The following is a 142,869-nucleotide window of genomic DNA, read 5'->3' on the forward strand; positions in this document are numbered from 1 at the left end:
GCCCCTCGTAGCGCTTGTTCACGGCCTCGGCCGTCAGCTCGTCGGCCGATGCCGACATCGAGACCGAGTCCCACCTGGGCCGGCGACGGCGGCTCCGAGGTGTTTGTGATGGCCGCCATTAACCAAACGGGTCGTCCGAGTCCCGGTCCTCGGTTTTTTGTTGTTAGAGCGGGTTCGGTCGCCGGATGTTCGGTCTCCGGCGAGTGTCCATGGCCGACTCCGGTGATCTGGTGGGGCCTTTCGGTGGTGGGTCATCAGTTGACCTGCTTCTTGACGGGAAGAAGAAAGAAGAAGCAGTCTCACAGAGAAGAGGGAAGAGAGAGCGCGGAAGAAGAAGACGAGGAGGAGGAAGGGAAGAAGTGCAAAAAAAGATCAAAAAGAAAAATCGAAAATCGAACCGAACCGCATTTTCGGTTCGGATCATATTCGGTTCGTGTGTTGTTTCGGTTCGGATCAAGCACACGTCTAAATGGTTCGGTTTTTCTAGACACCCAAATCGAACCGAACCATTGACACCCTTACAACTCGTACATGTCACGTACCTGACTCAGTCCATATTACTAAAACACATCTATAATTAAATCCCGCCTATGAAAACCCTTACCCATTCATTTAAAGCACATTTAAACCCATATTTACAATGCATATAGTTTTCAACTACTTATTTTTTTTTCCTATAATTGCCTTACTTTTTCTAACTATATATATTCCTTGTTGAAATTAGAAAAAAATAAATAAAGCTTAAATAGTCAAAGTATATTTATTATTATAGCTAATGAAGATGATTATTTTTCAAAATATATATTTCACAGGTACCTCGATTACGGCCATCACAGATATACAAACACGGTGACAATCTCACCCGATCTTTTATAGCATATAGCTATAATTTCATGAAGCAACATATCAATAACATAGTTCGCAAGCTCAATTCTCATCTTCTCAAACCATCTAATAATCCACCGTTCTCGTTCAGGAAATCTTAAAACTCTAGTTCTTTTATCTTCATTCGACACGGCTCGTCATCAGCATTTTTCGACCGAATACCATAGAAAACCCCTTCCAAATGCAGCGAACAACAACGGGCGAAACGCAGAACCTAAGAACTTTAGGGGCAACAGAGAATGCAAGCGAGGAGGGAGAGAGATTAATGAAGCGAACCTCCTTCCCACCGAGAGGGATCTTCTCTACATCGACGAAGACAAGCCCCTCTCTCTCTCTCTCTCGTCTGCGGGACGGAGAAGGGGAGGTTGGTGAAGAGGCAGCACAGATATGAAGTTTAAGCCGACCCATTTATGACCTATTTCTACAAATATGAGTTATTATACGAGTTTATGACCCATTTCGATAGCTTTAATGACAGTATGCATCTTTGCTCCATAGTAGAGACGCCACATTCTACTAATGAATAAGGGTAGCCAACAATATTCCAACTAGGGGTGTGTAAAGAAATCAGGAACTGCTGGATCACCCGGAACCACATTGGACCTGCTCGAAATCGATGGTTCCCGTCGGGACCAGTCTGGTTCTGACTTCCAATTTATTAGAACCGGTGAGTATCGGTCCGGTTCCCGGTTCTAGGCATGAAGCCACCCGCCCGGATCGGATCGGTAATATATATAAATTTATAATTTTTAAGAAAAATTTCCAACAAAAAAATGAAAAAAATTAACAAAAATGAAAACCTTAAATCTCTAATTTTCCCATCAACTAAGTGCTCGTTTTGTCTCACTCTCACCTTATCTAAGTTGTCTTGCTATCTCTCACTCATAATCTCGACTTTCAAGCTCAACGTCCATCAACTCATGACCTCGACTCTCAACTCCCATCAACTTGTGGCCATACCTCCAATTGTTCATCGCCTCCCTCTCTCGCTCTCGATCACTTCCATTTGCGTGAAGCTTGATAGGACCGGTTCCATGAACCCACTTGGGAATCGGATCGGACTGGCGATCCGATTCCCAAGTGGATCCATGGAACCAACAGACGATTCCCGGTTCTAATTTCTCTAAAATAGGTCCTAAGTGAACGTTTCCTTGTTCCATAGTGAGAACCGACCACCCGGACCATGCTCGCCACTAATTCCAACGACAAGAGCTGCCTTCCTCGCCGAGACCTAGCAATGGTAGCCCTCACCAGCGAAGGGTGGCATTGCCTACCCCCCATGGCGACGATATGCGTCTCCGCTCTATAGTAGAGACACCACTCGCTGCTAATGAATAAAGAAGGGTAGACAACAATATTCCAATGATGAGAGTCACCTTCCTCACCGAGATCTAACAAGGGCAGCCAACCCTCCCCGACGAAGGGTCGTGCCGCCCCCACCCCCATAAAGTTTTAGATCAAAATTTCCAATTTTGCTAGGACTTGATTTCTTATGTTTACAATTGCATCAATAAAATCGTGGATCTTAGGGTTGAGTTAGATTGCCCCCGTTAATAAACCCTAATCGGATCAAATTAATTAGAATGGTTAAAGTATATTCGATACAAAAAAACAAAAGTGCAAGAAACAATCCCTTGGGATGGGGCCCCACCGGAAAGAACATATCAGAGGGTGGGATTTTCACGACAGCTGGCATTGTCCCCTGCGAACCCAGCCTTCTCGGTGAGGTCACGATCCCGTGCTTCGTGGGCCCCGTACGGTACGACAGCTCGTTTTCGAGACACCTCGATCGCGCCCGTCCGTTGCGCCGCGAACCGAGACGTGGAAAGATCGAGTCCGTACGATCAGCGCTATATCGTGGGCTGCGAAGTAGAGGAACCCCGTTTCGAGAAGGACTTCCCGACGTGTAAAAGGGGGAAGAGAGATGGAATACGGAACGGGACGTATTTCGAATTTGTTACGTAACGTTAAAAGAATTCCGAAAACTATATTTCATTGTAATAAACAATTAAATATTCGAAATTCTGTCGACTTTTAATATTTTTGGTGAATTCAAATTTTGTCGGAATTTCGAGGATCAACAAATTCGCCACTTTCAGCCTTCGCTATATTAGATTGTAATAACGAGCGGAGCACCTGATTGAATGATGTTTCGAATTGTCAATCCTATAATCAACCCGAAAAATGTATAAAATCCACGTCCCGGGTAATAAAACCAGTCGATTTGGAATAATAGCTGTACCATATTAAACAACGCACGAAATGATAATTCAAAAGGGTCGTCGTATTATCTTATAGATCACTAGATCTAAACTATATTTGTCTCCATGCTTTAAAAGATTCATATTCTAATATTCTAATATGATCCAAGTCCCACGATGTTCTCTTCCTTTAATAAATTTTGGGCACCCGCACAAAAGAGCGACTAACAAAATAATGGACTTTAGCCATATAAAAATAATGGATAAGTGTATTGAAAATCATGAAAAGTATAATTGAGTCCTAAAACTTTCAAAAAGTGCAATCGAGCCATAAAACTTGTCGAGTTTGTGCAACCAAGTCTTTCCATTAACTCCGTCCATATCCAACTTGACAAATGGAAAATGTTAACAAGTTTTGGGACTTGATTGTGTTTTTTTTTTTTATAAAATTTTAGGATTCAATTGCACTTTTGTGACAAGTTTTAAGATTTAATTATACTCTTTGAAAGTTTCAAGACTCAATTGCACTTCCGCAACAAATTTTGGGACTTCAAATGCACTTATCCCTAAAAACAATACAGAAAGTTGTAATTTCATCTAAATTTAATTGTAAGGTCCATTTCTTTTGCGAAAAACGAATAATTCGAAGAATATTCTTACAAAAAAATCACTTATATCGATTACAAGTGTGGACGAACAAAAAAACGTTTTCATTATTTAATTATTTCAAGCGACACATGCAAAATCCATCTTCGCGAAAAGATATTATCGGAATCGTTCATTTTTCGCGAAATAAGCGCATAATAAGTTCCGTACGTCGTATTCGTATCTAATATAAGAAAGGAATTTTGTTTAAATGTACAGATAAAACAAATAACAAAAAAACTCTCTCTCTCTCTCTCTCTCTCTCTCTCATCTCCGGTCTCGCTGTAGAACGCAGAACGGTCGGGAATTCGCTCCAGGAAGAAGAAGAGGAAGGAGGAAGGAAGAAGAGCCTGTCGAGGCTCTCTGAGATGCATATGCCATTCGAGCTCCTCCTTGCAGGCGGCGGCGGCGGCGACATCGAAGTTGCGGAAATCCAGTGGGAGAAGGAGCGGTAACCGCGGTCTCTCCCGCCGGTTTCGGGTAAGTCCGGTATCGAGCTTTATTCGAAAAGTTTTCAGACTGCCGAGTATTATGGAGTCGAGCTGCGGCGATGGTAGCACTCACCGGCGGTTGTGGAACGTGTTGCAGAGAAGCGAAGAAGCGCGATGATTGCGATGGTGCTGAGCGACGCCAAGGCGAAGAGGCCCGCCGCGGCCTCTGCCTCCCAGCAGGCGATCAGGCTGGCCCCGCTCGAGGTCGCGGAGTGCTGCTGCTGCGGGTTCAAGGAGGAGTGCACGCCCGGCTACGCGCGGCGCGTGCGGGAGCGGCACGGGGGCCGGTGGGCGTGCGGGCTCTGCGAGGAGGCCATCAAGGACGCGATGTCCGAGGCGGCGGCGGCGGCGGCGGCGGCTGGACCGGGGAGAGAGGCGGCGAGGCTGGAGGAGGCGCTGGGCCGGCACTCCGAGCTCTGCAGGCGGTACCGATCCCCGGTCCCGCCCCGGCATTCTGCGGAGGAGCTGATCGGCCGCCTGAAGCATCTCCTGCGGCGAATCCTGGACGCTCAGCGCAGCAGCCAAGGGAGAGGCTAGAGCTCCCCGAATCGCAGGTACAATGCCATCGATTCCGCCGTCAGCAGCTCGACATATCTTAGTACTTATAACTTGAATAAAACTCGACCCCGCCGCCGCCGCATCCGGCGGCCGGCGTCCGGGCGTTAGCATTCTGCATAAAAGAGACAACGATTGAATCATGGGATTGCAAAGGACAGGAACACGTTCCTCTTGCGAACCAGATGGGCTGTTTTCTTTCGCAGTTGCGTAATGCAACGGTATTGCCCCACCAAGAACAGGGGAAATGATGGCGGAGACCTTTCATGGTGGTGGTCCCGATTGGTTGTGCATCAAGGGACTCATCTTCTCTGTCCCCCGAGGTTTTGGAGTTTTCTTCAATGATGTGCAGGTACAAAGAATGGGGGCCCTAGCTCCATTGATTGCCTGTGGTTCTTTCAGGGCAACATCGGACCGAGGTAAGACTATTCAGAGTAGGGAAAATTATTAGGTACTCTCGGGGCACGTACGCGAGTCGCATAATGCCCGACGTGAAAAGCTTTAAGAGCCAAATGTGCATCGAAAAACGATTTGGAAAACATTTCGCAACACTCTCTCGATCGAAAGCTTTCAACGGACTAGCCATGATGTGCCGATCGATCTATAGATAGAGCTTCCTTTCGTCGTTATGTAATTGATCGACCCTCTTTCATGTGTGCATATACTCTCTCGATCGAAAGCTTTCATCAGACTAGCCATGATGTGCCAATCGATCTATAGATGGAGCTTCCTTTCGTCGTCATGTAATTGATCGACCCTCTATCGCGTGTGCGTATATATATATTTTTGATAAGATGGTTTGCAGCATTGTATAATGAGCCGATGCTCCGACCAAAAAAAAATTATGAGCCGATGCATGGGCGAAAATATTATTTGGGTATTTCAAATAAAAAATTTATTTAGGCTTGTTACTTAAATGTTCATTTATAGTTGGGAAAAGTACCAAAAAAATCCTAAAGCTATTACATTTATGCTAATTCAGTTTATCCAGCTAATTTAGGCCGGAAATTGAAGATATGGACGTTGACCATCCTACGTGGTACGGCTGGCACTGACGTAACATTTTTTTAATATTGTTTTCTTTTTTTTCTTTCCCTTTTGATTTTGGCAATGGCCGGTTGTCGACAACCAGCTCGAGGCCATGGCCAGTGAGGGCCTCCTTTGCCAGATTTGACGAGCCCGACCCTTGCCCAAGCTAAAGCGGCCTCGCCATATTTGGCAAGGGGGGCCCTTGCTAGTGCTCACCCTCACCCAAGCAAGGCTCGACGAGGCCAACCATCGTCGAACACCAGCTACAGACAAAAAGAAAAGGGAAAAGAAAAAAATATTAAAAATTTTATTTAAAAAATTATTAAAAAAATGTTATGTCAGAGCTGTCTAAACAATCGTAGACGATACAGCAGGTACTAGGCCTGGTAGCTCCTGCCCTAATTGCTTCGATGTTTTCTGTTCCACTGCCGCCGCTCGGGGTCGGGCTGGGAGTGCTCCTCGGCCGCCTCGATGGTGACCAATGCAAAACGGATGAATGTAATCCATACAGCGTTCGGCCCCCGCTTGTCACTAAGAAAGCCGATCAAAATGTCGGAGAAGAAGGAACATTAGCCCGCATGTATAGAAGGGCCGGCCGGTAACAATCAAACCGCCACCGACCATCAGTCGATATTGAGAATCATGTCGGCGGAAACACCCGCGAGAATGAGGAAAAGGTGATCGAAAGCCGAAACGAGGAAAACCAGACTAGCCCCGGTGCTGTTGCTTCTGCCTCCTCTAGGCAACAACGAGAAAGACAGCATATACCAGACCCGAAACTGAGGTAAAATTTGCAAGGGCGTTGAGGGATTGCCTGCCCCTGTACTGTTTAAAGCAGAAAATACAGTGTAGCTGCTACAGCAGATGGGTCAATATATCTTCTGAAGAGCTGGCTGTTGGGCTAGACGAGATGACCGAAATGTTCGAGATGGTTGCGGTGGTGAAGGACCCGAATAATTAATGGAGACTTTGCCACGCGATTCCATGACATCGGAACGGATCCTCAAAACTACGCTTCATCATGAATAGGCTTCAAAAGGATCCAGACTATATGTCTATGACTTGATAAATTGTTCGACAAGATATGGCATCAAGCTGGACTCGAAGCACGATGTATTACGCATGGTAATACTTGGGCAACATGTATTAAGGCTCTAATCTCAAGCCATCATGAACTTGCACCAGAACATGCATGGTTCAAGGAGCTTACAAGCAACTTGACACAACATAGAACAAGCTGAAGTGAAAACGAGCTTGATCTAAGCAACTAGACTTCCTGAGAGCATCATGAATAAAGGTCACACATGCTAATCGTGAAATAGAATTCAAGCATGAATGGTTAAACCAGATTCAAATTCCAATCCTCATGCAGAACTGGAATCACTCAAGCACATCGCACGTCCATGAAATGTGGGAATTACCAAAACTTAAAATCATTAATTAGCCAAAATGAAACGCATGAACATCTAGACAAAGTGCAATCATAGAACCCTAAACTATCTGTTGATTTGGCGAAGGCCATTTCCACATTCGTAAGTCTAGACTGACATTAGCACACGACTAAAAATAGACTCCTCCAAAATCAGTCAAATAATACAGGTCGTGTCATGACGCAACGTCGCGTCTCACCTTACAAATATTTGTAATCCAGTGTTAATGAATTGAACTAACAACTTAAGTAAGTTCACAACACAATTCAAAGTGTCTCTCAATCAGTCGACAAGTAATTCCATTTGGCTCTTGAAATTGAGAACGATTTAGTCATGCCCATCATTTTTTTTTTTTTTGCTTTTGCTTATGGGTGAGATCGATATTGAAGGCACCAAGACTTCTATAGCCAGTAGATTGCCATTCATTTAAATTAATGGTGAAGTAAGTAGCTAAACATTTGTGTCCTCCATTTTTTGCACCCAGCCAACTAGAATCATTCATATGGACCTAAAAGAAGCACTTGCTGAAGAATTACAGAAATGTATAGATATTATATCTTGGCAAATTAGGATGAGAGAGAGAGAGAGAGAGAGAGAGAGAGAGAGAGAGAGAGAGAGAGAGAGAGAGAGAGAGAGAGAAGGGAGTTTGGTGAGAGGGTTAGCTCAGTGGGTCACCATCAAAGCGAAGACAGCAAAGAAATTAAACCAACCAAACCAACCCTTTCGGCCACCATTCATTTCCTACGCACCCTCCCCATATACAAAATCAACACGACAAGAAAGCCTCCCCTTCCTTCAAGCGCTTGCATGTAGGGTTTTCACAGAGAGAGAGAGAGAGAGAGAGAGAGAGAAGTTCATTCTATATGTGTAAGCTCGAATCTTTTGTGGAAAACCCACGAATCATAGTGCAATGCCAAATTCATGTCTGTTGTTCTTTAGACACTTAGCATAGGTTAAGACTAGTGTCTCCTTCGAGGATGAATTTAGGGCAATATCTTCCTTCTCTAAATGCCTAGTTGCATACATAAGATGCATGGGTGTCTCGTTTGTGATTTCACTAGTATCATGTGAATATAGGTTAACCTACCAAGAAAGAAAGGACATAAACAGAATATGGGTTGTCTCGCCATCTTGGTACTAAGATTTGGCCAATTGCCCTCCTCCCATACCAGCTAAAAAGTACGCACTCAGCAACTCAAATTCAAATGGAGCTTCCCTTATAGCAACTGTAAAACCTGTCAGCATCTCTCTTCTTTCTTCACCTAAGAAACCAACCCCCCTCTCTCTCTCTCTCTCTCTCTCTCTCTCTCTCTCTCTCTCCCTCTAGTCTCCTTCCTTGCCTCTTAGCACTCTCCACCAACACTTTGAACAAAAATGCTGAACATACCACCCTTCCTCAGCTTTGTCACCTTGTGTGAGACCTATCTCCGCCGCTGCTTCACCAACGCCGGCCTCTCACAGCAAACCCTGAAGCTTGATGGTGAGACGACCATCCAGTTCTGGGGGCCGAAGCCCGAAGAAACCGCCCGGAAACCACCCGTCGTGTTGATCCACGGGTTTGGCCCCGAGGGAATCTGGCAATGGAGGAAGCAGGTCCAATGCCTCGCCCCTCACTTTGACGTGTATGTCCCAGACTTGATCTTCTTCGGCGGCTCCACCACGAGGTCCGCTGAGAGGACCGAGGTCTTCCAGGCGGCCTCTGTCGCGAAGCTCGCCGGCGAGTTGAATTTAGAGAGGTTCCACATCGTGGGGACGAGTTACGGCGGGTTCGTAGCGTACCACGTGGCGCGTATGTGGCCCGAGAAGGTCGGGAAGGTGGTGATCGCGAGCTCCGGGGTCAACATGAGGAAGGGGGACAACGAGCAACTGTTGGGGAGGGCCAAGCTAGAGAACATCGAGGACCTCATGTTGCCGGAAGCCGCCGCGAACCTGAGGACGCTGATGGATCTGGCCGTGTACAAGCGCATTGCGCACATGGTGCCAGATTTCGTATTGAATGAGTTCATCAATGTGAGTGCAGTTTCCTCCTCAGATTCTCCGAGAAACTCGTTTCATTCATTGTTGCTTATCTACAACTTTGATGTCAACGTACAATTCCTTGTAGAGACTCCAAAGTTCTACAGCTTCAGGACCGCATTAAATTGAACCTAGCTAACCTTAGTTCCAGACTCATTAAGTTTCAATACTTAAATCTGTTTTTTTCCTTCTCCAATTGAATATTGGGACCCAGCCTCTTGACCCCATGTAGGCAAATTGTAACTTTATCAGTCTTATTGGATCTAAAAGTTAGATAGCTTCAATTCAAGGTGGGTAAGACGACATTCAATACTAGCTACGATCATCACAGCTCAAGGTTTCAGTAACTAAAGTTAGCTCAGAAAGAAATAGAAATCATTTGGCTGTGTAGTTCACATCACCTTTTGGTGAGATAGAAGAGAAGGGTGTGTACCTTCTTGAAGGAAATTTCCAGGAATGTTCCTCTGAGATTCACAGGCTTAAAAGCTGTGGACCATGGGGTTTCCTGCTTTGAGTTTCACTTGATGAAATTGTCACTCTCTCAGGACTATTTTGGATGGACTCCTGAAAGCATGTTGCACATGTACAGATGATGCCCATTAATGTGCATTTTTCGTGCTCCATGAATGCTGTTCTCTCATCTTTGTTGTCTTGTAGCAAATAACAGGAAGAATGGACGAATGATTGAGGAAAGAAAGAATGAAATTTTATGTGGTTCTACATTCATATCATATGATAGAAAGTCCTTAATATAAAGGTGGATTTGATTAGTGACTCGTTAAATTTGCAGAGATTATATTCGGAAAATAGGAAGGAAAAGATAGAGCTTCTTAAGGGATTGACCCTTGGGAGGGAGGACGACCCTGGCATTTCTGCTCTTCAACAGGTAATTTTGACCCCATAGCCTACAAAAGAATATATATTTTTACTGTTTAGTTATTTTATATTTAAAACATGCAACATTTTTTTTCTTTTGCCGTGCTAGCAAATTTTGATTAGGGTTGGTAAACGATTAAAAAAAACTGTTGGTGCAAATTAACAATTTTCTTGTATTAGCTTATTGGCTTTTGTTTGCATAATTAACTAAACACTCCACCCACCCATCGGTGGCCGCGTTGGTTTGCGCTCAGTTCCTTTCACGAGAGGTCCTGGGTTCAAACTCGCTCATCGGTGATTTAAGTGGGGGGTCGTGGCGGTGGGATGCTGCGCTAGCCCCCCTCGAGGACTAGTCGGGCATCACCGCTGGTTTGAGTCCTAGCTCGCCGGCCGCGCGGACACCTCGGTTATCAAAAAAAAAAAAAAAATTAACTAAACACTCCGAATTTTACTAACTCTAATGTGAAATAAACCATCTAAAGTTAGTAGGTCACCCAAATGAATATTAATAAGTTCATGTAAGAGTTGGTAAATTTAAGAACATCGGTAAGAAAGGCAAAGAAAAATTGGCAATTTGCAAACAAGAGTCGGTAATTTCAGAAACACATCGGTAAGTTATCCATAAGAAACTAGCAATTTATTTTTTTAATCGACGATTTTTCAGACCAACCGACTCTTTTGAAATATCCCGAGATAGAAAAAAAAAAGATATATTTTTCTTTCAACAAAATAGTATAATCTTTCAAATACAAATATAGCAGTTACCCACAAGAAAATGGGAAATCGGGTGGCCGGCAATTCTTTTCATTGGTAATTTTTCTATACTTACCGACTCTTTTAAAAATCTATCCGGACGGAAAAAAATATCCGTTTTTCTTTTACAGACACAAAAGTAGGATCTCTGAAACAACATATTTAGCTGCCTTTTTTTCACATGTCTCCATTGGTGTCACTAATCTCAATTTTGCCACTATTATAGGATGTGTTGTTGATCTGGGGAGATCATGACCAATTATTTCCATTGCAAATGGCGACTGAACTCAAGGAGTATGTATGCTCTATCCAACATATCTATCACTTCATTAATTTTCTAGTTGAAGTTAGGAGATTGTTGATTACATCGATTATGACCCCCGATTGGATTAATGTATCTATCACTTCATTAAATTTCTAGTTTAAGTTAGGAGATTGTCGATTACGTCAATTACGACCCCCCGATTGGATTAACATATCTAGCACTTCATTAAATTTCTAAGTTTAAGTTAGGAGATTGTCCATTACGTCGATTATGACCCCCAATTGGATTAGCATATCCATCACATCGTTTAAATTTCTAGCTTAATTCGCCGCCTAAATCAAATTTCTTCGATCAAATTAGTATTGGAGTCGAGTGATTTAGAAAGAACAAATTGGAAATTTTCAGGCTTTTGGGGACGAAGGTGAAGCTGGAAGTGATGAAGAACACGGCGCACGTGCCACAGATTGAAGATCCGCTGCGATTCAACAGCATCCTCAAGGATTTCTTATGTGACGAGTCTTCTTAAGTTTCTTGCATTGTAATCAATCAATCTTAATCCTAAGTATGCTTGCTTAGCTCTAGCTTATTGGTGGATAAAGGCAGGTGGGTCCTTGCTCTCGGACTTCCACCTTGCAATCTTGACTAATGTATTGTTTGTCCAAGGCATATTAAGCACTTAATTATCATGTCTGACTATTCCCAAGATCAAACCCTCCTCCTCTCTAATCTAATAGAGCCATTAGGTTTTCATACTTTCATATACCGACATCTATAAGTACGATCTCGGGCCGAGAGCCGATTGGCTTGACAACATGATCTGTCTGAGCTCAAATTTCTAAATGAGTTGCTTGTCGAGTTGACCCCAAACTTATCGACGACTTAATCTAGTCGAGCTCGAGCTTATCACAACCATCCCATCCGGTCGAGTTCGAGCTTATGAGAAATCGGGCTCAAAGCTTGACAAGTTGAGCTCGAGTCTAGTATTGAGATATGCATAACGGCTATGTCGACTTGACTCGGTTGCAACCCTAATCCTTCCGTGCATAGTTGGCCCCGTGTTATGACCATGATTATGATGCCTCCATCTATTAACCTGCGGCTTTAATAAGGATTTGAAAGAACTAATTAAGTCTAATTTTCCCACTTATAATCAAGGCGATACTTCAAATTTATGTGCAAAATAGGAAAAAAGAAAAAAAAAAGACTGATAGATAAATTTGCCTCCCCATGTTAATCATCATGAAAAACCCCAAACCGGTACACCTGTGATAAATTTACCCTAAATTAATTTTTCTAGTATTGAGATATGCATAACACATCGAATGTTTTGCGACAAAAGAAGTTTCGTGGCCTTAACCAATAACCCATTCTTTTGGCAATTTATATTGTAATTGATGATAATAATTAAGTGACAACTAGGAGAAAAAAGAAAATTGGGTATTATTAAATTAAAACACCCATTAGTCAAATTTATGAAATAAAAGACGATTTTCCGAAAAATGGATGTACGAGATATTACGTATATAAAAAGGTTAAAAACCGGGTAAATTCGTAATTTTACCAAATATGAAGGGCTTTTCCTCGTCGAAATCGCAATTTGTTCATGAAAAGGAAAGCACCAGTGGGATATTCACAGATTCATGCCTCAACGACATCATGCTTCCATCGTTCCTTAGCTTGGTCGCCTTGTACGAGAGCTACCTCCGCCGTTGCCTGATCAAGGCGGGCCTGTCGCAGCAGACCGTCGACGTGGACGGCGAGACCACGCTCCAGTTCTGGGGGCCGAGCCCCGCCCGATCGTCCCGGAAACCCGCCCTCGTGTTCGTCCACGGGTTCGGTCCCAAGGCGATATGGCAATGGCGGCGGCAGGTGCAGCACTTCGCCCCCATGTTCGACGTGTACGTCCCCGACCTCGTCTTCTTCGGCGGGTCCACCACGAGGTCCGCCGAGAGGTCGGAGGCCTTCCAGGCGGCCTCGGTCGTGAAGCTGCTCGAGAAGGCGGGCGTGGAGAGGTACAGCGTGGTGGGCACGAGCTACGGCGGGTTCGTGGCCTACCACATGGCGAGGATGTGGCCGGAGAGGGTGGAGAGGGCGGTGATCGCCAGCTCGGGGATCAACCGGAGGAGGAGCGACGGCGAGGAGGTGGCGAGGAGGGCCGGGACGGGGAGCCCCGCCGACGTCATGCTGCCGGAGACCGCCGCGAACATGAGGAGGCTCCTGGGGTTGGCCGTGTCCCGGCGCGTCGCTAGCATGGTCCCGGATTTCGTGTTGAATGACGTCGTCCATGTAATTAAGGCACTAATCACGGTGGTTTTTTCTGGAGTTTTGCGAATATATGACGTCATAATGCTATTTTTTTTTTTGCAGAGATTATATTCGGAAAATAGGAAGGAAAAAATAGAGCTCATGAGGGGATCCACCACTGGGAAGGACGACACGCCTCACGTTTCCGCCCTTCAACAGGTACTACTCGAAACTCACAAAATCATCATATATTTATTACGCCATAATTATGTTAAACAGAATTTTTGTTTTTCCATTTCGATTTATTTCGGGCTCATCTAAAGACTCGCTATTGAAATTGATATTGCAGGAGGTGTTGCTTTTGTGGGGAGAAAATGACCAGATATTCCCCGTGGAAATGTCCAGTGAACTTAAGGAGTACGCTCTACAGAAATTTTCCTGTGCTTTTTCTTTGATTATTTACTTAATTAGTCGATAAGATTCGATCATTTTACGCATCATGTCACCTTACTCGTCGTGCAATAAAAAAAAATGTCATTAAAAAAAGTAATTTTTAGCAATTTACTGCAACTATCATATCATTATTATTGTTATTATTATTGTTATTTGTGCAGGCTTCTGGGGAAGAAGGTGAGATTGGAGGTGATGAAGAACACAGGGCACATGCCGCAGGTGGAAGACACGGCACAGTTCAACAAGATCGTGGAAAGTTTCTTATGTGGGCCGCCATGATTCCTACCTAAGATAATAATTTTATGTTCGTCCTAGATAGATATTAACTGTTAAATTATTAAAGAAGTTGCTGGAAGTTGGGTGGTTGGTTACATTTTAATGTCCCACTAAGTTAGGTGCATGATGTAGAAATCTGTCCCTTGCAAAACATTAACGATGTCATTTTCAAGGCATCGGGCACTTTGTCTCTCTGGTTGACACTTCATGGGATCCCTCTCTTTCTCTATCTCGCATCGGTATTATGTTTTTATGGGAGTCAATTAATTCGAGAAATATGACCCAAAAAAAATTAATTTGATCGGATGTTGATTCATCGAATCGAATAATTCAAGCTCTTTGAAATTTCTATCTAGGACTCTTTTAAATTAAAAAAAAAAATAAGGTTACGAAGAGGCTGTGCTCGACGTATATTGACAACCGGAAAGATGATGTGAAGGGTAAAGTTCGGTGAGAGGGCACAAAAGTTCAAAGACAAATGCGCTGTTGCCTATGACATAAAATGAGTTTTGTCATATTGCTACCCAAATTTCGCTCCTTCAAAACAAAAAAAACATATGAATAGATTAGAGTTTGCCAATTTGACTCCATAAGCTCTTTAGCCAATTTGACCCAATAAGCTCTTTAGCCTGTCACTATGATTACTTATGTTTGGATTAACCTTACCAAAATTTTGCAAGCTTATTGAAAAATTGATATACTATCACTCTCTCTTTCTTGACCTCCTCGAGGTAGTTGTAAGGAAGGATTGGGAACACACTACACTTTAGTCAAACGTATAACTTTCATCATTTGAGCTGGGCTGCTTTTCAAGTTGAGGAATCAAACTGTATCGATTGTTTTATAGATTTTAATCATCCAACTCTCTCAGTGAATCTTCCATTGATGACTGGCTGGGAGATTCGGAGATTCAAGTTACAACCTTCTTGTTATAGAACAGACATGCCATTCATTGCTTTCCCAGCACCGACTTACCTCTCTGGTCGGATGTTACAGTCGGCTCATATGGAACAAACTAGGCTCTGACGCCCCAAAACATCACGCGCGACACGTGTCTTTTCCAATTTTTATTAATAATTATTAAAAACATGCGGAAGCATATCAAAGCATTTACAAAATTCTCATATAAATTTAATAAAATACATATGCATCTTTTTATAAACATTATCACCAGTTCTACAGTACAACATTCAGCCAAAAAACAAAATACATAATTTCTGAGAAAGGTCAGGATTGCTTAACTTCAACATTATACTACTACGCCCAAAAGCTTGCCTGTGCACCGTCGGACCATCAACTAAGGGTCGATGACCTCACCCGACGACATGCCATCATCACCAAACCCTGAAAGACCATCAAAGCTTCTAAGTGATCCAACTAACTCGCCCTCGATATTAACATACCAAGCGAGATAACGATAGATTATATACTCTGGTAACCCTACGTCGACCCATATAACGAAAGTACACGTAGCATAAACCACTAGTGATCTAGGTATAAATACATCTTCATAATTATAATAAAAAAAATATGGGAGCTCCAAAACGCAGCGGTGGCGAGGGATCCATCCTACGTATATGAAAAATAAGGAGCGAGCCGAGACCCAGTAATTGAAATCTGTAAGTCTAAGGTAGAAGATTCACTCGCTACTCAACCTGGTATCAACAATAATTATAAGTTCAAGGCAGTACATAATACATGAATAAATGTACTATCCTTCCAATCATGATGTGTCAATGAAACAACAATAACATTGCATAAAATCAATCACTCGGGTGCAAGCAGATGGCATATTATATATCATGAATATCACACAACATCTCATCGATTCACACATATAAATTCACATTCGTCATTGGGTAGGATCATCTCAATTCACGAGACATCTTGACTAACGAGACATCGTCACCACCAACTCATAGGGAATAGAATCATTCATACCCTTTGCCACGCCTCAGTCCATTCATCACGGGTGTCCTCTTCATTAGTGAGGATAAATACACCACTGTACAACCGTGTGATTATGGTTATTTCTTAACATCATATCATGGCAAAGTCATGTCATACCATGACTACAAGAGACATGTCATCATAGGATTTCATATCATTTCAATCTTGTTGAGAACCATTTCATACGGTAGAACATCCGGCTAACTCTAGAATCTTATCCATAAACTTGTACAAGGAAATTCGCTCGGTGACGAATAGGCTGTGGCAAAGGTCTTAATCACTCAACAACAAAGACATACATAATTAATTACAAACGCAAAACATGTCACGTATTTTCATAATTACAAACACAAACAACGACATATCAATCTATTGACATTTCACGTAATGTACAAGACAATCAATTAATCATGAACCTTTCAACATGAAAACTTTCCTTTTCTTTTCACCGAGCCAATATCAATTCGAGAAGAACCTTTGCAAGTTCTATAACATTTAAACACCACTACTCCATAATTTAGTATCTCATTTAATTTCCATTTATTTAATTATTTATTATAAACCCCCTTGATTAAGCTCACTTTTACCACATATAATATAGATTATTTCTATAATTCCTAATTCTTAGAATTAGAATATTATCCTAGTAAATTTCTCATTTTATAATTTTACCTCTAATTTTTTATTTTTAATCCACCAAGCCGTAATAATTAAAATAAAAACTATATGCTATTTAAAACACACTAATATTTTATTTACACTGTAGACACCACATATTTTACAAAATTTTCAAAACTGCCCACTTTTAGTTACTTAATACAAATTGCTTCAATTTTGCATAGTTAAATATATGACCTAATTAAGCAATTATCTATAAAAACTAACTATAAAAACTAACTTAACCACTTATCAAGATGAGGTTTCACATGCTGTGAACAGTCCCCAGAACTTCCATTTTTTACAGATTTGCCCCTCAACTTAATGAAATTACAAATTTGCCCCTAAAGCTTATAAACTCATTTTTTTCAACCGGTTTGATTTCCTTTAATTAATAATACTTAATAACCCACTAATTAACACTAAAAATCATAAAATAACACTGTTCACAGCCCCTCTTCATTTCTGTAAATTCGAAATTCTCCCTTACCTTAACAAGAAAATTAGCAAAATACCCTTTTTATGCCTAGTTTTACCATTTTCACACTTTTCCTACTAAAAAATACACCAAAACCTTTTAATAATCTCTCAAGGACCACCCAAGCACATGAAAAGCTTTTTACTTCAAGCTCAACAATCACCATAGCTTAACATATATCTATTGAAACTAGTTCACACATAGCATAAGATCTAAACTAAATAACAAACAATCAATCAACCAAGAGCAAGAGTACTAAATAAATCATTCTAGCTTAGTCCTTAGAGTTTTCACTTGCACAAAGTGAAATCTTCAACAAAGCAAGCCTCTAACCACCTTGAAATCAAAATAGATACTAAAAATTAACAAATGTTATTATTAAAAATAACAACAAAGCTTATTTGATAAAGAAAAAGGAAAGGGAAGTCCAACAATATACCTTGTCAAGAAACTAGATTGAAAGTGAGCTTGAACTTTCATTTCTTTGTTGAAAGAGAGTGAAAAAGAAAATTTTCACTTGAAGAAGAAGAAGGGAGTGATGTCCACATGAAGAAGAAGAAGAAATGCCTTTTAGTCTCTTATCTTTCAAAATTTTGCCACAATGAAAAGTATTTTGGGGTCACATTAAATGACTTGGGTTAAAAACTATAATAACAAATAATTATAGTTACATTTAGATAATAACTTACTAGAGTTAAAAATATAATAGGTCATGCATGATGTCATGGGCTTAGATTCAAAGCATTTAAATTAGGCATGTGACAAAAATAGGGTGAGAATTAAGACATTTATTCATGCTAATGTAGTGACAAATAGCATAATTTAATTGAATAGAGGAAGATATTAGGTTATTTTGGGCATATACCATACATTGCGGTAAATAAACAGAGAAATCGGTATTCGTTTGAAATGCCGATAAATCAGAAAATTATTCTAGAACCGCTAAAATCATTAATAAAAAGTATAGCATAAAAGTAATACCTTAACTCAATAAAATTTGTAATTGAAAATCATTCGATACATATTTTGGAGCGTATTGGTCCCCGTTGACAATTACTAAACTAATTTTATTACCTCAATAACTCTCACTACTAAATATCTTAAATGTCATAAACTACGAAGAAAATTTCGGATGTCACATAGGCGGTCTTCGGACACAAAAGCTCATTCCGAACCGCGCGAACCTTTGGCTGAGTCATCCTTTGCAACTTTCGTATCATACCTAAAAATAAATTGCAATTGCGAATTTGGAATCGGTACAACTGATCGCTTGTCAACTGGTGGACATTTTCTAAGGAAAATGTTAAAAGTATCTCTTGAGCACTTGTATAATTTATTAAAACACTAATTTCTTTCATACTCAAAATATTTTAAAAACTATTACTTTTTAATTGGATACTTGTTAACAAAAACTATTCTCAAAACCAAGCCCAATTAGCTAATCATATTACTAAATTACTATTACTACTATAAAAAGTACAAGCTATTCAGTCGGGTAATTATATCCTCTAGTTTGCTAATTGAACATACGCAAATTTAGATGATTAAAAAGTTAGGTTAAGCATTTCAAATCATGTAATTGGGAAATATTTTGAAATTGATATTTATGCATTTTTGTACCCAAAATTGACCGCACTTTGACTGTGCGTAAATTTTTCATCTAACGTCCTATTGACTCGATTTTTGTACCTACGAAAAGCCCATCACCCTACTATTTCAAAAATGTGTTTCTATTTTCAAAAAATAGTGTCACGATCACGAATTTCCAAGATCGGACCGAACGGATGGACACAATATTTTATGTTATGATAGTTTAAATAGGGAGGATAAAATGTGTGCTTTTTGTATGGAGCATTGTTCCCTGAAGACTATGACATATTTGTGGATTATTTGATGGAGTGTTAGCAGAGGCATTTCTCCGTAACATATCAGCAAAACTAGAATGGAGTAGATTGAGCAAGTGTCTTGGATTTGAGATGTTGCGGTACGGCAGCATATCTTGATCCCCACCTACAGAATCTCTTATTGTAGACATCCAACACCAAAGCTTGAAGATTACAAGATTCCTCTACCGGAGACTTTGACAGTTCGTACAGGATATTGAGGACGCAGGATATTGAGGACGAAGAAAGGAATTTGGTTTTCAAGCATAAAAAAATCCGTGATCACTAACATGAACATGCCCCGAGAACCATAGATCGGATCGTCCGGGTCCTCTCTTACTGTCCTTGCCGTGATGCGAAGGCACTCGATCAAGAAGCAACTGTCTAGGACCATAATCTCGACCAAATCCGAACTCCCTAGCTCGAGAGGCTCGGAGTAGCAATCTCTGAACTCCCCCTTTTCGTATGTGACCGACTTGAAACAGTCGTCATCCACTCCCTGATCATTGCTTCGAGCGAGTAGAGCTGAGAAGTACCTTGCCTTGTACTCATCGAGCATATGCACTAGATAAAGGGCACGGCATATTGGATGATATGGCTAATGTATCTTTATTAGAAAGAAGTGCGAAGAGGAAAAGGTATCTGAATGAATGAAGAGCTTTGTAATTGGACCCTAAATTTCATGAAGAAGAGTGAGCGTCTGCAACTTGAATTTCTTTTATGGTAAAGACTTGTGCAATCTATTGAGAACATCAAATTGAACAAATCCTTCAACTTTGCTTCAGCAAAGAAATTACAATTTCATGATGATCTCAAATAATTCTTATTGTCTTCAAATTGCACAAAATTTTCAACTTTGCTCTTGCAAAGAAATTTCAATTTCATGAGGATCTTAAATAATTCTTATTGTCTATCCAAATACTCGTTTTAATATGTCAGTCGCATCCCTTCCACCTTCCTTTTCTTGCTTGACTGGTCTTAGGTTACTTTAGTTGAATTCTTGCACGCGTTTAATAGCACTCCCTACAAGCATGGAGGCACTGATTTCAGGTAGATGTGCTAGACACCCAAGGCACCGAGAACACTAAGACCAATTTATTGGACTAAGAACATGAGTAACTCAAAGCTTGTTCAGTAGAAGAATATGAGTATATTGTATGGATTATCTACGTAGCCCCACCATGAATCTACCCATTACCGAATCCTCAATCATTTTGAGTATGAAATGTGCTTGAAATATAGAAATCGGGATCCGTGTGGCTTGACATTAGGATTGATCATGGCCATTGGATATTTAATAAAAAAAATTTCATGGCCGTCTATTCAATTCGATTTGATATTTCGACACTTTATTTTTGAAAAATCGAACCACATTTTTACAATAATTGGGTCACGGGCTTTTCATATGTGCAAAAATCGATTCAATGGAATTTCGGATGAAAAAGTTATACCCGTTAAAGTTTGGCAAAATTTGGGTAAAAAAAATATATATATTATTTTTTAAAAAAATTTCCTAATCCTCTAGGGCAGGAAGGAAGGCGGCAACGATAAAGGAGAGCAGTTTGCCTCATTTTCCGCTTCTCCGTCGAAGCCAGAGGCGAGCAACTTTGGTAGTTTGTCTACTCTAATGCGGCTCGATAAAATGGGTTGGATGAGAAGATGATCAAAGTCGGAATGGGGATGATGGAGCTTCAGATAGGATTTGCGCTTGAGAGAGTTCGGACATGCGCGAATTTTTTCACGGAGACTTATCGGCGGGTCAAGACAACAAAGAAATAGGTTTGGTATGATTTCATTTCCCTGGTTAAATTTATGGCTTCTGCATCTCTCTTGAATCGAAAGCCTTTCATGTGCACCTGCAGAGGAGAGCGCGGGGCATGGGCGAGAGGGGCGTGGGTGAGGGTCCTTGAAAGGGCTTAACCAAACGCGGTGCTCATTTGTCTTCCACATAAAATGAGTTTTGTAAATATTGCTACCCAAACCGGAAAAATACCTAAAAAAACATTCGAATGGATCAGAGTTTGCCGATTTGAAGCAACAATTTTGTACCTTTTTCAAGAGATTTAAAAAGAGATATCGGGATTTTTCGCTATATACATTTTTCATGCTCGGAGAATCTAGTGAGCATAGGCCGCTTTCAATAATTCCATTCTCCACAATACATATGAGCTCAATCTACCATTTGCTCAAACGTTAGGATGTTGCCTGTTATGTTGGACGTTATTTATTGGGACATTGACTGTAATCCATTTTTTAATCGGTCGACTCCAAAAAGTAATGCGAATCAACGGCGGGGATGAGCGGGGCGGCCATCGTATCGTCGCACGCCGCGTCGCACCGGAAAATCCGCCCCCCCAATGGAACTATTTAGCGGTCGTGGGGGGAGGGGGGTGAGGAAAAAAACAAAGAGGAAGGAAAGAGAAAGGCGAAGACCAGTCAACTGCCTGAACGACAGGGGAAGAGATATTGGTCAATGATAGTGTTCTTCCCAAGACCGCTGTTCACTGTACCCGGCCTTTTCACGTGCCGAAAAACACCAAAACAAAGGAAAAATTAATTGATTAATCCCATCTTGTCAAATTATGCACTCTCAATCATTCTTATTCACAGTTGTGGAAGTATTCTAACTGGACTCATCGAGCACCCCGACGATGATCTTCTCGCGCCGATGTCAAGTGATCGAAGCGCTCGGGGTCCATTCGATCGAGGGAAAAACGAAACGTACCGAGCCGGATTGGGACTCGACACGTGAAACCGGACGAGCATGAATCGGGGCGGGCGGAACAGTGTCAGGCTCAATAAACTTTTAACTTATCCATAAAAGCTCGGTTCGTTTCGGGATGAACGTTTTTCCTGAAAAAATGGTCGCTCGTTTCGCTTACGGAAATGAACGGACGGGAAAAAAAGGAACTGTTGTCACTTGTCGTCATCATCGCTCACAGAAAGCGTTAATAATTTCCATTGTTTTTCGAATGGTTCATTTTTTTCGCGAAACGAACGGAGCCAGAAGAGCGTTTATAATATATAAACGAGCGAAGCGAATATATTAACGATAAATAATGATTATTATTATTGGTCCAATTAATAATGTTATTTTGCTTAGGGGTCAAATTAACAAATGTAACCATTGGGATTTGCATTAGTGGCCACATTTTCTACTTGGGAAAGGAGATGTGAAGAGTTCGAATCTCCACCTTTTTAGGGGACTAGGGGTGGGGACGTGTAATTTCAGATGTGGGTTTCAACTCCCACGCCCAGATAGGGTAAAAATATGAGAACTAGTCGAGAGTTAGAGTAACATAGATAAAAAAAAAAACATTAACAAATGCTAATTTTTTTGGTCAAATTAAGAAATGTTATTTCAACGCGTGGGAATATGTTGCTTTTTTTTCTTTTTTTTCGGGTGTTTCGGGAGTCTTTGACCGGAGGGGGACTCCTCCCGAAGACCGAAAAGCTCGTGGCAGCTTTCGGTGCTCTTTTTCCCCCCTTCCCATCTCTTTCCGAACTCCCTCCCTCGCCAATCTCTCTCTCTCACTCTAAAACCAACCGCCATTGTCGTCTTCCCTCGAAGCTCTCTCCCTCCTCTCAGCCTCTTTCTCTCTCTACCTCTTCCTTCCTTCCTTCCTCTGTACCTTACACTCTCTCTCTTCTTCTTTTTTTTAATAAAAAAAATCCCGATAATCCCAGCCGTAATGCCTTAAAAATTGAACTGGCGCTCGTGTTCTTTTTTGGCTTCTTCCTCCGAGCAGGCGGTATCTAGGGGGGTGGTGGGGGCACGAAATCCTCGCTCCTCCTCCTCCACTTCCTCCTCCTCTGTACGTACTCGAAGTCGAAGGAAGAAGCTCGCTCGAAGTGTGACTAAGCCCCGGCGCGGTAGGTAAGCGAGCTCGATTCCTCGAATGGCGTCGCCTAGATCCTTCCGGGGTTCCCTGTCGCTCCTGATCTTTCGAGCAGCCCCGCGCGCGCGTAGATCGAGCCTGCGAATTCTCGCCGCTCCTCCTCCTCCTCCTCCTCCTCTCGCCCGAGCGCGAATCGGTTGAGTTGAGCGTGTCGTCGGGAGCTTCGTTGGGGGGGAATTTCCCTCCCGGAACGGTCGGGTAAATTGTTGTCGAGGGGCTGCCGTTCCGAGCTCGATTTTGGGTGGAGGACTTTCCCTTCGTTCTGGCTGTGTTAGGATAAGGCCCGGTTGCGCGTGTCGCGCGCTTTTGGTGTGTTGCGCGCGCCGGCGGTGGGTCCGTGAGTTTGCGGCGGCGGCGGCGTCGGCGTCGGCGTGTGGGATCGGAGCGACGAGGACGCGGCCGTGATTCCGGTGGGGGGGGGGGGATTGCGTTGTCGGCTGTGTCTTTTGCTGGAATTTGCTTCTGGAGAGGAGGGAATGTGCTTTGCATTGTTGGGAGCAATTAGTTGCTATTTCTTCTTTTCTTTTTTTTTTTTGGTGGGTCTATGGAAAGAAGATAGACTTAGAGAGGGGGGAGGTCTAGTTCTACATTTCGCCAGCAGAATAGCTAATTCAGACCAGAATCCTCGTACGTCGAGCTGATTAGAGAGACCGGATTAAATAAGTCTTGGGATAAGTTGTCTGGCGATTTTCGGAGTGTTTTGATTCTGCTGTTGACAGGGGGCTTCTTGTGGCCTGATGACTCTCATGGACTTTTACCTCCACTAGACCTCCCATCACTCTCCCCTCTGGAATTCTGGAATGGTGTTTTGCTCTATTTTCCGATTATACTCCTGTTCTTAGGGACCGGGGGTTTGACTCTTTGTTTGACACCTAAATTGGTCAAGTCTTTTATGGAATGTGCATATGGATGTTTAAATTCGTGTAGAGATTTTTCATGGCTTTTTGATTGTGGCGGAAGTGAGAAGGTACCTTGACTTCTTACTAGCTGAACCAAACGACCTATTGATATAGAGGAATATAGGTGAGCGGGCTTACCTTAGCAGGAGATATGAATCATCTACTGTTTTGGTTGGGAAAAAAGAAATATGTCTAACTGATAGGCTCTGAGGCCAAGAAGTGACATGTTTTTGGCTGGCAACCCACTTTCTGTGAAAATTATGGCACTCTTGTACTCTTGGCAAATGGAAATTTATTTGGTTTGTAAAATCCAGAACTGGACTAACTTAGTACATATCTTGCAGTTTGATGTCAAATGTGGCTGAGTTCCCCCGAACAGGTTCTAATTGGAATTATTTCGTATTGGCTCCTTTTAGGCTCAAGTCTAGCCAATCTAGAGCACGTTATGACCAGGAGCTTTAGGAGGAAATAAGTAGCGGAGTCGGTGAGCTTGGTAGCTGCTTTTTCTATGCTGTCTACTGTCATAGAAAACATGGGATTGCTCTGCAGCAGAAACCGTCGGTATCATGATGCAGATGCAGAAGAGAATGCACAGGTAATTACGTAACCAGTTGGATGCTGAAAATACGTCCTATTGCTATGTAGCCAAGTTGTGCTTGTTCTTAACTAATAATGGTTCTTTCACTTGCTGTGATCCCTTAGTTTGATTGTGCATCTTCAATTGCAGGCTGTGGAAATCGAAAGACGGATTGAGCAAGAAACAAAGGCTGAAAAGCACATTCAGAAACTTCTTCTACTTGGTAAAAGATAAAATTGATAATCCTTTACTAGGTTAGATTTTTGGAAAGAGATTGGACTAAATACAAGAAAAATGTGGAGATTTCAAGATCATATGGAAAAGGTCCCAAGAGAGGCAATATGTGTGGATGATGTTTATCATTTACGCCATGCGAAGATAGTTTAGTTTGTGTCGAACATGACTTTGAGGCTACTCTCTTATTGTATACCTACCACGATTTTTAAATAGTGTACATGGAGCATGTGGTTTAGATTCCATGCATAAGTTTACTATGGATCCGGATGATGAGAAAATGGGTGTTTTGATGGATCCCTGGATATAATATTTGACAAAGTTGCAGTTTAAGAAAATCGTATTTGGAAAAATGCGGTATCACCTATTGGAAAGTCCAGCGACATTTCAACACCCTAGTCAAGCGATGTTTCAAGACCCCCTCTCACGTGCAAGTCGATTAAGAATGACAAGTGCAATTTGACGAACAGGGTGGACTCATGCGAAATAAATTGGGGTAGAACCTGGCTCCGAACCATGTTAGAAAGTTTAATCCAAAAACTTAAGCTTATAAGTGGAGGGAAACCGTATGTATATTAAGAGCATATAAACCCCGTGGTCAAGGGATGCGGAATATTTCAACATCACCTATTTAAAATGAGATGAGAGAATATTGTTCAAGGTGTTAACCTCGTTTAGAGACTTTTGCTTTGTTGAAGTATTAACGACGCTAGTTTGCTTTGATTAAGCCCGCTGATTACGAGAACTCAGAAAACTGAGGCTCATTGTCTTGTCCTTTTACTAACGCATTTGAAGAAGCTGAGTGGAAAACATGATGCTATAAGCACAAGCAACCCCTCTTTTTTATTTGGCTGGATGCTCTATGCCAGCTAATTGTTTAGGGAATTGATGCGCTTTTGTCCATTGAAGTGCAAAGTTTCTTGTCCTAAATGAGCTAAATTATGTCAAATCGATAGATTTTTTGCCTCTTTTATCTTCATAAACTTATAGCAATGCAATGCGTCTTCCATTTGTATCGATTATCTTATATGCAATCTTTTTGGCTAACTCGAATTTTTCCATGTTTTTGTGTGAAGGTGCTGGAGAATCAGGGAAGTCTACCATTTTCAAGCAGGTAATGCATTATAGTCTCTTGAGTCTTCACCCCAATCGAAATTGGACTATTTTGTCAAGTGGAAGTCCTAATATTGGATTCTACTGTGCATTATCCTGTGCAGATAAAACTTCTGTTCCAAACTGGCTTTGACGAGACTGAACTAAAGAGTTATGTCCCAGTTATACACGCAAATGTCTATCAGACAATAAAAGTATGCAATACTTGAAAGGGTGTGTCAGTTTTCCATTTGCATAATGCACCTTAGATTCATATAAGGTGTAATTCTTGCGCTAAGAATCATGTAACAAGCCATAACCTATGTTTTAAAGGCATGTGAATATGCATGAACAGATACTGCACGATGGGTCGAAGGAATTGGCTCAAAATGATGGAGATTCGTCAAAGTACGTCATAGCCAATGAAAACAAGGTTTTGAAGCTCGACCTTTTCTAGTGTCTATGAAAAAATTATTAGTCGGTTATTGAAGCATTATATCTGTAGACAATAACTAAATATAATCTACCAGATGATTTAGAAAAAAATAAGCAGGCTTTACTGCTAAATCTACCGGTGTTAAACTTTTATGTTCGCACAGGGTATTGGAGAAAAATTGTCGGAAATCGGAGGCAGGTTGGATTATCCACGCCTCACTAAAGAGCTTGCTAAGGAGATCGAAAGTTTGTGGAAAGACGACGCAATTCAGGTTGTTATTTCCTGCAGTTGAAATGAAATGATCGTCTTGCTTCAAAAGCAATAACTTTTTCCCAACTTCTCAATTCAGTGTTAACAATTTGCTGTATGAAGCATCCTGATCATTTCTTTTGTACCTCCTATGCTGTAGGAGACTTTTGCCTGTGGTTATAGGTTTCAAGTTCCTGACTGTGCTCAGTATTTTATGGAGAACCTGCAAAGATTTTCTGACATCAATTATGTCCCAACAAAGGTATCTGATGTTCATCATGCTCTCTATAACTTTATGCCGTCATTGTAGAAAGAATGAAGATATGATCCGTATAATTTGTATTGGGTTCATAGACAAGTCATTAATTTTTGTGCAATTGAAGTAGCTAGAACTCTGTAACATTCTGAGACAGATCTTCTACGATTGCCCCACCTCAATTTGAGTTGGTTGACTATCACAAACAGTCTTAAAAGGTTGAAATGAGTGGCTCTTCTAGTAAAATGAGTTCCAGCAAGCACATGATTAGGATAAAAAAGGTCTTCTATCGTATGGGTCTGAGGTTTCACTTGCTGCTATCGGTAGAGGCCCTGTGATGTGTTCATATTTCTGTTGAAGCATTGTGGTTGGTTTTTGGCTGAGCAATAAAAAGAAATGAACCATAAGAACGGCAGATCACTAGATCTAGAAGTTACCTTGCTATGACGCTTTTTGTTATTTCTCTCTCTGCACTGTTTGTCAATTATGCTAGATGGTTTCTCCACTTGTTAGGGTCTTTCAGGGGTTTCATCCTGTTACTGGATAATGCCATGTTGCTGTTTGTTCGGTTGCTTCTGTATTAATACAATGCACTATCTTTTAATCTAGTTCTTGGTGGTGCTTCTTTACTGTCTTCTGAGGTACTTTGATTTTGCAGGATGATGTTCTCTATGCCAGAGTACGCACTACTGGTGTGGTAGAGATCCAGTTCAGGTGAATATTTTGCTGCACAGAGACTGGGTCTGGCAACCTTTTATTCTCGCTATTTTTATGATATTTTACTCTAATGTCCAAAAATGTCAATGCAACTGTTCATAGTCGTTGCTAATTCCACTCAACAATCAAACATGACAGAAGCCGTTCCTGCTTTAATGGAAGCAGTCGATTCGAGACAATCTTATGTCTGATGTTGAAAAGTACTCAATGGCAGACAGACATTTTTCTGGCATGACCTCTTTGCAAAAATAACTGCTTGACTCGTCTTTTGAGGACTCTCTGGTTTGTAGTGTTGTATTCTTTAAGACATGTGTCAGTAGTCCACTTTAAGATTTTCAGCTGCAATATGTTCAATTATATCATTTGTATGGTCATGCCCTCTATCCTCTTTTTTTTTGCTAAAAATCCCTCTATCCTCGTATCTAAAGAAAAGCTTGCTGGAAACTAGTGTACAGATTAGCATATATTATATGAATAAAAACATTAATCGACAGATGTTTATGTTTACATATGAGTGAAATTTCATGCCACCATGATGCTATCCATCGGAAAGATTATAAACACTTATATGTTGTCGGTGGAGCAAATCAGAGTTGCACAAATGCATTGATATGGTTTGAACGTGACTTTTGCAGTCCTGTTGGGGAAAATAAAAGAAGCGGTGAAGTATATCGACTCTTTGATGTTGGAGGCCAAAGAAACGAGAGAAGAAAATGGATCCATTTATTTGAGGGTGTATCAGCTGTAATCTTCTGTGCTGCCATCAGTGAGTAAGCATCTTGCCCAGTGGTGCCACATCTCGAGCCTTCACATTGGCAGACAATAGCTTTGACCTTTTTTTGCTCACGACATCTAAACTCTTGTTTCGATTCCTGAACAGATGGCCAGAGTGTGTAAAATCTAATGCCTGCTTTTCTGTCTGAGATGGTTATTCCCTTTTTGCTAGGTCCTGAAATTATTGCATTTGCTTTCTAAAACTCACCACTCTTCTGCATCTATCTTGAATATCACTAAAACTAGAGATGGTGCACAAGTTTGTAATATGAAAGTGGATGATTTTTTTTTGCCTTTGTTTGGCACTGAATGATGGGACTCAAGTGACATAAACTTGAACCAGAGGAAATAATTAAGGAACAGTTGAAATATTCAACTCTGTTTTTGATGGCCTAATATTATTGTTTGTGAAATGTATTTGTTCTTCAATTCCTTTGACAACCCTATAATTAAGTGTATGGTTTAGGCAACAAACTTATACGTGAACTCATAACTGCATTGCAATGTTCAGGTATGATCAGACACTCTTTGAGGATGAAAACAGGAACCGGATGATGGAGACCAAGGAACTCTTTGACTGGGTGTTAAAGCAACCGTGTTTTGAGGTCCCGTCTCTATGCATGATCACATGATATTGTATCATAGAAAATTTCTTTCTAGGATTATCGTTCTTTTTTTCTGTTTAATTGTTTGTTCCTTTTCTCATGATCAGTTCTTACGCCTAATAAATGGTTAATGTTGTATGTGCTTATGCCAGCTTCTTTATTTGCCTGCAGAAAACATCTTTCATGTTGTTCCTAAACAAGTTTGATATATTTGAGAAAAAAGTTCTCAAGGTAATAGCTGATATGACCATAACGAGTAATCTTCTTGTTGAAAGCCATTTCCCTTCATTGTTAGTTGTCATTATTGTGCAGGTTCCTTTGAATGTGTGCGAGTGGTTTAAAGATTACGAGCCAGTTTCAACCGGGAAACAAGAGATTGAACATGCTTACGAGTAAGCCTTAATGGTTTTTTTGCTATATTAGATTGGAATATGAGTGATAGAAACTAGACTGTCGTGCTTGAATGGGAAGTTATGCTTTGGAAGAACCATTAATCCATGGCAACTGTAAATGAGGGAAATTGTGGTCTTTGAATCAAGGATCGTTTTGTTAAAAGTAAAATACTTCTGAATATGTATAGTTGATTTGGGGCAGTATGAGTTCCCCAATTTGTGAAGGCTCGTCTGTCTTAATTGAATTTGACCTAAATGGGATTATATGCTTGTTGATTAGTTGACTTAGTGGAAATAAGATGATGATTCTTTCTGTATTATATTCTCGGTCTTCTGGATGGGCGCCGTGGGGCAACTCATTTCACACACGAGACATTAAAAGGCGCGGAACTTTATCTTCTGATATTTCAAAGCATGTTATAGTTAAATAAGAGCTCTAAGGGAGCTCATAAACATCTCGACTCATTGCTAATTTCTCTCCCTGATTCATTTCCTTCAGATTCGTGAAGAAAAAGTTTGAGGAGTTATATTACCAATGCACAGCCCCCGAGCGGATGGACCGGGTCTTCAAGATCTATAGAACAACTGCACTCGATCAGAAACTCGTTAAGAAGACGTTCAAGCTCGTAGATGAGACTTTGAGAAGAAGGAATCTCCTCGAGGCCGGTCTGTTGTGACAATTGAAAACGGTTTGAGAAAGGAGGATCTACACACTTGGAGATATGGAGGTTTTGCATACTGCTGTCAGAGCAGGCAAGGTTTACCACACTCTCGCGGGCTCGGAATTTTTGAATTCTCATTACTTAAAATGCACGATCGATTTGAAATTATTCTTTGCTTTTTTTGTTATTCTCTTTGATTTACCTGGGAAAAGTACTCTTGTGAATTCTTTCATATTGTCTGTTTGTTTATAAAATCATTGTTCATGTATCGCGGTCTTTCAAGCACGTTCCCTCGAGGGTTTGGGGTTTTTTTTATCAAATGATTCAAGAATGCCCTCAAATAATTTTGCAAGAAAGAGAAGGGGAAGAGAGAGAGAGACGTGTACCAATCTCTCACTTGCCGAATCATTGGAGTGAACTCTCCGAATCAGAATGAGCGCGTACTTTGAACAAAGGCTCCAATAGTGAATGCGTGTATTGCTGTAAACTGTTCGACACTTCTCGGGAAGTGAGAGAAATGTGAGCAGCTTCAGCGAAGCGAGGCACGTCGGGATGTTGCGGCAACTGTGCTCGGCTTAGCCATGCCTCCTTACTAGTCGGGATGTTGCGGCAACTGTGCTCGGCTTAGCCATGCCTCCTTACTAGCGTCTATTGTTGTCAGCGGAAGCAAAGTGAAGAGGTTAGATGCATTGAGGTGTTTGTTTCCCAACTAGATAAAACGCCATTTATGGCATCTCTCTCGATTCCTGCCGTCAACGACATCCTCCAGCCCCTCTTTAGGTCGAGGCAAGCAACATGCGATAGCAAGCGCGGTTGTCAACACCGTGCTTCTCGCCCTTTTGTTTGTGAGGCTTTTCTCGCGGCTTAAGCGGTGGTCGCGGAAGCCTAGTCATGTCTACCCGAGAGGGGTTGGAAGCCCTTAACAACTTGAAATGTGGAGGCAAGCAAAGTCGAATACTGGAGTTGACGTGCTTTAGGTGGATTGGCCCTCACACCATTCGTGATCGTCAACGTACTTTGGCGGATCTCGCGTTCGTTGCACTAGCCTCCTAATGTCCTACTGAAATCGATAGCCAAGAAGATTACACCATGCTTTTATGTAAGATGTTTACCGCCTTCAACATTGGTGTTTCTTGTACCGATCGACTTAACGATAAGTACATGGATCAAGATTCATGTTCGATGTCTCATCCAACATCCATATCCGTTGCGTCGATGCATTTGAATTTGGCTTATAGGAGCTTCAGGTTGGATATCTGGGGAGCTAGGAAATGAAGATCACCATATGACAACGAAGGAGCTTCCGACATCGAATCTGATAACAGACTTGAGGGCAAGAAAATGAGTAGCACAGTTGTTGCAGATGGACCATAGTACCATCTCTGATTCTTTGAAATGGATGCTGCACCACTCTAGCAATGATATAATAAGCACAAGTGTATATCCACTTCAGTTTGATGTTCTACTTTCATCAGGGAATAATGAACAATGTCGAATGACACTGAGATTCCAAATTACAATCTACCCTTTTCGAGTCTCGCATTTCGACTCATGCAAACAAAAAATCTTACAGCGTACTCCAGAAGCGCCAATACATCTGAAAGGTGGAGCAGAATAGTCCTCCGCATGTGGGATTTCAAAGCACGGACAGCAAATCGAGCTCAAGTTCGTAGATGGGAGCAATTTCTCATATGCTAATGTTATCAATCCAAAAATGTATGAACGAAAAATATTTTCGTTGTCCACAAAACGTTCAGACATAAATTATTACCGTTAATGAAGATATTTTCTATTAATTAATTATTTCAAGCGATACAAACAATCATTTTAAAAAAAATATTTCCAAATAATTCATTTTTCATTAAACAAACAAAGCCCAAGACTTTGCAAAAAAATTAAACAGCCTCTATTAATCTAAGTTTCTCCATCCATCAATAAGTAGAAATCCATGATTCACAATTAAGACTTTTAGTCATCTTTCTAAAGTACACGAGCAAAACCGAGCATAGAAGTCGTGGATCGTGAGAGTTGGTGCATTCAATGTGGGAAGGGTACGACACTTGTGTGTATCTTCCGATGTTATCGTATGCACAGCTTTAAATATGACAACAAATCATGTACGCGTTGAATTAAAACACGACTTAAAAAGTTCTGATTATTTGTCAATCGAAGACTTGAGATTTTGGTTTTATCAATTAAGGACTTAACATTTGAAAAACATCCAATGCAGTCTAGAGATCGCCCGCTGGCAAATTCAAGCATTGAAACTTCGACGTAGCATGGCTCCAATGTGAAATATTTTATCACCTGCCACGTGCTATTTTCCTACGTCGGAATTACACCAGCAACAAGTTCAAAACATGATCGGGACTTTTTCAAGACTTTTCACATCGACCAAAATGAAATCTGGAGTTCTCGATCAACCAATGGCCAAAACCTTAAATCATGTTTCTACGAATGTCTTGAATGGCAAGGAAGTAAATCAATTAAAGATGATACAAAACACGTCGAATGTGATAACAAACAAACAGATCGCAGATAAAAATGATCACATGGATTGACTACAGTTATATGTACATCACCTGTTTTTCGTATTGCCAGTCAATTAACAAAATTAATGATAGAAAGAAAAGGCAATGGAGCGTAACCTAGGACAGACTATTTTAGGGATGTATGTACAAACTTGAAAGGACAGCCCCAATGAAAGAGGAAGCAGCCTTTCCAGTAAAAACAAATGACCACCTAATTCTGAAATATACGTGACCCCCCGTCTACAAAACTAAACTGTGAAACAAAGAATACCACTGATCTGCCTTTCCAACCAATCAATACTAGTCCCACCAATTAAGAAGCTAACCAGAACCCTATTTCACAAAAAACTTACCGATGACCCCAGATGCATTTCCTTCTCCTGAGCAAGAGAAGACATCTTCACAACAAGTGAGGAACGGAGCTGCTTCTGCTTTTTTGGTTTCCGTGTTTTTTTTTTCCTGAAAGAATCAGTATGTACAACAGAGGGACGTACGGTCATTGAGTAAGGTGACGGTGCAGTTTACAACACAAGAGGTCCATCTTTACTTCTGATGCGGGATGAGGAACTGTACACAAGAGTAATCGGACAAAAAGCTTGGTGGTTCAATATCTGAAGGATCTATAGTCGGAATCGCCATATCAATATCTTCAGTTGAGAACGGGATGCTGCCAACAAAAAAAAAACACTCATGAGTTTCATTTATAGTAAAGGTCATAAGGCAAAAACACTTCTCTTCATTGAAACTTAAACCTGAAAAAAATTACTAACCACAAAAAGGCATACTTAAGTTACCAAATGTAAAAGACACTAACCAGATAAACTATTGCCATCTCTAAAATCACACCAACATTCATGATTGGAATAAATTTAATATAATCTGAAGTAACTTTGAATACATATACAGTGATTTACACAACTATATTTAACTTCATACAGGCAGCAATATGGGCCCCAAATTTCATCTGTTTTGTAGCCTAAGACATTATCTGTATATATTTCCAACCAAACTCCAAATCCATAAAGTGAATGGTGGATTTTCTTGCAGGTGAGATGAAAACAGCATCTACATAATTGCATGTCGAACAATTGTGACTAAATATAATTACACCTTGATTTACAGACTGAAAGCAACACTGCAACCAACTTCTAGTATTCCTCTGTTTTTTCCATTACTCAACCCCTATGCAAAAGGCTTATGGTATGCAATTTACCTGAGGTCATCGTCCAACAAGAATGAATTTGAGGTAAGATTTTGATTGTCCCTGTTCAGGATCTCTCTCATTTGGGCAACCACCTAATGAGCACATAGCTTTTAAGATTCTCTCCCAAAAACAACTCAGCAAACCTCAGATAGGAAGTATACTCACATCGTTCGAGACGCTTTGTGTCCCGTATTTATCATCCCAATACATTGTACTAATTCGATATATTTGTCTCACAGTCAATGCCTGTCCAAAATGAAGGAAGCATGGCATTAATTTGAATTTAAAAAAATGTGATTCATGGATAAGAAAATATCTCACAGCAGCAAACAAGTAGAAGACCTACTGGACACAGATCCTGCCTAATTTCTTCTAGAGACTTTTTCCTCTTCTGGTGTATCACCTGAAACGTACACGGGAGAAAATTATGATTTCTGAGTATACAATGAGAACGAAACACATTAGCTCATACCAGAAATCCAACAGCTTGTCTGATGTAATTGAGCTCGTGCCAAGATGTTCCTGCATACTATAGTTTCCAACATTTCAGACACTGAAGAAATGGTCAATTATTGTATAAAGAATTTAGGAGGCAAATAACTCCAACTACCTCCTCCTTTGCATTCACTATCCATTTCTCCAGGTCTGCCAGACCAGATTTTACATACTCGCCATTTGAAAAGGTGCAACATTCTCGTCGCAGGAGAAGACTGAGCAGAACAATTGAGGGCTTAAAATGATATCTACAATAAGGATCTACATGCTAAAAACAGAACGTTAAAATCCAAGGTTTACCTGTTGAAGAGTTGTATATTGATGAAAGAGAAAACCTGAGTAATGAGCTTACGAATGAAAAAGGAGGGTACCTGAATGAACATTTGAAAGGTTGGTTATCTATAAAAAAGTGAAGCATTTATAAACCAAAAAGGAAGAGTATCTCCAAAGTTGATAATTTAAGAACAACATAGTAACTCAGCATTCTCAAAATTGAGTGCAACATAATCATTTAGCGTCCAGAGTTACAGTTAGGTGTGCAAGCCATGAAAAATTTTGTCGAATAGTTTTGTGGCCTGGCGCATTCTTCTAGCATTTCTTTTCCCTTTTATTAACAGGATTTGGTTAGCTGGTCCTCCAGGACACTCAATGAGATGCAACAAATACATTTGTGGAGATGAAGACAAAAACTCATCTCCATGTCTTCCTTTATGTGATGTGCGAAATTTGGTCACTTTCTTCATTTTCAATGTGAAGACACAAATTTGCTACACAGCAATATCAGAAGTGAACCCCAAGCACCCATTACCAATTAATACCCATTTCTGCACACTAAAATTAAACTAGCCCATATAATGATGCCCTATCTAACTGCAAACAAACTAATAATCTTCCCTAACAAACAACATTCTATCAGTCATCAAGCCGAAAACAACACTTGCACATGTTCATTTTGCCAGTTATGCAATCGGCAACAATTCCACATATGAGATATCGAATCAACAGGCAATAGTACGATATAGGGATTCTCACACATACATGATTTGCTCGAAGACGACTCATTAGAGAATCCAAAAACTTGATTATGCTCTCCCACTGACTACTAGGTAGCTGCTGAGAAACATTGCCAGGTGATCTAGAAGATTTGCCACGTGCAATTTTTGGTGCCTTGTGTATCATCATAAAGAAATAAAAAAATAAATTGTTAGAATGTCTTAAATCTTTGGAGACAGTTCTAATTTGTTGAAATGAAAAATACTAAACGGTCATCTAGAATAATTATGCCCCGAGCAAGATAAACCACACGCATGATCCTTCAGACTGACTTCTCAGCATGCAGCAGATGCAATTTTCAACTGATTGAATATACCTATTTTAGGCTATAGATCATTGTATAAGCTGCCAAAAAAATGGGGAAAACGTATCTAACTAAGAAGCACTACTAGTACTTCAAAACTTTAATTTCACTGTAGATATTTTTTATCAACTCCTCGTGAGAACTACAAAATGTGCTCATTGTTTGCACAGATTTTAGCAGCAGTTACCTAGATAAAAGCCCAAATACATGACATTTTGTATTGTTATGGAAGAAAAACACCATTTCGTAATGAATTTATATTTGAGCTCTGGTGCTCTGCAACATTCCCTTACTTCAAAAGATAAAAAATCAGGGAGAATGCCGCATAGATCAACAGCTCAAACTTAGTCAAGTACAACTAATAATAGCTGAGCTAGCATCAATGAAATAATCTAGAGATATTTATTTGTGCATTCATCTGGAACAAACCAATTAATTTTCTCAAACTATGCTCACTGTGCACATCAACTATGACAAATCATGGCTGAAAAACCACCAGAGCAACTAGTTGCTACTTGTCAAACTTATTTAAGAGCTATTGCAAGGTTGCAAAAGTAAAGGAAATTTCAAAGAGAGTGAGAATTACCTGAATGCACAAACCCAGGAGAGGTGACAATTCTTTCTTAATATTGTCGCGAATTAACCCAAAAATTTTCTCCACACAAGCAGTTAATTGCTGTTTAAAAAGTATGGCAGGGTATCTTGCTTCCATATGTGAAATACCATCTTCAAAACCAATATGCTTGAACGGTGATTTAATGCTCTGCGAAGTGAAAATATCAAAAGAAGCATTCTCAAGGCAAACTGCTATACAAGACGTAAGTAGATTTTTTTTTCCCATCTAGGAATATTCTATGAAGCTATTAGAAAAGGGCAGGCAATAGAAAGAGATACAAGACCAACAACATTAACGTTTCTTCCAAAGAACAAAAGTTTTTTCATGTGCATTTGTCATATGAAAAGATATAGAACTAATATTGACAATATAGCAGCATATTGTTCTCAAGACACAAAGTAAATAAAAAGAGTGAATTTTTAAGTATAGAGCACCTGCACGACTCTCGCTGTCAATGCAGATGCCCCAGAAGATCGCTGACCGGCTGCTATTAGAAAACCGGTCGTACGTAAGTTCCTCTGCAGGAGGCACAGAAGTGCTGAAGCATTGGACAACCAATAAGGCAAAGTAATGTTTTCATCCCCAACCTGAAATAATTAAAAGACAAGGTTTTTTGTACTGTCAGCATACCTGATAAAAACATTACAGGCATCAGCCAATCACTGGAAAAAAAAACTATTGAAGCATGAATTGATACAAAAAGCAAGGTTCATCTGTATCACCTTAAGAACTTCATTGATTCCTTCAATGATATAATCAAATATAGCTGTTCTCTCGGATTCAAAGGCATGCCAATGAAGCAGACAGTTGTACACAATACAAGCAGCAACTGGTTTGCCATCTTTGAAGCCTAGATCTTCTCTAATGCACCTTGAAAGAAGTTCATAGTTCTCCTGGAAAGAAGTTTGCCATTTTGTATATCAGAAATGTCACAAACATCCCAGAGATCTTAATGCTTTCTCTATCTGTTGTAACTATCACCAAGCGTGATAGTTGTTAATATTCATATAATTATAGTGATTCCTGCCAGTGAAGCATAAAAGCAGAAAACCTGGTGTCTCTCAGCAGTTAACTTAGTCCTGCGTGACTCGGATAAGCCATGTGAAAAAGGAAGAATAAGTTTGGTAGGCGTCGGAGAATCCTGCACCGAATACCAAATTGTTGAGGATGACGAAGAGTTCACATGTGATAAATCAAGTACATAAGACCAACAAGAAAAAAAAAATCTTACAAAAACATGCTTCTTGTCGCTATTGGGAAGAGCCAGTGCTGAAGAATACTTCTGAACAATCAAAATGAACGATTAAAAAGGTAATCACACCAGTACAACAGCAGATAACTAATGCATGATGATGCATCTTAGGAGTCAAAATTAGTATTACTGGAGTGACCAATCATGAAAATTAAATGCATACATTCTATGTGCCTGCACTTGTAATTGAGTGTTCATATCCACAAGTGTTTATGCTATATGCAATTACAGCGATATCAGAGACCAGAACTTACTTCTGAATATGCCTTCACAAAACCTGGGCGATTACTTTTTGGGGACACACTAAGTGCTTTTTGTCGTAAAATGTGGTTCTCATCTTCTAAGTTTGAGAGCTTTGTCTCAAGGCTATCACAAAAAAGCCCACATAGAAGCAGATATCAATAAGTCATAATTACTACACCGCAGAAATAAAGGATGTCAAAGCTGATAAATGCAGGATAAAAGGACTTAGTATATCAGATTATTTAAATGCAACATTGCATGCCACATCAACTTCTTATGATGGACAACATACCATGAGAGACATGATCGAAAACAATCGAGAAGAGAAATGCACCCAAAAATACAGACTAAAATCAGTAGTTGCTAGTCTTAAGTAATTTTCCCAGGAAACTGTTTAGTGACTTGTAAACCCACAAAAACAAAAGTCGGAACAACAGTCGGTAAAACTTTTGAAAGGCACATAGGTTACGAGAAATCGGAACGCATAACAACCTTTTCACATTCTCTTGCAACTGAAACCACTTCTCTTCCACTTGGCGTAACTTCTCAATTGCATCATCAGTTTCCTTTTGAGCCTTGATGAGTGCATGCTCCAGAGCTGAGTTCTTACTTTCCAAAGTATCTAAGGCGCTCTGTCAAGAAAACATCAACAGAAGTATCATAAAGAAGCTATCTTTTCCAGATAAATTACTTGGCAAAAATCAACAGCAGACCAAAAGCCAAACTAACAAACTGAATAAGAATCCAATTGGGACACAAATTCCGCAGAAATTTTACAGTTATCATATAAAATTGGTAAGTAAACAGAAAGGTAACAAGATTTTAGAGAGATACAATGATCAATCTGACAAACTTGCCCATGTGCAATGCAAATTGACCGAAAACCGTAACATTTTGCCACCAGTTGGGATAGAGCATCGATATCCCGTAACTTAAAACAATAGAACATATTCTTCAAAGAAATAGGCAAATTGACAGTGCAACAAAATTTTACACTAGATTTCCCTAGCAAGAGCGCTTGATGTAACTCTACAGTAAGCAAAGCTTTCATCTAAGATGTTATCAATTGCCAGAGTTTGAAAGGAATTACTTGACAAATTTTAATCCCCAAAGCCCATCCAGAATCACTAGAACAAAAGGTTTTGTTCTGAAGCCAACCAAAGTAAAGGTTGAGATAAGCAGATGACTTACCTTCAGCTGTGCGTTTTCCTTCTTCAGCTCTGCAACTGAAACAAGCTCTCTTTCCAGGGCTGATTTTTCTTTCATTGACAATTCTAACTGAGTTTGAAGCACTGCATTCTTGTTACATTCATTTATTGTTGCCAACTTAGCTGCATCTAATTCAAGATTCATTGATTCTAATGTCTTCTGAAATTTTGAAATCTCCGCCTGCTTAGCTTCATCATTAGAAACCTAAAAAGAAAGTGGCTGCCTCTTAGAAAAATATATTTGCCCATCATATAGAGCTTCCAAATCCACATGGCATATACAAAATCTCACAAATATATATTTGATCATATACCCGTAAACGTTTTTCTAGATGCAAACGCCATGTGAGATCTTCCAACTGCTTCTCTAGTTTATTCTTAGCCATGCGCAAGGCACCCGCTTCATTAGCTTCCTATGAAATGCAAATTAATGTACAAAAAATAATTAATTATGCTCTAACTTGGAAAGAATAAACTCCAACTAAGCCTAATTAAACTTACTTGCTTCAGCCTCCTGAGTTCTCTTCTAGCGAGTTTTCGCCTCCACAGACACTGTATTGCAATGATAGAAGCCTGATGATGCCTGAAAGCTAAGCGAAACTTGCGCATTCTCCATCGAGCCTAGCAATTGCATGCGACATGTCAAGAGAACGAAGTAAACCAACATTAATAAACTCATACTGTTTTATTATTAGTAAATGAAAAGGGAAGCACTGCTATACATGTTAGTTCTCATACATAACAAAAGTGGAAAGCTTACAGATTTATTTTTACTGTTTTAGTATTGGTAAACAAAGAGGGAAGCAACTCCTATGCATGTTAATTCTCATAACTACGTGTAACACCACTGTCTTTAGGATTTCACCAATACTTTTCCTTTTCAGTACTTAAGATTTTACTTTTACTTAATAATGACCACCCCAAATCTTTATAAACCTATGAGTATTGCCATTTAAACGATAATTTTATAACAAAGAATGGAATTACAATAAACTCAAAGTACTTACTATCTCTATGAGAAAAGACACGACTATTCTCTCACTCTAGTTTAAACCACCCTACTTCAGGATTTAAAAGAGACGAGATAACAAGATCAAGTAAAAAGCCAACGCAAAGAATGGATTATGCATATGATCCAACCTCCCAACAAAATAATGCACTGTTATGGAAGTGTTTTAGAGAAGCCAGACCAAACATGATAATGATTAATATGATTGGAAATTTTAGTTAGCATATCTTAGTCAAGTTTGGAACTGTTACAGAATTCATCGTCGCCTTAACCCGTTATAAATTTTTGTTTAACATGCTAAATTAAAAACTTCAACAAAAACGCTTTATATCATGTCGATAGACCAGTTAGGCATATCATGTTGTACCATACGTGAGTTTCATCTCCCTATGATATCATGTAAAACATGGTAAGTCCATAAACTAATTAATCTTCCAAAGATTCTTCTCACAGTTTATTAACTGAACAAAAGTGAAAAACCATCAAGCCTTTAAGGAAAAACCCAGATGTGTCTTTGATCATAAGGAAATTAGTCACAAATGGTAAATACAGACAGAAGTGATCCAAAATGTGCATATCCAACGTCCTGTTCACCTGAATCAGGGTAGCAGCTCTGTGTTTCTTTCCATACAAAAACTTTTGGCGTACTGCAAAACCACGGATACTTGACTGTATGGCAATGGCAGCTGCACGCTCTTTCGCATAACCAGACCGTATCAGCCAGCCCCTGGAATACTTTTGCATAATAATAGCAGCAACTGTCTTCCGCTTCACTTCATAGATCGTCCGGGCAAGGCATCCTAAGAGATAAATAAAATAATATACATGAATACTGGGCAAAGAAAAAATGGCAAAGGAGCATGTTCTAATCAACGCTTGAAAGGTTCTATTACTGGAACATATTATAGAGAAAATGCAATTTGCAAACTTACATTAAAGACTCTAAGGTGGATCTTGAAATAAAATCCTAACCTACAAGCAACTAGTGCCCTAAACCAATGGATTTCCCTCCATCAGCCAAAATTTAACAGGAAAAACCTGGCAAGATAAAGTACCTCTACAGTATGCTTGAAGAACACAAGCAACAGCCCTGACAGATACAAAATCCCTCCTTGCAATAAATGTACGAAAACGATGCTGGATGCATTTTGCAGCACTATCCAGAACCTCAGCTCGCCGCGAGTCCAAACTACCAATTTGACCAGCCCTAAGAAACACTTTGGTCCTTCCAGGCTGCAGCAACATTTATGAGGCAGGGTAAAGACACTGACTTGATGGAATATGTGTCATCCTACAAGATTTACACCAGCCACTCCAAAATCAATAACAGCTCTATTATCAATGCAAAAGAAATATACCTGAAAGTTTTCAAGCTTCAATTTCTGCAGGATTTTTTCAGTGATCATCTTTTCATCATAACTGCAATGCATGAAAATGATGACACTGAATTAAAGATACGGAAAGCAGGATCAAATGCTCAACAAAAACTTAGCCATAAGCAGACCTTCCATCCAGAAGATCAGGAGCCAAAAGTCCAAAGCGATCCACAAATTCTGAATAAGACCTTCGAGTAGGATAACCAGCCAAACTTATGCGAACTGCCTCCAGAACACCCTGTTGAAAATCGATTAAGAAATGGTGAATGAGCATTATATCATTCCAACTAATGCATATTAATATAGCAACCATAAGATAGGGGAGATTAGCCAATCATAAGACACAGCGGCCAAAATCTTTATTATGATAATCAAACAACAAGATAGCAACCGTAAGATAGGGGAGATTAGCCAACACAATCACATCAAGATGCAATAATGACCAGATGGAGTTGACTAGTATTGGTTTTATGCGTAATTAAAGCATGACTAGCGAGCAAAAAGTAAATAAATTCAGAGTTGTGTCTCATCCATAAAATCTACATTGACATACTTCTCATAGCCTGTCAATAAAAACCTTGACACAGAGTCTGCATTCAGGAGAGTTGATCTTCCAAACATGTTTATCCCTAAAATTTTCTGTAAGAATTAATTGTGAGTCTAGTGATATTTGAGTCTTAAATTTTCTAAAAGGATTAATTGCTAGTCCATCATGAATTGCTGCTCAGCGATTCAGATTTGCAAACCCTTCCACTCATAAAGGATAAGCAGAATTTTCAATTTTAATGGAAACTGGCTCAAGGATAACCTCCCTCTTTGACCATCATAAAAGAATAATTAGGCAGTCTAATAAATGCAATGCACCCCTTCTTTAATGGGCATAGAGTTAATATAAAAGCCACGAAAAAGGACTATGAGGAAGCATTAGAACTATGCCAGTAGAGTGCATATGGCAATGCAGTGCCAAATGAGAAGCACAAATAATACTTCCCACCCAAGTTAACAAGAATGACCATTTCTAAAGACAAAACAACAAAATATCAAAGCATAGAAGCACAATCCACTAACCCCACAGCGCAGCTGGTGCAAGATACTGCGTTTCTCAAATTTTTGTGGTCGATTCAGGGAGTTTGGCTTTACACAGCGTACATAATGAGGTTCTGTGGAGTTGAGGGTTTCCATAAGTGATTGAAGTTGTTGCTGCACCACAAGCAAAAAAGTTATTGATATCCTAGTAAAGCAACACTCTTTTGTGTTTGTATAACTTTTCTTTTGTGAAGACATCAATTCCTCCAGTAAAGAGTTTGATACCCAAGAAAATAAAAATATTTATCTACGGCCAGTATAACAGCTCTTTAATGTATCCCATATCTCTTTATGCTTTGTTTGAGAATATCGAGAGAAGAGAAAACGAGAGGGTATGGAATATAGGTTAGAGATCACCTTAAATCTAGAAGAAACAGAAGAAAATTTATAGGATGATCTTGATGATTCCTCGGGAAGAGAAGGGAAAAGACCAGCAACAAAGGGGCACTTGGAAGAAGACAAAAGATTGCAATGCTCCACCACGACGTAATCTCGATTCTTATCTATGAAGGTTTCTGTTTGGTATGTGACCTGCATAAGAAACAGCAGGCAAAATATAAAAAAAAATCAAAACATCGCCAAGCAAACAGTAGATTCACAGGTCATCTTTGTCAAAATACATGCCTTTCCAGCATAGTGGGCAATCCTGAAATCTGTTTCCGAAAATTTGGCCTTTTCCAACCTTGGATGTGACCGAAAGTTTTGAAACAATTTGGTTGACAAGGTTTCATGTGTTGACTTTGGGAACATACTGCACAACAAGAGAGAGAACATCCATGAATTGCATGTACACCAAATCCACGAGACCAATTTATATAGGGGAAAAAACAATCTGTACCAGGCTTCGTCCAACAGAGCAATAATCCCAATAGGTTTCTGCAAGATCAACAGGACCAATAGGTATGAATAAGTTTGTTTACACAAAACTTCTATAAGCAACCATTTCTCACTCACTACTGCCTTCAGATGATATTCGATAATAAACGAGGCACCAAAACTTCTACATTACATCAAATAAGAAACTGTGCAAAGAAAGAAAACTTCAGATGCGTAGTTGCAAATATGCTAGACCAGTGTCCTTCTCAATTAAAATTTGTTAATGTGTCAATCCTAAAAGCCCCATAACATCCACAATAATTTACTTACTCATGAGCAACCGAGAAAACACCAGTGATGAGATTCTGATATATCTTGCAGACATCTGGACTAAATAATACATCAAGCCACACGTGACTATTGAGATTTCCAATTTCATAATCTTATTCCAACTTGATAGATACACTAACACAAGCAAATCAAGAATGAAGAAAGGACTTTGACACAAGTTTCCATCAATGTCTCAAGGAAACAACATAAAACCTCAATCGGAAGGGTTCGCATTCAAAAGCAAGGAGCTGCAAATGCCATGTATAAACATGTAGATTCGTAGGGCGCCATGCCAAGGTATGTCACTGATATGTAATCACAATTCCCAATGCGTTACAGAATGATATCAATCAACTGACTAAAATGATCAATCAAAGCTGAGATGTATATTTCATGTGAGAAAGGAATCAGTTAATGGTTTTTAAAGTGCATTCCAGAGCATCAGAGTATCCAAAATCTATGATAATGACATAAGAAACAACCTTCTCAATCAAATCCAAAACATCTTGATTGTCTATAAATTCTATATAACTCCAATTAATTTCTTCTTTGCTATACTCCTCCTGCTCCATCTTGAACACATGCTGAAACAAAAGGTAAAATGTTAGATAGCATTTTGTACTAGAACTGCGCAACATTTTTCTTCAAAACCCTTATCTCACCTCATTGAAGTGTTGCTGAAGCTTTTCATTTGCAAAGTTGATGCAGAATTGCTCAAAGCTGTGGATAAAATGACAAACCATGAATAATATGAGTACCACGGGACAACGAAATTGATGCTAGGACAGGTATTGAAAGTCAATTTGTCACAGAAGTAACCAATTCGAACCGATGTTAAATAGAAGAAATATAACAAGACAGGCCATGATGGATCATTTCTTTATCACCAAAAACACAAAAAGCAGTCACCTTCATGAGATAAAATTACAAAACAATACTATACATTCGTCAAGTAAAACTCACATTTACACTTCTCTAATCAAAAACATCAAATTTTGTTTTGCTTAAAAGGTGGAGCAGCAAAAGACTCATCTCATAGCTTTTCAAGCCACAGCACGCTTATACAACAAAATGAACCAGCACATCCTATATCTAACCAATCAAGCATAAGCACAAACAGAAATGCCAACTACGTCAATACTCAAAGCACAAATTCAGAGAATTCTCCATATAACCTTCCACACTAGATTTATAGAACAAAGTACAAGGCTTCATCTTGTGTGAAAGCAAATGCAGGTGATGCTCACAGAAAAATCCCTACAGATAGCATTGTCGTTTGCTTCAAGTAGCCAGAAGGATGTGTGTTTTTCTGACATATAGAAATCATATGCTTCATGGTCAAATCTATTCGTGTGTAAAATTCTCATTGAAAGAAAGATTTCTATGTATATGATGTATATGATGGACCTGGCAGCCCCCTCAGACCCACTCGGACTCACTAAGCCCAAGGTGCCATCAGGCAGTCACCAATTAGCCAAATCATAAGTACAAACAACAATAGATAGCCAATTAAGCAGTCACCAGACGCACTAAAATTAGTCTAATTGAAAAACACTTAAAAAGCTGAAGAAACTTACCTATTACGTTCGAAGCATTCAAAGCCATATATATCTAGGACTCCAATTTGAACACGAGATTTTGGGTCTTGACCAACAGACCTGTTAATCTTATCAACCAACCTACAGAAAACGATAAGATTTAATCATGTTCTTAAGTCAAGACAATCAACATTAAAATTAATAAAGAAAATTGCCAGATGTAGCTTTGGCAACAATATACCAGTCAAATAGCCGAGCATAGATCGTCTTTGCCAGCGCATCTCGACTGGCAATTGCAGCATTACAATCAAGGGCTTTTACAATGTTTCCTTCACGAGTTTGAATTGTACGAGTGGATAGCGTTGCTAGCAAGAGGTTCACATCACACCTGGACAACAATTTAGCACGTTCATTCAAAGATATGCATTATACAAGCCATCTCAATGAAGAATCAAAGACAACCAAACAAGCACCCAGCTAAGGACAGGGCAAGGCATTATAAACTATGGACCACCGAGAAAAAGAAAGCTACATGAGAAGTTTCTAGATCACCTACAAAAAAAGATCAGCAGCCATCTGCATATGGAAGCCAGATTTCTGATCCTTTATGACAGAAGAATCATGCTCTTTGCCTGGTGAAAATTCAATATTTCCCAGATGCAGAATTCCGGCCAATGTGCGAAAAATAGCTTCCTGTGAAAAGCATAAAAGTTCCTCTAATAAATAAGCTACAAGAGCAGCACAAAAGCAGGAAAGGTATAACCATCAGTTTTTGATAAAACCAGCCAACCTGATCTTCAGAACTTATACCAACAATATCCATTGCCCTTCTCGTCTTCAAATATTCATCTGCACTGCTCACTCCTTCCAGCTCATAAGTCTTGCTTTGGTTTAAGTAGTGGAACAGGCTCGGATGTCCCAACTTGTATTTCTCCGCATCCTGCACATGTTTTGACGCTCCCAAAGTTACAATATTTATAGGCTTCATTTGTGCCAGGATACGCATGCACTAATGGCACATGCATCCAGCTATTCAAGCAACTAGCTAAATATGGAAATATGCCACACACAATTGATAACATCCACTTACTTCAAAACTTGCAAAATTACCTAACATGAATGATGAACCATTTTCCAGAACAAATTCATCGCAGAGATTTCACCAAGTAGGTATATATCAGTAGGTGTATAGATCAACAAATTTAGATGCAGAATGAAAGCAGAGGACTGACAGCAAGCCAACAGAAGAGGAGGAAAAGGGGATTGGGAGGGAGAAGGACGGGGGTAGTACCCTTCCAGATGCGCATAACTGATAGAAGCAGTGATAGTTCCTTTCAGGATCAGTTATCTGAACAACCCGAGAACGTTCCAAAAGATAAGTTCTGATTGCGGCGCCAGATATTCTACCGTTTGCATCGAACTGGATCTCAACAAACTTGCCAAAACGACTGCAACAATAAGGAAAACAAATTACTCTCTACTCGTTCAGATAAGCCTAATGATTACTAGCCCAATACAAACATAGACTTATCAACGACATGACTTGATATAGAAGGCTGCTCATCCTCTCAAAGACTGACTGCAAAAAATAACAGATAAAAAGCCCCAGTTGTCTAGAAATATTTAGGACGAAAAATATTATCAACATGGGAAGACTTTAACCTTCTCAAAAGCATGTAACGCGAACATGATCTACCATTCGCCACCATTTTCCAACGACATAACTACTTGCCTATATCGCCCAACATCCCTTTCCGGTACAGAGTGACCTGTTCGAACGACCAGCTTACACGTGTCCCTCTTATGCTCATAGTCTAAATCAGATATAGCAATTGAGTTAATGTTAAAATGCAAGCAACCAGTGCACAAAACCCTATACATCATAACACCATAATTACAGGCCCTGGCAGTCCAATCCGTTGACCCACTAGCCACACAACTTCATTCAAAGTCACTAGCAAATTTTTAAAGAAAAATGCTTAACATGACCAAGTACACTGTATGTTTACCCAGTGATTGCTCCTCACAGCCAATATTCACATGTAATAATCCATACGAGGCCAAAACCCTTTCCCTCCATGCCTTAATCTTTAGTATTCCAAGATTACCTCACATATCAACCGATTCCCCCTGTTTTTTATACTGCTACTAATGTTGATATCACGTGTTGTAAGGATTATCTTCCCTTTCTGGCATGTGCTACAGCTGGCATAATGCTTCCAAGTATTTTCAATGCAAGACAATAATGCAATTACCCACAATTAGAATAGACCCATGCCGTCATCCATGTAAGTTAACACTATTGACAAATGCTTACCTATTGTGCATTAAATATCTCTTTATGAGAGCAAATCTGAATTAGTTAAGATTGACTCTTCCCATTGAAATGAAAACAAAAACATCAAGATACCTATTACTAGAATATACCAATAACCGCTTCACTTTCGTTTCCCAGAGTTTTCTTTTCAACTGTGAAATTTTCAACTCTGAAGCATGTCAGGAATCCCAAGTCTGTTTGGACGAAGAAATCTAAAAACTCAACATAGAGATAGGAATTTCATTATTATGCAAGAAAAATAAATGAACAACTGAAAGGACAACCACAAATACACATGCCTTGACTCATACTTAAATACTTACATACTTTTAATGACAGATAACTTGCTTCACAGACCTATCACATATGTCTGTGTACTTATGCACTGAAAGGTAGCTGTACGCACCAATTATTGCTATATGAGGCAACTGCCAGATAATTTACTGAATAAAGAGTTAGTGTTTGTCCACCAATTGCACACAAATATTTCTTTGTTCAATAGATCTTGGATTAACAACAGTTAATAGACTTTAATGCATTTAACTTGAGACAACCCATTCACCAATTATTTTCTCTCATTGTCCCTATGAGGTCCCACTGAAGTGTCCTCCGTCAATGCTTTTAAGAATAGGTAATCCCAGGGTCATTATTATAACGGAGTACGCCATTTCCATCAGAGAAATTCAACATGAAGACTCAAGTCATAGAAAGGCATTGGGTGATCTCCAAAAATAATGAAAATATATGAAGGGGCAGGTTGTCAAGTAAATTCTTGCCACTTTCTAAGCAAACTGGTAGAGTAAAACTACCCTGACAAGCAGCTCAAAGCTTGAAAGCAGATGATAGCAACATTGAAATAAAGAGAACCGGCACCCACCTAGAATTATCATTTCTGACAGTCCTCGCATTACCAAATGCCTCCAATAGTGGATTTGACTGAATGACACAGAGTCAAGTGAGCAGAATGTTCGTCCCCAAAGTAGAAAGATAACTAATATCCAAAATCTTCAAAAATTATGATGAAGGGCATTTATTAGTCAAATATGCAGATTTACTGGAACATTTTTTCACCGAATGGTGACAAGCAACCCTTACTTCAAGAACTTGCTGCTCTACTGTTCGATCATCACCAGCACTAGCAGTGCGACCCCCCACATAAGTGAGGTACTGCATAATCAGTTTGGTTGTCTCAGTTTTTCCAGCCCCACTTTCCCCACTAACTAGAATAGATTGGCTCTTACCCTCATTTACCATTGCTCTGCATCAAGATGGCAAACAGCTAATAAGATCATGTTGTGAGACTAAGAAGTATACTCAATCAGACTCAATGACAAGTATTGCAAAATGGAAACACCTGTATGATGCATCAGCCACTGCAAATACATGTGGACTTAGCTGCCCAAAAGGAGCTCCCTTATACTGGTCCATCATATGCACATTGTAGAGATGGGGAAGCTTTGTAAACGGGTTGACAGCTATCAAAATGCTTCCCGTGTAAGTCTGGTCAGAGAGGGAAAAAAGTCCTACTTAATAGTTTGCTGCATTTATCATACAATTATATTGTAAGTGAAGAGCTTCTACTCCAACCAGGACCTTTTCAGCCTAAGAAAATATTCAGATACCAGAATAAACAAAATGAGCCATTGGTCTACATGCAGATTGCCTTTCGCTTGAATTACCACATATTCAGGAATGCATTAAGACCGTTAGCACATGGCAATTTAGCTGCTGACAAATTAGTTATAGGCATAAGTCAAATATGACAGAGGCAACATTTATTCTAACAGTGCAATTGGCATTTAAGTGATGGCAACAATTAAGTCAAATATAGCCACTGCAACACACAACAAAAGAAAATTACATCCTTAAGTCCAGAAATAGTAGTTGGAGCTTTATCATTTATCGTTTCTTTTGAAAATATGAAACTACATCTAACCATAATCCCCACATATCATGTTCTCACGTCTGTAAATGCTCTCAAAAAGAGAAAGTCGCCTTTCGGCAGATAGTCAAGATTTTTAAGAATATCATTCTGACGTTAAAAGCGCCCCAGTGAGTAATTCACCTGGACATCTTTATCTCAAGAGACTTGAATCACTCTATAATGAATATATTAGTAATTGCAACACAACTCCACCACTCTGAATGAACTAATCAACCAACTCATTATCACACGCATTGACCCATGCAGATTGCAACTAACTCCACGCTAAACAGAACCCAGTACACGTCCACATTAATCGACTCACGTATATATCATTCAGCGCATATCTTCTCTCCAGGTTATAAAGCACTTCGGGCTCATTCAAGTACGTCAGCTTCGTCATATCGTCGACTCCATTGTGCTCCTCGTCATCCGCGTCCCGAGGATGCAGCTTCTCCGGCAAAGCCAAGACCTACGCAAAAACACACCCGCGCAAAGCAAAGGAACTCAGCACCCCTCATATCCCAACCAAACACCAACAGACCCAACCCAAGCAGAATACAAAGGCCACAACAAATCACCTTTTTACCCGCGGCAGTCGCCACCCGGACCTGCTTCCCCGCGAAATCGGCGACCTCCGCGGCCACCCAAGCCGAGTCCCGGTCCTCCGCCCACACCTTGGAGCCCTTCCGCAGGTTCATCATCTTGGGCTCCTGCCAAGATCGAAATTTACACCCGACCCACCACCCCGCCGGGCGAGAAACAACAGTCAAAACCCTAGGAGCGGCGGAAAAAACCGGCACGAACCCTAGAAAAACAGAGAGAACGACAAGGGACGAAGGCGCAAGAGAGAGAGAGAGAGAGAGAGAGAGAGAGGGGACGTACAGGCATGCCTTTAGGGGGGGAAAAGGGTGGGCGGCGAAACCCGCCAACTTCCCGCCCCCGACAGGTGTCGCGAGGATCCCAGCCCGGAAACGGCGGAACGCGGACGAGGGGGGGATCACGTCACCGCGCGCGCGGGGCGGCAGGGCTCAAAGCTGGAAGCGGGCTTGGTGCGTAGCGGGGAATTCGTTCGTTTCATCCATCTGGGCACTCTTCGAAAACACGCAGAGACAGGCACAGTAGAGGGAAGGGAAGAAGCTTGCAGTGGACGCTAGCGTTTTCCGGGAAATTGGACCTGTTTGGTTGATGGGAAAATGAGGGAAAGCGACGGGAAAATTCAAAACGCTCCCCCCTTTTGAATTTGGGGAGAATTTTTCCCTGAGGAGAGACAGGCAGCGCCCGCTGCGATTCCCCCCGCTCCGTTTAAAAATCAGAGGGATGGCGTCGAAGATCGGGCCCTTTTCCCTCCGGAAAATTTAAAGCTCGCGTCAGACCTTGTCCGGACAAGGTACAGTTGAACCCGTCGCTGACGCTCCCCGCTAGCAGGGAAAACAGGCTAAAAGTTTGCGGGCCCTTTTAGGACGCGTTAAATAACATTTTTATTCTTGAAAATAATTTTTTCGCTTTCTATTCTTTGGACGAGTTTCTGAATAGAAAAATGCGTTTAGTAACGGTATAAAATTTCTATACAAAAAAGCATTTGATATGATCCAAAATTTTTTTGTGACTTGGAATTTTCTTTTGTTTTTTAATAATTTTGTGAGATTTTTCGAATTTTTTCTTTTCTTTTTTTCCTCCCTTCTTCTTTCTCCTCCATCGCAAAGGCCGGCGTTGGTGATGGAGGAGGAAAAATAAATAAATAAAAGAAAATGACTTGTTTCAAAAATTATTTCCGAGAATAAAGAAGTGCGTTTTTTTAACTTTTTGTTTCAATTCCAAATCTATTCCCTGATCACTTTTCTATTCTGAATGATAGAAAAATTAGCTGACGTTATCAAATGAATTTTTATTTTTTTTGTTCGAGAGAATAAAAGAATAGAAAAATAAAGAAATAATATGGTTACCAAATAGGCTCACCACCGTCTATCCTTTCATTAAACCTCAAGAAACCTTAGCCCAACTCAGCCCAAATAAACTTGAAGAAGTATTCTTCTTCTTCTTGGAGAAGCCATCCTAAGAAAGAGGAATAGAGAAGGAGAAATCAAGCATGGAGAAACCGAGAGGAAGAAGAGCGGGAAATCAAGGTGGCTGGTCTGGAAATATCAATTGATGCCAAAAATAGGCCTTTTCCATGCGATTGGTAAGTATTCCCTGTTATTTTTCCCTCTTACTAGTTATTTTTTCGTTGTAGGAGTCAAGATCACTGACCTAACAATGTTGGCTTCACCAATGATGCTCCGGCCAAGATTGAACTTTTCAATAGTACTAATTAGGTCCGTCACATTCCTCGAAACTCGTAGGATTTTACGATTGGCAATTTAGACTTCCCGTTTCAGAGATACTGATTTTCTAAGTCCTCGAAAAATTGCTGTACGGTAATTTGAACAGTAGCCTTCCATTCTAAATTTTGTCTATGGACGGCTAGATTTTAGGTTGGAGAAGCTTAGAGTCCTTTAGTACTTCGAAAGAGCTTTCTATTCACATTAAGCTTGCATGTATCGGAGTTCTATAAAGAGATATGACGTTACAAAGTTCGTTGCATGAGTTGAGGTCACTGCCGTAGCAAAGTGGTTGTTGGTGAGGTCTTTTTGTGACCCGTAGTGGACGATAGTGTTACCTAGAGTCAAGGTTAGTTGGCGCGTAAATTTGACTTTCGGTTAATACTTCGTTGATAGGATTTGAAGCTTTTAGGATGGCGTAGCTTTCAATTTGAGCTTTTGGTTTTGCACTCCCAAGTGTGTGGTGCTTATCTCGTTTTTGAATTTAGAAACTCATATTTCAAAAGTGGTAAGGATTAAAAAGCATATTTATTACATAAAAAACTAGATCGCGTGTTTGCTACCCTTTATGGTAAAATCAAGTGATTCTCATATTCTCGCATCAATGGTTGGGACAAAGTAGCCATTTTAAACGAGAGTGAGGGAAAAACCCTTTCAGATTGAAAGGCCCTCATTTAGCATTTTCAAGAGGTCTACGTTATGAGTGGAAACTGTCGTGATGATGATTCTCCTCTATGGAATTTGGTGATGCAAGCATTGTAAACCATTATGCATAAACCTCAATTGAATTGATGAAAAATGATCCTTGAAATTTACGTTCTAAAATAGCCTAGATTGTCTATCTCCTTGATGAATGCGTGCATATTTGTTATAATCAGGTCTGACATGTAATGTTTCCTTGAAGACCAAAGAATTCCTAACGTTTGAGTTGCTCTCTGAAGCTTCAAGATTTGTTCGAATGTTCTTGAATTTTCATATTGCCTAAATGCGAGAGACCTTCACGAATATTCGAGGTATGTTATCGAAATTCCAAAATTTCTTTTTACTAGTAGGTGAGAGACATTCACGAATATCTGAGGTGCATAATCGATATTCCAAAATTCCTTTTATTATAAATAGGTGAGAGACCTTCATGAATATCTAAGGTAAGTCGTAGATATTCTGAAATTTGTTTTAGGTGAGAGACCTTCATGAATATCTAAGGTATGTTCTAGATATTCCAAATGACCTTCACGAATATCCGATGTACGTCCTTGATATTCCAAGATTCCTTTATTTTACCAAGGAAGTGATAGACCTTCATGGATATCTAAGGTACATCCTTGCTATATCAAAATTTCTTCTACCAAGAGGTGAAAGACCTTCACAGATATCTAAGCTACGTCCTAGATATTTTGAAATTCCTTTTTATCAGGAGGTGAGAGACCATCCCGAATATTCAAGGTACGTCCTTGACATTCCAAATTTTCTAATACGTCTTTTATCGAAAGTAATGGACCTTCTCATGTATCTAAGGATTGCCAAGAAGTTATTTCCGTACCCCAAATTTACTTTCCTGAATCTTCGGGTAAGTAACTGCATGTATGTTTCTATCTTTGCATTAGCATTTGCATCTTTCATAATTTTTCATTACATTGCATTAGAAAATGGGTGTGGACACATTGAGATCCATTTTCCCCACAAAAAAATTCATTTTCATTGCGTTGCATTTGTATAGTCAAAATTTAGGTATCGTTTGTCTTTAAATAAAACATTTGCGAGCTCCCCTGTTTTTCCCTGTCTCGGCTGACCGTGGCCGAGACTCGCCGACGCTCGCTCTCCGTTGGTTTCCAGCGTCGGCGAGCCTTCCCCGTCGCGGTTGTGCACTTGCCTTGGTGTCGTGTTGTTTGTGGCTGTGTGTTTGAGCCTTAATCGGCTCGGTTTTTCCTTCCCGGCTGGCGCCTGCCACCTGTTCGACGAAATGCCCCAATGAAATCTGGTTTCGGTTTGTCCTTTTTGGCCAGGGTTGAGTCGTTCGGGCGTTGTCTTGTTTGGTCGAAACGCCCCGGCGGTGTTTAGCGTTTGTGGGTGTTGGCCGTTTGGTCCGGTCCCGCTATCGTCGTGATCTTTGCTCATGATTGGCCCGGTGGGAGGGCTGAGGCGACATCGGCCGGTGCTGGTCGAGAGCCCGGCCGAAAGTTAGACTCTCGGCCAAGGGTTGGCCCAGTGGTGAAGGGGCTCAGCGGAGCGACGGGTATCGAGGGTTGGCCACGTCGGGGCCGGGCGTGGAGTCGAGCGTGGCCGAGTGCGGCCGAGCTTCGGACGTGAAGAAGCCGAGCCGAGTCTCGGCCGACGACGGTGGCTGGCCAAGCGAGGTGGGCTTCTTGGCCTGAGCTGGCCGAGGTGACTCTGGACGGCGGCCGGACAAGAAGCCAGTCGAGAAGCTGGATTCTCGGCCGAGGCAACGCCGCGGCGTCGGGCGTCTGGGCGCGAGAGGAGTCGGGCCGGGCCGGGCCGGTGACGAGCCGGGTCGGAGCAGGGGACGCGCAGGGAGCTAGGGCCGGCCAGGGAGGTGTCGGGTCAGCCGGGTCGGGGGAGGAGCCGGACCGGGTACCCTTTTTCTTTCTTTTTGGGCTGGGCTGAGATAGGATTGGGCCGGGCTTGCTTTTTTAAAATAGAAAAGTGGGTTGGGCCTGTATTTTCTTTTTGTTTTTTTAGTTTGGCCAGTCCAGCGGTGGACCCGGGCCGGCGCACCCGGGTCGGACGTGGAGATCCGATACGGGTTCATTTTATTATATAATATAATATTATTATTTTATTACTTTATTATTTAAAAAATCAAAAAATTTAAAAACCGAAATTGGGCTGAGGAATTGTTTTTTCTTGCCATTTTTGTGTAATTAATGCCATGGTTGATTGCACGTAGTTTAGTTTGCATGTTTGAATTTCGTGTTTAATTCAACCTTACATGTAAACGATTAGAGGCATGTTGGGCTGTTGTTTGCACACTTATGATATATTGATTGTTGTTTCCTTAGCTTGGTTAGGATTACAATCCTAGGGTTAACAATTGATAGAAAGATTGCATGAGCCATTTTGATTGATCATTGAACAATGTTAGGTACTGAAAAGGTACTTGTTAAATGATTAATGTAATCAAGCTCCCAAACTCATTGAATCTCCAATTTGTAGGAGTGAGACGCTTCTGCCGTCTCTTTACTTGGATTTTTAATCGACCTACTCTAAATTAATTAGTGGTGACTCTTAGATAAAACTGATTATGTTAATAACTTGAACTTTAAATCGTGAGTTGGTATAGGTTTGCGAAAACTCAAGTTAAGTCCTAGATTTAGACTTAGCTGTCCATTAGCCTCAAACGTCTTGGCTTAGGCCAGTTTCAGGAGGTCGCGACAACATTCATACTGCTTTAAAAGATTAAGAAAATTACTGTGCTACCAATTATACTCCTCAAATTCCACCAATAATATCCAAAATTCCATATCTATACTATTCTATAAGACAGAGAGAGTCTCCTACTTTTAAGGGATGTTAATCATTTTTTTCCTTTCCTTGATGTCCTTAGTTTCTTATTTTACGGTTATTGTGTCCATGGATGAAAGCATAAATTCATAATTTTATTTTATCTCTCACGATTTTTCAATATTAGAAAATGGGTATTTCCATCTTACAATGATTTCAAACCTCAGAATAATTTTCTCCTTCCATACGTACAATTCTTGGTATTGCAGATCTTGGTCAATGATTTCTTCTTATTATCCAACGATTCAAACTTAATCTTTCAAATTTCAATTTCTTGCGTACACCAACTTGTACACATCTGCTAGAATTATAATAAGCTAAGGGAAAATGATACAAATGGTCCCTAAACTTTGGCCTAGCGTGCAATGTGATCGTTAAACTTTTAATTTGTTCGATATAGTCCTTGAACTTTAGCTTAATGTGTAATGTGATCAATAAACTTTTAATTATTCAATATGATCCATGAACTTTTGATACATGTTTAATCTAGTCTCTAAACTATATGGAGATGTTCAATGTTGTCCCTAAACTTGAATTAATGGAAGGATAATATTAAACATTTTCTTATGATTCAGGGATTAACTCAAACATGTATCAAAAGTCTTTAGATCAAATTGAACAAATTAAAAGTTCAAGGATCACATTGCAAATTGAGCTAAAGTTCAAGGACCACATTGTACAAATTAAAAATTCATTGACAACATTGCACATTAGGTCAAAGTTCATGGACTATTTATGTCATTATCCCATAAGCTAACAAAGAACAGGCGATCTTCAGGGGCTATCACTAAAAGCAGGCTTAAGAATGCTTCTCTGGTGACAGTTAATCGCCCTATCTCTCATTTTTCTGATCTTCGTCCTCTCCCTACAGAGCCCTGTTCTCCATACTCCGCTTCGGTTTGGTCTCTTAAAGTCGCGCAAAGAAGCTCGCCGAAAGAGATGGCACCTAGCCGTTGCTGTTCAGATACATGGGTTGGTTTATGATTCTTTCATCAAGCTTCAGGGACAGGCAAGGCGTCCCCAAAAGACATGACCTACAGACGGTCTGGGAGACCGTCCTAGCAGATGAGCAACAACACAAAAACGTGACAATGGTTGATTTGCCTTCGCGAATGAACCTAGTATCAACGTACACTCTCTCATTTCATTCCTTTTTCTTTTGGGGACCAGGATGCTTGTTTCATACTTGTCATTACTCGAGAGACAAAGTGAAGGTTGTTGTGAGTAATCATATCGTCATGTCCGCAAGCTTCGCGGATATTAAGTTTCGGAGCTCTAGTCTTTTTTCTATGCAACACAGGGAAATCACACATCCAACTCAAAAGAAGCGACGGAGTCTTGAAGTTTAATACACTATGCACAAATCAACGGAACTACAGGACGATAAGATAAGACCAGCTAGAACATAGCGTCCCATCCTTCAGCTGTCGCTTCCTTTAAGTTCGCATCTTATGAGCGAAAATTACTTCAAGAATATGATGCAAGAACAATTTTTATTCAGTAAAACAACAAATACACATGTTTCCCCTGCCTCTATCCGATACACAAGGAAGTCAGCCGGAGTTGTCGTCTACTTTACTGAAGCATACAAACACTTGCGAAACAACGTATACAGACACACATAGAAAGGGAAGAAATTTAATGTGACATCGAACTTGAACTCAATATGATGTACCGTGTTATAGGATTGACTGGATCCACGGGTCTGTTAGCAATGTTATGCTTCAAGATTTTCCATCATGAGCTCTTCCATTTTCCCGAAGCTTTTCTCTATATTGTCCAGCCTTTGATTCATCATTGCGATCCAATATGGCATGGCATCGCTAGGGTAGGGACTTACAGTGCCATTGAAGGTCGGAATAGGATATGCCGTGGGACCGGCCGGCCTTATTTTGCATGTAGTCTCCAGTTGCTTGACATAGTTATCCACCAAGTCGTCTAGCTTCCTACGCAGCTTGGAGTTCTCTTTTATTTGGTCTCCCAGGACCTGCAGGTTATAACTCACTACGAGAAACTCATTGGCGTTGCCGATCGGGTTGAATAAATGCAGGAACTGTCCATTTTGATCTAGATTTTGCGGAGTGCCTAGTCTCTTCCTTAGGTTCTGCAATTGGTTTTCCGTCATCTTGGCTTCAACCTGCAAAAAAGAATGTAGCCAGAGGTTGAAAGTTATCGCTGAATTCTATGATTAGAAAGATTTCATTTTTGCGAGACTCATGATCCTAAGAAAATCGCTGAAACATGGAAAGTACGAAGGTGAAGCAAGAGTACCTCAAGAACCATGGATACTTCAATAAGGACGGTCGGTGCTTGGTAGGCTTGGGAAGTGTGCTTTTAACATATAGATTGCCCCTTTATATAGATGTGAGCTATGGATGCGTTGTACATGATTCTTAGACAAGGATGGCCTATGAATATAGCAGCAGAGGGATTTCTGGAAGAATCTCGGCACTGTGCATTGGGGTATTTTTGTTATTTGTCCCCACATTTGGTTGTTCGTCCACAGAGGTTCTTTGAATTTGTTGGTTTTCATTCTCTAAAATTAAGAGGAAAGAATCACATTATTTTTATGCCGGCGACATCTTAAGCACTAGATTGGATTGCTCTTTGATAGTTGCTTCCAATGGTCTGGAGTATACAGTCTGCTTACACCATTAGAAATTAAGTCGACAAAGTCACTTACACTCAGTATACGCCAATTGTGGCTCTACTGAGATTTCAGACAGAAAGGTTTCTTGCATTAAGCCTCTCATTTGTGTTCGCGGTGGTCTGTTTATCATCGACCAGAAATCAAAACTTGGGTTCAGGTAAATAGTCTACTACTTCGACTCGCATTACAAGTTTAGGATCATTTAGAACAAGACACTGAGTGTCAAAGTGAAGCAAGCAAAAGAGATTGAGCTCTTTTGGCTGGAATTGATGACCACTTTAGCTGCTTTTCTAGGCAAAGAGTGAGGAGTGAGGGTAACACCTAGAATGGCATCTGAGGACAGGATGGTGAACAAAGGAAAGAGATAAAGGTAAAGGCATGGCATCGCAGATTACTTGTGCAACCAACATAAATACTGCAGATACTGTGAAAAAGTTGCGGATAGAGCTTTAGCATGACAAGGATGCGGGAACAACTAAAACAAGAGTGATGCAGTAATTCAACAAGTCTGATTCTGATCAATGAAAATTGTAACTGTGCCAGCGATAGAAAAATATCATTGGAGATCTACCAATAATCACATTTACTCTATTTCTTCACCTTTACTTGATACGATAATTCAACCTTTTTACTTTCCCCTAGCTTCAAGTAAAGCACAAATTGTGAGAAAACAAGGAGCTTCTTCACTAACTAGATGGTGATGCGTCCTTTTGCTTTTCAGTCAGTAATAGTCAAGATTCTTGCCGTGCGTTCTAGGCAGACATTTTGTTATCAGGAAGGTAAACCACCGAGGATGTTATGAGCCTTAGCTGCCTGATTTTGAGTCTTATACTCTTGTCTTCTAGGCATATGCAAATCCCTTACCACATCAATATAAGTAGGACCAGAGCATTTGAGAGAGCGCAACTAGCTTACAAAGGTAAGAGTCACTTCACTCTCTCTTCTGTTCACAGTGTCATACCTCCTCTTCATGGACATTGAGTCCGACATAGCGCTGTATTCTGTTCTCTTAAGTTTAATGTCTTCTTTTCCGTGATCCTTTCGAATGCAGAACACCTTACTGAGGACGAATAGTGCAAGAAGTTCCACCGTGAAAGATCATGGCTACCGAGAGGTACTTAGCGGCCATAAGAGGACAAGCAAACATACTGCCAAGGTTGGAGGAGAGCAACCTCAAGATGGTGCATATCAAGGAACCTCTTGTTGATTGGCGAGAATGGACGATATTGACATATAATCAAAATGTCCTGGGTAACTTATTGATAAGGGAAAATAAGCTTCTCCAGAAGAGAATTGATGAGTATGAGATGAAGCTTAAAATTCTCACTTCTCCTCCTCCTCCTCCTCCAACATATGCTGGTTGGCCTACTTGGAACACTAGCACACCGAGACCTCAAATAGTCGACCTTGATATTGCCGCGTCATCGAAAGAACACGAGCAATAAAAAGTTTATCTGCTAGAACCATCCACAGAAAATAAAATTTCCGAAAGTGCTTTTGGGTAATTATGAGTGCAAGTCTGCAATGGTGTAACAAATAAACTGAAGATAGCCGTGAACTTCTATTTGTGTGTGATGTGAGGGTGATGAAAGTGTGCTTCCTTAATGATGTAATCATGCATCTGTCTGCAATAAGAGTGTTTGTGTTATTGTTACTTCTTCGATCCTTCTAAGCTCCTCTCCTTTCTGGTGAATGAGTTCTTTCAAGCTGAACTTTTGCTCTACAATAGGACTTGAAACTGGCCTTGTGAATCCAATAATGCCTCTTTGAATCATTCTCCTCTGACAAGTCTTGTGATTTGTAAAGAAAATTTACGTTTTGTAAACAACATCAGCAGAAATAAGAGTGTGAACCTTGATCTAATGTTCCAGGGCAGATTACGATCAACAGAAGGTATACAAAGCAACACTACTGGAGAATTGATTGATATAACATACCAGAATTTACCACAATATAATGTCCTTGATAGATCGTTATCAAAGTTCACATCTTTAAGAAAGAATTATCTTGCTTAAATATGCGTGCATGAGCGCAATTTATATTTCTGATGAAAGCATAAATGTCACAAATCACATATCTCTCCTGCCTCAAGCAGATATGTATGGCAGACTTGTTCACTATTCTTGGGTAGGGACTACATGGAGGAGCCCCCACTCATCTCCTTTACTGAAGCACACACTTTACTTGGGGTGCAAATACACGAAGACACAATCCAATCTGGAAATCACAAAACGCAAACATTTTAACATGGGTTCCAGAATAGTACTTTGACGAGATGATGTGCAATTGTTATACCATTTTCTGATACCAAAACTCCACTGGTGTTTGATGGTTCACAGTTAATAATCTTCGTGGTCACAATTTTTCTCTTACGAGCTCTTCCAGTTTTTCAAATCTTTTCTCTAGCTCTTCCAACTTGCGACTCAATGTTGTGTGCCGACCCGGGTAACAAGGTTTGATCACGGAACCACAAGTCAAGGATTTACACAGCCACCAATGGGTGGATAAGCCCCGAGATCAGGAGGCCTTATCTTGCACAATACTTCCTGTCAACATAATTTTCCACCGCTTTGTCTAGCTTCTTAAGCAGTCTAGAATTTTCCTGTGTGTAATCTCCTAGGGCCTGCAGATTTTAAGTCAATACGCTCCACTGTGTACTACCGAGTACTTTGTACATGTCGCGACCTCCCGAAAGTGGGTCCCAGAGGGGGGCTGCTAGGATGTGCTAAGTCTAAACTAGGGACTTAACTTGGGCTCTCCCAAGCCCATATCACTTTGCAACTTAGAGTTTAAATTTTTAACATGCAATTCATTTTTATGTAGGAGTCGTCACTAATCAGTTTGGGGTGGGTCGATTAGATACCCGAGTAAGGGAATTGGAGAATTGTCTTACTTCTACAAACAAGAGATTTAGTGAGTCCGAGTACTTGGTTACACTAGTTAAATAACTAATACATTTTTGGTACCTTTTATCCTGTTCAATTCTGAAAACATTTATCATGCAGTTTGGATTAATTTCAAACCTATCCACTAACATGGGAAGTGATCAAGCAAGCGCGCAATCATTAAATTAACAACTGGCAATCGAAGTACATATGCAGTCTAGGGTTTTAATCCTACCTAAGGAGACGACATTCAACATATTAAAATCATGCAGTTAGAAAATAATCAAAATAACATACACAAATAACAACATGGCATTCATTTTTAGGACATTGAGAATCCTATGGTGTAGCCCTTCTTGTTCAATTTAAACACGATTTTTGATCAAATAATTTACATATTTTAGAAAATTATCCAAAAATACTAATTTCTAAATTAATCCCTAATATATTAATAAAATAAAAATAAAAAGAAGATAAAAGGATTTTTTTAATATTTAAAATACTAATATATTAATAAAATAAAAAAAAGGAGCTGGGTTGGGGCCGACCGGGTCTAATGCCGGACCGGGCCCGGTCTGATCGAAAATAAGTAAAAAACCCGGCCCGGTCAAGGAGCGCCTACAAACTGGTCTGATCGAGACTGCAGGCCCGGCTCGACCGGGTTCTCGAGACTGCCGGCTGGGCGAATTCCAGCGTCTGGCCGGGCGAATTCCAGCGTCTGGCCGGCCATCTTGCCCGGTCACTGGCCTCATCCTCCTCGACACTTCAAGCCGAGGAGGTCCTTGCTTGGCCGATTTAGCCTCGACCGGGGCCCTTCGAGCCCAAACGTCGATCGAGGCTTGACCGGCTGACCCAGGCCAACCTTTGGCCATCCCTGGCCTCCGGTGACCACTGCGAGGCCACCCCAGGCCTCTCAGCTCCCCAATCGACTTCGAGATTGTCGGCCGATAACCAAAACAAACGAGCCTCTCTTGGGCATTTCATCGAATACCTGGCGTGCACAACCAAAACTGAGGCTCTCCGACCTTTCTCGGGACTCAGGCTTGCTCCGACAGCCAGGACTCACCCTTGAATGCGATGTTTGGTCCGGGAGTAGGGTTGGTATGGGTTGGGATTCGCGCGAAACAGACGGCACGAATATCGGCCAACCTGCACACAAAAACATAGGCGAAAAGGGGCTGAGAAGGACTCACTGGCTAAGGCTGCATCTGGGGGGTCGCCGGTCGACTTGCAGGCGACGGCGAGGCTGGTTGGCTTCCCCTCTTGCTCTATACCTGCTGAAATCTCACTCTTTCTCTCTTTTTCTCTCTTGCTGGCCGACCTTCTCTCGCTCTCCTCTCTTCCCTTTTTATACTGGCCAGCGGCCATTTGGGCGCCCTCTATCGCTCATGCTATGCTCTCTTTGCTCTTCATGCCTAGCCGCGCAATTTCCCTTGGCTGTCTGGCGACCGCCTCTGTCGCTCGGCTGTGGTTCAGCCACAGCGACAGGGGAGGAAAGAAAGGGGGGGAAGAGGGAGAGAGGGGACCGGCTGGGCCTGGCTCGCACGAGAAAAACGAAAAAGAAAAAAGGGGAAAGGGCCGGGCCTCGGGGAAAAAAGATTGGGCCTGGTCGACCTGGCCTCGGACAGGCCGGATCAGAAATTTTTTTAATTTTAAAATTTTTAAAATAAAAATATGTTTTAATTAATCCTATTAATGCAAATGTGCCTAATGTCTACATGCCATGTAATCAAATAGAAAATATTTTTGTTTACGAGTTATAAATTTAACTCCTAATTTTTGTATAATAATTTTAATTAGGTAATTAAAATTTAGATGTTAACAATAAATATGCAGCAGCAACCATCCATTTTGATCTAAATCTAGAGTCGGGCCTACTCTCATCCTTATATCCTGCAGCTGGTGATCAGTCATCTTGACTTCAACCTGTAAAAAGTTTGCAAACATGAATCCAAGTGCTTTTTGACCGGATTAGTATGTCACTGAGACCTGTGATAATTAGAAAAATGAAGGTACTCTACGAGCACCTAAAGAACTTCGGTGTCCTAATAAGGCTGGTGCTCAGTGGAGACCTGCGTTTGCGATGGAGCTTGCTCTATATAGATGCGACTGTTGGTGCAATGCACTACACGTGATTATCAAAACAAAAAGAATGCCGTATAAACACAGCAGTGTTCAACCAAAAAAAAAAACACACGCAGCAGTGGGGAAGCCTACTCAGCTTTTAAAACCGAAGGATAGGGGATTGGAGTTCTTGGGTTTCAGTTCTTGTTGATTGTTTATGGTTTCATGCGTTTGTTGCTGTGTCCGCCACTGGCTATAGTGCCTTGGTTTTAATCACACTATTTAGCATGGAAGATATCAAATGCTCTAACAAAAAGAAGAGGGGATCTTTTCACTGAACGATGCTTCTAACACCCCTTCATTTGCATGAGTTACTATAAAAGCTGGAGCCAATCCGGCTGTTCTGGCAGGTATGGGGACGGTCATCTTAACTGGGAGATTTGATAAACCTTTGTTCAATTCAAGGACATCTTTATCACATTTTTTTTTCTCAATCTGTGCATGCTTACTTTGTCATTCAGGTTGTTGGTACAGATAAGACTTTTGTTTGGGCTGAGTAGTGAGAATAGAACAAACGCCTCATGACGAGGAAAAAAATTTGGGAAAGTTTGGATGCTTAGTCGGATGGTCGAGACTTACATCTTGTGTTCAGGTACATGCAAGTCCGATGATGCACAAATTTACAAGATGGATCATAGATCATGGATCAACCTCCACACCACAGATCAAAGAAGTCCTTGTACGATTATTTATGAGGTGATCGCAGTACTAGCTAGAGAGAGCTCCTAGCCAGCAAAGGTAGGATTCTTGACTTTATTCAAACAGTGTTAGTTATTTATGTTGAATTTTGATGAGTATTCCCTTTTCCTTGATCATTTCCAAATGCAGAACGTGTTGACAAGATGAATAATGAGAGAAGATTGACCGTGAAACATCATGGCTAAAAAGAGGTACTATGAGGACATAATAGCACAAGCACGCATGTCAACCAAAGTAGGATGAGAACAAGCTTAAGTTACTGCACATGAAAGAATTGGCGAGAGTTTGTGATACCGTCGCATGATCAGAAAGTCCTGGCAAACTTATTGATAAGGGAAAATAAGCTTCTGAAGAAGAAATCGACAAATATCAGAAAAAGCGTAAGTTGCTCACTCTTCCTCCTCTTCTGTATGCCGATTGGCCTACTATTGATGTTATCGCATCCTCACAAGGGCTAACTGGAGAGGAAGATTAAACAGAGGAAAGTAATTATGGTGAAGGTGAATAGCTAGGAAGTCGCTAATTATTTAAAAAACAGCGAGAAGCAATTAATTCATGAAGAGCGTGAAGGTCTACCTCTTGACGGAGCAATCTTTATCTGCGCCGAGAAAAAACAACAGAGAGGATGAAATTGCATTTTCATGAGTCAAAGTTAGTCCATTGGGATTATTATGTGTGCGAGTATGTGATATACTTGAGAAAAAATCGAAGACAGCTGAGAGCTTCTCCTCATTGTGCCACGGCAGTGATTAAAGTGTGCATATATGATCATGTAATTTCATGTTTGTGGCGTTTAGCTATGATTTTCCAACTCCTAAAGTCTTCTCTTGATTAAGTGTATAAATTCTTTTTGGTGAACCTTTTTTCTCTATGAAGGACACGATTAGAGATCCTAAGAAAAAATGGCCCCTATGGTGCCTCGCTGAATCTGAGGGAAACTGTGAATTATTTTTGATGACTTGAGAATTGTTGAGAGAACATCAGAACATCCCCCTGAATTTCGATGATTACCAATATGTCTTTGGTACTGTTGTTTTTTTTTTCAAAGAACAGAAGGAGAATTGACAGCAAAAGCTGTCTTTTTTGCAGCAAAACTGTATTATGCAACAAGACAGAATGTATCGGAAGGGAACTTCTCTTCTTTATTCAGAAAACTGAAATTGCTTAAATACAGACTAAAGCTTTTCCATAAACACACGTTGCCCACTAACTAACAGCTTGCTTGGTCCACAAAACCAGCAACAATCTAACAGAACAATCAAAGAACATGCAGCTAAACACTCCTACAAAATAGAACTGACCAAGTAAAAACAACGACTAATTAACTCCTAGAAAACAGAACATCAGCAAACTGACTTAACAGAAAATAGATAGTGCAGCCTTGATACATCAACGCTCTCCTCCTGGATCAAGTGCTGCACACTCCTAGCTTTGCCCTGAGAAGTTCAAATCGACCAACATGAAATAACTTAGTGAATATATTTGCAATTTGGTTTTCTAAACTACAGTACACTAGCTTCACCTCTCCAGCCTTCTGCACTTCTCTCAAGAAGTACTACCTGACCTTAAAATGCTTTGCTCTTCCATGAAATACTGGATTCTGTGAAATGGCCAGAGTAGCTTGATTATCCACAAATACTTCTATGCCTTCTTCTTGCTCCAAATGCAGATCATTCATCAGCTTCTTTAACTATAATGCTTGATTCACAGCTGTAGTAGCTGCAATGAACTCAGCTTCCGCAGTTGATTGAGTCACTATTTCCTGCTTCTTTGAACACCAGGAAAAACATGCCGACCCAAATGCAAAGCAATAACCTAAAGTGCTCCTCATATTATCTACTGATCCTGCCCAACCACTGTCAGAATACCCCTGCAACTTAAACTCCTGAATTTTGCAGAACTTAATTCCATATGAAAGGGTACCTTTCAAGTACCTCAACACCCTCTTTGCAGCTACCATATGCAACTCACTTGCACAATTAAGGAATCTAGACAAGACACTTACAATAAACATGATGTCTGGCCTAGTTGCAATGAGATACATAACACAGCCAATCAAACTTCTACAAACTCTTTCATCTACAGGTTCTGATCCATCCTTCTTTTGAAGCTTTTCCTTCTGACCCATTGGAGTACTCACACTCTTGCACTCCTCCATGTTGAATCTCTTTAAGATCTCCTTCAAGTACTTCTTCTAACAGATAAAAACTTCATTCTGAGTCTACCTAACCTCTATCCCTATAAAATACGACATCTCACCAAGATCAGTCAGTTCAAACATCTTCATCATCTCTTGCTTAAATGCAGTAATATAAGCACTATTACTCCCTGTCACTAGCATAACATCCACATAAAGAGACACCACCACTAAGTCAGATACTAACTTCTTGACATATAGAGTGGATTCACTGAGGCTTTTCTTGAAACCCAGGCCCAGCAAGTGCTCATCCATCTTACTGTACCATGCTTTGGGAGCTTGCCTCAAGCCATAGAGAGCCTTTCTCAGCAAATAAACTTTCTCCTCCTGGCCTGGTGTGACAAAGCCTTTTGGCTGCTCAACATAAATCTCCTCCTGTAACACTCCATTCAAAAATGCAAATTTCACATCTAACTGATACACCTTCCATCCTTGTTGAGCTGCCAAAGCAAGAGTCATTCTAATTGTATCCAGTCTTGTCACAGGAGCAAAGGTTTCTGAGAAATCAACTCCCCAAACCTGTGCATATCCCTTCACCACCAACCTGGCCTTATTCTTATTCACTGAGCTATCAGGATTGAGTTTGGTCCTGAAAACCCATTTTACTCCAATCACCTTCTTGTCTTTAGGCCTCTCCACTAGCTCCCATGTCTGGTTCTTTTCTATCATAGCCAACTCTTCCTTCATTGGATTCATCCACCTCTGATCACTTATAACTTCCTCATAACCTGCAGGTTCCAAAACAGCCACACTGTATCCCTAATATATATCGGTCAGAGATTTGGTACCTCTAACTGGAACATCATCCACCAGCTCGTCAGGTTCTAGTGAGACCTCCTTGTGCTTGCCTTGTGGCTCATATGTCCAGTCCCATTGCTCATCTTCCAGGAACTGAACATTCCTACTAGTGATCACCTTCCCTATCTGTGGTTGATAGATCCTATAGGCTTTTGACACTAAACTGTAGCCAACAAAGATCCCAGGTTTAGCTTTCTTTCCCAGCTTGTCTCTCTTGACCAGTGGAATATGACAAAAAACACAGACAACCAAACACCTTCAAATTTCTTAGAATTGGCTTGACACCAAACCAAGCTTCAAAGGGTGTCTTCTTCTCTAATACCCTTGTAGGCAATCTATTTAGCAGAAAAATTGATGTGTTTGCTGCTTCTGCCCAAAATTCTTTTGGTAGATTCTTCTCATGCAGCAAACACCTAGTCATCTCCATAATGGTTCTATTCTTCCTCTCACTAACTCCATTTTGTTGTGGAGAGGAAGGAGCAGTAAGCTGATGCTTAATTCCAGCCTCTTCACAGAAAAAGTTAAACCTCTGTGAAGTGTATTCTGTTCCATTATCAGATCTGATGACCTGAATCTTACAGCCACTTTGGTTCTCAACCCATCTCTTAAACTTCAGAAATACCTCAGCAACTTCTGACTTTTGCTTCATGAAGTAAATCTAGCACATTCTAGTATAATCATCAATGAAAATAATGAAATACCTGCTATCATTTAGTGAAGGAGTCACTTGTGGACCACAGACATCTGTATGAATCAGCTGCAGCTTCTCTATAGCTCTACAAGTGGATTCCTTGAAGGGAAGTCTTGTCTGCTTGCCCAGCAAACAAGCCTTGCACCTTGTGATCTGCTCCTCCAGGCTTGGTAACCCAGTTGCCATTTCATTCCTCTGCATGAACAACAAGCCTTTGTGATGAAAGTGCCCCAACCTCTTGTGCCATATCTCTTAATCACTGGCCTGACACTTGAATGCCACCTGCTCCTCCTCGAGAGGATTCAGAGAAAAACTCTTCTGTTGCATCTTTATCTTGAACAGCTCTTGACCACTGGAGTCAAAGATCAAACACTTTCCCTCTTCAAATATCACCTTAAATCCCTTTTCTACCAACTGCCCCACAGTCAGCAAATTCTGATCAATCTCAGGCACATACATCACATCAGAAACCAGCTTAGTTTGAGCACAACTCTCTATTGCTACAGTCCCTTTACCTTTCACTTCTAAGTACTCCCCATTCCCAATCCTCACTCTTGACTTCAATGACTTGTCAAGGTCTATAAATAGCTTTTCATCACTTGTCATGTGGTTTGTGCAACCACTATCAACAAGCCGACTGTCACATGGAGTACTAGAGGACAAACAAGAGGCAACAAACAGTTGATCTACCTCTTGCTGGACTGCAGCATATGCCTCACCTTGCTACTGATCTCCTTTCTCTTTGCAGAACTTCTCAATGTGTCCAAGCTTATGACATTTTCTGCACCTTACATCTGGCCTCTTCCAACACCTAAAGTGTGGATGATTCTATTTTCCATAGTGCTGACATGAGGAATACCTTCTCCAATTGTTCTTGGAGTTGCCTGCACTGTTCTCTCCTGCAGCAGCTTCCGAACCACTACTGTCATTCCCTTTCTTCCCTTTCCACTTCTTGCCTTTCCCTCCTACATTATGCTGTTCTTTGGCCTACAAAGCTCCTTCTGTACTTCCTTCCAGCCTCATTAACCGCCTCTGCGCTTGTGCTTGCAGAGCACTTAGCAATTCTGCCAACTTGATCTGAGATAAATCCTTGGTATTCTCCAAAGAGGCAATGGTTGCCTCAAACCTTTCGGGCAAGGAGACAAGAATCTTCTGCACTAGCCTATTATCAGAGAGGTCAATGCCTAGAACTCTTGCCTGATTTGTAATGCTTATCAACTTATCATAATACTCCTTAATTGTCTCAGACTCCTTCATCTGCAGTCTCTCGAATTCTGTGATCAGATTTAGCCCCTTCATGCTTCTGATCCTCTCATCTCCTTGATACTCAGCTTTGAGGAAGTCCCAGATAGCTTTGGCTGATTCACAAGCCATAATTCTGCTGAAAATGGCAGGTGAGACAGTAGCATATAAACAAAACTTTGCCTTTGCTTTCCATGTTGTTCTCTCCTTGTGATACTTGATCTAATTAATGGTTGGATTGTCAGGAAGGGGAGCAACTTCATAATCTTGTTCCACAGCTTCCCAAAAATCACAACCCTCTAGATAGGCTCACATTCTCACTGCCTAGGCTTGATAATTTTCTCCATCAAACACTGGTGGAGCCATTGCTGAAAAACCACTCGATCCTGCCTCCATCTTGCCTTCGGCTTCTATGGATGCAGACACACCTCTCAATCAATCTCATAAGTCACTCACAACCCCTTAAGATCAAGAAGGCTCTGATATCAATGTTGTTTTTTTTCAAAGAACAGAAGGAGAATTGACAGCAAAAGCTGTATTTTTTGCAGCAAAACTGTATTATGCAACAAGACAAAATGTATTGAAAGGGAACTTCTCTTCTTTATTCAAAAAACTAAAATTGCTTAAATACAGACTAAAGCTTTTTCATAAACACACGTTGCCCACTAACTAAGAGCTTGCTTGGTCCACAAAACCAGCAACAAACTAACAGAACAGTCAAAGAACATGCAGATAAACACTCCTACAAAATAGGACTGACCAAGTAAAAATAACGACTAATTAACTCCTAGAAAACAGGACATCAGCAAACTGACTTAACAGAAAATAGATAGTGCAGCCTTAATACATCAACAGGTACTAAAGTTTATCAAGATGTATGCAGATGGAAACTTTATGTCTCAAATGTCATTGGTTCTTTCGCTCCAGCAAAGGCGAGAATCAAAGGCCGTAACTGTTGAGGTGAACAAGCATCAACGAGAATGGTATCTCGTGGTTGCTTGGAGGTACTTTTGTTAAGCCAAGTATTCTTGGAAGTCGTTGGCACTGATGGAAGTGAAAGGATCGGTGGTCCTTTCAAAACGCGTCACCTTGGTCAATATCGTCATTGAAGATCGTCACTCAAGTCACTCACAATCTCCACCTGCTGATGGTGAAGTATCGGATCGCGATGGTTGATGTATTGGCTCTGATGACGGTGAGATAGACGTACAAAAGATAACCGTTTGGACTCCGCATCTGAAAAACTTGAAAAGGTCTCAAAAAAGCAGTTGACGGGATGTTTGCTTCAAAGATAAGACAGATGCAGCAGAAGCCATTTTGGGAAACCTGCGTCAGTCAGAGGTGCAGGAGCAATCCCAATTTTGGCAAAGAACTCCAATGACGCTCAAATGGCTAGCTGATTGTCCTTAAAGGTCTCAAATGGGAAGATTAAATACTTTTATATATAAGGGGTAGTGAAGCTGTGAAAAGGGTTAGACACGAGAAATACTGCAACTGCAATTGCATCTCTGATCTTGTTCTGAATACCTCTCTGTAGTGATTTAAGCACCGCAATAACATCTAGACAAGTGTACAAGTGTGAATGCAAGTGATTGTGTCCTGATAGTGTGATCTATCGTGTAAAGGGAACAACACTAGCTATTTGTAACTTGCATTGCTGATTACTAGTGGAATTAGCTGCTGTTTGGGCTGTTAGTTGGAGAGTGAATGTAGGCTTGGATATAAAACCGAACTACTATAAATCTATTTACTTAACTCTGATTTACTTATCAGTATCACACGCTGATTTACCCCTATCACTATCTTGAGTGCTGATTGTTTGGTATTTAGCAAAAGTTTTCAAAGTCTTCACTCAACCTATTCAACCCTCCTTTTAGGTTGTTGTGTTAACCTCAACATGAATAATGGGACTGGTACTATAGTGGAAGATAGCAATTCAGTGTTTGAGGAAGTTAATAGGAGTCAAGATACTGTTGCATCGGCAGTATATCTGTCAAAAGAGAGGCTAATGGTTTGGACCATGAAGCTTGGAACGACTGGGGGAAAGATTTCCTGCTGTGAAAGCCATTGGGCTATCGTGTTACAAAGCAAAAGGTTTGGAAAAAATACATTTCAGCACAATAGACGTGATTGAGAAAAGAATTTCTCATACAGGAATTGCCTTCGACAGACAAAGTTAAGATCACGTGAGAAGTTAGTTGCATTGAAACTTCGTAATTTTGTCAATAAGAAATTCATAGATTCTCCAATGTCGTATGGTCGAGTGACATGGTGAGAGAGCACAAACTTTCTTGTAGTCATGGAGTCGATGTTTCTTCTTTAATTCCTGCAGAAATGGTCTTTCTGTGATCTTATACAATGCGGTAGAGAAAGTTAATCCTGTTCTGTAGAATGTGCAGGATCTACATTATTTTCATGAGGACTCCTGTGCATATCCATGTGCTTGTAATTACTGTGATACACTCAAGTCTATTGGATAACAATAATGAATCAGAAGGTAAAAAACACCAAGAAAATGACAAGCTCTACGTGAAATCTTACATAATTGCATGAACACAATTTTTATTCGGATGAAAGCATAAAGATCACAAACACACATATTTCTACTGCCCCAAGCAGCCAGAGAGTGAGTTGTTTGCGTTTCTTGGAAAAAAAAAATATGCCTAAAAGCACATATATCTCTGCAAATCAATTTTCCATATCATGAATAATCTTTTACAACTTAAATCTGTTGCAAAAAAAAAAATACTTGGGTTATATCATAATCATTGCACTTTTTTTACTAGATTTATTACTGATAAAAACGATAGATTTATCACCAAAGGTCATTTTTTGAATAACAAAAAAAAGAAAAGAAAAGAGTCTCTATTTTCGAATAACATCATCAACTTTTTTCTCTTTTTTTTTTTGGCCAAGCAAGTTAATTTCGAACAATGTCCATAACACTTATTATTTCTCATCATTCTTATCTAATAATCATATAAATAAATTCAAACAGAAATGGGGGAAAATAGGGCACGTAAATTTTTTTATTTTTCCGATTTTTTGTATAAGGTTACGATTTACATGAGAAGATTGTGATGATAAATATGATTTTCTTTTTCTATTTTTTGAATTTGGGCAGACATATGAGTGATGAGCGAGGCGGTGGTAAACATAAAGAAGATTTTGAAGATAACTAACGTGCAATTTAAATCTTAATGGAGATGCTCACGTGTTCTTGCTCCTCAGGTTGACAATGGCGAGGCGGATCTCCAACTGGATTGCCGTCGCTACATGATCGTGTTGGCGGGGGTCATCTTCTTCATCAGGCCCCTCCTCATGGGCTCGTCCCCAACTATGCCTCTTTCTTGTTGGACCGCTTCACCAATGTCGGCATCGGCTCCACCTCATGATCGTTGTCTACATCGTCGAGGTCTTCCCTGCCTTCTCCCATGGCTTCCTCACCTCCTTACCAAAGGTACTCACTCATTTTCTTTTCTTTTTTTTTTCTAATTTTGTAGCATCTTTTTCATTTTTTTTATTTGTCATCAATTTTATCTTTTTCATGTTGAATGTGCATTCTTCTTGTTACAAGGAAAAATTTAAAGTTAGAAAGGTGATTACTTTTTTATACATCATAGTATATTTCTCATTTAAAAAATGTGCTGCCAAAAAAATTTTTACCAACATATTTTCAAAATGAGAAATCTACTATGACTTATTAAAAAAGAATCACCCTTCAAACTTTAAGTTTTCGCATAACAAAGAGAATGCATGTTCTATAAGAAAATGACAAAAATTGATGACAAATAAAAAAATAAAAAAGATGCTACAAAATTAGGAAAAAAAAGAAAAAGAAAAAGAGTGAGTACCTCAAGAGGAAGCCTCAGGAAAGCTACGAAGGCCTCACCGATGTAGACAGCAATCATGAGAGCGTAGTTGATGCTAACACAAGCGAACGACCCAATAGAAAGGAGGCATGTTGGGAGTGAAGCCCATGAGGAGGGCATGGTGAAAAGATGGCCCCGCTAACACTATCATGTAGCGGTGGCCGATTCAGTTGGGGGTCCGCCTTGCCATCGCCGACCCGAGGAGTGAGAACACGTTGAGCATGCCCATCACGACTTAACCTACATGTTGGCTATCTTCATATCCTTCTTTATGTATACCATTCCCCACTAATCACTCCAATGTCTACCCAATGTATAAAAAAAAAAATCTTATTTATCATCCCAATATTCCCATGTAAATCGTAACCATACACAAGAAATTGAAAAAAAAATATTAAGTGCACTATTTTCCTCCCTTTTTCTTTGAATTTATATTCCTAACTTATATAATTAAAAGATAATAACAATAAGATATAATAAGTGCCGTGGACTTTATCCGAAATTAACTTGCCTAACTAAATAGAAAGAGAAACAGACCAAAAAAAAAACTAAATAGAAAGAGAAATGATGTTATCCGAAAAGAACTGTTCCTTTTTTTTTCTTTTTTTGCATTTCCTATACATTAAAAAGATGACCATTGGTGATGGATCTATCATTTTTATCAATAATAAAATTAGACAAAAAATGCAATGACTAAGATATAACCTAATTATTATTTTTTTTGCAATGCAACTAAGTTGCAAAAGATTGATTCACATGGGTGTATGTGCTTTTGAGTGCATTTGGTTCAACTTTATCAAGGAATTGGGTTTTTTGTTTGTTTAGAGAGAGAGAGAGAGAGAGAGAGAGAGAGAGAGAGAGCATTGACTACAATCGAGCAAAATGGAGGTCATGGAGGCCACAATAGCACAGGCGAAGGCATACTTGTTACGGCATGGCTTTGTCGGAGACTTGGGTATACTAGTTATATAGTTTGTCTCATTGATTATCAACTAAGTTTCACATGCGTACCTTTTATCCAATTATGAGCCCCATGTTCTTATTGCTAAGTGTCCATGCAATATTTTTATTAGGACTATGATCTTCATGTGTGACCACTAGGCAAAAATGACATAATCGAATCACAATCAAGGGAAACAGCATAAATGAATCGAAACCAACAAATCAAAGGCAGTTATAAAAGGAAAGTAAAAAATAAATTGCATAAAATAACTTGATGCGATGTCGGGTAAAGTATATGACAAGGCCTTCTATCAATAAAAATCGGGGAAAGACTATATACAGCCTCATTATTATACTCTGGGACATGAACCTGGGAGCTAAGTCCCTAAAATTGAAATCAAACTTTAATTTTGACTAACAGAATTCTCCTACTAAAGATCTTCACTAATGATATTTAGATGAACGATTCCCTCAAAGTAGATCTAACATAAACGCTAACGATTTCCTATAATTTTATTATTACTCTATTTTTTTTTTGTTCTTATTATTTCTATCTTTTTGTTTTTATTCATTTTTTAATCTCAAGAAGAACTATGTAGGAGATCAAATTACCCTAAAAAACCAAGAAAAAGATAACATCCTAAACCATATGAAATTCGATCAATCCCTAAACACACGAATCGTCTCTTCCTATTCCTTTTTACCCAAGAACACTTTTCATTCTCAAAGTTCAGGAAGCTCCCATCTCTTCAAACCTTCATTCCCACTTTCTTTCATTCTTGCTCAACTCACTCATCATTCTTCATCCATTCACTCATATATTCGCATCACAGAACCCATGTATTCGGAAGCAAGTGTCATGTACATACAAAGAAAAGACATATTCGCCCAGAACACAAGGAGACAGAATACGCATGCATTTGCATATACTGGAAATGCATCCCCTCAAATGACAATCTGTGATCTAATGTGTTGACACGAACACATACGCGGGAGATATCTCATTGACTCTCACACAAGATTGACATAATTCTTCATTTCAGTATATGCCTAATGAATTCTCCAGCAATAACCATCGAGCTCTCCCGAATCAGCACATCGACATTATTGGATTAATTCAAGAGAACCGAGCTTAACACATGCAAACGTGTGAGACATATTAAAATCGAGATTCTTGGAAATGATTAACAAACGAATTCATCTAGCCTATGCAACTAGCGCAGTGAATCAATCAAACAGACAAGGTCATCTCGGTCGGATCTGAGGCTATGTTCATTACTCATTAGTAATGCAAAATTTCAGCGAACAACTGGTGAGCATAAAGTCAGAGAACAACACGAGGACGAATTAGTGGAAATCAAAACCGGTTCAACATGAAACTATCACGGACGAGTCGCAATCAAGGGCATAAGCTCCGACGTGTACGATTTTCAAGCTAGCAAGAACTAGATTCTTGGTCTCTGTTTTCATACTCATCCATATAAAACGGAAGATTAGGTGATTACCTTTAGCGACGACCAATCGGCTTTGAACAAAACAATACCGGAGGCGATCTATAAGGCTTGAGAATCTGCGAGGAGTCAATCGCGGACGGCCACTGTTCGAACTCTTCAACAATATCGCTCCAAAACCAGGGACGACCAGGGAAATTCCTGAGCAGAGCCGCTGTAGGTGGTGGTTACGGCGTCCTGATTTGGAGTTGAAGGAAGCGAAAGTTGATGGAGGCAAGGGCATCAGTCGCCTGCAAGATCGCACGCATTTCATATCTCCACTCGGAATTTCACAGAGCATATGACTGACGATTGAACAACCTTTCCATTATATGCAATTTCTCACGTCATATCATTACTAACGATACAGGAGAAACGAAGACTACCTCAAAATCTACAAGGAGACACTATTACTCTCCGACTAAAAAATCACACTCTCGGCCTTACTCATCACTTGATCTCACTGATAAGCTGTCGTAACTTCAGCGATCAAAAACTGCCACAGTTAGAGAGAAGAGATTACTCTACCTTGAGTGAATTGGGAGGGTAACATATGCTGCATGGATGACCTCGCCATTGCGAGAGCTCGTGCTGTTCCCGAAGGTTGGCCGCCGATTCGAGCACCAGAACGTCTTGGCCTCCGAGAGAACGAGCTGCCGTACGACCACCATGCAACCCGCCCTTCTCAATGGAGGCTGAAGCTTCCGGTGAGCCTGACGGGTCTTCAAAACTTTTTGCGAACGCTTCTTGGTCGAATGCCTCGGCGAGGTCTGCAAAATCAAACAAGCCAAGTGAGAGCTTTCTAGGATGTGAATCAAACAGATCAGCTATGGCTTCCAACGAAAGATATAATAAACAGAGAGAGAGAGAGAGAGGTGGAAGAAGAGAGTCTTATGGGCGTCAGTTAGATGATGAGAGCGAGTTTTTTTGACTTATGCTTTCTAGGATCGTAATCGTAATCCGCGGATGTGATTTGACAAAACAGAGCAAGAACGTAACCGCGTCAGAGATGTGGTTTCAGGCCTCGACTGATAGCTTAATCCACGAATGAAAAAGCACCGACAACAACGACTTGCACAGGGTGTAGTTTGAAGGCTCGAGACGCTTCGAACTCTCTGGCCAGGAAAAACAGAGACGCGCAGAGGAGGAGCGGCGGCGCAACAATGATGATGCGGCCGTCCGTGGCGGCAGCAACCACTAAGAGAGACGAGCTAAGGACGCCGGAAATCACCAATTGGATGAAGAGAAATCACCTCTGGAGAGTATTTCCCTCTGCTCTGCTCGGCTTGGCTCTGCTCTGCTCTGCTCTGCTCTCTCTCTCTCTCTCTCTCTCTCTCTCTCTCTCTGTGGCCTCCCTAAAGCGGATGTGTATATATCCCTGTCATCCGGAGTTCGTTGGAGGTGAGAGAGAGAAATCATCGTTTCAAACGAATGGATGTATCCTATTCGGAGTTCGTTAGAGGAGACTGTGGAGAGGAAGCAGGGGGCCAGGGAGAGAGAGAATTAGGACATCCTTGTAACATTTGTTTTCTCAATTTCGGCATGCTTACTTTTGCGTTCAGCTTGTCAGTACTGATCAGACTTTTGTTTTGGCTGAGAAATGAGAATAGAACAAACGCCTCATGACAAGGAGAAGAATTTAGGAAATTTGGAAGCTGTCTGATGATTGAGACTTGCATCTTGTGTTTAGATACATACAAGCCCGACGATGCACAAATCTTACAAGATGGATCATAAATCAAGGATTGACCTCCACACCAGAGATTAAATAAGTCCCGTTGGATTTTATGAGGTGACCGCAGTACTAGCTCCAGAGAGAGAGAGAGAGCATCTAGCCTGCGAAGGTAAGAGTCTCTTTACTCCTGTTCATGGACTTTAATCAAACAGTGTTTGCTATATATTTTGAAGTTTGATGAGTATTCCCTTTTCCTTGATCATTTCCGAATGCAGAACGTGTTGACAAGGATGAATAACGAGAGAAGATTAACCATGAAACATCATGGCTAGAGAGAGGTACTATGCGGACATAGTAGCACAAGCAGGCATCTCGACCAAAGTTGGATGAGAACAAGCTTAAGTTACTGCACAAGAAAGAATTAGCAAGAGTTTGTGATATTGTCGCATGATCAGAATGTCCAGGTAAACTTATTGCTAAGAAAAAAAAAAGCTTCTGAAGAAGAAAATCCATGAATATGAGAAAAAAGCTTAAGTTGCTCACTCTTCCTCCTCTCTGTATGCTGGTTGGCCTACTATTGATGGTATGACATCATCTCACGAGAAAGATTAAGTAGAGGAAAGTATTTATGGGGAAGGTGGTTAGCTAGGAAGTGGCCATTCGTTGCTAATTTAAAAAAAAAAAAAAACAGCGTGAATCATTTAATTCATGAAGAGCGTGACGGCTTACCTCTTGACAACGCAATCTTTGTCCGAGCCGAGAAAACAGAACAGGGAGGATGGATTTGCATTTTCATGAGTCAAAGTTAGTCTATTAGGTTTATTATGTGCGGAGTCCGTGATCTACTTGAGATAAATTGAAGACAGCTGAGAGCTTCTCCTCCTTGTGCCATGGCAGTGATTAAAGTGTGCTTAAATGATCATGTAATTCCATGTTTGTGTTGTTTAGTCCTATGAATTTCCAACTCCTAAAGTCTTCTCTTGATTAAGTGTATGAATTCTTTCTGGTGAACCTTTTTTCTATGAAGGACTCGATTAGAGATCCTGAGAAAAAATGGCCCCTATGATGCCTTGAGAATCAGAGGGACTCAACTGATACTATAGTGGAAGACAACAGTTCAGTGTTTGAGGAAGTTTAATAGGAGTAAACATACTGTTGCATTGGCAGTATATCTCTCAAAAAAGAGGCCAATGGTTCGGACCATGAAGCTTGGAACGACTGGGGGGAACAATTCATGCTGTGAAAGCCATTGGACCACTGTTTTACAAAGCAAAAGGTTTGGAGAAAAACATTTCAGCACAATAAACGTGATCGAGAAAAGAATTTCTCATACAGGAATTGCCTTCGACAGACAAAGTTACAATCGCTTGAGAAGTTAAATGCATCAAAACTATGTAATTTTGTCAATAAGAAATTCATAAATTCTCCATTGTCGTGTGGGGCAAGTGACATGGTGAGAGATAGCACAAACTTTCTGTAGTCATGGAGTTAATGTTTCTTCTTTAATTCCTGCGGCAATGGACTTTCTCTAATCTTATACAATGCGGTAGAGAAAGTTAATCCTGTTCTGTAGAATGTGCAGGGTCCACATGACACTCAAGTCCATTGGATAACAATAATGAATCAGAAGGTAACAAACACCAAAAAAATGACAAGCTCTATGTGAAATCTTACATAATTGCATGAACACAATTTTAATTCGGATGAAAGCATAACGATCATGTGAGAGGAATAATTAATTGTATTATTCAGTAAAGTTTAATATATATAGGTCCTAAAGACCATTTTACCCTTCATACTTCAATAGTTGAAGAAGATAAACAGTGCCCGAGCGAGCGCAAGATCAAAATTTGAAAAAAAAAAAAAATAGCGTGGGCAATTTCGGAAGGAAAAAAATTCATTAACCTTAGAAGTTGCCTTCTGAAAATGCCGAAAGCCAAAGGGATCCTAGGCTTTCAATTTTGTCAATGATGGCATTTTCCTACAGTGGTCCAAACAAATTTACTAAATATCCTAACTTTTTCACAAGAGACTATAAAACCCCAAAGTCCCTTAGGAAAACCGAAACAAATGCCTCCTAAAGCACATGTATCTCTGCAAATCAATTTTCCATATCATGAATCAATCTTTTGCAGCTTAAATCTATTGCAAAAAAAAATAATTAGGTTATATCATAATTATTACAATTTTTTTATCAAATTTATCACTGATAAAAATGATAGATTTATCACCAAAGGTCATTTTTTGATGTATTAGAAATGGAAAAAAAAAGAATACTTATTTTCGAATAACATCATCAATTTTTTTCTCTTTTTTTTTAGCCAAGAGAGTTAATTTCGGATAAAAACCGTAGCACTTATTATTTTTAATCATATTCTTATCTTTTAATCATATAAATTAGGAAAATAAATTCAATCAGAAAGGGAGGAAAATAGGGCATGTAATTTTTTTTATTTTTCCAATTTGTTGTATAAGGTTACGATTTACGTGAGAACACTGTGATGATAAATAAGATTTTCTTTTTCTTTTTCTTTTTTTTGAGTTTGGGTAGACATAAGGCCGATGAGTGGGGCAGTGGAATACATAAAGAGAAACCTGAAGATATCTGACGTGCAAGTTAAGTCCTAATGGAGATGCTCAACGTGTTTTTGCTCTTCGGGTCGGCAATGGCGAGGCGGACCTCCATCTGGATTGCCGTCGCTACATGATCGTTGGCGGGGGCCATCTTCTTCATCGAGCCCCTCCTCATGGGCTCGCCCCCAACTATGCCTCCTTCTTGTTGGATAGCTTCACCAATGTCAGTGTCAGCTCCACCTCATGATCGTTGTCTACATTGTCAAGGTCTTCCCTGCCTTCTCCCAAGGCTTCCTCACCTCCTTACCAAAGGTACTCACTCATTTTCTTTTCTTTTTTTTCCCTAATTTTGTAGCATCTTTTTCATTTTTTTATTTGTCATCAATTTTTATCTTTTTCATGTTGAACATGCATTCTTCTTATTACAGGAAAAATTTAAAGTTAGAAAGGTGATTGCTTTTTTATACATCATAATATATTTCTCATTTAAACATTGTGCTGCCAAAAATTTTTTACCAACATATTTTCAAAATGAGAAATCTACTATGATGTATTAAAAAAGAATCACTCTTCAAACTTTAAGTTTTCGCATAAGAAGAAAAATGCATGTTCCACATGAAAAAGACAAAAATTGATGACAAATAAAAAAATGAAAAAGATGCTACAAAATTAGAAAGAGAAAAAGAAAAAAAAATGAGTGAGTACCTCAGGGAAGGAGGTGAGGAAGCTGCAGGAAACGGCTGGGAAGACCTCGCTGATGTAGATGGTGATCATGAGGCTGTAGCCAATGCTGACACAAGCGAAACGACCCAATAGAAAGTAGGCATAGTTGGGAGTGAAGCCCATGCGGCGGGACCCGTTAAAAAAATGGCCCCCGCCGACACGATCATGTAACGGTGCCCGATCCAGTTGAAGATCGGCCATTCTATTGCTGACCTAAGGAGTGAAAACACATTGAGCATCACGTTAGGACTCTCGCCCTACACGTTGGCTATCTTCAGGTCCTTCATTATGTATGCCACTGCCCCGCTCATCACCCCTATGTCTACCCAAATTTAAAAAAAAAAAATCTTATTTATCATCACATTGTTCCCACGTAAATCCTAACCATACACAAGAAATTGAAAAAAAAAATATTGTGTGCCCTATTTTCCTTCCTTTTTCTTTGAATTTATATCCTAACTTACATAATTATAAGATAAGAATGATGAGACATAATAAGTGCCATGGATTTTATCCGAAATTAACTTGCTTGGCTAAATAAAAAGAGAAAAAGTTGATGATGTTTTCCGAAAATAACTATTCCTTTTTTCTTCCTATACAATAAAAAGATTACCATTGGCGATGGATCTATCATTTTATCAATAATAAAACTAGTTAAAAAATGCAATGACTAAGATATAACCTAATTTGCAATGGAACTGAGTTGCAAAAGATCGATTCATTATATGGAAAATTGATTCACACAGATAAATGTGCTTTTGAGTGCGTTTGGCTCAACTTTATCAAGAGAATGGGGGGTGGGGGGAATTGATTCACACAGATAAATGTGCTTTTGAGTGCGTTTGGCTCAACTTCATCAAGAGAATGGGGGGGGGGGGGGGGGGGTACCACCAAGCAAAATGGAGGTCATAAAGGCACAGACGAAGGCGCACTTGTCACGGCACGGCTTTGTCAGAACAAGTGTCACTGATTATCAACTAAGTTTCACATGCACACCTTTTATCCAATTATGAGCCCCAAATGTTCTTCTCTAGCTAAGTGTCCGTGTAATATTTTTATATGTACTATGGTCTTCACGTGTTACCTCTAAGCAAAATGACATAATCGAATCACAATCAAAGAAAACAGCATAAAAACAAATCAAAGGCGGTTATAAAAGGAAAGTAAAAAATAAAGTGCATAAAATAACTTGATGCACTATCAGGTAAAGTATATGACGTGACCTCATTATGAATCCCGCCATGAACTTGACCCAATAAAAGTCGGGGAAAGAATATACACTGCCTCATTATTATACTCCGGGACATGAACCCCGGGAGCTAAGTCCCCAAGATTGAAATCGAAGTTTAATTTTGACCAACAGAAGTCTCCTACTAAAAGATCTTCGCTAATGATATTTAGATTAACTATTCCCCGAAAGTAGATCGAACATAAAAGCTACAATTCATGCTGTGAAAGCCATTGGACCATTGTTTTACAAAGCAAAAGGTTTGGAGAAAAACATTTCAGCACAATAAACGTGATTGAGAAAAGAATTTCTCATACAGGAATTGCCTTGGACAGACAAAGTTACGATCACTTGAGAAGTTAAATGCATCGAAACTTTGTAATTTTGTCAATAAGAAATTCATAAATTCTCCAATGTCGTGTGGGGCAAGTGACATGGTGAGAGATAGCACAAACTTTCTGTAGTCATGGAGTTAATTTTTCTTCTTTAATTCCTGCAAATATGGACTTTGTCTAATCTTATACAATGCAGTAGAGAGTTTATCCTGTTCTGTAGATTGTGCAGGGTCTACATGACACTCAAGTCTAATGGATAACAATAATGAATCAGAAGGTAAAAAACACCCAAAAAAATGACAAGTTCTATGTGAAATCTTACAGAATTGCTTGAACACAATTTTTATTCGGATGAAAGCATAAAGATCATGTGAGAGGAATAATTAATTGTATTATTCAGTAAAGTTTAACATATATACATCAAAATAAGCCCTAAAGGTCCTAAAGACCACTTTACCCTTCATACTTCAATAGTTGGGGAAGATAAATAGTGCCCGAGCGAGCCCAAGATCGAAATTTGAAAAAAAAAATAGCGTCGGCAATTTCGGAAGGAAAAAAATTCATTAACCTTGGAAGTTGCCTTCTGAAAATGCCGAAAGCCAAAGCGGTCCTAGGCTTTCAATTTTGTCAATGATGGCATTTTCTCACAGGGGTCCAAACAAATTTACTAAGGCTCCGTTCGTTTGGCGGAAAATATTCTCCTTTTGGAAAATATTTTCCCGGAAGTCATTTTTCTGGAACATAATTTTCCGTTGTTTGGCGATCAATATGAAAAAGTTTCGGAAAATATTTTTCACCGGTGATCGGCGGCGGGCGGTGGCGGCCGGTGACCGGCGGCGGCGGCAGCGGCGGCCGGCGACCGATGGCCAACGTTCGGCGTCCGGCGGCGGCGGCTGGCGGCCAAACGGCGGCGGCGCGGCGGCGCGGCAGGCGGCCGGCGCCGACCGGTGGCGGCGGCGGCCGGCGACCTTAGTGAAGAAGAAGAAGAAGAAGCTTCGGAAAATGATTTCCGCTTTTGAAGAAGCGGAAGTCATTTTCCGTAGACTTAGGCTATTTTGTGAGGGGGAGGAAGGAAAATATTTTCCCACGGAAAACGTTTTCAGCTCCCCGAACACCGGAAAACCCAGAAAATATTTTCCGGGAGAATATTTTCCGCCAAACGAACGGAGCCAATATCCTAACTTTTTCACAAGAGATTGTAAAACTCCAAAGTCCCTTAGGAAAACTGAAACAAATGCCCTCTAAAGCACATATATCTTTGCAAATCAATTTTCCAAATCATGAATCAATCTTTTGCAACTTAAATCTATTGCAAAAAAAATAATTAGTTTTTATCATAATCATTACACTTTTTTTTATCAAATCATCATTGATAAAAATGATAGATTTATCACCAAAGGTCATTTTTTGATGTATTAGAATTGAAAAAAAAGAAGAAAGAAAACGAATACTTATTTTCGAATAACATCATCAATTTTTTTCTCTTTTTTTAGCCAAACAAGTTAATCATATTCTTATCTTACAATCATATAAATTAGGAAAATAAATTCAAACAGAAAGGGAGGAAAATAGGGCATGTAATTTTTTTATTTTTCCAATTTGTTGTATAAGGTTACGATTTATATGAGAATGTTGTGATGATAAATAAGATTTTCTTTTTCTTTTTCTTATTCTTTTTTCAGTTTGGGTAGACATAAGAGCAATGAGCGGGACGGTGGAATACATAAAGAGAAACCTGAAGATATCCGACGTGCAAGCTAAGTCCTAATGGAGATTCTCAATGTGTTCATCCTCCTCAGGTCAGCAATGGCGAAGCGGATCTCCAACTGGATTGTCGTCGCTACATGATCGTGTTAGCGGGGGCCATCTTCTTCATCGGGCCTCTCCTCATGGGCTCGCCCCCAACTATGCTTCCTTCTTGTTGGACCGCTTCACCAATGTCAGCGTCGGCTCCACCTCATGATCGTTGTCTACATCGTCGAGGTCTTCCCTGCCTTCTTCCACGGCTTCCTCACCTCCTTACCAAAGGTACTCACTCATTTTCTTTTCTTTTCTTTTTTTTCTAATTTTGTAGCATCTTTTTCATTTTTTTTATTTGTCATCAATTTTTATCTTTTTCATGTTGAACGTGCATTCTTCTTGTTACGGGAAAAATTTAAAGTTAGAAAGGTGATTACTTTTTTATACATCATAGTATATTTCTCATTTAAAAAATGTGCTGCCAAAAATTTTTTTACCAACATATTTTCAAAATGAGAAATCTACTATGACTTATTAAAAAAGAATCACCCTTCAAACTTAAAGTTTTCGCATAACAAAAAGAACGCATGTTCTACATGAAAAAAACAAAAATTGATGACAAATAAAAAAATAAAAAAGATGTTACAAATTAGAATAAAAAAAAAAGAAAAGAAAATAAGTGAGCACCTCAGGGAAGGAGGCGAGGAAGTCGCGGGAGAAGGCTGGGAAGACCTCGCTGATGTAGATGGCGATCATGAGGCTATAGTCGACGTTGACACAAGCAAAACGACCTAATAGAAAGGAGGCATAGTTGGGAGTGAAGCCCATGCAGAGGGACCCGTTGAAAAGATGGCCCCCCGACACGATCATGTAGAAGTGGCTGATCCAGTTGAAGGTTCGCCATGCTATTGCTGACCTGACGAGTGAGAACACGTTGAACATCACATTAGGACTCTCACCTTGCACGTTGGCTACGCTCATCACTCCTATGTCTACCCAAATTAAAAAAGAAACAAAAAAAAATCTTATTTATCATCACATTGTTCCCATGTAAATCGTAACCATATACAAGAAATTGAAAAAAAAAAAAGATATTGCGTGTCCTAATTTCCTTCCTTTTTCTTTGAATTTATATCCTAACTTACATAATTATAAGATAAGAATGATGAGACATAATAAGTGTCATGGATTTTATCCGAAATTAACTTGCTTGGCTAAATAAAAAGAGAAAAAAAATTGATGATGTTATCCAAAAATAAGTATTCCTTTTTTCTTCCTATACAATAAAAAGATGACCATTGGCGATGGATCAATCATTTTATCAGTAATAAAACTAGTTAAAAAATGCAATGACTAAGATATAACCCAATTTGCAATGGAACTATGTTGCAAAAAATTGATTCATACAAATATATGTGCTTTTGAGTGCGTTTGGCTCAACTTTCTCAAGAGAATGGGTTTTTGGTTTGTTTAGAGAGAGAGAGAGAGAGAGAGGGAGGAGGGGGGGGGGGGGGGACTGACTACAACCAAGCAAAATAGTGGTCACAAAGGCACAGGCGATGCCGTACTTGTCACGGCACGACTTTGTTAGAACTAGTGTCACTGATTATCAATTATCAACTAAGTTTCACGTGCGCACCTTTTATCCAATTATGAGCCCCAAATGTTCTTCTCTAGCTAAGTGTCCATGCAATATTTTTATTTGTACTATGGTCTTCATGTGTGACCTCTAAGCAAAATGACATAATCGAATCACAATCAAAGGAAACAGCATAAAAGAATCGAAACCAACAAATCAAAGGCGGTTATAAAAGGAAAGTAAAAAATAAAATGTGTAAAATAACTCGATGCAATATCAGGTAAAAGTATATGACGTGGCCTCATTATGAACCCCGCCATGAGCTTGACCCAATAAAAGTCAGGGAAAGAATATACACCACCTCAGGACATGAACCCCGGGAGCTAAGTCTCTAAGATTGAAATCGAAGTTTAATTTTGACCAACAGAAATCTCCTACTAAAAGATTTTCACTAATGATATTTAGATGAACTATTCCTCGAAAGTAGATCTAAAATAAAAGCTAATGACTTCTAATAATTTCATTATTACTCTATTGTTTTGTTCTTATTATTTCTATCTTTTTATTATTATTTTTATTCTTTAATCTCAAGAAGAGCTATGTAGAGATCAAATTACCCTAAAAAACCAAGAAAAAGATAACAGCCTAAACCATATGAAAATCGATTAAGCCCTAAACACACGAATCTTCTCTTCCTGTTCCTTTTTAGCCTGAAACACTTTTCGCTCTCAAAGTTCAGGAAGCGCCCATCTCTTCAAACCTTCATTCCTTTCATTCTTGCTCAACTCACTCATATATTAGCATCATAGAACCTACGTATTTGGAAGTAAGTGCCATGTACATACGAAGAATAGACATGTACACCCAGAACACACGTAGACAGAGGACGCATGCATTTGCATATCCTGGAAAAGCATTCACCCGATTGACGCTTACCCGGAGAAGACGCATTGGGCAAATACAATCTGTGATCTAATATGTCAAGATGAACACATACGCGGGAGATATCTCATTGACTCTCACACAAGATTGATATAATTCTTCATTTCAGTATGTGCCTAATGAATTCTCCAGCGATAACCATCAAGCTTTCCCGAATCAGCACATCGACATTATCGGAATAATTCTAGAGAACTGAGCTTAACACGTGCAAACATGTGAGGCATATTAAAATCGAGATTCTTGTAAATGATTAACAAACGAATTTATCTAGCTTATGCAAGTAGCACAGTGAATCAATCAAACAGACAGGTGATTTCGGTCGTATCTGAGGTTATGTTCTTAGTAATTTCAGGGAACAAATTAGTGGAATTAGTGGAAATCAAAACCGGTTCAACATGAAACTATCATGGTCGCAATCATGGGTGTAAGCTCCAACATGTACGATTTTCAAGCTAGCAAGAACTAGATTCTCAGCCTCTGTTTTCATTCTCATACATATAAAACAGAAGATTAGGTGATTACCTTCAGCGACGACTGATTGGCTATGAACAAAACAATACCGGAGGTGATCTAGAAGGCTTAAGAATCTGCGAGGGAGTCAATCGCGGCCACTGTTTAAACTCTTCAACAATGGCGCTCCAAAACCAGGGACGACCAGGTCCAGCCGCTGTAGGCGGTGGTTACGGCGTCCTGACATGGAGTTGAAGGAGGTGAAAGTTGATGGAGGCAAGGGCTATCAGTCGCCTGCAAAATCGCATGCATTTCATATCTCTGCTAGGAATTTCACAAAGCATATGACTGACAATTGAACAACCTTTCCATTATGTACAACTTCTTTCGTCATATCATTACTAACGATACAGGAGAAACGAAGACTACCTCAAAATCTACTATGAGATACTCTCGGCCTAACATATCACTTGATCTCACTGATAAGCAGTTGTAACATGTGCCGGCATGGATGACCTTGCTGTTGCGAGACCTCGTGCCAGTCCCGAAGGCTGGGCGCCGATTCGAGCACCAGAATGTCTCGGCCTCCAAGAGCGCAAGCTGCCCCGTGACCACCACGCAACCCACCTTCTCAACGGAGGGTGAAGCTTCCGGTGAGCCTGACGGGTCTTCAAAACTTTTTTGCGAACGCTTCCGGGTCAATGCCTCGGCGAGGTCTGCGAAATCAAACAAACCAGTGAGAGCTTTCTAGGATGTGAATCGAACAAATCAGCTATGGCTTCCAACGAAAGATACAATAACAGAGAGAGAGTGGTGGAAGAAGAGAGTCTTATGGGCGTCAGTTAGATGATGAGAGCGAGTTTTTTTTACTTATGCTTTCTAGGATCGTAACCGTAATCCGCGGATGTGATTTCACAAAAACAGAGCAAGAACGTACCTGCGTCAGAGACGTGGTTTCAGGCCTCGACTGGTAGATAAATCAACGAATGAAAAAGCACCGACAACAACGATTCGCACCGGCCTATAAAGCTTGAAGGCTCGAGATTAAGACGCTTCGAGCTCTCTGGCCGGGAAAAACAGAGACCCGCACAGAGGGGGAGCGCCGGCGCAACGATGATGATGCGGCTGTCGGAAGTGGCAGCAACCACTAGGAGAGACAAGCTAAGGACGCCGGGAATCGCCAATCGGATGAAGAGAAATCACCCCTGGAGAGTATTTCCCTCTGCTCTGCTCTCTGCTCTGTTCTGCGCTCTCTCTGCTCTGCTCTCTCTATCTCTGGCCTCCCTGAAGCGGATGTCTGTATATATATATCGCATCATCCGGAGTTCGTTAGAGGGGTGAGAGAGAAATCCTCTGTTCTCAAAACGAATGGATGTACCCTATCCGGAGTTCGTTAGAGGAGGAGACTCGGGAGAGAAAGCAGGGGCCAGGGAGACCGAGAATTGGATTTCCTTCTATTTGTTTATTATTATCACGCTAATTTATTTTATCCTCGCTAAAACGAGAGGGCATTAAGTTGTTGGCTCAAAACCAGGCGTTCCCATACGATGATACTATATGAATCGACACTGGCAACCCATGCGTAAAGCCCGGTTACTTGGGGTACCCTCGGCATACCAGTCCTTGCGCCCGCGACGGTTCGCTACTCAAGCGTTCTCGAATGACATTGCTAACTTGTTACAACGTCTAGCTATACTCACTATATTATTATTACTATTATTATCATTATCATTAACGAGTTTTTGACAGTTAATGATGTGTCATAGATTTTGTTTGGATGATCATTTCGAAAGAGAATCTTAATAACCTTTCCAAGTGATTCTTATCTTTTCATGGAATTTTTAAACTTGGAAGAGGTACTATAATAAATCAGTGTCTTTATCTCTTTCTGAAATGTACAACTATAAGTTTAAACGAGGAAACAAGGATAAGCCAAAAGTCTCTTTCAATTCTTATAAGTAGTATCCCCACGGAACCCACAGATAATCTCTTCGTTTTTTCTTTGGAGTCGACGAAATCTTTACATTATACAAACTAAAATTCTAAACTCCCGATTTTTTTTTTAAAATGGCTCAATGAACTATCTCCGGCAATTTATCTCGTTGAAAAATTTTCCATGACATTCGTTAATAATAAACTCATTGCAAGTCATTTTTAATATCGATTTCATCCTTATGCAAGTGATTTATTCACCGGAAAGAGAAGAAGATCGGAAAAATAAAGGGAAGAAAACAATCCCACTATGCCATCTTCTCCACCACCCACCATCATTTCTACATTGCAAGAAACAAGAAACTGTTATGTATATTGTAGCATAAGGATCATAGAAGGGTACAATTTTAACCGTGCCTCTGACAAAATCAGAGCTTCCTTCACATCACATGGACTGGGAGAGGCAGGGAGGAGTTTTCTCTTCTATTGTCACTCTTTTTTACAATGCACACGAATACGTATACACGCAAGAGCAGACTTCGCCGATCACCGGCTAGAAGCCTCTTATGAATTTGCAGATCATCACAACGTGATCTGTAAGAATTATTTTCTCCATTAGCTTCATCCACGCGAGGCCCGGCATCATGGCAACCATGAAGTCACTGGATGAATTGCCGAGTAGATAGATAAAATCCGGCAGCACTAGTCGTTGCTTTGCGGGCGATGAGGACTCGACCCACTCTAGCCATTCCTGGACACCCTACATTGTCAGGAGTAAGGGGGGGACATACTAGACATAAACACTCCCTTGGTTGGGAACTGTGCCACCTGCTTTCAGTCGATACACTATTGAGAAGTTCAATCACAAACTACGGGATATGGGTTCGCACCATTCGGAGGAACGGGATAAGTTAATTGGATCAGGAGGCCTAATTTTACACGAGATCTCCATTTGCTTCATATAATTGTCCACGAAATCATCTAGCTTCGTGATCAAATCCCAGTTGTCCTTTGTGAAATTACATTCAAATTTTATGACAACACTAAAAACTCGTTGAAACCACCGAGGGGATTGTATATATCCAACAGACCGACCATTTTGATCCATATTTGGATTCGGGTCGACTATGGTCTTCACATAGTCCAACTGCTCCTTGCTCATACTGACTGTGACCTTCAAAAAAGTATCTGTTGGTTAAAGCTTTTCGAGCTCTTGTATTTGAAAATCTATATAGTTCAAGACGAATTAGTCATCTTATAAGCACCTTCTTCCAAATCTAAGTCACAATCTTCACTGACTCGGCAGACCGAGGACACAACGAAGTAACTGAGGTTTGGATTCCGTAGGAGATCTGTGAAGATTAGCAGAAAGAACGTATTCGTTCTTTTGTTGTTTTTTTTTTTTTTTGGTAAGGTATTCGTTCTTTTGTTGTTGGTCTTTACATAGATGCAAGTTCATATGCATCACCTGTTTTTTAGGCAAATATTGCAAAATATTATAGTACTAGTGCTAAGGGTGCGTTCATCGGCTTTGTCGAAGCCTTTGGGGCCTTAAAGGCCCTTATGCAAACAGCGTTTGGCACAATTTCTGGAGAGTTTTGAGGCGATGTAATTGTATTTCCAAAGCTCTCCAAAGGACTTTGGCCCAAAGGAGGTTTCCAGGTACTTGGAATGCTGCATTTTCGGAATGCAAGTCTTGAATTTAATAATTGTTTTTATTCCACTCTTGCACTGTTCATTTTTCCCGCGGTTTTCACAATGGAGTTGGAAAAAATTGAAAAAATTGTGAAGTCGCCGGTCTCAGGATCAGGCAGTCCAATCCTTGGTTCCAGCAATTGGGAATCAGTCCTCCTGATCCGGTTCCCAATTCTTGGGTGGAACCGGACCAGATCGGGATCCGATCACCCCTATATGTTAGTAATATACGTGGCAAAAGTTCCAAAAAAAATAATGGACTAGGACGGAAATATATTGCCAAGTATGTCAAAGAATCAAGATTATAGTAATAGGATCTAAAAATAATGTTGTTCCAAGTTTATCCCATCTCTTCTATAACTGAGAAAAACATGCGTATTTAATTAGGACAATGTAAATTTAAAAACTTTATAAAGCAGTTTTGTCATTCGTATTAGAGATATCAAAAGAACAATGTATTTATTTGTACGAATATGATGTGATATCATCAAATTTTTGATACAAGAGTGATAAATGGCAAGTTGCATCTTACATGATGTATGAGATATGTCACAAATATAAGTACCTTTTATCATAGTAGAATATAGTGTATGTCTTATACAAGTACAAATTGTTTTACAACAAAACGAGTACTTTCTGTAAGTGCAGAAAACACATGCCCGTTTCCTCGTTAAACTGATCAATCTGACAATAAAAGAAGTCTCTGGATCAATGAAATTGTTAATTTATTAGTTCTATCAGGTGAACTGGCTCTGTCTGGAAAAAGGAGAAAAAAGAGGGGAACGAAAATGAGTGTGGGAAATGAGTGAGATTTTGAAATTTTTGTGAGAGGGAAATGGAGTGAAATTCTTGAATTTCTGGCATTTTCTCCCCAAATTCTCTTACTCTTATGCTCCCGAACATAGCAAAAGGACCACGGTATAGAAAATATTCAAGGCTTGTTGAGGCTAATTTTGTTCTCTGTCTGAAAATATGATCTAGAATTTCTAGAAATGTTGCCTCTGGGATGAATAACTCGAAATAAATGAGGCCAAATTCAAGGTCTGAGTTATGTTTCTTTTCCTGTGCAAAGCAGATATCATGAGAAAGGCACTCAGCTCTGTTAGGCTGCTCCATGCCTTAAATGATCTATGGATTATGTTGTTGTTCTGGTCAATTTGACAGCAAAAGCCACTCCTGTCATTCATCTAGCTATTCCATCAATTTGGAGATGATTGCCGGCAAGATGTCCTTGCTCTTCAAGTGATATCACTTCTTTGAGACATATTTGAACCAGTTGGAGTTTAACTTATATCTCTTCCCTTATGGTGCTCTCCCGGCAGGCCCGGAAAGAGGAATCATTGAGGTGATTATGTTACGTGCCTTGAGTGCCTCATGTTTTGCTCCAATTTTGGTTTCTTTTTATCTCACGTTAGCTCCTAGTTGCTGTGTTCTTAACCTTCAACTATATATAATATAGGTAGAACCGCTGGTTTTTTTAGCTACTTCCTTTGTAATCATTTGTCTGATATCCTTTCCTTTTTGGGTATCTTGTTATGAAGTCTTGTCAATCTTTTTGTTCGTTGATCCCCGGCAATCTCATTGTTTGAGCTTCCGATGTGCTCTTTCGACCCTCTTCGTTGCCCTCTCGGAGTATGTTATTTTAGTGCGTGATCATAGATTGAAAGAGAGTGAGAGTCCTTGCTTTCTCATTTGGGCTGCTTACGAACATAAAACAAAAGCAGTGTTTTTCCTGACATGTTTACTTGGTTCTGATGTTGGGTTCTTGATGTCAGTTGCGTCGGTTACAGGCAAACACATGGCTTTAGAAAGCATGAGATTCACTTTAATAAGTCGGCTATCTAGTTGCTTAGTGTTTTGTCATCCATGGCTTAACTCAATTGGTTTTAAGAAAGCTAAAACGGGTAACACGACACAGAAGGCATCTCGACATAAGTAGGTTATGTATGAAAAGACATCGAAAGTCCAGTTCTCTTTCTTTACACTGAAATGATGGCGATCCTTCGGTTTTGTACTTCATAGTTTCAGCTCTGGGGAGGTCACCACTGATAAGTTTGCACCTTCTTCTGGCCCCATTTCTACATATTCATGGGCTAATGCACTATTGCTGGACAATGATGACGAAAACAGACTAGGCTGTGTTCGTTTGCGGAAAAATATTTTTCCGGAAAATATTTTTCGCGTTTTTCGGTGTTCGGGGGCGGAAAATATTTTCCGTGGGAAAACATTTTCCTTCCCCACCCCCAAATCCTTCATTGTTTTGAGGAAAATGATTTCCTCTTTTCACAAAGAGGAAATCATTTTCCCCCAAATTGAAGGCAAAATTGCCCATGGGAGGGAAAATATTTTCCGTGGGAGAGGAAGTTGATCGCCGGTCACCACCGTTGGCCGCCGGTCGCTGGCCGCCCGCCGCCGCCGCCGCCGCCGCGCGGCGGTTTTGCGGCCGCCGCCACGATCGCCGGCCCCGATCGCCCGGCCGCCGCCGCCGATGCCATCGCGCCGCCGCCGCGGCCGGTCGCCGATGAAAAATATTTTCGAAACTTTTTCATATTGGTCGCCGAATACCGGAAAATTATGTTCCGGGAAAATATTTTCCAAGAAAATGACTTCCGGAAAAATATTTTCCAAAAAGAGAAGATTTTCCGCCAAACGAACGGAGCCAAGGCTGCATTCGGTTCAACTTTTCCGGTGGGTTTTGGGGAAATGCATAAATTATTTGGTAAATTGTACTTTGAGAAGCAACTTTGAAAGATGTTAAAAACACATTTGAAAGGGTGATTAATTTAAGTTTTTTAAATTTTTAATTTGTTTAAAATTGAAAAAATAATGTCTGCAACTAGAAGGTCTTTATGTTTTCCGTAATCACACAAAGTATTCTGTTTTGTTGTGGAACAACTCGTACCCGCATAAGACAAATGCTATATTTCACTCTGATAAAGCTACTTATATTTGTGACATATCTCATACCCAATGTTCGATCTTGTAAAGATGTAACTTGTCATTTATTACTCTTGCATGAAACATTTAATAAAATCGCATTATGTTCGTACAAATGAATATATTGTTCTTTTGATTTATCTAATACGAATAGGAACGTGTTCAGTGACAAAACTGATTTATAAAAAAATTGAATTTACATTGTCCCGAAATTTTTTTTGGTCGAATACATTTTCCTAATTTAATATGCATGTTTTTTCTCAATTATAGAATAGATGGGATAAACTCGGGATAACATTATTTTTATTTTTAGATCCTATTACAATAATCTTGATTCTTTGCCATACCTTTTAGAAAAAATGAACTATATTTCCATCCTAGTCCGTTATTTTTATTATCTTGGGTACCTTAGTCGCGTGTGTTAACTATCGGAGCTATTGTTGGGCGAAACGAAAACTTGACAAATGTGGATTCATTTTTACTGGAGTTACTACAAGTTGAGTAGTTTGCTCAAGAAAAGAGAGAACTGAGAGCTTTCGAAGGAGAGGAAAATACCAACCACGTTGAACGCTTCGAAATTTACAGATACAGAGAGAGAGGACAAGAAGCCCACTCGCCAAAGTCAACATAACAAAATACTCCAAAAGAACCGAGAGAAGCAACTCTCATCCAAGGCTCTCTTCCAGACCATGTTGTTCACTTACATAAGGTGCCAATTGATTTACTTCACAGGTATTAAATGATACAGATTCTCAAGTCAACGACATCGCCCAACCGAAGTCGATCAACGACTTCGATCCTGCGGGCAAAGTTGCGCCGGAACAAGCACTCCTGCGCCTGCGCCATGGTAGCATCAATTACCTCCCTCTTGCTGGGCTATGGCCAGTCATCTCTCTCTAAGCAGTTAGAGAGAGAGGATTGGCCATAACCCAGCAAGAGGGGAGGTAACGGATGCCACGATGGCGCAGGCGCAGGCGTGCTTGTTCCGGCACAACTTTGTCCGCAGGATCGAATTCCTTGATCGACTTTGGTCGTACGTTGCCGTTTGACTTTAGAATCACTACGCTTCAAAACATAAAAGGCTTCATTAGAGAGAGAGAGAAGGAGGGCTGGCCATGACCGAGCAAATGGAGGTCATGGAGGACACGATGGCGCTTGTTCCGGCTTCGTCGGAGGATCGACTTCGGTTGGACATTGCTGTTGACTTTAGTCACTACATGCGTTTTTTTATTACCTGTAAAGCAAGTCAATTGGCACTTTATGTAAGCGAATCAGTGGCGTATGGCCGCAGCAAGAGAAACTAGTGTTGAGTGAAGTAACAGAACAAAGCGGACCAAAAAAAAAAAAAGACGACAAATGATAAAAGAGAACATAATTCCTTGCAAAAAAAAATTAAAAATCACATTATGAAAAAGGAAGAAACAAGCAAACTTACATTGATAAAGTCCTTGTTGGAAGCTCATGCGCTTCTAGATACTCAAGATTTTCCTCCTTTTCCCCTCGGATCCGCCGGCAAAACAACAGCTTCTTTCAATATTTCGACATCATCCTCGTCTTCCATGTGCTTCATGACATTAAACGATCCTCTCAATTGCTCTCGATTTCCAATTCGAAGTTTAGTTTTGCATCAAGCTGCTTTCTCCAGTTGAATTATCCGATTGTAGAGTTCCTCTTTTTGCCTCCCAAAGATCCTAAGTTTCAAAAAGGAAGAATATGAAAAAAAATTGTGTATTCTCTTGGCACGAGAAAAAATACGGAGGGAATGCCTCCATGGGTCTCTCTAATTTCAAACAGCAAGGCAATGAAAAAAAAAATATTTTTCTTGCTTTTTCACTCGTCTTCCTTCTTACACAGTGACGACTCCACTTTACGTACCAACACAAAAACATCAAAAACTTTAACGAGGATTAACATTTTCCAAACTTTAGGCCATGGATAACGTGCTCCACAGTCACTTACCTCCGGTCACCGGATCGGCATCATTGTTCACAGGCCACAACCACACGCGCAAACGTACAAAGAACATGGATATGTTAAACTAAGGCGGTGATAATCTTGGTAACGAACATCACTGGGCCATTGAATCCCACAGGAATACATGAACAACACAGAGCAAAGACACAAAAAATTTGGGTTTCTCTCGGCCATACATCCCAATATCAGGAAACGGGACTGAAATCAATGAATCGAAGTTGCCAATCATGATTTGAACATGTTATGAACATATATGTAATCAAATTCCAGAGGAAAAAAGTACGCAGTTTCACTTAAGCATTTTCACAAACATGCGGTGGTCATTTGTAATGTAACACATAAAGACATCAAAGATCCGCCAATTCCGATCCAAACAAACAAGAAAACGTCATCAACAGTTTAAAACGCTATCTAATCTCCAATTACGGTTCGAATTTCACTCGAACCCAAAACACTCGCTCTCGGACTCAGATTAACAAAAAAACAGAGCAAAGAACGTACCCGCATCAGAGACGTGGTTTCAGGCTTCGGCCGGTAGCTAAAATCGACGAACGAAAAGCGCCGACAACAACGATCCGCACCGGGAGTATTAGCTTGAAGGCTCCAGATTAAGACGCTTCGAACTCTCTGGCCAGAAAAACAGAGACGCGCGCGGAGGAGGAGGAGCGGCGGCGCGAACACAATGATGCGGCCATCGGCGGCGGCGGCAGCAGTAACCACCAAAAGACGAGCTAAGGAGGACGCCGGGAATCGCCAATCGGATGAACAGAAATCACCTCTGGAGAGTACTTCCCTCTGCTCCGCTCTCTGTGCTCTGCTCTGCTCTTTATCTCTGGCCTCCCTGAAGCGGATGAGAGAGGGGGTGAGAGAGAAATGCTCTGTTCTCAAAACGAATGGATGTATCCTATCCGGAGTTCGTTAGAGGCGGAGACTCAGCAGATTTTGTTGTGTGATAGATTTTGTTTGGATGCTCTTTTCAAAAGAGAATCTTTAACAACCTTTCAAGGTGATTCTTATCTTTTCGTGGGGTTTTTTAATTGGGAAGAGGTGCCATAATAAATTTAGTGTCTTCATCTCTTTTTGGAACGTACAGCTATAATTTTAAACAAGGAAACTAAGAGATCTGTGGATATATCTCGGTTATGAGTAGCATCCCCATAAAGTCAATAGATAATCTCTTCCGTTTTTTCTTTGAATTTGACAGAATTTTTTACGTGTTACAAACTAGAATTCTTAACAATTGAGACTTTTTAAAATGGCTCAATGAACTATCTCCGGCAATTTATCTCGCTGGAAGATTTTCCTTGACATTTGTTAATAATAAACTCATCACAAGTCATTTTTTTATGTTGATTTCATCCTTATGCGAGTGATTTATCCGCCAGAAAGAGAAGATCGAAAAATAAAGTGAAGAAAATGATCCCAACATGTCCTCTTCTCCACCACACACCCGCATTGAAAGAAACAGGAAGCTGTTATGTATATTGCAGCATAAGGATCATAGAAGGATACAATTTTAACAGTGCCTCTGACAAAATCAGAGGTTTCTTCCCCTCACATTGACTGGGAGAGGCAGGGAGGAGTTTTCTCTTCTATTGTCGCTCTGTGTTTTTACAATGCACACGAACGCGTATACACACAAGAGCAGACTTCGCCGAGCACCGGCTAGAAGCATCTTATGAATTTGCAGATCGTCACGAGGTGATCCGTGAGAATTATTTTCTCCATTGGCTTCATCCACGCAAGGCCCGGCATCAAGGCAACCATGAAGTCGCCGGATGAATTGCCGAGTAGATAGATAAAATCCGGCAGCATTGGTTGTTGCTCTGCGGGTGATGAGGACTCGACCCGCTCCTAGCCATTCCTGGACACCCTACATTGTCAGGAGATAGGGGGGGGGACATACTGGACATAACCACTCCCTTGGTTGGGGACTGTGCCACCCTGCTTTCAGTCGATACACTGTTGAGAAGTCTGATCACAAATTATGGGATATGAGTTCGCACCGTCGGGAGGAACGGGATAAGTTAATTGGATCAGGAGGCCTAATTTCGCACTAGATCTCCATTTGCTTCATATAATTGTCCACGAAGTCATCTACCTTCGTGATCAAATCCCAATTGTCATTCATGAAATTACATTCAGATTATACGACAGGACTAGAAACTCGTTAGGACTAGAAACTCGTTGAAACCACCAAGGGGATTGTATATATCCAACAGACTAACCGTTTTGATCCAAATTTGGATTCAGGTCGACTATGGTCTTCACATAGTCCAACTGCTCCTTGCTCATCCTGACTTTGTCCTGCAAAAAAGTAACTAATGGTTAAAGCTTTTCAAGCTCTTGTATTTTAAAATCTATAGTTAAAAGACGAATTAGTCATCTTCGAAGAACCTTCTTCCAAATCTAAGTCATGCTCTTCACTGACTCGGCAGACCGAGGATACAACGAAGTAACGGAGGATTGGATTCCGTAGGAGATTTGTGAAGATTAGCGGAAAGTACGTATTTGGTCTTCTGTTGTTGATCTTTACATAGATGAAAGTTCATATGCATCACCTGTTTTTTAGGCAAATATTGCAACATATTATAGTGCTAGCGCTAAGGGTGCATTCAATTCAAATTTGCCGAAGCCTCTAGGGCCTTAAAAGGCCATTGGAGAAATGCAAATGGGTTTTGGCAAAATTTATGGAGAGTTTTGGGGCTATGTAGTTGCATTTCCAAAGGATGTCTCGAGGTACTTGGAATGTTGCATTTTCAGAATACAAGTCTTGAATTTTATAATTTCTTTTATTCTACTCTTGCACTGCTTATCTTCCCCGCGGTTTCAAAGTGGAGCTGGAAAAAATTGAAAAAATTGTGAAGTCGCCTGTCCCAGACCCAGGCAGTCCGGTCCTTGGTCTCATAAACTAAGAACCGGTACTCTTGTTCCGATTCCCAGTTCCTGGGTAGAATCGGATTGGATCGGGAACCAATCACCCCTATTGGTTAGTAATATACAAGACAAAAGTACCCAAAAAAATAATGGACTAGGACGGAAATATATTGCCACTTCTCTAAAAAGTATGTCAAAGAATCAAGATTATAGTAATAGGATCTAAGAATAATGTTATCCCGAGTTTATCCCATCTCTTCTATAATTGAGAAAAACATGCATATTAAATTAGGACATTGTAAATTTAAGAACTTTATAAAGCAGTTTTGTCATTAAACACGTTCCTATTCATATTAGAGAAATCAAAAGAAGAAGGTTAATATCACGAAAAATCCTAAACTGGTACACTTGTAACAAATTTACTCTCAAATTAATTTTTTGATCACCAAAAATCCAAAATTAGTACACATGTGACAATTTTACCCTCTGCTAGTTTCTGTTAAATTTTACCGTCAAATTTCTGAGTTGTATGACACATGACAATTGACGAGTGTATCGATTTGAGGTTTTACCCTCCGTTTATCCCAAGTGTATTGATTTGTGATTTTTCGTGGTATTGATTCAATTTAATGGAGGGTAAATTTATCAGAAATGTACCAGTTTGGGATTTTCATGATATCAACCCAAAGAACAATGCATTTATTTGTACGAATATGATGTGATATCATCAAATGTTTCATACAAGAGTGATAAATGGAAAGTTGCATCTTACATGATGTATGAGATATTTCACAAATATAAGTACCTTTTACCATAATAAAATATAATATTAGGACCTGTTTGGTTCAACTTTGAAAATTCTACTTGGGGGAATGCAAATACCTTTGGGTGAAAGCCCATTGGGGAAATGCAAATGATGTTTAGTAAAAATATTTTGTAAAGCTACTTTGGCCAAAATATAGTGTTTGGTGAATTTTTTTTGCAAATGGACTTTGGGAATAAAAAAACCTAACTTATTACCCTTCGCCGGAGCCGGCGCCGGCCGGCCGCCGGTGAGCGGATCTGGCGCCGTGGCCGTCGCCCGAGGTCGGGCGACCCTCGGCGAAGGTCGCGGGACCCAAGCGGCCACACGGGTCGCGCGACTCAGCGGCGTCGCTGGGTCGCGCGACCTCGAGCGACGGCCCGGGTCGAGCGACCCAGCCGACGGCGTCGCACGGGTGGTTGCTCCGGGCGGTCGCCCGACCCCAGGCGACCTCGCCGGCCCTTCTCCCTCGCCGACCGCCCTCGCCGGCCACCCTCGCCGGCCACCCTCGCCGAAGAAGAACAGCAGCTTCAAATCCTAACTTAAAAAAAAAAAAGTGAACAGCAGCATTCGTGGAATGCTAGCATATGGCCAATGCTAGATCAAATGCTGAACCAAACACTCCAGCATTTTGGGAAGGGGCTTTCAAGGCTCAAAGCCCATTCCCAAAGCTGAACCAAACACCCCCTTAGTCTTATGCGGGTACAAATTGCTTTACAACAAATCAAGTACTTTCTGTAAGTACAGAAAATATATGCCCCTTTCCTCATTAAACTGATCAATTTGACAGTAAAAGAAGTCGCTGGATCAGTGAAATTTGTTAATTTATTAGTTCTGATCAAGTGAACAGACTCTGCTTGGAAAAAGGAGAAAAGAGGGGAACGAAAATGAGTGTGGGAAATGAGTGAGATTTTGAAATTTTGGTGAGAGGGAAATGGAGTGAAGTTTTTTAATTTCTGGCATTTTCTCTCCAAATTCTCTTACTCTTATGCTCCCGAACATAGCAAAAGGACCACGGTATAGAATATATTCAAGGCTTGTTGAGCCTAATTTTGTTCTCTGTCCGAAAATATAATCTAGAATTTCCAGAAATGTTGCCTCTGAGATGAATAACTCAAATTAGATGAGGCCAAATTCAAGGTCTGAGTTATGTTTCTTTTCCCGTGCAAAGCAGATATCGTGAGAATGGCGTTCAGCTCTGTTAGGCTGCTCCATGCCTTAGATGATCTTTGGATTTTGTAGTTGTTCTGGTCAATTTGACAGCAAAAGCCACTCCTGTTATTCATCTAGCTATTCCATCAATTTGGAGATGATTGCCGGCAAGATGTCCTTGCTCTTCAAGTGATATCACTTCTTCAAGACATATTTGAACCAGTCGGAGCTTAACTTATATCTCTTCCCTTATGGTGTTCTCCCGACAGGCCCGGAAAGAGGAATCATTGAGGTGATTATGTTTACGTGCCTTAAGTGCCTCATGTTTTGCTCCAATTTTGGTTTCTTTTTATCTCACATTAGCTCGTAGTCGCTGTGTTCTTAACCTTCAACTTCTATATTATATAGGTAGAACCGCTGGTTTTTTTAGCTACTTCCTTTGTTATCATTTGTCTGATATCCTTTCCTTTTTGGGTATCTTGTTATGAAGTCTTGTCAATCTTTTTGTTCGTTGATCCGGGCAATCTCATTGTTTGAGCTTCCAATGTGCTCTTTCGGACCCTCTTCGTTGCCCTCTCGGAGTATGTTATTTTTAGTGCGTGATTATAGATCAAGAGAGAGTGAGAGTCTTTGCTTTTTCATTTCGGCTGCTTACGACAACCGCCCGTAGGGGGTTTACTGCACAAGGCCCCTGCAGAGGAAAAGCTTTATCCCAGCGAATAGAAGATGCTCAGCTCCGCACAACATAGGGTTCGTGTTAATATTTACTTGAGCAATGTTTTTCCTGACATATTTACTTGGTTCCGATGTTGGGTTCTTGATATCGGCTGCGTCGGTTACCAGCAAACACATGGCTTTAGAAAGCATGAGATTCACTTTAATAAGTCAGCTATCTAGCTGCTTAGTGTTTGGTCTTCCATGGCTTAATTCAATAGGTTTTAAGAAAGGTAGAACGTGTGACATGACACATAAGGCATCTTCTCATCATGAGTAGGTTATGTATGAAAAAACCATCGAAAGTCCAATTCTTATTCTTTACACTGAAATGATGTCGATCCTTTGGTTTTGTACTTCATACTTTCCGCTCTGGGGAGGTCACCACTGATGAGTCTGCACCATCTTCTGGCTCCATTTCTACATACTCATGGGCGATGCGCTACTGCTGGACAGTGATGACTAATGCATACTAAGGTTGCGTTTAGTTCAGCTTTTTCAAGAGGATTTGAGGAAATGCAAAAACTATTTGGTAAATTGTGCTTTGAGAGAAAGGCCGTTTGGTTTGGAAAGTCTCTTTGAGTGATTAATGTAAGCTTTTTTAATTTTTAATTTGTTCAAAATTGAAAAAATAATGTTAAACTTGAATGTCTTTTATATCTCTGTTAGCGAAACTCTTGTGCTTTGACATAAATCTATATGTGTAATTTTCAGTAAAACTTTTGTCTCCGTATGTTTTCCGTAATTACATAAAGTATTCAGTTTTATTGTAAAACAACTCGTACCTGCATAAGACAGACGCTATATTTTATCTCATGACCAATATTCGATCTAGCTCGTCATTTATCACTCTTGCATGAAACATTTGATGATATCACGTCACATTGCTTTATAAAACTTTTGAATTTACATTGTCCCAATTTTTTTTGGTCGAATACATTGTCCTAATTTAATATGCATGTTTTTCTCAATTATAGAATAGATGGGATAAACTCGGGATAACATTATTTTTAGATCCTACTGACACACTTTCTAAAAAAATATGACAATATATTACCATCCTAGTCTGGAGAGTATTTCCCTCTGCTGTCTCTCTCCCTCTGTCTCTCTCTCTGTTTGCCACTTTTGCCTGCCTTCCTCCCTCAAACGAATGCTATATATCGTCCCCTCATCCGGAGTTCGTTCGAGAGAGAGAGGAGTTAAGTAATGAAATCTTTAACAAACCTTTCAAAGCGGTTCTTTATCTTTTCATGGGGTTTTCAAATTGGGAAAGAGGGTTTGAGGGAGAGGAGTATGAAACTTTTGAACTTCTTCTGCAACTCCTGAAGTACCATACTGTATTATTGTCTTTATCTCTTTCTGGAATGTACAGCTTTAATTTCAAAGGAGGGAACCAAGAGATCTGTGGGAATATCTTTGCTTAGAGGGATAAGCCCATTTAGTCTCTTTCAGTTCTTATCAGGTTCATCCCCATGAAGCCAACGGATAATCTCTCGTGCTTTTCTTTTGAATTCGACAAGATTTTTGCAGAGTACAAACTGAAATTCTTAGCTCCCGAAATTTTTTAAAAGATGGCTTGATGAACCATCTTCGGCAATTTATCTTGCTGGAAAATTTTCCATGACATTTGTTAATGACAAACTCATTACGAGTCTTTTTTAATGTTGATTTCATCCTCGTGCAAGTGATCTATTAACCAGAAAGAGAAGAAGATCGGAAAAATAAAGGGATGAAAATAATCCCATCATGCCATCTTCTCCACCAAGAAACTGTTCCGTATATTGCAGCATAAGGATCATAAAAGGACACGAGTTCACTAAAGACTAGATTGAGCTCGCAATGTTGGCAATGGAATCTCCATTTGCTGAGTCATTCAGACATTGAAATCTCCATTCTTATAACCAGGTCCTAGTTTTTCCTTTGCAAGATCTTCCAGCTTGTCAGTTTTTTACTCTAGATCTTCCACCTTTTGGTTGAACATTCCATACCGATGGGACCGACAGGATATGGTTTCGCACCACCCCAGGATAAGTTAATTGGATCAGGAGGCCTAATTTTGCACATAATCTCCTGTTGCTTCGTATAATTGTCCATCGAATCACAGCTTCGTGATCAAATCCCAGTTGTCCTTCTTGAAACTACGTTCAGATTGTACACAGCACCGGAAACTCGTTGAAACCACCGAGAGGATCGTATATATTGAACAGACAGGCCATTTTGATTCGAATTTGGACTCGGGCCGACTTTGGTCTTCGCATAGTCCAACTGCTCCTTGCTCGTCCTGACTTTGCCCTGCAAAAAAGTAACTAACGGTTAAAGCTTTTCAAGCTCTTGTATTTTAATATCTGTAGTTCAAGACTAATTAGTCATCTTAGAAGCGCCTTCTTCCAAATCTAAGTTCACTCTTCACTGACTCGGCACTCCGAGGAACAATGAAGCAACTGAGGTTTGGATACCGTAGCAGATCCGTGAAGATTTAGCGGAAGTATGTATTCGGCCTTCTGTTGTTGGTCTTTACGTAGATGCAAGTTCATATGCATCCCCTGTTTTTTAGGCAAATATTACAGCATATTATAGTGCTAGTGCTAATTCCAGAACGGCCTCCGCATCGTTGCGCAAGAACATGATCTTATGTCTGTCCATTTTTGTTGGTCGCTAGTTCCTAAAGGTTCTTTAATGCGCTGGCACTTTGCACATTAAGAGAGGTTTATTGTAATTAATTCTTGCAACCTTAGAATCTTATATAGCATTAACCATGAAGAAAAGTTCTGGTTTCTGATATGTAATTATGACAGAATATCTTAGCCAGGCCCCCATGTAAAAGCCAAAGTTCTGTTTCTTAGAATGAAGTGGTTTAGTCATTCTGTTTGAATAGGAGTAGTATCATCAGGGATCATGAAGGCCGGAAGCATAAACTAAGTCATTTCTTCCATGTCTTTTTTCCTTTGCATTTGATTGCTGGGAAAAATAAAAAGCGGCAATTGCACGTGTTTAAATCTATCTATTAACTCCGTTCCGGCACATATCGGTTTCTTGATCGATCAACAACCTATTAGGAAGCAGAGATGACCTCAAATCCCAGATGTGTTGCATCAAGATCTTGTCGCTGCCAAAATTTTGGCCCCTTCTCGTGTGTATATCTCCATAATTTTCGACGAACAAGGGATGGGAAAGACAAAGTGAGATCGAATTTCCTTTCAGCTTCACAGCTTCAAACTGCTGTGAAAAAGTTTGCAACTCGAGAGTTTTTATGGTTACAGGTACTTAGAGAAAATGTGACGTATCGTCCATTTGTCCCGAGTTTTGAATCTTCTGGACGACAAGCTCAATTGGCCATCAAGCTTTGAAACAATTATCTAGTTCATTGCTAGAAGAAACGCGAGAGAAACTACACAGAATCTGACCCTAAGAAGATAGCTGTTGCCCGATAGACATCCAATTTCCTTGCTAGATATAGATTCATGTCCTGTCCTGGTACTCTGTCGCCATCACTCGTAGTCTTTACTCAAACCAGGTCTTTACCGGTTTATATCATTTTCAAATGCACGCACGAGGAACGACCAAATTTTTTGTTTTTTATTCTATTAGTCTGAGCATGTACACTCCAAATTTGAAGACTTCCTCCTCTCTTATGTAAACCGTTGGCTCATGATGTAAGAAGAATTGCAAGTCAATTACCTACACCATGAAGCTTCATGGTCACCAGACAACCTCGACGAATTTATTCCCGTATAACCAAAAAAATGCAGAAGATATAGCCAAGAGGGAGAGAGGTTTTACGCATAACAGATAACCCAGCCACATTAATCATCAGGTCGACAACACAACAAAAAAAGATACAAAAAAAAACGAAAATTCAGATTGATGACCATTTACTATACTTACAAGATCATGACACAAACCATTAGCAACCTGTGCAGTGTGAATGGCGTGTTAACGGGACGCAAACACCATGTCATCACTCTGAGAAACAACACACTTCTGCCAGGTCTCATGGAGGTGACAGGCTGCTAAAGATGCGCTTCAAACTCGGACACGCCACACGCAATCTCCCCATGCTCACAGAGGAAATCTGCATGTCGATATAAACAAGGTAACAGCTTGATGAGCGAAGTTATCGGTATGACACAAACAGATTTAACGCATATCTTTTTCAAAAAATAAGAAGAGTGTGCTCGCCTGCGGACAATAGCGAACATCAAGGGTCTCCAGTGTCGTACATCGTGACACAGCAGCTTCAAGTGCTTCTTCGGTGATGTTGCACCACTAACCAAAGCATAAAGCCCCACAAGAAATCAACAAACCAATCGGAACAGAAAATTTTGACAGTATATATCAACTTATCCAAACATATTATGAATAACTAGCAATTATCTGTATCCTATCTTTTGGAGAAAATGTAAACCATGATCCAATTTCCAAAGGGAAAATTTTCAGTAAATATATCCCACCGCAACGGGCCAACAAAAATAAGAACTGAACAGATTCTTCTTCTTTTTTTCATTTAAAAATTGAGGCAACATGCATGCTTGAAGAAACATGAACATGGAAGACATATACATACCTGAAGAAATAGACTAGTCAATTTTGGACACTCAAGCCTCAATGTTTCCAAACTGCAGCAATTACTGAACAAACAAAACAGCATTAGCAAGTCGAAATTGGTGTGCAATAGGCAAATAACAAAAAGGAAAGAAACTCAGTACCTTAAATTTAGAAGGCACAAATTCGAACAAGCAACATCGACTTCCTTCAGATTGTTGGATAAAGATAAGTTCAGCGACGATAAGTTGTAACAGCGAGCCAGCAGCGGAATAAAAACCTTCCTGATATTTGGACAGCCTACGCAGGTAAGATTTTGCAGCAAACGGTTGGGCATCTCAGCCGGCTCCAGCAAATTATTGCTCTCTGGCACATCATTCACACAACTGGCACTAGGCGACTGAGAGAGATCCCCAGGGCAACCCCAATTCAAATCATGCATATTGACGCAACCGTTCAAGCTAACATGAGTCAGATGTGTACAGCAAGAAAGAAGCTCCTCTATGGCAGATTGAGAGAAAGGCCCATAAGACAAGTCCAATTCTCGGAGAGATGGCAAAGCTCCTCGCATGTAGAGAGGCTCCAATGAAGAATCAGTAAGGTACTTGCACGCTTGCAATTTCAACACCTTAATTTGGAAAAGATGGGAAAGGACAAGTCAGAATAAGCACTGAGAACTTAAAAGTTAGAATGGCAACAGTCCCACAAAATTAACCATGTTGAGAACCATTCAATTAAAGTGAAAGATGTTCGAAAACACCCAAGCAAGAAGTTTAAATTCAACCCCCTCATCAACTCAGTTACTTGCTTATGGGATCAAGTAGAGACTAGTAAAAACCCCAAAAGTAAAAAAATATAATAAAAACAATATTAAAAACAAGCAAACAAGTAGCACAGATCTTTCTACCAAATCAACAATGGACCTACAAGGTTTACCCTTCAATTCAGTTACATCGGAGTATAACCAACATAATCCAATTCAACCCAGTATTCATTTCCTTCAATCCTCTTTCTCACAAAGCTTTAGTGCCTTCCCCGGCATATCCGAATCCAATCATTCAGATGCGGATCAATACAAAAACCCCCTGTAAAAGCTCAACCTCTGACCCCATTTGTCGCAAGAATAATTCGAATCAGAGGTGAATAATCCCAAAGGAACACAAATTTAAAAAATAACTTCAGTATTCTTATTAATATACTTCGAATCAAAGGTGAATAATTCCAAGTGAACCCCAATATGAAAATAACTTCAGCATTCTTATTGACATACATACGCTATCTAAGTGGCACTGATAATCGAAATATTCATGGTAAAAAGTCAATGACACAAATGATTGGTCAAAGAAAACTTCATTTCAAATGGTGTCATAAAAGCTAGTGACAATGTTACAAGCACTGGAGCTTACAACCCAAACAGCAAATAGCATCCCATTAAAATTTTCTTAATGACCTGCCAAATGATTCTTCATTAAAGGAGCAGGCTGAATTGACCAAAAAGTCTAACGAACTAATACCAAGAAAATCGTGTTCCACATAACTTGCAGTAATGCATGTTTGCGAGCATATACAAGTACAGCGACATACCTTCAAATGCAAACAGGACTTAAATACTGGAACCAAGTTTGTCAGAAAGGTGTATGATAAGTCGAGCATGGTTAAGTGCGGAAGCCAACAAAGAGAATATAGTCCATCAGAACCAACAGACGGGCATGACATCAAGATTAATGACTCAATCAGAGGGCAAGATGTGGCTGTCGCAGACAAGCAGTCATCCCTCAGTCGGCTGCATAAGTCAAAAAATAAAGTGTCAGCTTAAAACGAGAAGACTGGAGCTTGGGAGAGTGGAAAGAAAGCATAACCTGCAAAAGGAAGCATCTAGAGATGTTAGAAGAGGACAGTTGATGGAAGCTTCTGCCAATACCCCACAACCTTTCAACTCCAGTAACACCATTTTTGGCGCTTCAATTGTGAGTTCTCTCAATTTAGGACATATCCCAAGATTGAGCGACTCAAGTCCAACCTGAGGTGGGAAAATATTCAAACAGAAAAACCAAGTAAGCTTTGTTGCAGACACGTTAATGTGAAATTGATGCTAAGTGGTTCATATAATCAAATTGCAGGTAAATTTTCCGATGTCCTAACTACCACCATCAGCAATAGCATGTCCGCTGGTTCAGTGGAGATATTCGATTCAAGCATAAAATAAAAAATTCCAGGAATGCAGCAACGTATATGATAACTCTCCTGGAATCACGTGTGAGGAACATACATTGGCAGCTCGGAATAAAGAAAGGTTCATTTTTTTAAAGGTTTTAAAAGTGTAGAATTATTAACTCAATAAAGACGTAAAGAAACCATCACGATTCATTAAACCAAGAAACAGACAACTTGTCACTTACTGGGCAAAAATGGGCCTTTTCTAAGTGATCACACCCATCTAAACAAACTTGCTGAAGATTGGGACAGGTGAGATCAAGAGTTGTAATTCCCCTGCACTCAGAAAGGGACAGACTGACTAAAGAAGTACTGCAGAATCGCACAGTCATCAAGCTCTGCAAAGAAAGTAAATTCGTCACATCAGTAAGAGCATGACACCCCCTCTGTGCCATTAATGAGTTTTAAATTTACTCAGCAATATCATTAAAGGAGATGACCATAGTAGAAACAAATAACCCCAAATCGAAGCTTAAAACACCGACCTCACAATTATCAAGGACTAAGGACTTCAGAAGAGGGCATCCACCACCATCATTGAAAACTTCACATATAGAATCTGTCAGCGACTCACAGGCTGTTAGGTCCACTTCTTGCAGAGACTGGCACTGTAATGCTAACGTGGTCAGACTCTCTTGTTTTTGCAAAGCTAATTTCTGCGGGCACATAAGAAGTATAAGAATTTTTTCTGTTGCACAATCTCTAAAGATCAGATACTATGTATCCTCCTTTCATAGACATACATACTTGAAGAGAATTTGATGTGATATTAATACGATGGAGTGCACCGCAGTTAGACACCATTATGGATGATAGCATGAGAGTTCGTAAATACAAATCGGCAAACCTGCAAAATGAGATCCCAATAGTGATCATGTCTCAAACACCACACACACACACACACACACACACACACACGCACAAAGAATCTAAAATAAAAAGAATGCTATTGGATTTCGCCAATGGCGTATGAGACAGAACGAAGACCATACTTGCGGCAATGCACCAATCTTATATTCTGCAAGCGCGGAAGATCCAATGATACAGATGTCAAGAGGCTGCAATTGTCCAGCTCCAAAACCTGCAGAAAATCTCAACTTGAGCTTGTTCAGACAATTGGCTAGAAAAGAGAGCTTGTTCAGACTAATTACTGTAAGATCTCATAGAAATCCAACTTGGTAAGATAATCATTTCAAACCTCTAACATATAGCTATGTGCAATTGCAGCCATTGAAGCTGAAGTTATGCCCTCGCAATTGTCAAGCTTTAGAACTGTCAACATCGGCAGCCTAACAGACTGCACAGAAAAAGAGCATGTAAGAAAAAAATTGTCACTTTTACAAGAAAAGTATTTACTTACAGACGATTTACCTCAAGTGAAATGTTTGGGCAGTATGATGCATTGAGAACATGGAGATTAGCGCAAGTAAGAGCTATCTCACGTAATGTTTCATCACTAACACATGAACAGTTTGACATGTCCAAAGACTCCAACAGTGGGCATGATATTGCGGCAGATCGAATTGCAGCATCTGAAAGCTTATGACAAGAGCCTATATCAAGGTCACGCAAAAAGGGGCAGCTGAGCTGAGCCTGGGCCATATTACTGCGCTTCAAAGATAAGGCCTCAAGTTGAGGACACCTGCAATAACGACATCTCAGCTGCACTTCAACCAAGTGACAGTTTCCAATAGCCTGGCCAACTTATAAATTGCTTCACCTGACAACTATTCGCATGACGCGACATTTGATCAATTGAAGATGACGCAACCTGTCATGGTTTATATGTATCTCCTGGATGCCATTACCGAGGGTAGCATCAGTGACATTCAGACTCTTCAACAAATTGCAGTCTGACAAGGCATAAAAAAATGTATCCCCTAGTTGTCCTTTCCCCAAGGTCAAAGCCTCCAGATTTCTAATTGCCATCAAAAGAACAGTAGCAATTAGGCCACAGCTGTGAGGGAAGCAGAATAAAAAATCGATGAATATAAAAATTAACCACCTCAGGGACGAAACAGCCTTCATAACAAGCAAATGAATTGCAGAAGCACCAGTTATATTGACTTCAGCAGCATTTGGATACCGCCGGCACATGTCCTCAACTACAAATAATATGACGAACAGTTAATCTAGCAGAAAGAACCAGTATAATATTCCTATTTAAAAAGAAGAATCTTAGGCACATCCATCCCAGTCAATATACTCAAACTCCCAACCTAAGAACCAAGAAAAGGAGATAGAGAGATTCGAGGTTGAATGAATTCTCAAGGGCGCATTGCATAAATTTGGGATGATTGAATGAAAACTGAATACACTAAGCAAGCTTCCCTTTCCACATTGAGGAAAAACATGAGGCAGTAACATCACATCCTAGGTACCTCTGAACCAACAAGTAATCCAGCCTTGTTTAGCTTTTACAGTAAAAAATTTAAACACTATAAATGTTTACAAGAAAATTCAATGCGCAGGAAGGCCATTTAAGATACAGCACTCCATGTGTAAATTAACTCAGTTCAAATGACAATCTTCGGACCAAACATTACTATCTATGACCAGTACCCTGGTTAATCATTGCATACGATCTGAACAAAAGCAATCAAACCATCTGTTCCAGGCAGGCCATTACTTTATGTGTGTAATCCAGTTGTTTCTTGTTTGAGGTGAAAAGGGAAGAGCCCTATTGTCTCACCACTATTCCCGTGCAACTTTCCAAAATTATTGGCCATTTAGCAAGTACTCTAGAGTTAAACCCTATATTATTCCAACTTTCCCTGCAACACCTTTATATACTCGAGCCTTTGTCCAAAAGAAAAATCAATATCAAAGCAAATGCAAATGCAAATGAGAATTTTCTTTCTGTATCTCCTCCTCTGAAGACAACACGTAGCTGTAAATTATGTTGATAAACTACCAGTCATATATGCTCGAACTAATTTCGTCTATCAAGTGCATCGACTTTAAGCCCTGACCACTGGCTAAACCAAGAATAGGCTTAAAAATCATCTTAGCATCTTGACACTCACATTGCTCAATTGATATGTTGATGCGGTTCTCAAAATTTAAGCACTTCCAAAAGTCTTCATGTGCACTAGCTGCTCGCCACTGCCTGCAGACTAGTGCAGCCCGACAAAGATCCATATGATTCAAGAAAGAGAACACCTGGCACCAAAGTTTATAGCAAGAAATCATACTGTCAAAAGAACCAGAAGCAAAGAAATTAGAGGCTTGAAGAAATATGAGAGTTCAAGTACCATGTGTAATAGGTCGTCAGTCAGATCCATCCTCACTTCTGAATCTTCTGTTTTTGCTTCACCATCAACATCACTGACGTTATCTATTCCATCTCTAGATTCTATATGATAAGCATAATCAATAATATCCGACATAGATGTTGGATAATTCAGTTCACTCTTTAAAGCTGAAGCTGAAGAGTCCCGATACAAATTGAAATGCCTGTCTGAATAAATGCGTGAACTGCCTGCATTAGCAGAGCTTGCTGTTGCAGAATTAATCTCCCTGCAAACACCAGAAAACAAGAGACAATCACAACAAGGCAAGGCGGACTTGAAAATATATCGTCACGCATTCTGCAAATGCAGCACAGATATCACAAATTACAATTGACAACCATAAGCATTGATTTTGGGATGGCAATCAGACCTCTTAGTTGGCAATTGTTGCGACAACCACATAATTTCACGTATTAAGAACAAGACGTAAGTCAAAGTATTCTTAATGTTGGTCAGAATCCAATCCAACAAGATGAAGCAGACTTATCAAGGACAAGGCCCCTAACGAAAACCTCTACATGTGAGAGCTGGAGGTTACGTAATGAATGTAGCGATATGATCAGAGGATTTTCATTTCACCAGCTGAAAATATCAGCTTTTTTGCAATACTTTTCGTGATTTGGGAACGGACATACGGATTCAAAGAATGATTCTCGAAAGCAACTCAAAACCGTTTCGCAGAAGCCCACGATTGACAATCCGCAAAAAGAGAGTTCGATGCCAAGCAAGAAAGACAACTGCACGCAAAAGTGGCGCCGGGTCAATAATGCTTCTCGTGAAACCAACATTACTGCTGCCAGGCTCACCTTCTTCCAAGAGTCACTTATAGGTAGGCGAGGCATATCAACTTCTCGCAAGCCCTCAATCGGATTATGTGCCATTCTCTCGATAGTGAAAACAAGCTGGGACTCATGCCCCTAGGTTTCACAAACACTTCTAACTGTGGCGTTAAAGCCACTATCATTCGGAAGCACAAACCAAATTCACTATTTGCATGTCGGTCGCTAAATGTTCCCGAACAATCATCAAGAATTCACGAAGTAGACTCGCAGTACACACAACCATGCAAGCATGAACAAAAAAGCTCTCCCCTGCTCCAATCACTTAAGCCGCAACATGGAGGCAAACGAAAACTAAGCGGTTCAAAAAAACCAAACAGAAACTCGCACCATTCCCGAACAATTAAGCAATCGCCTCACCTGGCATCAGTATGAACTTTCGCACGCTTATGGTGCCAATCGTGATCCCGCTCCTGCGCCATTTCCGCCGCCGCGGCACCAGACACAGAACCAGAGCTCTCCCCAGCCGCGCGCCCGGAGCCCCAACCGAGCCCCCGGCCGCCGCCCAGCACGTCCGAATCCTCCTCCTCCCCGCCGCCGCCCATCGCCATCTCCATCTCCTGGAACAGCGTCATCTGCTCCTCGACGTCGCCCCCCTCCGGGAACCCTAGACTCGCCACCAGGCCGGCGAAGCCGTCCCCATTCTCGGAACCCCCCGCCTCCTCGCCGTCCGAATTCCATCCCCTCGCGGCCGCCGCCTCCTCCGCCGCCGCAGCAGCAGAAGCAGATTTCCCCTCGCCTCCACCACCACCCCCACCCATGTCGTCACCGATGCACAACCATAAGCAGCAGCACCAGGTCCTCATGCAAAATTGAGGCGGCGGGGAGAGCTCCCGGGGGGCCCCAAAGGAAAAACCCTAGGTCCCGGGCGCGCGCATTTCCGCAACCCCCAACCCACAACCCACCCCCACCCCCACACCACCCGGGGGGGAAGCTTCCGGCGAGATCGAGGCGGGGATCGAGGGGGAATGGGGGGGACGATGCCGGCGGGAAGAGGGAGGAGACGGGGGCGGATCGCGCGACGGGGAGAGGAATTGGGAGGGAAATTCCCCCGGAACGGATCTGAAAAATCAAATCTTGGCAGAAACCAGAGCGAGAGAGAGAGAGAGAGAGCGAGGAGGAGAGGGAGTGTGAGAGAGAGAGAGAGAGAGAGAGAGCGAGGAGGAGAGGGAGTGTGAGAGAGAGAGAGAGAGAGCGGAGGAGAAAGGGAGGTGAAAATTTGGGTTAAAGTTGCGATTTTTAAGGAAAGGGCGAGGCGAAAATGGGGACGTGAATTACAACCTCGGATTTGATTTGATTTTTTTTTTCTTTTTCCTTGTGTTTTTTTTATCGTTACCCGGTCGTGTGTTCTTTTTTTTTTTTTGGGATGATGAATGATTTATCATTATTTTATTATTTATTATTATTTTATTGTTTCTTTTGCTTTCTTCTTTCTTTTTTTCATTTTCATTTTTTGCTGTTTTGAATTTTCCGTGCTCTGCTGGTTTCCTTGATTTCTTGCCGGTTTTGCCAGCGGAGCTGCGGCGTCGTTTCGGGGGAAATATCTTTGCGGCTCCCTCGAAGTGTCTCCCCTCTGCTGCCGCTTTGCAAGAAAGCAAGAGCTTTGCGGGGGAAAAGATATCGACGACTTCCGTTTGTATTGCTCGATCATGCGATGAGCATTCGCGTACCTCCGAGCTAAACCCGCTTCGAAAAGGCCGAATTTATGTAGGTTGACGGGCGTGACAAGCCAAGATAGGAGGGAACTGACGGTTTTGCAGATAGGGCTACGAATATGAAGATACAGAATGATATTCAAAGATAAAATCCGAGTATTTATTTAGTATTTTTGAAAGGTAGAGGTACCAGGTGGGTGAAAGGTGAATTGTGTTTTTTAGCATCTTCCCCAAAGTTATATTTGGAAGTAATGAGGACGAGATAAGAAACGATTATATATGGCAAATTAATGTTATGTGAGTGGTCATTATACGAAAGAACTGCAAAAAGGAAGATAAATCCTCTTGGGCACGGTCGTGCATTTTGGCTCCCGGACTTTGGAAAGTTACACATTACCCTCATAAAAACTAAAAGTTTTTATCACAACAGTTAGTTATTTTATCAGCATGTCGCTTGAAAATTGACAAATAATTTTTTTCTTGACCGAAATAACCTTTAATAGTACATCAGTATTTATTTTCTTAGCTTCATTAACCATCATCATAAATCACTCTTTCTTTTCTTGAGTTCGCGAACCATGTAATAGAGGTTAATTTGGTCAAGAATCATCCTCCATTATCATATTATATATAATAATAAATGTTGTTCATAGCTTGTTAGATGTCCATTTGTCCGGTAATTTGTGTATATGTGATTGAATTGCATAAAAAGTGGGGCTAATTCTAAAAAAAAAGTACCGACTTTACGTCGAGTTATAATTATGGTCCGAACTTTTTTTTGTTTCAACAAAAAGCACCTAATTTTTCTCCAGTCCCAAATCTGACCCATGTGATGTGAAATTTTCTAATTGTTTGGGCCAGATTTGGGATTTAAGTGAAAATTGGTGATTTTTTATGACACAAAAACAAAAACTCAAGTCAGAATTGTCACTCAAAATAAAATTGATACTTTTTTTTTGGATTTAGGACGTGAAAAGTGCTTACTCTTAATAAGTTCAAACATTGGGCTCGAGATTTTGTTTAAGCTTGATCAGATTAGCTCTTTAAAACTTAACCTCAACTCGATGGTCTCTTTTGGTTTAAGTTTGACACGACTTTAATCCATAACAAATAGACAAATTACTAAACTCGAGCTCAAAATTAGATAAACAGTAAAAATGACAAAAGAAAATTGAGTATGATCTTATTCGAAATTTACAAAGTTTATTTTTAAAATACTAGTGTGTATGATCGAAAAAAATTGTGATTAGTGGGTGAAGGTCTTTTCTTCAACTTTTGTTCCACTTTTTATTTTAGGTGGAATAATTAGAGTGCATTTTGGTTCATATTGCTAATATTTAAAAGTTGTTTTAATTAATAAAAAAATCACGAAAAACTCATTCAGGACTTTAAGGGTGCGTTCGTTTCACGAAAAATGAGTGATTTTGAATACATTATCCTAAAATAATCCATTGTATCGCTTACTAAATAAATGAATGGAAATTTTTTTTATCGCCCACGAAAATAATTAAGCATTGATTGTTATCGATGATGAAAATATTTTTCATTGACTAATTTTTCAAAACAATATAAACAATCCTTTTTCAGGAAAATATTTTCCAATTCACTCATTTTCCGCAAAACGAACGCACCCCTAAATGACTTTAAAATTCGAACTTAGCTATAGATGTGCATAAAATGCACAAGGAAAGAACAACCTCTTTTATTTTTTCATGAAAATTCATGTTCATGTGAAAAAAAAAATTCAATTTTTCCAGGAATATAACATGAGACTTTAGATGGTCCGACAGACCCTTCGAGCACGTGTCGTCCTTGCCTTGAATTATATTTGGTAAATTGCATGTTTGATGGTGCATGTTTCATTTCACACGCACACTTTCTAAAGGACGAAGACGTTGACCGTTGACCGTTGACGACAGGACTTCATAGGCCCATTGGGCTAGAGAGCCCAATTTAGAGAAGTTTGGTTCAACTCTTTTGTGTGTGATGTGCGATTTCGAAAAAAAAAATGCACCAACTTTCGCTCTCGCGGACAATTTCGGCCCCAACTTTCGAGTATTACTTAGAAAGGTACTGAATATCGTGTTGGGGGACAATCTTGGCCCAGCCTTTCAAGTGTCGCGAAAAAAGGGACCGGTTTCAATCCGAGAGACGGTTTTGACTAAAATGTGGCGTATGGGGCATCCGAAATGATAAATGGACGCTTACATGGCAAACAACGAGTGTCATGTCAATAGACATGGCTTCAATAAGCCATCAAAACGAAATTTCTTTTCGAACCAAATGTTTAGGCTTCAAATCAGGTTTCGAGAGAGTGGGAGGTACATGAATTGGGGCTTAGAGTTCTTCACAAAATTGAATTGAAGGTCTCTCTCCCATAACAGGCTTACAAACAACGTCGTTTTGCTTGCTTGTGAGAACCATGTCGTTTCATACGACTTTGGATTATCTTTGCTATTTACAAGCACCATATTTGCTGACACGGCATTCATCTTGTCAACGTTCGTTTGTAACCTTAAACATCATGTATGCACATTTCGATGGAAATTTTTACCGTGGCCAAAAACTGTCTTCCGGGTGAAAACTTGTGTTAATCTTGCGATATTTGAAAGTTTGGGTTAATAGTATCTCCGGGGTGAAAATTTGAACGTTTTCATGCGACACTCGAAAGTAAGGGGGCTGAAAGTATCATTCGGGCAAAAGTTCTTGCCTTTTCTGTGAAAAACCCTTGTTTTACAGCTGCCAAACCCATCATTAATTACTATTTACCGGGTGATTGCAAGTTATTACAAAGTGGGGTCCTTGGCCTAGAAAAGTAAACACAAAGTGGGTCGAGTATCTTTTGAGTTTGTTTTTCTTTTAAGGTGAAAGAGGTACGGTATTAGCTGTAAAATGTGGTGTTTGCTCTTTTCTTTGTATTGATTGTTTGTCTAAAGTAGGGTTCAAGTGGAACATACTGTGTTGGAGCTAATGCCAGGTTAGTGTATTGGGCCATCGCCATTACTCATATCATTTTGTTAAGTTCGTTGCTAATGATGTGGCTAATGCCTTTTCATTGCGCAGTCATTATAGAAAGTTTATCACACCCTCAAGGGTAATTGTCACCTACTCTTGATTTTCACCGTTATTGATTAGAGTGTACAAGACCCACGTACTCAATCGCTAATAATTTCGACATAAAAACTGCATATAATGTGAAATCACATGTGAAGGTATGCTGTTCTTAAAAGTATCGTGTCCATTTTGATTACTTACCTTACGTTGTTCATGAGATCTCTTCTTTAAAATAGACAAAAATCATTAAATACATTGGGGGCCCACTAATCACACCATCAACATTGATACCTCTCTTTAGTAAACGCAACAAAAGTTCGACACCTCAATCCCGGAGATCACCAACAGACAATTTTTGTCTAAATGCGTCAATATATCCGATTAGACTCACATTCTCTTCAAAGATTAAACCAATAACTCACTAGTTTTCCATAACATATTAAGTACACCACACCACACTAAATTTCCAATCCGGGTCTTTTTTCAAACACAACTCGAACCTACGTGTAAAGGAACACTCGAGCACCCACATTCCATGAGGATCAAGATTGACAGAAATAGCAACGGGCATGCGACCTCGCTAGTAAAGAGATTAAAGGATGGGGCCGGAGAGTAATAGGTTCAGGGTTTGATCCCCATAAGCGTCGCATATACATGTACATACTAGAGAGGCGTGAGAAAAAATAAAAAAAGGAATGACTGATATGGTGCATGCAAGTTGACTGCACGATGCCAAGTTGGGGAAAAGGAAAAAGGCAAAGAAAGTCTAATCCTTCCATATATATGCTCGGAAGGTGTACAAGACTGCCATGGATCTGACAGAGACATGTATACTTATTCCTTGGAAGGCTTGAACTGGTGGTGGTAAGCTTTTTTATGGTCTTTGGACATGTTTAGGAGGAAGCAGAAAAGAGACATGTGGAGTGAGTGGAGGAGCTGGTATCCATCGGACTCTGTCTGGCATGCGTAACAATAAACGTTTACAAGTCAAACTCGATTGCTAGGTTTTATTGCAAACAGAGAGTGGCAACTTATTCTGCAGTGCCTCGGTACTTTTTTGCAATGATTCCCCCAGCGCATCCTTTAGTTCTACCTTTTCTATTCTCTTTTTTCTCTTTTTGGAGGTTCTCATGGAAATGAACATTATATATATATATATATAGACACACACACGCATGGGGTGTTTCGACTAAGAGTAATCTCACTAAAATGAGGGAGCCAATGCACCTATGAGAGCCTATCCCCATCTTGTGGGGCGAGCTCCATGCAAGCCTCGCACCCCCGATTCTTCATGTATGTCTGTCTTTCCAATGAAATGGAATACCTTATATAAGTTTTACGTTCTGGTGATCCCGAGATTCGCTTACTTAGGTCTGATATACATATATATGTGTATGTATGTTGTTTTGAGATCTATTTTCTTAACTTTTGGTTGGCCTTTTTACCTCTTGCTTATTAACGGTAAAAATGTATCCAATATTACTTATCAACGAGATTTGCCTGGTCAATGAATCTAATATAAGATCAAACTTACTGTTTTAATTGGACTTGTAAAACTTACCGTACTTAGTGAGATAAGGCTCGTCGCCATTAATGTTGTAGTCGTTGTCGTTGATTGTTGCTACTTTTATTATTTACATTTTTCTAATATGCATGTGATCTCTTTCTACTCAATCCCTCATTATGTCCTAAATAATCAAGTTGTGTGTTTTTTTTTAATTACAATAGTCTTAACTTGTTTAAATCTTAATCAAATGAGTTAGTATTTGACTCCTTCCTTTGTACAAGATACTTGCTCATACTATATACACTTAAGTGGAAGTCGTGTGGATCCACCAAAAAACCTAAGTCGATAAATAATCGTTGTTTGATATTTCATGCTCTAATTCTCTAATATCGATAAGAAAACGAAAGTACAAAATAACCCTCTTCAAGATTTCTCGCGAAAAGATTGATCAAGTGAAAAACCAAGTAACCATTTAAATCAGAATTTCATGAAAATCTTCTTAAAAAATTCCCGTTCCTTGATCAAAGACTTGATTGGATACAGGATCTACTACACGAGGAGTGGTACAGACGTAGACAATATCATCACGACCTCTCTTTTCATACCGCTAGGGATGCTTACTACCACTTTGCCAACCGGGTGTTTCCGAAGCAGCAAGGCTTACACCCATTCGCATCGGTTCATCCAAAGTTCCTTAGCCTTACGCACGAATCTTTTAATAACCCGTATTCCGAGTCTTAACAAATAAGCGTAATTAGGCAGAAATTAGCCAAATCTTATGTTGCAAGCCAACTATTTCAAAGTGGGCAGCGTCTCTTTTTTTCCTTTGGCACTGTATTCACAATGAATACGCGCCCCCACGAAGAAAAGTCAAAACTGGAAAGTGCTGTTATAATGCGGTACGGACGCTCTGCCTTTTGCTGCCTAATGTGCGTCGCGTTTGGGACAGAATTACTGTTTAGCTAAAGGGGATGATTATTAATTTAAGAAGGATGATGATGATTGATTAGGCCCTAAGGCGACCGATCGTCATCAAGACACGGTCAACGGTTTCCTCCGACGGTGGCAGGCGGGCCCCGCGGGGATCCCATCGATGGCCGTGGGGAGGCCGGTCCCCGTGCGGAGATCCTACGGTCCACGGAGTGCGGGACAGTGGGGGTGAGCGTACTGTGATCCGGCTCCGAGGTGGCCGACCGCCGGCTGTTTTTCGTTCCCGTTCCCCCGTTTGTTTAAATTCAGACTCCATGGAGAGATTGGTCGAATGTACCAAAAAGGAATAAAAATAAAAAGAGATAATTACACGAATGGTTCATGAACTTTGGTTCAATACGTAATGTGATCCCTGAACTTATAGCCCAATATGTGACGTGGTCCCTGAACTTTTAATTTGTTCGATACGGTCCTTGGACTTTTGGTAAATGTTTAGAACAATATTGAACATTTTCATATATTCCGGGGACTAAATTGAACATTCGCCAAAAGTTGAGGGACCATATTGAACAGATTAAAAGTTCATGGACCACAATACGCATTGAGCTAAAGTTCGAGGACCACATTGCAGATTGAGATAAATTTCAGGGATCATTTGTGTCATTTTCTCTTTATATAGAGAGATCGAATGATAAAAAAAAAATCAATATTAGGATGGTTTGGTGGACTTGAAATATGATTCCATTGTTTTTAGAGGTCGGGTGTGAGTATTTGTATTTAGATTTTTAGTATATTCCCCTTTTTGTGTTCTTTGTGCTAAACATAAACAAATAAAAGTCACATTCAGTTCTTTCATCTATTTATTTTGATTTTTATGTCCAATTTTTTTTTATATTAAATGGATCCATATCGAATCATTTGATATCTCTACTGACAATGTTAATTAATGCAGTGTCAGAGAGAGAAAGAGACATCAAGGGTCGTGAGATGATCATGTAGCACTACTACATAGTCGCACGACCCTAAATGGTCGTTTGCAGTTGGCAACATTGGCTTCTAACGACATTATCGTTATCTCCCCATTACTAGATCCTCAAATTGTGCTACAAACATCGTCTTGCTTGCTAACACCTCGCTTCCTCTCCTCCTCCTCATCATCGGGGTAGTGCGACCCTTGTTTGAGGTCGATGAATATGCGCGCGAGCCTTACTCGAACTACATAGTGAAGCTTGCCCTAGTCTTGAACCGTGATGGTTGCCCCTCGTATAGTAGCCTAGCCCTGATCAAAACCTTATACCATTGTTCCTTCTTGATCGAAATGACCCGACTCGAACTGTTCGACTAAACACGAGCGCTTCGGATCAACCCGACCAATTGTCATCCCTAATTCCTAGAGGAACTTTGGCGCTCCGCTAGTGGACCCAAACCCATGACGGTGGAAACCCGATTTCAGATGTTGACCATCAATTTCTGACCCATTGGGCCTGTCGAATACTACCCAATCATCATAGCCTTCCCATGGTTGAATTGCTTGAAGCTGATGACCATTTCAAGCCCTAGTTTTGTAGTTTTGGGCCGTCTCCGTATACATATCCGTTGGTTTAGACAATCAATTTCGAATCAAAGTAGACATATGGGTCGGCAAACTAGTACAGTAGCTCACCTATTGTTGAGATTAGACGTTAGAGAATACGTCTTTGCACGCTAAATTTCCATCTCGAGCCGCATCATCAATGTGTAAGTCCTACCGCTATCGTATCATGCTAAAAATCTTGATAAAATAACAACAGTGCATACCCCAATTTTAGCAACCAAAACCATATTCCAATGATTTTTCAGGCCCAATAGCATGAAATAGGCATTACTGGGCCTTCACAACGAGGCTTCCCTCATTGATTATGAGTTCGAGTAAAACCGTTTGATTATGAACTTCTAATTACAGCTTTCGGCACTTATATTGTTCGAGGGGGTTTTAAATTTCGATATGGAGTTCATTTCCACAGAAGCAACAGAGAACATAGCGCAAAAGAGAGAACATGAACATTAACTTATCGCAATCCTCATAGGAACTTACATCTTCCCAACCTTTTTTGCCCGAAGTTTGTAAAACGTTATATTTAAATGTTAAACCCCTCATTCGTCTAACAGTTTGAGTTTTTAGAATAGTTGGTAAGGGTCTTAGAAAATCCTTCATGGTATCAAAGCAGAAGCTGGAGAGATCCCGAGTTCAAATCTTTCCAAACCTCTATTTATATCCTCTATGTATATATTCACACTTCAATTTTAGGTCAAAATCCAACCTACACGTGAAGGAGTGTTATATTAAATAGTAGAATTTCACCTCATCTAAATAGATAAAATTACGCTCGAGGAAGAGTATTATATTTCTAGCCACTGATATGAATTCTGCGGGGCAGAGCCAGCCTCCATTTATATCACTACCATAATAACTCAATAGATAAAAAATTTTATATAGAGCTTGATAGAAAAAATAAAAAAGAAATACAAGGGCTTGGATGCGAATCTTCGACTCGTCAGGTCCATGATCAGCTTTAATGGGAACAAAATTCGCATGACCTAACTCCATGACAGGCAAACATGTTCTGTCGCACTCATTATAGATTATCAAAGTCGACATTTTGTGGGGCGCACTGTCTTTTGGCGATGGCATCAAAATTCGGATAGATTTCATCAATCATCAACTTCTCCATATATTAATTCAATTTATTTATTTATTTTTGGCTTTTTTGGGTGCTGTCCAATCTCGTTTTTTTGTGGGTCACTCAGCTTCTAACTCTAGCTTCCAAAGCAGCAATAGCACATCGTGACAAAATCTTAAGTTTTCATGGGCTCTTTTCGTTTCCTTAGCTGGACCACTTTGTCTTTTCTATACACCGCCAGGCAATGCCAATTGGGATTTGATGTAACTTAGTGCTTACACACCAAAAATTATTTTTTTCTGGGTGGGCCTTGGTTTTACCATATACAGTTGTAAAATGTGGACCATCTTTGATGGAAAAGGCTTTGTTTTTGTATAGATCAGTCCCTTGAAGAAAAGGACATAATGACACACATGTCATTCATGGCGATACACATTTATATATAGCTCCTCTTCATGTGGAATACCCTAAAAATCAATGTGTGCTTTTTGTATTTTTTAGGGTTCTGTACACTCACATTGAGTATTATACGGAATATCATTTAGATCAATTCGGTAGTCCAAATTAATCTCATGAGTTGTCTGGAACGGTTTCATCGTCCAATTCATGCTCATGATCACGATACAAGAAGAACAGACACGTGTGATTTCGGCAGAAATAATGTAGAGTTGATTTCCATCTTGACTGGTTAAATGTTTTAAGATTGGGATTCGGCGTAATACTATTTTTTCTCTTAAATGTGAAAATTGAAGTTTTAAAAAGGCGTTGAGATGCTGATTGATCATCAAGTGGTATGTAGTCACACTTATTGGAGATGCTAAAATCAACGATAATCTTTAATAGTAGATCGTGTAAACTTATAATGGTCTGGTAACATAAAGGAAAAATATATATCCACCCGGTATTGTATGTTTTATGGTGTTATTTTCTTTATTCATAGGGGATAAATGCGCACGAATCATCATGCAAGTAATCTACTCCGCAAGGTTTATAATTTAGGATCTACGGTTTAGATGTTTTCGGACATAAAATAACTAAGTTGTATTATCTAATCCCTAAATCCTTGTGCTACCAAGTTGCTCCATGTAATTCATGCTAATGGTGCACAGGTCCAACTTCCAAGTATTCCCAATTTTCCCTAGGGTTTTTTTTTACCTTTTGTTGCCTGCTTTTTTTTTTGGCCAGTTGGGTTTCCTTTTTTTTATTTAATGATATCTACACTGGCAAGTTTTGGTTGTGTGGACCATAGATTTGGCACAGCGCATTTACATTGACATGAGCTTTTTTGTGGTTAAAGGAAGGCAGCGATTCACCTCCTTCCAACTTGCGATGCCTTCTAAAAAGACAGAAAACCAGACACAGGGCGATCTGATTCACAGAATCAGCATCCTCAAAAGGAGCGTTCAAGTCCCACTTTTTGCTGGATTTTGATTGACCAGTCATTAGAGAAAGAAAAGGGCTTAAGGAAAAAGAGATCTCGAAAAGCAGTCAACTGCGCTTTCTAAGCCCCCACTTTTTCTCTTACCATTTCTGTACTTGTCGGATAATGGCGAGGTTGCATTTTCAAATAGACTCTCCTAGTTGATGGATAGATTACTCATCAGCTGGGGTTATTTAGGGTGCGCATGATAACCATTCTGTTCCGGAATGAGTTCCTGAACCAGAAATAGATTTTTCTATTTCTGGTTCCTGGATGAGTTTCTGAGAAAAAAAACCTGTTTGATAACGACCAACAATTTCTATTTCTAGAACAGAAACCCGTTTGATAACAGCACAAAATTTCTATTTCCTGAAATAAAAACCCGTTTGATAAACAATAGAAAATTCTATTTCCAGGAACAAAAATCTATTTTTTTTAGAAATGGAATAAAAATAATAAAAAATCCGAAAAATTCATAAAAATCTTTAAAAAAATTTAGAAAATCCCAAAAAATTGAAAAATTCCAGAAAAAATCATCAAAATGTCGAGAAAATAAAAAAAATTTAGATTTTAGGAAAATAGGAAATTTGTTGAATTTTTTCAAAAAAAATCAAGAAATCAAAAATTTCAAAACTTCACAGAATTGCTTAGAATACCTGTGGCCACCCACTTTTAGTGAAATTTAAATTTTTTTAGGTGCCCAAAAAAAATCAAAAAATCAAAAATTTTCAAAACTTCACAGAATAGTTTAGAATACATGTGGCCACCCACTTTGAGTGAAATTTTAATTTTTGGAGGTGAAAAAAAAGCAAAAAATCAAAAATTTCAAAACTTCACAGAATGACTTACAATACCTCTAGCCACCCACTTTGAGTAAAATTTAATTTTTTTTAGATGCCCAAATGGTATTTTTTATTTATTTTTTATTTTTTTTGGTTCCTAAAGAAAATTAAATTTCACTCAAAGTGGATGGCCACATGTATTCTAAGCCACTCTGTGAAATTTTGAAAATTTTTCTTTTTTGCTTATTTTTATTTTTTTTCGACACCTAAAAAAAATTAAATTTCACTCAAAGTGGGTGGCCACAGGTATTCTAAGCAATTATGTGAAGTTTTTTATTTTTTATTTTTTTATTTTTTTTCGGCACCTAAAAAAATTTAAATTTCGCTTAAAGTGGATGGCCACAGGTATTCTAAGCCATTTTGTGAAGTTTTGAAATTTTTTATTTTTTTTTATTTTTTTTATTTTTTTTGGCAACTAAAAAAATAAAATTTCGCTCAAAGTGGGTGGCCACAGGTATTTTAAGCCATTTTGTAAAATTTTGAAATTTTTACTTTTTTGCTTATTTTTATTTTTTTGGCATATAAAAAAATTTAAATTTTACTCAAAGTGGGTGGCCACAGATATTTTAAGCTATTCTGTGAAGTTTTGAATTTTTTTATTTTTTTTATTTTTTTCGGCACCTAAAAAAATTTAAATTTCACTCAAAGTGGATGGCCACAAGTGTTCTAAGCCATTCTATGAAGTTTTGAAATTTTTGATTTTTTGCTTTTTTTTATTTTTTTCGGCACCTAAAAAAATAAAATTTCGCTCAAATTGGGTGGCCACAGGTATTCTAAGATATTCTGTGAAGTTTTTAAATTTTAGAATTTTTTATTATTTTTTATTTTGTTTTTTGGCAATTAAAAAAATTAAATTTTGCTCAAAGTGGGTGGCCATAGGTTTTCTAAGCCATTTTGTGAAATTTTTTATTTTTTATTTTTATTTATTTTTTTCGGTACCTAAAAAAATTTAAATTTCACTGAAAGTGGGTAGCCACAGATTCTAAACCATTCTGTTAAGTTTTGAAATTTTTGATTTTCTGCTTTTTTTTCTCACCTCAAAGATCGTGACTTCCATATGAATATGTGTGTTGAAGAAAATGAATTCCTCAGAAATGGTTCTCACTTTTGTTCCAGAAATGAAAAACCAACTTTTTTTTGGTTCTCATTTCTGGTTTCAGAATCAGTTTTGGAAGCAAACTTGTCCCGGAAATAGAAAAATGAAATTGCGTTACCAAACGGGTTTCTGGTCCAAAACTGATTATGGGAACAAAAAACCAGTTCTGGACAGAACCAGAATGGTTTTCATGCAGCACCTTACGTAGCTGGAGAGCATTTTATGACTTTATGTCGCTTAATCTAATGTCATAAGTGAGTCATAAGTGATGTATTACATGGAAAATCAAAGGGCCGGTGTAAAATAATCCAATCCTATAACCATCGTCAATGATGAGTCGGAACTCTCAATTGATTCCGGAGTTGTATATGTGCATAGTTTCTTCTCCACGCAAGATTTTCAGGTACTCTTATCATTTGGAGTAGCGATTTTCTCATCAATGGCATCTCACATTTTTTTGACATACCATTATCTAGGTAGCCACGTCTTATCATTTTGCCAACATGGTAACATCAAACTTTTGAAATTCGGGTAATTTGATCCACTGGTACTATCATTACCACCTCGATTAAACTGCATGAATAGTTCCTCATATTTTGAGGTCAAATTCTTTGAATAAAAAACAAGGAAACGTGATTTGCATCGGCAAAATGGATAACCCGATGCAGTACAAATACGTGGATGCATGGATATGGATGACCAAAACGGGTACGTAACTTTGAATATTCCCACTTTGGCTACTACGCGCATCACGTGGAAAAAAACAATGCGTATAGATCGTGGGAGATCTACCAGAGAAACAAAGTCATCTCCATCTTTATCATCGTTCCATGTCGAGCTCCTCGTTTAAAGTTCAACCTAACTCCATCTGCTTTTTACTCGTTTGGAAAGAGATCTTATTCCATGAAAAAGCAGATCGTTCACATGCTACATTAAAGTTGCCAACCCCCTCTCTCTCTCTCTCTCTCTCTCTCTCTCTCTCTCTCTCTCTCTAGGTTTTATGAGGGTAAAGATGGCGGTGGCAAGTTGCAAATTCAATGAGAAAGCCCCACACCCATTTTCAGTTTTGAATTCCGAAGGAGTCTAATGACCATGCGATGTATGAAGAGTGAGTGCAAGTCGTGGTTGCTAATAGAAGGCAACGCCAAAGCACATTCTTAACATGTGCCCCCGTGCTTCTAGTTAGGCATTAGATAGACGAGATGGTGTGAACGCAATCTCGAAAATGCGACGGACATGTGCATATAGCAAAGTGTGAAGGCAAGATCTTCGAGTAAAAGGTGTTAGTGAACACATGAATTTGACACAATGCTTTTGGTTGAAGGTAATGTACCCATGCTCTATCCTACATTCAAAATCCATGCGCGCATTTCCAAGAAAACGTGTATCGTGAATTCCATCAAGTGGGATTTTAGAGGGTTATACTCTTTCCATCTCTGATTGGAGGAAAATTCATCTAAAGCAAATATAGTTGATGTTTATGTTTGCAGCTCATCGGCTATAAATCGAATAGAGGTTTCCTCCAATTATAAATGGGGGAAGACATAGAGTGATTTTAGATTGGACAGAGAGCATTATGGACAAATTACGGCAAAATTAGTGGATACAAGTTATTGACATCATAGAAATCTTCTACATTCAAACTTAATTAAATTGAAGTGTGTCTGGTGTCACAGTCCCACCAACTAGAAATCTCTCATCTACAAAGCGTTATATTCATTTCCTCCATCCATGATCATAAGAAAATTAGTTGATATAAGTTATGGACATCACGGACATCCTCCACCTTCAAACTCAGTCAAACCGAAGCGTGTTTGGTGTCATGCTTCCACCAATCAGAAAGCCGGTTAAAGGAAGTTCCCCCCAACTAGACATCGGAGGAATATCATTGGCAGACTGCAATAGAGAAAAGAGCCACGAGTGCAAAAATAAATCGATTTACAAATATATTAAAATCTCTTCTGATCATCCAATCAATTGGAAATTAAAGAATCAAAGTTTTCCTAGCAATCTCACCTTAATGTCTAAGCAACAACGGCGGATCTCTCAATAATGAGCCAGAAAAAGGACAAAAAAGGGCAAGAAAAGGTGGAACCTCCCGAGGCTCCAACCTGGCCGCCACCATCCGACGTGGCGGGGAGAGGCGCGTGCCCCCACGCGCTCTTCCCCTCGCGACCCTTTTGTGGGATGTGGGGTCTCGGAATTCGACACGTCCGTGCATGACACGTTTACCGAGCGGGGGGGGGGGGGGTCGACGTGAAAACGGTGCGCCCTCGTGCATGGGATTGAAACCCATCGGAAACGACGCCGCCCTACCCATTGGCCCGGGGTGCGCCTCGGGCTAGAGAGATCATCATGGTCTTATAATTGCATCTCCTTAAAGACAGCTAGGAAGAAACCCGGGACCCCACCGCCCGGTTTCTCACCCTAAAAACCAATTTCCGACCCTGCTTTTTTTAGGGGGAACAAGAGAGAGAAAGAAGTCCCTCTGAAGATTCGGAGAAACCGAGAGTAAAAGATTTGATCTCTTCGTGGCGCCCCAAAAGCAAGAAGCAAACCTCTAACCCGAAACCCCAAAACGAGATCTAATCCGTCGTTAATTTCGCCGAGAAAAAGAGAGGGAAAGCGGGCAGCTTTCGGGCTGTCCGATCTCGTTCTTTCTTGCGTGGGGAAAGAGAAGGAAGGAAGGAAGTTTGAAACGTGAGAATGTGATGCCCTGTGCCCCCCTCACCCCAATGTGTAGTTCGGATTTCTTTCTTATCCTCTTTCACGTTGCTGCAAAATCATCGACCGTTTTGAAACAAGCGCGTAAATATGGGACTGTTGGTATTTGCCGTAGTCAACCGATCCTTTTGAACTCATCATGGACCTCGAGACCAGGGGGACATTTGCTGCCCGCGGACGAGACGTTCGGACATCGGACCGTCCAACGATTGATTTGGGTTCTGTACACGTGAAGTGACCTCGGTTCGCTTTACAGCTTGACGTTGGCTAGGCACCCAACGAACGATTCTTTCGGATTTCGATCGCGACAAATAATATTTCATTTACATTGCTCCAACATTGTTCAGAACGAATCTTGCAATGAAAACCCTAAGTTGCAGATGGCCAACCGAACGAGACTCCCCCGGCTCACAACCCTCACAACCCGCCGCCGCCATCACTGGCCATCTTGCCGGGCACCGACGATCTCGAGAAGATCTTCTGCCCCGGCGCGAGGACCGCCATCGGGTCGAACCTCGCCTTCCTCTCCACGAACCTCGCCCACTGCTGCTTCCCGAAGTGCCGCTTCCACTCCTCCTGCGACTGGTAGTAGGGGAGGTACAGCTTGTAGTCGAACCCGTTGTCGTCGCAGGTCCGCAGGATCTCGCGGTTCTGAGAGACCAGCTCGTCGGCCTGCGGGCCAACCGGGTACGGGAGGGTGTACCGGAGCAGGGCCACGAGGTAGAAGATCTCGCCGGACTCCGGCAGCACCACGGACGTGCGCTTGTCCCACCTGAGGCATAAATTTAAAGAAAAACCATCAACGATTTTCATCGAACACCCTTCTAATCCACAAGAACCACGACAAGCTAGGCGACAGCGTCGTATAATAATTGGGGCTTTGGCGAATAATAACGCTTGTCGTTTCCCAAATGGCAAAAGAAGACTGGCCAACAAAAGTAACATCTCCTCGATATCTCATTTTCTACAAAAAGAGGGGGAGACATGCAATGACGGAAACGCCCCTCAAAGTACCCTCGTACCTTTTCACTCGCTTCGCTTTACATCAAACCCCCCTAGGTCATAAATTATTCAGCCCCCAAAAAATAAAAAAAAATATATATATATATAATAAAAAAAAAGTTATGTAAATTCACCACAGCAGCGACCTGGCCAAAAGGTCAAAAGAGAGAGCCTGTGCCAAAAGGTCGGGCAACCAAAAGAAGCATGAAATTTCTGTACAAAATTGTAATTTCGCGTGGTCCCCCCGAGCCCTATCTTCTTCTTTATCTTGTCGCTTTGTTATCGCGAAGTACCCATTTTCCAATGTACTGTTTTTGCTCGTATTACGCCAGCTCACCCGCGCCCAACACCAAGCACCTACCGATGACGTCCTAGGCCCGGCACAAGATTGAGTCGATCAGCGTCACACTCATAAAATCTCGATACTTGGCCCGATTCGATCTCGGGATCTTCTTTAAAAAAGAATCTAGAATACAGGCTGTCGCGCCTTATGAGATAAGTAGAATCTCGTGTCGAGCCGGATGGGAAAATTATGCAAAAAAGTCTTACATTCATTATAATTTTGCCAATTCAGTCATGAATCTTACAACTGTACCAAATGAGTTCTAAACTTTTTATAGTACATCTTGCCAATTTTGGCCGGAAACCGTTGATGTGGACGTCGGCTGTCCTCGTGGCATGGCCGGCATTAAAGTGAACAAAATTTATTAACTGTTAATATTTTTTAGAAATATTTTTATTCCTCCTTTCTTTTTCTTTTTTTTTGTTCTCCTTTTTCCTTTGCCGGTGTCCGGCCCTACCCAAGGCCAGGAGGTCGCCCCTTTCAGCCAACGATCATCGCTGATGCTGGGCGACCGGCAAAGGAAGAAGGAGAAAACAATTTGTTCACTTCAACGTCGCCTTGTAGGAAGCCGGTCGACATTCACGACAGAGATTTTTTGCTAAAATCGACTTAATGGGCTATAAAAAAATTATGACTAATTTGACACAATCGAAAAATTTAGAATTGAACCGATAAAAATGCAATAAATGCAATAAATGGAATACCTCAATCAGGCTCAAATTGCATTTCCAACGCAAATGCACACAATCGAAGTCGATTTCGAGCTTGACGTTCTATCATCTCGACCCGACCGCAACGACTGGTGCAGACAGCAACAAGAGAGGGGTGGGGGTGAGGGAGGGGGAGAGGAGGGCGCGTGATTGGGTACAGTGGGATGCAGGGTACGGACGGTGCAACCGTCAGTGGGGCGCAATCAAAAAAAGGGCTTGGGGTAGCGGGTGGGTCCCCCCGAATTTGGGCTGACCTCAGAACAGGAGCTATAGGAAGAAGAGTTTGACCCACCCTCCCTTCGAAATCTTAACCACCAGATTTTAATGATGGTTCCGTGAAAAAAAACAACCAGTCAGCATATCCTTCCCGCATAACAAGGGACAAATTTTGCATATCCGCGGCGGGCCCCACGTCGCCGCCGCCCCCCGCCACGTCGCCGCGGCAGCCACCCGGCGGGCCTACGACACGTGGCGGCCCGAGGAACGGAACATGGGCCCAACGAGGCGCGACTAAAGTTCGTGCCATATCTTTATCAGCACATCACGTGATATACTAGAGATGTTCGATGGGGGGTGATCATGCAAAGAAAGAAATCGGAAGAGAGAGAGGTCTTTGCCGGACTAACCTGCTCCGGAGCATGGGGTAGACCAGCATGGGCCCGCCGATGCCGTCCTTCAGGACGCCCTTGAACACCGCCCGGTCGAAGGCGGCGATGTCGGCCCCGGAGACGAACATGTTCAGCCACGGGTGCGGCACGTCCCAGAGCCCCGTGGCCTTGGCGTGCCGCTCCGCGTGCTGCACCCGCAGCAGGAACTCCGCGTAGCCCACGTCCCGCCGGAACTCCAGCCCCTCCACGAATCCCAGCCGTCCGAGCAATCTCCCCACCACCTGTAGAGAACACGAGATTAAAAAATCAAGAAAATCAAGGAGATCGCCCCGAGGGCATTTGGGTAAAATTCACGGCCGGGAAATGACGTGGCGCTTTGGCCGTTTGCGGTGGGTGCGTGTGCGTGGCGCCTGCGCCGGGGCGGGGGACCGACCAAAACGTCAGGCAAAATCTCCGCGATCAGGCCCCCTCGGGGGGTGGGGACCCGCTTTTACCGAAATAGCCCCGACCCGACGCCCGAACCACGAAAGCGGCACCGCGGCTCGTGCGCAGTTGTGGAAAGGGCGGGGGCACGCGTGCGGTGTCGTGCCTGCAATTTGCGGGCGAGCGCGGGGGCACTTACGTCATGTCGCGCGGGGGGGCCGGGGGGACGTTGTTGTCAGAAAATCCAATGGGAGATGCGTCTGCTGCGCCCCGTGCCGTCAGCTTCAGTGGCCCGAAGTAACTCCCGCGAAGACCAAAAAACCATTTAAAAAAATTCACGCGAAAAACATTTCTTTTTTCAAATGCGAAAAACAATCATATTTCTTAAAAAAAAATAATAAGGATATTAAATTTCTTTTAAAATATTTCGTTTTTTTTTTTTGGGGTCGCCGGAGCACTCGATGGGTCGCACTAATTTTATATTTATCCCCCCCCCCCCCCCGTGAATACTTTAAAATATTATCTTTTATTTTCCGTTTTTTCAAACGCGACATGATGGTGGGGAGAAATTGGGCCGGGGACGGCGGGGGGGGGGCCGATCTGAGCTTTGTACACGTGTGAGTCCAACCGGGCAATCGCCAGCTTTCGCCCTCTCGCCTGTCCAGCTCGGACGGTTCCCACGTGCGGGCCCCCACCCCCACCCCTCCCGAAGGTGGGGGCCCAACCGAGGTCAAAACCCGGAGCTACGAAAGCTCGCTCCATATTTTCCCCCCTAGGGGTTTTTTTTTTCAATACGGGAATTATTTGCAAAAAAATGATTCTAAAAAATTCCGGTAAATATATGGAAAAATCAAATACGACGCGGTGCGGTTTTTTTTTTCTTTTTTGAACGAGTGACTTCATTTCGAAAAGAGCAGACAACTACGTGTGTTACCAGGGATGACGTGCGATTGGAATCTGAACGAGTGATTAGACGGTCCGTCAGATGATATAAACATCACAGCACATGCCATGCCGCATCTCAAAAAAGTAGGACCCTTTAGCTCTAGCTCGGGACATTTTAGGCTAATCCCATAGGTGGACCGCGACCGTTTTTAACGAGACGAGGAAAAGAAAAGAAGAGGAAAGAAAGAGAAAAGATGCATGATTGATGGACGCAAATTTGTGGGGTTCAGAAGGGGGGTCGCGTTCGTTACCGCATCGACGGACGAGGGAGGGTCGCTGCCCTGGTGGTGGAGGCCCAGCTCGAGGCAGTAGAGGACCGAGCCGGCGCCCGGGGCCAGCCGGGCCGGGTCGAACCGCTGGTCCGGGCCGAGGGGCACCGTGGGCCAGCCGTTGACCGGGTCGTCGCTGTTCACGAAGGCGAACCCCTCGATGTAGTCGAACGTGTCGCCGTCCGGCCGGGTCACCAGCCACTCAGCGTCCCGGGTGAAGTCGACAAAGTCCGCGTACACCACCCTTATCCACCGCACCTGCCGGAAATCGCCCACCACCACAACATATAAAGAATTTTTGGAAAAAAAAAATTCGCATGAAATTAGCAAAGAAAAAAAAAAAGGGAATAATTCAACAAAGAGAAAAGAAAGAATTCGAAATCGAAGAGTGGTGTTGGTGTTCGTACCATATCGGGTGCGGGTTGAAGCAAGATCTTCGCCTTGGTGATTATGCCGAATTGGCCGAGGCCGCCGAGGACGGCGAAGAAGAGCTCCGAGTTGTCGCTGCCGCTGCAGACCAGCGTGTCGCCCTGGCCGGTGACCACCTCCAGCTCCGTCACGTTGGACGTCTGCGGGCCGTAGCGGAAGGCCTGGCCGCTGACGCCGGCGTTGGACAGCGTCCCCCCGACCGTCAGGCCCAGGTAGTCGGTGTACGACCGCGGCGCGAGGCCGTGGCGCAGGCACCACTCCAGGACGTCCTCCCATAATGCCCCCCCGGCAACGACGGCGTAGTACTCGTCGGCGCCGCCGACGACCTGGAAGTGGTCCGCGTCCGTCGAGCGCATGTCGACGACGAGGCCGCCGTCCGACATGGCCTGGCCGTTGATGGAGTGGCCGTTGCCCCGGGCGGCGACCGTCAGGCTGGGGGACCGGAGGGCGGCCCTGACGGAGCGGGCCACGTCGTCGGGGCCGGAGGGGCGGACGACGGCGAGGGGCTTGGCCGAGCGGAAGCCGCCGAAGTCCTTGGCGGCGGTGGCGGTGGCCGCCGGGGACCAGTCCAGGGTCCCCTGGAGCTGGAGGTCGAGGCCGGAGACGCCGTCGTCCTGCCTCGTCTCGGTGTCGTTCTCGTGGACGAAACGCTCCGCGTACGCTATCATCATTCGAGCTTCGCGGGTCTCGATCGATTCCGCCTCTGCTTCCGAGTTCCCGCTTCTCTGAATCGAAGAAAAAACGAAAAAAATTCGAAGCTTTTGCTCTCTCTCTCTCTCTAGCCTCTGTTTCTCTCTCTACTGGTTTCACTTTTGGAGTTAGAGAGAGAAAGAGCGAAGGATGGGCTTCTTAAATAGCGGCTGAGCAAGGGACCAGAGATCGAATTATGACGTCAGCATCGGCCTTGGGGTTCGATATCGTGTTTAAACGTTATGATCCCCATCCCCATTGATCTGTCTGCCACTTCCATGCTTATGGAAGTTTAATATTTGACAGAGTGCATATTGTTTTTTATAAGGTCGGTTTCCCATTTTTTTAGGGACCGTTTTTGTTCTTAACTTGACCCTTCTTTCTGAAAAGGAAAAATTGGAAAAGATTGTGAGGACCATCATCGTGCTTATTCGCTTGTGATTTTCTTCACATATTTGGTCATGGTTAAAGCACTCGAGTTATTTTCTCGATGGACCATCATGGTTAGGTAAATCCCCGCGCTTAAAATCTCATCGGACTCTCTCCCGGATCGTGTGATCAGTTAGATGAGATAGGATTCACGTGAGACCGACTTGATATATCGGTTCTTATATTTCATTGTTCGTTCGTGTTCCATGAATGTTGATTGGAAACAGATTGGAGGCCAAGAGTTCGAATGTTGTATCCTCCTCTTCTTCCTCGCTGTGCAACCTCCATCTTAATAGGAAAATGTTCATATCTTATCATTTCCACACTTTGCCTATGAGTTAATTTAAAATAGGGTTGACTGGTTCTCGGGTGAGCCGGTTCCTATCCTGGAACCGAAAACCGACTACTAAGGACCGATTCTACAAACCCTGAAACTGGGAACATCTCGTTGGTTCTTAGACCCACCTGAGAATCGGACCACAAGTCGGGTTCGATTCTCGAGTGGTGGTTCCATCCTTGGAATTGGGAACCGGACCGATATTCATGGGAATTGCCCGAAGCCGGCCGGTTCGGTCCTGGTGGTTGCCGATTCGGATGGTTTTTTTTATACGCCTCTAACTTAAATAAGTGAAGCATAAGTCAAATGCTTTTACTTCTCTAAGGAGTAATGAAAAAAATTATTTTTTTGTGAGATCGTGGTATCAACAATATTTTGCTCGTTCTAATTTCCATATTCTATTCCAACAATATTTTGCAAGTTCTAATTTCCATCTTCTATTCTTCTGTAGTCTCAGCCGACTGTGGAAAAAGATCTGACAGGTACTTAGTATGTGATGCAAGTTCATCTGACAAATTTTTGGTAGGGTTGTTGACATACGAGGACATTGTAGTAGCAAATAGAAAGTAATGGTCCTTTGAGCAAACAACCGAGATGGCATCTCTTTGGTTTTATAGAAGATAATCACTTGCCAGAAAAACGAGACACAAAAATTGATACGATACCCCTCTAATCTTGGTGCAAAATCTTGGAGATTTCGAGGTACGGAATTAGTCGATTGCGGTGATTTGCCACCGTCCGAAACACAGTTTTCAAATGCATAAATTTCGTTAACGAGAATCGTCGATACGGTTGTCGACGGACCCAAAAAAAGGGATTTTGTATTCCTATAGACAACTCTTTGATTTGTGAGTAGATGTTTTCGTCCTGATCGACATGCATAATGAATTTCGTTATCGAGGATCGTCTAGACCATTGTCCACGGACCAAAAGAGGGGAGTTGTTTCTCGTTCTCGATGCTGCTTTTTTCTCATTTCGCGTGTGATCGATGCTTTGGAAATCGATGATAATGCATAGCAAGTACATGTTTGAAGTTGCTGATAATGTCTGATCTAGCTTCCTAGAGCTGACTTGTATTATTCAATGGTGTCAAGACATATGTCTCGTCCATTCATTCCCGCTCTTCGCCGGCTTCCCACGCTTCTTTCTTTGAGAAAAATTTAATAGACAAGAGTTGTGGTCAACTCCTTTTTTTTCCCCTTAAACAAAATTCGTTTAGTCAAAGCTTATCGATTTGGTTTTAGCACTTAAATTTTTCCTTAAACAACCTTGTAGTCGTCGACCTTGTTGCTACATCCAAGCCCTAGAATAGCTCACGAGCGCCCCTTCTATAAGTGTTACAAATGGCTTTTGAAACAGGGGAATGTGGTAAGAAAATAAAGTGAAAATTGTTTATGATTGGTATAGAGGAAAGACCACGAATTGTGTGGTGTCATTTTTTAAACTGGCAACATGTTCGGTGGTAATAGTAATTGTTACATTACATATGTATCGCGGTCTGACCGTCTATTAAAGTGTTTGCTTGCAGTGGTAACTATTGTGGCATAATCTCTATTGCGGCCAAAGATGTGAAGCTATTACATGACTGCCTTACGCCCGGACTTTAGTAGCTATCTTCAAAATACCCCCATCTCATTTTTCCTTTCTAATTCTCTCAATGTTAGGTTTATCGATTATAATAAATTATAACTAAGTTCATTTGTATTATTTATATAAAGATAACGCCAATTACAATTATATGGGTTGTTACGCTCATAATTGGATACCTATTGGAGAAAATATCTCTCAACAGCAAAGCAATTCCAAAAATTGCTCTCAATCAAATCAAGACCAGTCAAGCAATTACTGTACTATTGGCAAGTGCAGCGAGAGTTTTCAAAGTTGACAAATTTATTTTATCTTTCTTTGTATAGAGAATTTTATCTTTCCATATATAAAAGCCGTAGCTAGGAAAGTTAATTATTATAGTTATTCTAGCTAATAGAATCACATGATATGGGCTTAATTTTTAATTATAATCATTAATGAAAGAGATAAATATATAATATAATAAATTATATATTGGAGAATTAAACTCATGAGTACCATGGTTGAATATTAAAGTGATAAGTAATATATCTCCTCTAATATTGATTTCGGGGTGTGTTGGAAGGTTTTGTGATGTTCCCCTCCCTCTTATTACATATGACTTTTGTAAAACAAAACATGTAATATTACTTAAACCAAATAGTTATTATGGCTCTTTCACATTACAAAAAGGGCATTCACTTAATCTTTCAAATGTATATTTCTTGTACACACGTAACGTGTGTTTACATTTGCTACTGGTTTTAGAATAAGATCACACGAGTAAAGTATACTATCATATAAAGCAAAAGGACTTTCTACTTCGAAGAGATCTCAATTATTTTTTTTCTTCTCTAAATATTCTTAATAATATATTTTATTGATATTATATCAATGGACAAATGCGTAAGCTAATAACTATATTTTCTCTCTTGTGAATTTCAACTTTACAATTTGAGTCTTGTGCTTTGACAACCTTCCTGAAAAAAATTTCCGAATTGCGATGTATTTTTCTTTTGTTTCTTGTATATCTATACAATATCTTTATATCGTGTGTTTTTATGAATCCATTATCTAGTCATTCATATTTTTCGTAACAAACTCGTTTTACTCAATTTTCCAAATGTCCATTGTTTGTATACATGCAACCGGTGCGCGCATTTGATATTATGTAAAAGGAAAAGTCATAGAATATATATGTCAAGAAAGGTTTGCTTATTTTGGAGAATAACCTTAGAATGTTGTGAGATGAGAAACATTCAGCCAGATTTGTTTTCAAGAGATTTAATGAATGAAAATATTCTTGATTACCTTTTCGCGATTTTGACCCTTGTTGAAATCTATATGATCGTAATTTTGGGAAAATTACCAAAAAAGTTCTAATCCTATTATAATTGTGTCAATTAGTATATCTGATCAATTTTGGTCGGCTGGCGCAGACGAGGACACCGGCGCTAGCTGTCCGGCCAACGTCGCCGTTACAATTTTTAGATATTTTATTAGTCTTTTTTCGTTTTCCTTTTCTTCCTTCCTTTTTTTTCCCCATAGTGGCCGGTGAACATCCCATTGCCACGTCAGCGCCGATCGGCCAAAATTGGCTAGATGAACTAAATTGGTCAAAATGCAAAAAGTTTAGGGATTGAATTGGCACAATTGCAATATATTTAAGACCTTTTTTGGTAATTTTCCCTTGTAATTTTTAAAGTGACTAAACTAAATAGCAAGAGTAAAATCACAAGAAAAGAACTAAAAAAAGCCATTCTAAACACACATTATATGCTAATTAGTAATTACTCAGCCGGACAATAACAGTACGATTAGCAGGAAATCAGACATAAAAGAATCGGACATTGCTGTGCTGAAGTGACTCACACTGTCCACCAATCTGAGACATTAGCATCTACAGGTTGTTAGAGATGTCTTGGTCGCACCACTTTAAATTTTAAAACGAAAAATTAGTCATCTCTCACCATATTTTAATTCTATTTTCCTTTCCTTAAAACATGGTTCCTTCTCTGATAATCGCGCTTAAGAAGATTACTTTATAGTTCTCGTTGAGCCTCCCCAAAGTCAAACAGTATATCATATAGCAAAGTCAACGGGAACCGATGAATCGACAGCTTCTGCTACAGTGCGGTGTACATAACCTAGATAAGAAAAGAAAAAAACTAAAAAATAATAGATAACATAATCATATATTCCCTTTAATCCCAATAATGCATTATAGATTAATGAAGACTGAGCTGGCAGATACATGCTCTCTTCCCACTGTTCACTTCTCCACTCTATCTTTTATTGAAATTAATCACATGCGAAAATGTATGTTAAGGCATGTAAATCACCGCCCGAAGTTCATAAGATATGAATGAACGTGGGTCAAAGCCAACTCGAATATACCTTAGGAAATTATATCTATTGAATACATATCAAGGTTGATATTTGGAATTCCAATGAATTAAGTAGTATTTGTTTTTGTCAAAGATGTGATATTTAAGAGTTCTTAGGCATCACTGATTCAGTCATGAAGTATGCCGCCTAATTTAATGTTAGCTAGCTGGTGAAGTCCATTTAATATAGATATCTATTAGATCAAGACTTCATTTAGTTCTCGAGATCGACCGATGGCTTGTATGATCGATAAACCCTTGATTAGGCTTCTCATTCAAATTACCGTTTCCTTTCTCCTATTTATATCGGGCTTCCGGAATCTATTGTGATAGAAATTACTCTGGATCGTTATGATCTGTGTGTTGACACTAAGAAAAGCCTAAGTCTTCGACTGTCGACTCGGAATGGAAGAGATCGAGCAAGGTGCGACAGACGAAAATTGGTTGAGTGTTGAAAACTATGAGTTAGCAAATTCAGTTAATCAATAAAAAAACTAATTTTAGCTGACGGAGGGCATAAGTGAAAATAGCCAACTCTAGAAGTAGAATGACAATAGATGGAGGTCGACCCAAATGACGAAAGGCCATGATTGATATAATTGTCGACATCATAATGATCAAGTAAACGTTAAAGTGTTAGAGCGAACAATCTCGAATGCAACTATTCGAGAGATATTTGTAAAAGGCAAAGTTCGACGCAGCCGTTAAGTAGTGGAGCCAAGAAGTCCGCAAGCGACTAATAGTGGCAATTGTGGAGAAGAGAAGAAGACACAACCATTGAAGTAATAGAGAAGAGGCAATTGACGAGTAGTGGAGTCGATTATTGTTGAATAACTATTTGTAAATAGGATTCATTGAATTGTAGGAGCCACGTAGAGTGCTTTTGATTTTCTTGTGACCGTTATTAACTGTCAATTGTAGGTATAAGTACTTGAACTATAGTTTGGAGAATGGACCATCAGTCAATCAAAGAACACAAGTTGTTTGATTTTATCATTCTGTTAATCTTTACATTTCTAGTACCTTTACATGGCGGGGAAAGTACAAAAAAAGTTCTAAACTTATTGTATTGGTACTGATTCAATCCTAAACCTAATAAAAAGTAATAAAAAATACCAAGAACATGGGAAATAATAAATAACATAATCATTTATTCCCTTTAATCCCAATAATGCATTATAGATAAATGAAGATTGAGCTGGCAGATACATGCTCTCTTCCCACTGTTCACTTCTCCACGCTATCTTTAATTGAAATTAATCACATGCAAAAATATAAGGCACATAAATCAACGACCAAATTTCATAAGATATGAATGAACGTGGGTCAAACCCAACTCTAGTAAACCTAAGGAAATCATATTTTTTTTTTGAATATATATCATAGTTCATATTTGGAATTCCAATGAATTAATTAGAATTTATTTTGTCAAAGATGTGATATTGAAGATTTCTTAGACATCACTCATTCAGTCACTACATATGCCACCTAATTTAATATTAGCTAGCTGGTGAATTCCATTTAATATACAAATCTATTAGATCAAGACTTATTTAGTTCTCGAGATCGACCAACGGTTTGTATGATCGATAGACCCTTGACTGGGTTCATTGAAATTACCGTTTCCTTTCCCCTATTGATATTAGCCTTCCGGAATCTATTGGGATAGGAATTACTCTGGATCGTTATGATTAATGTTGACACAAAAAAAATTTTCCAAGTCTTTGACCGTCGACTCAGAATGGAAGAGATCGTGCAAGGTGCGCTAGAGGAAAAATTGGGCCGAGTATTAAAAACTTTGAGTTGGCAAATTCAGTTAATCGATAAGAACACTGGTTTTAGCACATAGGGTATAAGTGAAAATAGCCAAACTCTAGAAGTAGAACGTCGACAATGGTGGTTGGCTCAAGCGACAAAAGGCCACGAATGATGTAACCGTCGACAGATTAATGATGAAGTAACCATCAGGTAATGGAGCCGAGAAGTCCACAAGTGACTAATATTGGCAATTGTGGAGAAGAGAAGAGGACATGACTGATGAAGTAGTGGAGAAGGCACAATTGTCGAGTAGTGGAGTCAGTTATCGTTGAGTAGTTGTCGCTTATTATAGAACGCTTTTGATTTTTTTGTAACTATTGTTAACTATCGATCGTAAGTATAAGTACTTGAATTGTAGTTTGGAGAAGGGACCGCCAATCAATTAAAGAACACCGGTTGTTCGATTTTATAATTTTGTTCATCTTTACATTTCCAATACCTTTATATGGCTGGACCATTGTCTCCAGTCTTAGTACTTTAATTTTCTCATCGTTTATGTTTCCTATTCAATAATCAATAAAGGACCCTTCACAACCTTTGTCGATCTACTTATGGATCTACACTTTGAAAGGTATTCCGTCCCTACTTTTTGATGAAACAACCAGTAAATTGAGGTGCCGAACAAGCTTCTACACTTCAAAAGGGGCCGGCATGAGCCATTGAGTTGACTCAGTTAAGATACCGGGCGGTTGAGAGCCTATATTTCTCTCGTGAAAACTCGATGAAATTTTCCGCAAAACAAACAAACACAGAGCCTTACGGTTCCTTTTTTTCTAATCAAGGACTATAGTGGTGAAAATGTCTTCGTTTATCAAAATTTGGATTCTCTTGACGCGAGGGAAACTGTTAGAGAATCACGAAAGTGTGTTTTCTATAGGTCAGCTCACGAAGTTCCAATGAATTTGGCATATTCGCAAAATCAGAAACCTATATAACAAAAGAAGGGATAAAATTGAGCATATGTGTCGAAGGTTACGTACTATATCATGGACAAACCGAGGGTATCAATCTCTTTATATCTCTATGATATATTCTATCGTCTAGGGGGGACTTAAACACACAAAAATCTCCGAATCCAAACTGCTATTTAGTAGCAATTAATTCAATCTTATTCACCCACCGGAAATTAATACCAAAAAAAGAAGAAGAATTTTTCCACTTTTTTTTTTCGTGGGTGACATGCAACTTGCATATTTGGATACTACACACCAGTGCCATTTGATGAATAAAGGCAAAGGAGATAAGATATAAGAATCCGAGGCATGATTGCACCTGCCAAAGTAGATATATCTTAAATATGCATAAATTGCGAAGATATGGTAATCTTTTTTTGGTGACCATGAAAAGACATTGAACTTATATGCCGTGCTAGGAAAAAAGCATGTAGCTTATAAAAATCATGGAGGTTCCTTTTTTCATTTATTGCTGGATAGTATTCTCAACTTCTATATTTGTGCACCATCTAAGTTGTCACGAATATTGTAGTTGCATGAAATAGACATGGGAGCCAGTATAAACGATCTTATGTCAAGGCCATTCGCTTTAGTGTCGACTCGGGCGTTCACAGAACAACGAGGTTGGTAAGGGTATTTGATGATATCGGGATCTATTTACCTAAAAGTGGAGAGATCCATGCGAATCAAAGTTATCTTAAACAGTTCATGATAAATGCAAGTGAGGTCTTGCCGATTTAACGTGGGTAAGCTTGGTGTTTCTATTCTACTTCGTTTAGCTTATTACATAACTAGAGTAATGCTTGTGATACAAAGAAGTTTTGAAGGCTGATAGTACAAAAACTTACCGCTAAAGGTAATGCGAAGAGAACACGTATCAACGTACCAAATGATGGTCATGAGCAATCTCTTTCCACAAAAGGATAGACAACAATCCCGCGAGATTAGTGTAGTGATTAAGGAATTGTGTGCGCCGATTAGGCAAACGATGCAAATACGAGTCCTCATATCAACAAGCACTGCAACCTCGTGTTTCTAACGGTCACCATAGTTTTCAGCTATCTCTAATTACCTGGTTCATTAGGTTAGTAAGATATTTTATGAGCGCAAGGTTTATTAACCTTTTGTGGAGTTCCAAAAAAGCATAGAGATGATAAAAATGAACGATAACATCAGTGTTTGTGAATTGTTTTGTATCCCATGCAATTTCATGCAAGACACTGCAAACTCAAAACATATCTTTTAGGGAGAACACTCAATTCTATTTTACATTATATTTTTTGTTGTATTTTGGTTTCATTTTTCTTGTGCCCTTTCTTGGGCGTCGCCGTGGGACCATGGAGTCCCAAAGGGTTCCTAATACAACGGCACGATATAGTTTGGTAAATTAGGTTGGGTTGGATTGCAGAAAATTTTCTTTTTCATTATCTCCCTCAATGATAATGAATAGTTTTATTGGTGAAAGGTGCAACTGTTAAGGCAGGACCACTTCATAATAAATGTAATATCTTGTTTGTAGGAGCATCTAGATACATAACAAATCAGATACGCTGGCGTGTACGCATATGAATTTATGTTGCCGTATCCGTGATTTGCATCGGTCAAATTAAATTTCATCAGAACAACAGATGGGATGAAACTGTATAAAAAAAGGGAATACTTAAAAAAGAGAGAGGAGATATGAGTAGGCTATGTGCAAAAATATAGGTTTCTTGTCCATACAATTCAGTGCATATAATATCGTATTGGAGTCATGCACCCGAATTCTAGTTTTGCATTTTACCGATATCATGATTTTGGTGGGGTATTTCATTGACTTAAATCAAAATTGGTCATATGGACTCAATTGGTAAAACGTGAAAAGATTTAGAACTCAATTCGCAAAATTAAAAGGTTTAGAACTAAATTGGCAAACTTGCAATAAGTTTTGGATTTTTTGGATAATTTTCTCAGGTTTGTTATCCATATAATTCAACGCATATAATATCATATTGGAGTCACTCACCCGAATTCTAGTTTGCGTTTCACTGACATCATGATTTTGGCAGGGTATTTCATTTGACTTAAAGCTATATCTACATAGGATCATCTTCCTTGTCATTAAAAAAAAATTGAAAACATGCATTAAGATGTCTAATAGCAAGTACAGGGAATATATTTTTTTTGCACTATGACAATTTTCCAAAGACAGGACTTGGGATCCTTCAATTGTGAATTATATAAGATCCGAGGAGCAGCCAATAGGCATGCAACCCTGCTATTAAAGCGATTGGAGTGGGGGGGACGCTAGTATCATAGGTGTGGGGTTTGACTCTCACACTTTGCAAGAGGCAAAGCAAAAAGTCAGAGAGTGATGAGAATTAGAGATATGACAGACAAGAAAAAAAAAAAAAAAGATCCGAGGACCAAAACTTGTTTCTTATGCCGTTCGGGTTTTAGTTCTTGTTACCTTATCAAGTCTTGTCGTAATTTGAGTCGTGCGTGCAACCATAGAGGATGGTGCGATGGTCCTCGTTAAATATAAAGTTCCCTTTAATTTCGTGGCCCAGAAGAAAGAAACTGCACTTCCCTTGGCAACATGCAAGCTCAGATTGCGATCAAGGTCAACTCGAGGCAAAATGGCCCAGAAGAAAGAAACTGCTCGATGTCTCCTTCAAAATGGTCCCCAAATGCCTAAACTTTGTCATCTTCTTTGCATCATTAAATTGTTTTTCCGAGTTCTACCCTAGATTTGGTATGGATTTGGGGGGCTTTAATTTAGGGTTCTCAATGTTTGGATCAAAGTTCTGATCGAGACCCCTCAAGGGCGACGCTTAATTATTCGATTTTTTTAATTTTACCCAATGTCACATACTGTCCATCGTCATTTGGACAAACGCTGGTGTAACGAAAGCTACAAAAGAAGGGTTTCCCATTGGACGGAAAATAAAAATTTAATGAACGAGACTTTTGGGTATTGGGCACAGTGAAACTGGAGTTAGTCAATTGTTTCGTGTATTAAAAAAATTATGTTGTTCGGGCCTAATATGACATGCGAATGGCAGAATACAAGATGTTGTTGATCTCTAGCGTCGGGGATGTCATCTCTGTTGGAATCCACTACCCCATCGATTCTTGACTCCATCATCGGAATTTTAGTTCAAAGTACATTCGGCTGCGTCAAGTGATGTATCCGCTCCTTGAGACGACAATGATGAGTCATCACTGGCCAATAGGGTTCAACGTAGATTCACTAATTGTAATT

General features: G+C 40.3%; 11 protein-coding genes and 1 long non-coding RNA gene across 14 annotated transcripts; 5 read left to right on the forward strand and 7 right to left on the reverse strand.

The window, feature by feature from the left end:
- The first annotated feature begins 4,017 nt into the window (after window positions 1-4,017).
- LOC115688639 (uncharacterized) lies at window positions 4,018-4,979 on the forward strand. The gene is made up of 2 exons (XM_030614520.2): window positions 4,018-4,211; window positions 4,320-4,979. The coding sequence occupies exon 2, from the start codon at window positions 4,337-4,339 to the stop codon at window positions 4,757-4,759; it is 423 nt and encodes a 140-aa protein (XP_030470380.1). The 5' UTR covers window positions 4,018-4,211; window positions 4,320-4,336; the 3' UTR covers window positions 4,760-4,979.
- A 3,093-nt stretch (window positions 4,980-8,072) lies between these two features.
- Window positions 8,073-11,842, forward strand: LOC130134439 (uncharacterized). Of its 2 annotated transcripts, none has more exons than XM_056310855.1 (4): window positions 8,073-9,246; window positions 10,043-10,138; window positions 11,108-11,179; window positions 11,552-11,842. In XM_056310855.1, the coding sequence occupies exons 1-4, from the start codon at window positions 8,611-8,613 to the stop codon at window positions 11,612-11,614; spliced, it is 867 nt and encodes a 288-aa protein (XP_056166830.1). In that variant the 5' UTR covers window positions 8,073-8,610; the 3' UTR covers window positions 11,615-11,842. The 2 variants fall into 2 exon arrangements, with proteins under 2 accessions (XP_056166830.1, XP_030470399.1); XM_030614539.2 differs by having other exon boundaries at window positions 8,075-9,246; window positions 11,108-11,175.
- An 855-nt stretch (window positions 11,843-12,697) lies between these two features.
- On the forward strand, window positions 12,698-14,295 carry LOC115688652 (uncharacterized). The gene is made up of 4 exons (XM_030614542.2): window positions 12,698-13,432; window positions 13,514-13,609; window positions 13,740-13,807; window positions 14,005-14,295. The coding sequence occupies exons 1-4, from the start codon at window positions 12,713-12,715 to the stop codon at window positions 14,120-14,122; spliced, it is 1,002 nt and encodes a 333-aa protein (XP_030470402.2). The 5' UTR covers window positions 12,698-12,712; the 3' UTR covers window positions 14,123-14,295.
- Window positions 14,296-22,892: 8,597 nt separating this feature from the next.
- On the forward strand, window positions 22,893-30,147 carry LOC115688651 (guanine nucleotide-binding protein alpha-1 subunit). 2 transcript variants are annotated; one of them, XM_030614536.2, is made up of 14 exons: window positions 22,893-22,964; window positions 24,302-24,480; window positions 24,613-24,685; window positions 25,773-25,810; window positions 25,914-26,003; window positions 26,144-26,221; window positions 26,388-26,495; window positions 26,634-26,735; window positions 27,388-27,443; window positions 28,082-28,216; window positions 28,732-28,825; window positions 28,997-29,056; window positions 29,138-29,217; window positions 29,717-30,147. In XM_030614536.2, exons 2-14 carry the CDS (start codon window positions 24,394-24,396, stop codon window positions 29,892-29,894), a joined length of 1,179 nt encoding a protein of 392 aa, XP_030470396.1. In that variant the 5' UTR covers window positions 22,893-22,964; window positions 24,302-24,393; the 3' UTR covers window positions 29,895-30,147. The 2 variants fall into 2 exon arrangements, with proteins under 2 accessions (XP_030470396.1, XP_030470395.1); XM_030614535.2 differs by lacking the exon at window positions 22,893-22,964 and adding an exon at window positions 23,640-24,009.
- Window positions 30,148-32,411: 2,264 nt separating this feature from the next.
- LOC115688650 (myosin-15) lies at window positions 32,412-50,490 on the reverse strand. The gene is made up of 39 exons (XM_030614533.2): window positions 50,067-50,490; window positions 49,763-49,894; window positions 49,507-49,653; window positions 48,612-48,757; window positions 48,353-48,515; window positions 48,135-48,193; window positions 46,232-46,388; window positions 45,731-45,880; window positions 45,497-45,633; window positions 45,182-45,328; window positions 44,980-45,081; window positions 44,065-44,122; window positions 43,885-43,986; window positions 43,095-43,132; window positions 42,881-43,007; window positions 42,614-42,787; window positions 42,239-42,370; window positions 41,299-41,408; window positions 41,153-41,213; window positions 40,850-41,027; window positions 40,389-40,594; window positions 39,287-39,406; window positions 39,100-39,198; window positions 38,769-38,990; window positions 38,070-38,209; window positions 37,589-37,700; window positions 37,314-37,364; window positions 37,134-37,223; window positions 36,805-36,975; window positions 36,517-36,669; window positions 36,053-36,229; window positions 35,148-35,276; window positions 34,410-34,480; window positions 34,225-34,324; window positions 34,087-34,143; window positions 33,961-34,017; window positions 33,780-33,860; window positions 33,624-33,706; window positions 32,412-33,077 (listed from the first exon to the last, which is right to left on the reverse strand). The coding sequence occupies exons 1-39, from the start codon at window positions 50,070-50,072 to the stop codon at window positions 32,954-32,956; spliced, it is 4,569 nt and encodes a 1,522-aa protein (XP_030470393.1). The 5' UTR covers window positions 50,073-50,490; the 3' UTR covers window positions 32,412-32,953.
- A 6,007-nt stretch (window positions 50,491-56,497) lies between these two features.
- LOC115688671 (uncharacterized) lies at window positions 56,498-57,424 on the reverse strand. The gene is made up of 2 exons (XM_030614564.2): window positions 57,293-57,424; window positions 56,498-57,158 (listed from the first exon to the last, which is right to left on the reverse strand). The coding sequence occupies exons 1-2, from the start codon at window positions 57,302-57,304 to the stop codon at window positions 56,739-56,741; spliced, it is 432 nt and encodes a 143-aa protein (XP_030470424.1). The 5' UTR covers window positions 57,305-57,424; the 3' UTR covers window positions 56,498-56,738.
- Window positions 57,425-57,568: 144 nt separating this feature from the next.
- Window positions 57,569-59,325, forward strand: LOC130137903 (uncharacterized). The gene is made up of 2 exons (XR_008816313.1): window positions 57,569-58,590; window positions 58,723-59,325. It is a non-coding gene; the product is annotated as an uncharacterized LOC130137903 (long non-coding RNA).
- A 5,744-nt stretch (window positions 59,326-65,069) lies between these two features.
- LOC130137976 (secreted RxLR effector protein 161-like) lies at window positions 65,070-65,537 on the reverse strand. Its single transcript, XM_056310740.1, has one exon. The coding sequence runs from the start codon at window positions 65,535-65,537 to the stop codon at window positions 65,070-65,072; it is 468 nt and encodes a 155-aa protein (XP_056166715.1).
- A 2,515-nt stretch (window positions 65,538-68,052) lies between these two features.
- Window positions 68,053-68,439, reverse strand: LOC115688660 (uncharacterized). The gene has a single exon (XM_030614553.1). The coding sequence runs from the start codon at window positions 68,437-68,439 to the stop codon at window positions 68,053-68,055; it is 387 nt and encodes a 128-aa protein (XP_030470413.1).
- A 25,434-nt stretch (window positions 68,440-93,873) lies between these two features.
- LOC130137978 (uncharacterized) lies at window positions 93,874-100,358 on the reverse strand. The gene is made up of 4 exons (XM_056310743.1): window positions 100,305-100,358; window positions 96,624-96,702; window positions 94,897-95,273; window positions 93,874-94,112 (listed from the first exon to the last, which is right to left on the reverse strand). The coding sequence occupies exons 1-4, from the start codon at window positions 100,356-100,358 to the stop codon at window positions 94,038-94,040; spliced, it is 585 nt and encodes a 194-aa protein (XP_056166718.1). The 3' UTR covers window positions 93,874-94,037.
- Window positions 100,359-103,695: 3,337 nt separating this feature from the next.
- LOC115688654 (F-box/LRR-repeat protein 15) lies at window positions 103,696-111,939 on the reverse strand. The gene is made up of 17 exons (XM_030614543.2): window positions 111,189-111,939; window positions 109,951-110,215; window positions 109,723-109,858; window positions 108,702-108,801; window positions 108,417-108,614; window positions 108,068-108,338; window positions 107,895-107,993; window positions 107,689-107,777; window positions 107,444-107,543; window positions 107,182-107,352; window positions 106,882-107,034; window positions 106,342-106,502; window positions 106,067-106,265; window positions 104,647-105,110; window positions 104,505-104,568; window positions 104,120-104,206; window positions 103,696-104,012 (listed from the first exon to the last, which is right to left on the reverse strand). Exons 1-17 carry the CDS (start codon window positions 111,632-111,634, stop codon window positions 103,932-103,934), a joined length of 3,084 nt encoding a protein of 1,027 aa, XP_030470403.1. The 5' UTR covers window positions 111,635-111,939; the 3' UTR covers window positions 103,696-103,931.
- Window positions 111,940-126,950: 15,011 nt separating this feature from the next.
- Window positions 126,951-132,276, reverse strand: LOC115661887 (cytokinin dehydrogenase 7). The gene is made up of 4 exons (XM_056311043.1): window positions 131,424-132,276; window positions 130,999-131,274; window positions 129,398-129,660; window positions 126,951-127,488 (listed from the first exon to the last, which is right to left on the reverse strand). The coding sequence occupies exons 1-4, from the start codon at window positions 132,114-132,116 to the stop codon at window positions 127,134-127,136; spliced, it is 1,587 nt and encodes a 528-aa protein (XP_056167018.1). The 5' UTR covers window positions 132,117-132,276; the 3' UTR covers window positions 126,951-127,133.
- Between the last annotated feature and the right edge of the window lie 10,593 nt (window positions 132,277-142,869).

This window comes from Syzygium oleosum, unplaced genomic scaffold (assembly GCF_021117445.2).
Source record: "Syzygium oleosum isolate NSW1041296 unplaced genomic scaffold, Sole_v2.1 Sole_v2.04, whole genome shotgun sequence".
NCBI lineage: Eukaryota > Viridiplantae > Streptophyta > Magnoliopsida > Myrtales > Myrtaceae > Syzygium > Syzygium oleosum.

Excerpts from the sequence above, each read along its gene's own strand:
- LOC115688639 (XM_030614520.2), top strand. The coding sequence starts at position 4,337 with ATGATTGCGATGGTGCTGAGCGACGCCAAGGCGAAGAGGCCCGCCGCG.
- LOC130134439 (XM_030614539.2), top strand. The coding sequence starts at position 8,611 with ATGCTGAACATACCACCCTTCCTCAGCTTTGTCACCTTGTGTGAGACC. Across the intron at positions 9,247-10,042 it reads TATTGAATGAGTTCATCAAT|AGATTATATTCGGAAAATAG; the intron begins GTGAGTGCAGTT and ends TTAAATTTGCAG. Across the intron at positions 10,139-11,107 it reads GCATTTCTGCTCTTCAACAG|GATGTGTTGTTGATCTGGGG; the intron begins GTAATTTTGACC and ends CCACTATTATAG.
- LOC115688652 (XM_030614542.2), top strand. The coding sequence starts at position 12,713 with ATGAAGGGCTTTTCCTCGTCGAAATCGCAATTTGTTCATGAAAAGGAA. Across the intron at positions 13,433-13,513 it reads TGTTGAATGACGTCGTCCAT|AGATTATATTCGGAAAATAG; the intron begins GTAATTAAGGCA and ends TTTTTTTTGCAG. Across the intron at positions 13,808-14,004 it reads ATGTCCAGTGAACTTAAGGA|GCTTCTGGGGAAGAAGGTGA; the intron begins GTACGCTCTACA and ends TTATTTGTGCAG.
- LOC115688651 (XM_030614536.2), top strand. The coding sequence starts at position 24,394 with ATGCTGTCTACTGTCATAGAAAACATGGGATTGCTCTGCAGCAGAAAC. Across the intron at positions 26,736-27,387 it reads TCAATTATGTCCCAACAAAG|GATGATGTTCTCTATGCCAG; the intron begins GTATCTGATGTT and ends TTGATTTTGCAG. Across the intron at positions 28,217-28,731 it reads TTCTGTGCTGCCATCAGTGA|GTATGATCAGACACTCTTTG; the intron begins GTAAGCATCTTG and ends TGCAATGTTCAG.
- LOC115688650 (XM_030614533.2), bottom strand. Across the intron at positions 46,389-48,134 it reads GTCAGAAATGATAATTCTAG|TCGTTTTGGCAAGTTTGTTG; the intron begins GTGGGTGCCGGT and ends TTATTGTTGCAG. Across the intron at positions 42,371-42,613 it reads CTGTTTCTTCTAGATTTAAG|CAACAACTTCAATCACTTAT; the intron begins GTGATCTCTAAC and ends CTTGTGGTGCAG.
- LOC130137976 (XM_056310740.1), bottom strand. The coding sequence starts at position 65,537 with ATGGAGGAGTGCAAGAGTGTGAGTACTCCAATGGGTCAGAAGGAAAAG.
- LOC115688660 (XM_030614553.1), bottom strand. The coding sequence starts at position 68,439 with ATGGCTTGTGAATCAGCCAAAGCTATCTGGGACTTCCTCAAAGCTGAG.
- LOC130137978 (XM_056310743.1), bottom strand. The coding sequence starts at position 100,358 with ATGGAGCCAGAAGATGGTGCAGACTCATCAGTGGTGACCTCCCCAGAG. Across the intron at positions 96,703-100,304 it reads TGACCTCCCCAGAGCGGAAA|GACAAAGTCAGGATGAGCAA; the intron begins GTATGAAGTACA and ends ACTTTTTTGCAG. Across the intron at positions 95,274-96,623 it reads TCCAAATTTGGATCAAAACG|AGCATTTCTCTCTCACCCCC; the intron begins GTTAGTCTGTTG and ends TTTTGAGAACAG.
- LOC115688654 (XM_030614543.2), bottom strand. The coding sequence starts at position 111,634 with ATGAGGACCTGGTGCTGCTGCTTATGGTTGTGCATCGGTGACGACATG. Across the intron at positions 106,503-106,881 it reads AAAAGGCCCATTTTTGCCCA|GTTGGACTTGAGTCGCTCAA; the intron begins GTAAGTGACAAG and ends TTCCCACCTCAG. Across the intron at positions 104,569-104,646 it reads TTGTGCCTTCTAAATTTAAG|TAATTGCTGCAGTTTGGAAA; the intron begins GTACTGAGTTTC and ends TTGTTTGTTCAG.
- LOC115661887 (XM_056311043.1), bottom strand. The coding sequence starts at position 132,116 with ATGATGATAGCGTACGCGGAGCGTTTCGTCCACGAGAACGACACCGAG. Across the intron at positions 131,275-131,423 it reads TTCAACCCGCACCCGATATG|GTGCGGTGGATAAGGGTGGT; the intron begins GTACGAACACCA and ends GATTTCCGGCAG. Across the intron at positions 127,489-129,397 it reads TACCCCATGCTCCGGAGCAG|GTGGGACAAGCGCACGTCCG; the intron begins GTTAGTCCGGCA and ends TTTATGCCTCAG.